This window comes from Phaseolus vulgaris, chromosome 5, assembly GCF_000499845.2.
Source record: "Phaseolus vulgaris cultivar G19833 chromosome 5, P. vulgaris v2.0, whole genome shotgun sequence".
NCBI lineage: Eukaryota > Viridiplantae > Streptophyta > Magnoliopsida > Fabales > Fabaceae > Phaseolus > Phaseolus vulgaris.
Window position 1 is genome coordinate 1,404,674 of NC_023755.2, and position 144,179 is coordinate 1,548,852.

A 144,179-nucleotide genomic window follows, 5' to 3' on the forward strand; every position below is an offset into this window, starting at 1 on the left:
GAGAAGATAACGGAATATTTTAAGTAAAGATATTTCTTTTTTTAATCACATTTTTTATTGTTTAATAATATTGTATCCACTCTAGTAAAACCACAAGTAGTTGACCTAAATTATAAGATCCATGTCTTTAAATAAGATTTATGTTGAAGTTTGTGAATAAATTTTTTATTTTAAGATGTTAATTTTCCAATAGTAATTAATCTTTAACAAAATTAATATATGTTTCTATATACATAATATCATTATAAAAAGGAATATTAATAAAATGAATAAAAAGGAAGAGAACGTAATTTTTAAGGAATATAAAAAGAGAATGATAACTGAATTAGTGACTTGCTTTGCTTTGTTATCATGAGATACAAAAATAGGTCAATAAAATGTAATTGTATATAAAAGAATGGTTTATTGATATAAAATTTAGTAAAAATAAAATAAAATTTTTGGTATAGATAAAGTATTTGCTTGTTAGTAGAAGTAGTGATTTGATGGTTTGAGTAGTCTCTAAGACAATGAAGCTTCAAGGATGGTTGTATTGTTTGTAGATCTTATCATTGTGTTAATCACATTCAAACTAGTGCTCATACTTTTGCTTCTAAATTCTAAATTCTAATTTCACTTCTTCTATAATTAAGACTTGAGATTTTAACTTTAAATAACTTCACATAACTATAACTTAAATTTCATTTTGTACTGAATAGTAACTTTAATTTCATTTTTAAATATTATTCTATTGTATTTTATTAAAACATTAAAATTATAATTTAAATATTATTTGAAAACAAAATTGATTTCATTCATATAATTTTAATTTTAAATCATATTTCCAATGACCAAACTTGGAGGAAAGTGAAGGGAGAATTGCTGCACCCAATCACAGAAAAAACCCGAAAATACTTTTAAAAAAATAGGATACATATAAAATTACATTTCGAACCCATTTTCCAGAACACAATAATCTCTTCCAGATAATTTTTTTCAAAATGTATTATTTTCAGTTCTAGATTTTTTCCAGAACACAATAATCTCTTCCAGATAATTTTTTTCAAAATGTATTATTTTCAGTTCTAGATTTTTTTATCCATAATGGAATTTTTTTTTCCAGAGTTTTATATCCGAAACACAAAAATCTCTACCAGATTTATTTTTCCAAAATGCATTATTTTCATTTCCGAATTTTTATTTCCGGAATAAAAAGTATTTTTGGAATTTTAAAAATTATGTTGGGTGCAAGTTAAAAAATGTTGGGTACAGGGAGCATTTGCCAAGTGAAGGTTGGTGGGTCCATGGACTTGGAGTATTAGTAAATTTGCAATGAGTTTGGCATTGAAATGAAAAGGCATAGACGTTGATTCAGAGACTAAAGGGATAAAAAAGAGAAGAAAGTAGAAAACGTGAAGAGACAGAATAGTATGGTGAATGTGCTATAAAACAGATAAAATCAACTCTCAAGTTAAAACACATTCTAAAACTACAATCAAATGTACTATACTATTTCATGCTTAACTTTTCCCACTTTTATACTTTTCTTTATTGCATTAGTAACCAATAATGTTAATTTTGGGAAGCAAAATTTGAACAAGAAAATTGGAAAATCGTTTTGTACACTATATACATTTACATTTCTAAATTACATTATCAATAAGCTATTAAAATAAAAGAATTTGAATTGATCATCTCAGTTGGGAACATCTCTTGAGCTGGCCTTTTTTATACATATCCTTCTGAGAGACACTTAAAATTCCAGACTGCTCCTCAACTTTGTCAATAAGAAGTTTCAGTAAAGGAATCTTTGATAGAGTTCTCCTAGACCCTACCATTATTAACTTTTTCTGTAAACAAAAAGCAAGCCAAAAACTAATTCAGACAAAAGTTAAACATTGCTTACAAAAAATACTAGATGCCTGGGACACCTGTTAGACAAAAATAATTGCTAAAACTCCTCAGGAAATTGCAAGAAAGCCTTCACTATACAGTTTATTTTTTGGATTTTGGCCACAACATATAACTAAACTTCATTCTTTTTGTAGCAAGATAGTTTAGTACTTGGATTATGATAACCAAAGAGAAATCTATGAAAAACTTCCTCATTAGTTAAGCACTAAAAAGTATGTAATAGTGTAGATTTCTCCTTAGTTACAAAACACTTTTTAAAAAGATCAACTGTGACCAAGCAAAGAAAATAATGTGTCCAAAGACTCAATTTAAAAGATGCTAGTTTTACAAATTCTGAATTAAAGACCGCTTAGACAAACTTCTCCATAAACATTTTTAAGAGAAAAATAAAAAAATTGAAACAAATTTTTTTACAAGTTTAAATTAGTTTACACAAACTAATTTCCACAATTTAACTAATGCATACACTACTTTTAGTTTATTGTGAAAAATTTTCTTTTTTCTTAATTTTCTTTCTAGAAAAACATATGAATAAGTTTATCTAACCAAAGCCTAAGAAGGTTGATTTACAAAAGTTCTTACTATATAACAAGGGGTACAATTTATATATTAAAGAAAAAAATATTTTTCAACCATTTTATATAAGCATTTATTCAATAATACACCTAAAGTGAATTTGAGGGAAAAGTAAGAAAGTAGAAAATGTTTGAGCACAAGATAACTACCTTAGCACGAGTAAGAGCCACATTCATCCTGTGCCAATCTCCAAGCAGAGACGCAGCATAGCTTCTTGGGTTTTCCGTGGATCTTACAAAAGATAATAACACACAGTCCTTATCTCTACCCTGGAAAACACAAACAAATGATCAGTTTATTATAAAAAATGGAGATCTTATGTGTAACGAGAACAAAAAAAAATTTAAATGAAATGATCAGAAGGAAAAGACAAAGTGCCTTAAATTTTAGAGAAATGTTAAACACTATTCGGTTGTATGATTTAATTTTTGTAACAATTCACAACTCCTACATAATCCTTTGATGTTTGTTTTTGCTTTGAGTCTAACCTGGTATTTGTCAATAGTATGTATTTCCAAGGATGTCATGCAAACAGCACCGCGGATGACGTTTGCCTGTGAATTGTATGGAGTGATAATGCCAATGTGTTCTTCTCCGATTCCATTTTTAACTAATTCTTTTGCAATCTGCAATATAAATAAAAAAAATGATTTATGGACATGAACCAGACAAATGACTGGAATCTTCAATCACGTAAGAAAGAAGGGCCAAGGCATTCAGTCCACAAAGTTGTTCAACTTTGGGGTTTTCATGTAAACCGATTTCCATTAACAGATCATCACTAACATAATTATCGATAATGGTTTTTGTCCCAAAACATTCAAATGTATTGATGATTCCAGTTAACCAAAATAAAAGGAGAAAAAAAATGGTCAACCAACATAATGTCCAAGTGTATTTTAACCGAACATAGAGCACTAAGAAAGCAATAAGAAAATTTAATGCCTTATTTGTGAAATTACTTCTTCTATTACTTATACAATAGTTGGTTGGTTGGTATTGAATGTATATAGCTATGAGGTTTGGAAAATAATTGATGCAAAGATGGGATAATCAACTTATAGGCTTTTGCATGCAGTTGCATATTATCTCAATCCCCAATTCCATTATGAACCTGAGGTGAAAGAAGGGTTGTATATGTCCATGAGAAGATTGGCTAAGGATGTTGTAGAAAGAAGGAAAATTAATGTGCAACTTGTTGAGTATCATTTTGGTAGAGGAACTTTTGCAATTGAAGACGCAAAGGAAACTAGAAAAAACAATACTTCCTGGAGAATGGTGGGAGATGTTTAGGGATAGAACTTCAAAGTTGAAGAGGTTTGCTATCCAAGTTCTAAGCTTGACTTGTAGCTCTTCTGGATGTGAGTGAAATTGAAGCTCATTTGAAATGGTAATTTAAGTTATTTATAATTTCTTTATTTAGTTTGTATAGTTAGTTACTAAATTTCCTATTTAATATAGGTTCATACAAAGAGAAGAAACTGTTTGCATAAGAAAAAAATGAATGATTTGGTGTATGTCATGTACAACTTGAAGTTGAAAAATAAGCAAATTAGAAAAACAGTTGTTCTTTCCTTTGATGATATTCAATCAGATGATGAATGGATAACTGAGGAGGGAGATAATATTGATGAGATTGATCAAGTTCAAGATGCAAATGTTCACTTAAATCCGGCAATAAGAGTTCCAACTATAGATGTATTTGATCTTGAAAATGTGACTTTTGATGTCAATGTGGATGAAGATGATGAAGGTGAAGATGATGGAGGAGAGGATATCATTAGAGGATTGAACATAGAAACTTGAATTTCTAATTATTTAATTTCTATGACTTGAATTGAACAATTTAACTTTTCTAGTATTTGTATGAACTTCTTTATTTGGGACTTTGAAGTTAGATAATTCTCATTCAGGACTAAATGTAGTTATTTACACTATTAATTTTTTTTTTTAATATGAGAGTAGACTCTTATGAGTCTACGAGTCGAGTCTACATAAACTCGCGGGTTTGACAATCTTGTTTGTCGTTCAACAGTTTAGTGTACCAAGACTTGGCCAGCCTCACATGAAAAATATATCAATTTGTCTGTCAAAAAAATAATATATTATCTTTGAAAATGACATACCTCAGCAATTATCTGAGCTTCAGTAGGATTATTTACAAGCTTGTGATCTCTTGCCTCTAATGCGGGCAACTTGTCTGCGATGGAAAAATAAATGTAAACAATCTCATTTACAATAAACTATAGGATAAAGGATGTAAAGGAAAATAATGTGCATACCAGTATCAATAAATATAACAGGTCTTAGAGGATTCAAAACCTGCACATGGTTATACAAAAAGAGACTTAAAAGACATAATTTTATCTTATCCAAGCATAAACATGTTATCTTATCTGTGACACTGACAACTTTTCCCTTGAAGATTATCTAGCTCACCCGCTCAAATTTTTATTAAAACTCAAACTTTACCCAAAATACATTAATAATACAGCGCAGTATCTATATAAGTGTATGACTATTCAGCATATATATTAAGAATGACAAATATAGCTCAGCATAATTTCCCAACTATTTGATACTGACAAACGAAAGTTGATGTCAGCAGAAATGAGTTTCTCAGAGACTTTTAATGAAATATTATTTTTTAATTTTAATTTTTGAAGGTGAATTACGTTGTATAGACAATGCTATAACATACCTAGAATAAAGAGGCAATGGAAGAAGCAAATTACTGTTAAAATAAATAAATAAATCAACAAGCACAGAGAAAAAAGAAAAGAGTCTTCCCCAAAACATACTATCCATTATAACAATATTCAAGGAAGATCAAGCTCATATGAATAGATAGAATTAAGCAATAAAAACAAAAGACCTCCATCTATAATATAATAAGAATCCAGATATAAAAAAAACCTCACATGTTCTAGCCAAGGCAAGTCACAGCTTAAGTCTGAAAACTCAAGTTTTGCATTAGCTACCTCAACTGAACCACACCTCAATCTATCACCATATATCAAGGCATTTGAAAGGTCCATAATCTCCTGACACATACGATACTGCAATACACCAAATAAGTGAAGCTGATAGACAACAATGGAGCAAAAAGAACAAAACCGAAGTTTGCAATCTAATATCTAGTAGCCATAACATACCTGACTCTGTAAGGCTAAAATAGCCTGCGGATGTGCTTCTGAGAGCCTACGGAACAAACTTATCCCCATGCCATTCTCTCGGGCTTCTGTACTCTACGAATTATCAGATAAAAAAATTCATAAGATTATATTATCGAGTTTTGTACAAAGAAAGAACAAATAGTTTAGGCACATACCTGGACAAGTGGTGGCAGTTGATAATGATCCCCAACAAGTACAAACATCGAAGCAAACGTTAGAGGACCCAAGGACACCTGCAATGGCAATATTTATAACATAATTATATGAAAGCATACAACATGATTACATGCACACGAACAATTGTTTCCTTATGTCATGCTCTGTTGCAATTAAAATTATGGAGTCTTAAGTACGTAGGGAGGAAAAGAGATAGAAAAGAATAAGACATGAATTGATACAAATTGAGGTGTATTATATTAACCGTTATCTATACTAATCAAATCATGGTAAGATAAGGAAATACAGTAATCGAAGAAAAAAATGTGGAAACTAATCCAGAGGATAATATAATTTAGTTTAACTTTGGAAATTATACACAAAAGGAAAAAGAAGCATACTGGTAAAGTTGTCTGTCCAGCTTCGTCCATAATGCATACATCAAACCTTGTGTTGGCAAGCAAGGGACTAGAAATGCCAAGACAAGTAACTGCAACAACTTTGACTTGTTCCAACCTTCTTTTGATATCTTCAACACCTTGTACACTCATTGCTGAAATAGAAACCACTGTCAAAAGATTTATTACAAATCTTACTATATTTAATAAGGGAGCATACAAGCAATAAATTGGAAAACCTGAGAGGCAGTGTTCTCTGACCACCTCATTCACTACTTCGGGTCTTCCAATTCGTACAAAATCAATCCCCTACATCCACTTAAATTATAATGACATGCAATATATGACATCTAAAAGTAGAAATTAAAGAATATACGGATACATATATCGTAATCATTTGGAAACAAGAGAGGCAGGCATTAGTAAATATTAGTACCCCATGCAGGACATCAGTCAAATCAAATTAGTCCAAGTTTTCATGCTGGGATTTGATACAGGAAAGGATGAATAAAAAAACAGAACTTTTGAATCAATAAAGATAATCCTTCACAGATCACCAAAGCTAGAGTTCTAGAAAGCATGGTGGTAGGTAAAACTGGAATAGAACATGGGAACAGGTGGAAGACACAGGAAGATGCAAGGTAAAAGACACAGAAGAATTCTCAGGTTAAGGAAGGGACGTGGCAGAAGTCACAGTAGATGAAATTTAAGAGAAGTCGCAAATCTCCAAATTAGAGGAATCGGCTATTTGATTTGTTTTATTTTTAAAATAAGATCTCCGTTGTTATTTTTTTATTTGTTTCCATTTACTATCCTGTTATTCCTTGATTTAAGGAAGACTTTTAATGTAATATTTTTGTTGCAGTATTTTCACTGCTGAATAATATATGAAAGTTTCTTATCAAGAGTCCTAGGTTTACCAAAAAGTAGCACTAAGGGATTTCAAATTTAAGAGGACCAATCACTGGCAGGCCTCAAGGTTCTTCAAAAACCTTCTGAAACTCCTCCAAAACAAACTGAACCTGTTTAAAATAGTTTTCATTCCCTTTGTTTCTTAGTAACTATGAAGCTCAGACACTCCTCTTAAATGACGTGTCAGTATCGGATACTCGTATCAGACATCGACACTCGTATGACACTTGTAAGACACGTATCTGTGAAGTATCCAATTCAAAATATATTTGTTGGATTTCTGACAATTCTAGTACGCTTCTAACACAATTTTAAAAAGGAAAAATACATTAATTTTCTAAAAACTCAAACTTATTGTATAAATTTTTATTATGATTATAAAAATAATAAACAAATCCTTTTGAAACAGTCATGAAAAACATTTTTCTTCTCCAAAAAATAAACAGAGACATACTTGTGCACATAAATCGTTATTGTCAATTTATATAATTCATAATTTGTGTCTAGAATTATATAGATCAGTGTCATATCCTACATTTTAGAGATTATACGTATCTTCGTGTCCGTGTCGTATCATTGTCCGTGCTACATAGCTTAGTAGTCAATCTGCAATTCACCATAATAACTTTCCCCTTCCTAGGCTAAAGAAAATAAAGTGATCCGCAAATGGGGAAGTCTATCAACTCCAAAAGTTTCTTAAAGGGGTCCAGGAAGTGTTTCAACAAGAAAAGGAAAAGAGAAATAGGTTAAAGTTGAAGAAGAATTGCTATCTAAAGAAAACTGAGCAATCGATTGAAAACTTGCGAAAGTATGATTCACAATTCAAGAGAAGCTAGAGGATGTATCTTTTTATAGGACAAGAAGAATTATGACAACATTTTGAAAGAGGAAAGGAAGAAGGAACATTAAGAGGGATAGAAACTAACTTATTCTTTGTCCATTATTAACTCTGTAGCTTTTATCATTATTGTTAGTGTTCTTATGCTAATTTGTTGGGACCTCGTGAATTTTATTTCATAGAATGTATTTCAAATTTTGTTATCTTTATACATGTTAGTTTTACAATTTATTATATTTAGCAGAATTATTCATGTATATCACGCATTTTTTAATTCATCCTCTTCAAATTGCCCACAGAACCATCCACAATCTAATATGGCAGAGTTTTGGCCTTCCATAGACCACCATCCAAGATTGAAAAATTGAACTTGAAAAATGAAAGGAGGATGCTAGGTGGAAGCTATGATGGAGATCAAAGAACGGTGTTTATGTTAATGTGTTTCACTCTTGGCCATGTTTGCAGCGCTTCACATAGAGTGCATAGTAAAGTTACACAATGAGAAAAAAAGTTGCTGACTCATGGCTGCATTAAGTTCAGGTGTTTGGTTCATTTTAAGTTCTAACCACCATTCTGACCTAAAGCCAAACTGCCAAAAACCTCTAGTCTTTTCACTTTACTTTATGTTATACTTTTCCAATCAATCTATCTATCTACATCAGAGACTTATAGACTATCGAGAATAGCTGACAGAGGACAATTAAAATAAATGGTGTGGATTATTTTCCAGCAACATGGAGCCATATTTAACTGTGATATCATACAAGATGTTATAACTTATAATATGTGGAGATGGATACCTGTGCTTTTAATTTGATGAGTAAATTATCAACAGCAGAATTTGTATAGGCTGTTAGCAAAATGGATGTCCTTCTAATCAACAAGGCTTTCACAGCATGGACTAATGTGGACGTTTTCCCTGTTCCAGGCATCCCTAATATAAGTGCATAATCTTTTGCTGTAAGTATCTGAAAATCAATAACAAATCAGAGTCACAGAAAAATCAGTTTAATGATAAACTAAACCAACTTGCACGTTAAAATTAGAAAAGAAAGTCAAGAAATTAAAGTTTCATGCAGACCTTGAGAATTGCTCTACGTTGGTCATAATTCAAACTCTTCTCTGACCAAACATAGGATATCGCAGGATCCTGACTAAGTACAGATCCACTGTCAAATCTAGGAGCCTACAGCCAGAGGAGATCAATACAGAGGAAAGGATGAAGTAGTTAGTCATACAGAAATGTAGTACCTAATTCAAAAAGGCAATGTAGCAAGTACTTTACCTCAAGATCAACAATCATCCTCCGCAAATGAGCACTTCGATCATTTTGTAGAAAAAGTTGTACAAGATTAAACCTACCAAAAAATGCATAACTTTCAATAACAGCATACATTTTGCAAATTAAATTTTTGAATGAGACGGCAGTCAGAGAAGGCACCTCATAATTGCAAAGGAAGTCACAGCTGCATCCTTGTCAATTCTCCAAACCTGCTGAATGAGATCATGTGCTGTGGAAGAACTCCCGGGAATTCGTAAACGCTTAGGAAAGGAAACCTTGGGAAATTTTACAAAGTAAATAATTTGAAATTAATTACTCAGCTGTTCAACCAAGGATTATGATGGAAAGGGTATACATATGTATAGAAAAAAAAAACTAACTTACAAAAGGGCAAAATTCAGAATCAAACAGAAAAGAAACAGTTAATATAATACTCACAGATACATGGATCGGACTAATATCAGATATCACCCCTTTAGCAATAATTTGATGGCTAGATTGATTACCCAGTATCTAAAAAATAAACAAAAGGTAGTTATAATTAAAAGATAATAGTACACGTCAGTAATAAAATAAGATGCATAACACAAACCTTTTACAAAAGGCAGTTATTAAAATATCCATATTCTGATAGGAAACAATATTCTCTCTTTAGTAGTACTACTTGCAGGACTAAGTCAAATAAAATCTCAAGCAGATTGTCTAGAATGCAATGCTAATTTTTAATCTTAATAAAAAAATAAGTGAAAATAAACAAGCAGTCACAAATAATTTTTTAAAGATATAAAGTCAAAAATAATATTTGTTTGTGATTCTCTTTACTCTATTTCTGTAGGTATGCCTTCTTGTTTACATTATATTTATTGACTCTTGGGTTCTAATTATATATTGTATATATATAAACTATAACCAACTAATTTCCGGCCCTTTCTTTTTTAATTATTTTCTAAACAGACTTAGGAGTAAGGAATCCATTGTGTGCGTTCTTCACCACAAAAGCTATTGTGGAATTATCCTTTCCATACCACATTGCAAATTTTACCTTCATTTTGTTAAACATCCAGATATTACAACTAAATTCAATTATTTCCAAAATAGTAATAGGAAAGTATGCATACCACATGATCTCCACTTCGAAGTGTGAAATCTAAATGATTTTTCAATGGGGCACTAGAAGACACATTAGAAACTTCAGAGAGGTTAGAAGAAGAATCTTGTTGTATGAAACGATAAGTGAATTGGTCATCTTTGAAAGATTTCTCAAGAGGTATTCCTAGTGAGTCATCAAGAACAATGGAAGAAAGACCACTATTGTTTGAACCATGTGATTGCCACACCTCTTTCCTTAAAATCTGAAATGGTAAAGGAGATAAGTAAAAAAAGAAGACTTTTGAAACTTGTAAATTGATTAAAATAAATTTCAAGGCAAAAACTAAAAACACAGACTTCAAACCTCAGTCTCTTTAGCTTCTAAGTCAATCAATCGATCCCATTGGCGGAGAAACTTAAAATGCGAAGAAGTCATGTGATTAGTAAGAGAATCAAAAACCTCTCCCAACCCACTGCTCTCTGTGCTTCCACCATTTGCCTAAAGCATTTTATAGTAAAGAGCCACAAGAAATAGACTTGTTATATAGAATAGATTCTTACACAAATTAAGCAATAACATTATGATAAACTTCACAAATATATATCATATTAAATAACATTGTACACAAACAAATCAATGACATCTATATGGACATAACACAAGATTAAACACTATTTTCAGTAAAAATGATTACAAAGGAAAATAATGCAGCAATTAATATTCAGGTAATGGTAGAATTGCTTAAACTAACAGTAATCTTACAGGGTTCTTAAATACAGAAGTAAAAATGCAATTGCAAAAAAAGTAAACTTTTTATTTGTGTAGAAATCAGAAGGAAAAAAATAAATCTTAGTCACCTATGGTCCTATCCATTTAGAACATAGCTAAGTAAATGATGATTTTGAACCTAAAAATCAGCAGCAGAAACAACCATAACAGGCTCTATGTCAGGAGGAGTGGTTATAACCGTTTGCAAAGCTTCTGCACATCCCAAGATAAAGAAGTACCTTGTGATAAACGCTACAAACATTAAGATGGCGACAACCTCTGCAAATGTGAGGACTCTACAATCAGAAAATGAAGGTATGTAATGGCAATCCAATGAAGTTGTTAAAAATACTTTATAAAATTATGGAAAAGCCAGTACCTGTAACATTGGAGGAAGTTGTTGTAGAGTCAATGCCTTAAGAATATAACTTGCTAGTTCATTTCGTTGCATTATTAGCCCAGTTAGGTCAGATCTTTGAACCACGATGCCCTATGTCCATAAAAAATAAAACAATTGAAGTTTATTCCCATACACTGAAATGGTGATACAGATTGCATAACTAGCCTTTTAGAGTACAACAAATGAGAATCCTAATTAGGAATAGTAAATATTATAATTTGCAGAAATGGAAAGAAATAAGAACTGTCATGTCTAATAGGGGATATTACTCCCTTAATTAAAGTTGTACAATTAATCAGAATATTTGCTCCACCAATCTAGAAACAACTGGATATGGATTTTTCTATTATTTGACTCAATATCCAACAACAATATTACCTACTCTTGGCAGAAAAAAGAATAACTGATAACTTAAAGCAACAGATTTTACCTGTGTCTGATCAGATTGAAGATAATATAGAAGACCAGAATCAACAGTCGTCTGATACCTATTAACATAATCCGGACAAAATAAATTAAATTTCAGAAAATTTCTTTTACATACTGTAAGAAATCAATAGTTTGCTAGGCACCTTTCAGACATCAAGAGAGTGTACAAAATTACTTGGGCACTGTGTTCAACTGATGACTGCAGATATGAAATTTAAGAGTTGCAAGTGAAAAATACTATAAGTAAAAGGTATTAAAAAAATATTTCTAGTGCTTTTAATGTGTTCATAGGAGTATCCATCTGATTCACTTTTTATTGACTGAACTGAATTTCAGTGAGGACCAGAACTTGCCTGGCTATTTGGTGTTTTTCCAGTTTTGAACTCTAATGGCATAATCTTTTCCTCCTGTTGATCTTTTTGTGATTGAATTTTCACTCTGACCGAAGCATCAATCATCCCTTTTAAACCATATTTTGGAGCCCACACCATCTCTTCAATATCAATTACCTACAACATTAATTACGAATAATACTCTTATATATTATTCAAAACAAACTTGAGAGAAAAGAAACTTTTTATTGACTATTATGAGCTTTGTACAAGTGATGAGCTTCTGTTTAAAGCAATTGATTGTGGGCAACAATGACCAAATTGAAAAGATAAATGCATATTTGTGGACAAAAAAGCAACTAAACATTAAAAGCTAAAGTGCTCCCCCTAACTTGTTAAGCTATTACAACTATGCATCATCTACAAAATTTATATCCTTTGGAGAATAGTTTGGAGCTTGCCTCAGATATGCTAACATTCTTTGGCCCATTATCAAATCCAAATTTGACATTCGGGTCTTTTCTTTCCTGTCAAAACACTAAGTCATCAGTCACAATACTCAATAAATGAAAAAACCAATATAGATAAAATAATTTTAAAAAGCCCCACATTGTCTGCTTCTACTTATAAATCTGATGAGCAACTTCACATGACTATTGTTTTAAGATGAAACCCTTAATAAGCCCCACTATTTATGTAATTTATGTTGTGTACCACTGTCCGGCAGGCAAATAGCAAAACTCACAAAGGATGGACTACAATTAGGTCTAAACCAAATTCAACCTCACACATCCAACTTTTTTAGTAAGATATACACTACTTATAGTAACTCAAAATTTCAATTAGTAGGAAACTTGCTGAAGATGCAACGCAATAGCACTATAGCAGCTATTTAACAACATTGTTGTGTATTGCCTGGTTTGGAAGACATGTGGAAGAGGAGGTATTGGAATTGGAAAGTCTCACATCGTCTATCTCAAATACAAGGGTGTGGTTTAGGCATCTGTTCAGCATTTTCACTAAATGTCAATTGATTCTAAGATGGAATTTAACAAATATTTTTATAGACAAAATTTAAACCAATGTAACCCGTATTACCAAAGAAAAAATATACTTGCAAGATAGGTTGTTGAAATTTAATCTGTCTGCAAATGACCTACGTGCTTTGCTATAGCCATATTTAAAACCACAACTAACTCCTTAAAATGCTCTGTTTTAGCTCATATAGTGAAGGTTATGACAAGTTCTGTGCATTTTGATATTGGCACATGTCAATTTCTTCCTCATAACCTTAATTTTGAATGATCTTAAGATTATGTGGAAAAACTAGGCCATAGGAAAGAATAAAAGAACTAGCAAAAGGTGAGAGGTTTAATATTTTCTTATATCTCGGAGTCCTTGTAAATTTATTGGGATATGGCCCAAGAGCATTGTTCAGTTTATTCATTTGGAGATTACCTTTCTTCAAAAAATAATAAAACTTTACCTTTTGTTAGATAGGTATTAGATCCTACCGAAGCTAGTGTCAAAACAACCTAAACTTCCCTTCTACCCTTTCTTTCCAACAAGGGAATATTCTTTCCCAAACATTGAACACCACAAATCTAATTAGCAGGACATCTAGAACATGGTGTAAATTATATCTCCAAATACCAATTTGAAAACAGCAAAGGAAACACTTCTATGACAAAAGATTACAATAAATAAAGTTTCAGAAAACAGGATAAATGATTTTTCATACCTCCGTATTTTTAAACCGCATGATCCAACTTAATATTCTAGGAATAGCATCTCTCATGGTTTTGCGAACGTCGTTTTCATTAACTGCAACGTATGCAAAAGAAAGGGTCCAGAGTCAACACTATATAAGATATTTTGGAGAAAAACTTCTGTTGATTAAGTTCCAAACTTTAAATGAGATGTGTGTACATATAAACTTAAATGGGATACATATAAAGAAAGATGCAATACCACACCTCCACATGCATACAAACTTTCAATGTTTTTCTGCAATACCACTTCAGCATAATCTTCCATGAAATTTACTGTAGGATGGTCTTTTGTAAGCCCAGCCTGCACCAACATACCACACCGCAACACAAGAAAACTTTTTAAAGAATAAATTTAGAAAAAAAAAAAACAGAACCTTACAGTCTGATTCATCAAAATGAGAGAATATATGTATTGTACATTGTCTTATGGGATACGGGATGAAATTTAGAGACCTGGAAAATTTGGTGCAGCATTGTTCCAGCTAATGCTGCAGTTGAGTAATCATTGTTTTTCAGCCTCTCGTCTAAGACAGTTCTCCTTGGGCAACTAAAACTGGAAGAAACCTGGAACAAAGTCTCATGTCAGAAGTTAACATCCACAAAATATAGGTCATATACATTGAACTGCATAAAAAGGCATTTACCACTCAAAACAGCCTGATAAGAGTCTAAATTTCAGAGTCATGAATGGTGAAAGACGATCAAATTTCAACTAGAAAATAAATTGAGCAAATAAGACTAACAAATTGCACTTGACATGTCTGGTTCAACCACCAGTTTTAAGGCATTAATGTGTGAAAATATATATTTAAAAAAACAGCTTGCAGGAATGCAGGTTAAATGTAAACATCTTTGTCACAACTCCCCTTTATCTTCAATTCAAAATTCATTAAATTCTTTTGAATTAAACTCTCCTCTACCATCTGGGTATTCTCAATTTCCACTCATATTGTCTTTCTACTTGGGTGCACCATTACACAAACAAAGAAAAATCTTCTTTCTTCTTTTTCAGCAGACACAACCAGACTTTTCTAGTCAATTGATCAACAAAAATTAACCTCCAAGAGATGAAACACCAAACGGTCCACACACATATGAATGGACAACACCAAGAGGACGTTTGGCCCTTTGAGATAATTATTTCAAAAGTATTTTTATGTTTAAACCTAGGCATCGTTCCCATAAATGATGACTTACAATAATTTAGAAATTATACTACTTTATTTTATGAAATCAATACCATTAACTGAATTTAACTAACCTCAATCTTATTTTATGTTATTATTGTAAAAATATTTTATGCCTAAACCTAGGCATCGCTCCCAATAATGATGACTTACAGTAGTTTAGAAATTATACTACTTTATTTATTTTTCAAAAATATTTTTGTGGATAAATAACATAATATTTTAAAACAATCATAAAAATAATAAATATTAATTTATAAAAATAGTTATTTAAACCGTAAATGATTCCTACGATATATCTAATTTTTAATTTTAGTCCCTATAAGAAATTTGGATCTATTTGATCCCCCTATAATATCAAATTTTACTATGGTCACTACCATCATACGTGATTGACAATATGTCATGTCATTATGATGTGTGATGCCACGTGTCCTTGTGTCATAATGTTTTGTCTGCCACATCATCATTTAACAGCAGAGGAATGATGAGGGGACCAAATTAATAAAATTTTATGTAGTAAAATTTTATATTATATGAACTATAAAGACTGCAAAACAAGATGTGTCAATTAAACGGACCACTAATATATTTAAGCAAATAAAATTTACATAAATCATCTATATCATATTTCCCATAGTAAATTAAGGTTAAAGTCTGAAGTCACAAATGGAAATGAGAGAGTAAGAGATAACTACCCGAGTTCCAGACAATAGAATATCTGGGTGTACAATCAAAAAATTGTTATCATGATCAATTTCACAATTCCCCCTTTCATCAAATTCACCAATTACGTGCACAGTATCTCCAGGTGCAATTACACTACAATACCTGGGATGATTTAGAAGAGGAATTAGAAATGATAGAAATATTATAATTAGAAAGAGAATAACTGACAGTAACAACTATAAGATAGGTACACTGATATAAGCCTGAGTACACTAAAGCACACCAGCTTACCACTCATTCTGTAAGTTTACAGCCCGCTCTTCCCCAGTTTGTTCATTTAGCAAACGTAGCACCTGGAAAGCAGTGGATCAACTAGTATTATTAGTCAGATTCTTAGAAGCGGTAAGGAAATGCAGCAATGATCCTTCTTACAACACCTTGTATGAGCATTGAGCACCATTTGAATCAGCAGACCTATGTTCAGATACCTAAATTAGAAAGTAAGTAACAAGCCTATGAGAATTTATTCTTTTGTGAACCCAAAAACCATTAAAACAAAACTTAGTTCTAAAATCATACCTCCAGAACCAAATAATTAGAATTGGTGAAGACATCAACAACCTCTTTAGGTAAATGTGATTTGGTCCTTTCTACTGCAGGTTTGACTTTGACAGGGAGCTCATTAGCTTGATTTTGAGGTACTTTAAAGGAATAGGTGTTGCTGTGGCAAACTGGAGCATCATCAACAGTAATGGCATCTTCAACTTGATCTAAGAGTTCAAGCAATGCCTATACAAGAAAACATTCATACTAATAACTGGCTTCCGAAGTGCTGAAGTTTAAGCATTTTACAGAATGACAAGTAAAATGTCAGAAGACTCCTTTATGAAACACAAAATGTGACAATGGTTAAGAGGGATCTTTTTCATAGTAATACGGGAAACAAAATTTATTTAACTAGTCTTCATTGACTGGTAATAAAAATATAGTACCTCATTGTACAACTTTAGTAGCACAACATTGACAAGTTCAAACTTAAAAATTAACATACATCAAAATGTGCTAAAGCAATTGATTCTGGTTTTTCCATCCTTTCATTTCAGGTACCAGATTGTCCTCTCTAACTCTAAGCGTTGTTTTAATCATGCCTAATGGTTTCAGATACCATTCTTTAGAACTATGTTTCAGTCATGTTAAAACTTATATCATGCTCACTTTTATTCCAAAACTAAATCAATTTTTTCTCCTTCTCAATCCTAAAGTTTCTTTCATATCTGCTTCACCAAAAGGTATATGAGACCAGACCTAACCTGACCTTTTTGTTCTGTCTTAATAAAGGTTGGTCGCACGGTCCCTTGTGTTCAATATCCTTGCCACGCTGCACCTGCAAGAAACAACAAGAAGAAACTCAAACAAACTAGTCATTTGATTCACGAGAACGAAAAAACAATTATCTAAGAGCATTAGTCAACCTATGAAAAGAACATCTAAGCATCCTTTTGTTCAAAACAAAATTCCGAGAGCAACAGACAATCAATGAAAAGGAACACTGAAACACCCACTTTGTAAAAAAACAAATCCAAGACCATTACTCGATCAAGGCAAAGAAACATATAAGCACCAATTTTTATACACAAGAAATCAATCACCTTGTCAGGGCGATAAGACAAAGAAGGTGGAGTTCTGAAGGGACTCTGTCCAATCACATCAGGGGCCGAGGTTATCCTCTTGAAGCTCAACGGCACCTTGAGAGTTGGCGAAGCAACCTTGTCCAGACAAGTCTGCACCACAATCTAATTCGTTCACTTACATTGATAATTAGAGCATGTTAACAAGTACCAACACACTCCAAAATGGGTTGAAATATAGAACTTCGACCCACCAAAAATTTTGACTTTCAATAAATTTCGGCCAACAATAAAAGAGTGTTGCAAGCATTTCTCTTATCAACAAACACACAATTAAAAGAAACAGAGAGAAAATTTGCCTCCTTGCCGCTGTGACTGCGAATTGGCGACAAGTTCATTTTGGAAGAGGCAGCCAAAGCTTTGATCACTTCAGGCGTGTGTTTGGAAACTGCCTGAAGCCTCTCATTCACGGGAGATATTTTCCAGGTGACCTCGTTGACGGCGTCGTCCTGGCTCTGCTTCACTAACTGTATTTATACAATTTAGTTAATTTCCGAAGAAATCGAAAAAAAAAAAGGATTCACTGGGAATGGTGCAAGAATCCGTTTGGATACAAATGAAAAGGACTTTTGAGAACACTATATTTCAACAGATAAGCTCTCAAAATTACTTTTAGCTTATATCCAAACACACCCTTAGTTGGTTAGTTAGTTGGTTGTGCTACCATTCCAGGTGAGAAGTTGAAGCGCGTCTGCGGAGACACTTCGTCGGGTTCTTGTGGTGAATCGATGGTGGTGGATGTGGTGGTATCGGCGGCGGTGACGGCGGCGGCGGTGGTGGTGTGGGGTTGAAGGTGGTGGTGGGGTTTCTGAGAAGCGCGATCGAAGAAGTGCTGGATGCCGAACTTGGAAGGTTGCTGAGGATTGAGTTTCTTCCTCTTCGGAGCCATTTTCCGATTACTCTCTGATCGATGAATGGAAGAGAAGGTAGGGTTTGAGTTTCTTCTTCAGTCCGCGAAATGATACGTTTTGGTATGTTTTGCTTTGCGTTTTTTCCCGCTTCGATTACACAGTTTTGTAATTACGTTTTTCCCCTTTGGACTTCTTCCTTTCCCTCGCAAATCTTTGGGCCTGATCTTGGGCTTTCTCTATCTTTATAACGACCTTTGCTTCTTGCACCCCATTGAATACTAGCTTCACCTCCAAGTCAACAACAAAAAGACTGAAATAACCTCCCTCATGTTTGGTAAACATTGAAGATGGTGGGAACAAAGAGAGTGAGACAGCAAAATGTTGAGTTTGGTATATTGCTTAATTTTTTAAAAAATATGAATGTTTATGTAAGGTTTTGGTTAACTTGTCTGAAAAACATCTCATTAGATATTATTTGTGATGGAATGGATGTATGTTCATGTTTGAAATGCATAAATATGTGTTTTTGGTAATTTTTTAATGTTGGAGAATGAACTTTTTAATATTTTAAAATCATTGAAAGAAATGTTTATGAAGAATAAAATAATCTTGCCAAATAGAGTCATTATATTGGCAAATTTTGTATTGGATGATGTGAAAGATAGTGGTACCACCTAAGGAACCATGTTGGATTATTGGAGGTACTATCAAGGATTCAACCTCCTATTTCTCTTTCTATGTGTGAAATTTTCTTTGTGTGATAACAAATACTATGACAACTCTTTAAAAAAAAAAAATGGAACAAAATGATTGTGGAGAAAAAGACTGAGAATAGAACACTGTCGGGAAATCATTAAACATAAACTAATCTTAGAGTTTAAAATAATTAGTTGTTATATTAACTAAATTAAATATTATTTTAAAAACTAAAAGAATTATTAATTTCTAAATTAGTTTTTATTATTGATAAATAGTTTCTAAATTGATATTTAATTAACTACCAAAGTTTTAACTACCTATTATTTAGACTTTAAATTTGGTAGCAAAAATCTTTGTTTACATTATACATGCAATATGATCACCCATATAATACTTCATTGACTATTTCTTCCTACACCTCCATACCTTCTTGTGTCACCCCATACTAAATATGAAAATACCGTTTTATCCTTTTTGTGCCACCCCCATACATTGGATCTAGAAGTGTTCTTTAGATTTATAAAATTTGGAACTCTTTTTTGGATTTGAAATAAGCCTATGGATTATATAATTCATATATATTTCGGATTTTCTGGATTATGTAATCCGAAAGCTAATCACACATCTGAAAAAAAAAACTTATGGATTACATAATCCAGAAGTTAATTTTATGTATATAAAAGATTTTCGGATTATGTAATCCAAAAGCTAATTCTGAATTTAGGAAAAAGACTTCCTGATTACTTAATCCGAAATATTAAAAAAAAAGAATAAAAAAATTATGGGAGTGACCCATGGAGGTGCACTTCTTCATTTTGTGGGAAAGACCATTAAAATCCAAAACACTTTATGACAACATATAGGGCCCAAAAAATGTGTAAGCAAAGTAAATAATTAGGAAATGTGAGGTTTGTATGTTAATTAATGACATGTAAACGTTATGAATGTTGTAGGGTGAGTTTCTTGTAGCTTTGAATCACACATACCACTTACATAACTTCTAAAGGACATTAACTAACAAACAACTTTCACTATTTTTAATTATCTCTTTACTCATCACACCTCATGGGCCCTAGATGCTGCCATCAAGTGTTCTAGCTCTTAATAGTCTTAATAAATAATAAGATTTTACACATATGGAAAAGAGAAGTACAAGGATGAATCATTAATACCACCTTAAAAAATCAAACATGAACCCTTAGGTAGTACCAATATCCCCCATATAATCCTATCAAAATTTTGCCAACATAATTTTAGTTGGCTACAACAAAACTTTTAAGCAAACAAGATCTTGAGTTAATCCCAACACATACAAAAACAATATCATAGGTAATCATACAAGTATTCACTCACATGTTAATTTTCATAATTGATGTTGTGTTGTATTAAAATTTTCTTTTATTATTATTTTTATTTTGTTTTATCAATAATATAATTAAATATTTGTGTAATTTATGTAATAATTAGTATTTGTATTTAGATCATTTTAATGTTATTTAATATTATTTCATTTGTATTATATTATGTTATATATATTGACTATATAGTGAAAAAAATAATGTCACTTTTATGAAGAAAAAAAAGAGACTAAAATGGAAAAAGTACACCTCTTTACGAGATCTTTCCAGAAGGATCTTTGCATTAATAATCTTTGCATACGATAAAGGATTTCCAAAACACTTTTCACTATCTTCCCCTTTGTCTTCCGCTTCATGCACATCTAAAGGAGAAATACAACTCCACGTGAATAGTAGAAATACAGAGAAGTTTTATCCTACTAAATTGTAGTTTTTAAATTGTTAAAAATTAAAACAAAAAATATTTTAAAAGACAATACTAAATTAAAAGTAATATACGTCAATAAATAGTAATAAAATACCATTAACGTGTGATTCCAAGTAATGCATAAATCTATAAGTAGAAGATACTATAAACACAAAAATTAAGAAAAATAATATTTAACTAAATTGAATAAGCATACTAATATCAAAGCACGATCAAAATTTATTATTATAACTTTTTTTTTTAAAAATTATACTCATTTTGTCTTTAAAATATTGATTAAATATCTTAACCTTTTTTCCATATATCTTCCGACGACGACTACTCTAGTGAAATTCTGACAATGACAATTGCGAGGAGATTCCAACATAAAAAAAAAAGAAGTTGAATCCTAACCTTAAACTCCAAATACCATGTTAAGAAGGAAGAAAATAAATTTAGGATTGATATCTCTAGTGTAAAATACACATATAAACTTTTATTTATAGACAAAAATAATAACATAATCAATAACATAATAATAAAATAATATAAATTATGGCTAAGCCCATTACATTCAACACTTTTATTTATTTTCATTTTTTTTTATTAAATACCATATTGGCGATAACTTTAATTTTATCATTTTAAGGCAATTTTATATCAAGTAATTTATTTTAACTGTTACATTCCTATTCAGATTCATTTTACCATTTCAATATTATACTTAAGACATTGAAAATGATAATTTTGTTTATGTTTACATAATTTTTATGTTGCATTATGCAATATAACCTTGACACTATTATATTGGTTTTAATATTATATTTAAGCATACTTTTTTTTAACTATAAGATATAGTTTTAAGTTCTTAACAGAGCTAACTCTATTCACAAAATATGACAACAAAAAAAGCTGCAGAGTCTTCAAAATGCATTACACCATGAAGCCTCAAATATCACTTTTAATTCGTAAAGGATCACATCACAATAAGATCAAACACAAGGGATTTCTGTAAGTCCAAAAGATTTTGACATGCAAAAACAGCACAAAGTAATAGAAGAAAACAAGAAATGACTATCATTTAAACCAAATTCCATCTCTGATAGTCTTATTGATGTGAAAAATCCTCAAAAAGCATAACTATCTCGGCCTAATTCAAGATATTGAGATGCAGAACCGAGCACAGAGAGTTCTGACTAATAGTTAAAATGTAAAAGCTTTCGAATTGCAATTCTGCTTTTGATTACCAAAGCAAGTTATATTTTTTCAACTCACACAGTTACAGCACGTGTGGAAGCTCTGTTGTCAGATAGGGGGAGAGACAACCATCTCTGTCACGAAAGTTTGTCTGAGAATGTTTATGCCATGCCATGTAAATTAGTAGGAATTTGATAGATCTACATTTAAATAGTAAACATGGAAGGAAAGACACTAAGCTTATCACCACAAGTTATTTGTAGCAAGCATGTTTTCAATAGTAAAGTATAGTAACAAATCTTCATTTTATACGCACGTGATATATATATATATATATATATATATATATATATGAAATATGCATGAAAATATCTGCTAATCGTGGAAATAGAAGATAATTCTAAACTTTTATATAAAAGTACTAGACAAGGTCAATCTGAAGTGAGGAGCAGGGGAAAGAAATAATGACTGTTTAAGGTACAACAGTACATACTATCTTGCGCTGAAAACCGGTTCTGCATCAGGTGATGGTTGTGTCCTTCGAGTGTATTTGAGTAGCAAACCTTCTGAAGAAAGACCTGGTACCTTCAGATCTCTGAAACATATCAAAAGAGGTTAACTCAAAGGTAAAAGAAGATGCGACACATTTTGAGGTAAAAATAATTATGAGATGTTCACCTGACATAGGGCTGCAGATCTTTCCATTCCCATTTTTTCCTCTCTCTGAAAAGAATGGAGAAACGCTCAGCTGGAGTGGAAGGCAAAGATGCAACGCTGAAGGCGCGAATCCATGTCTCAACTCCAACTCTCTCTGTCAATACTTCTCCTTCCATAAGATCAAAACTGGGCTGCATTCCATCTGGAACCTTCTGCCTCCATTCATCCATGAAACTCTCTAACTTCCTTTTGCCCCCTTTCAGGATTTCTTTTGCAAAATGTATGCATACTCGCTTCTCATCCAACTTCCAGACACGGCCAGGCATGCCTTCATTTAGTTTGGTGCCATATGTATGCAAACAATGCCTTGCTAGCACCCCAGGAAATCCATCTGATTCCAGTGTACAAACAACTTCATCTTCGTTTAAAGCATTAAGTGACCAATCATTCAACACCGAATTTTTCAAAAGCATTCCTAAAATCATGTCCATGTAACTCCCATCTACTAATCTCCAATATCCATTAATCTCCACTGCTGAAAGAGCCTGCAGTCCAGACCTTAACTCCTCATCACTAGCTTGGATATTGTTGACAAGATCATTCCAGTTATATAATCCTATTGTAGATTCCTGATTGTCTTCTAAATTTCCCACGTCAAAATTGTAAGTCTTTTCTGATAGAAAGGACTTAAGTTTATCAAGTCTGGGGGCCGTCTCTACAAGCTCCATATTACCAGATACAACTTTGATTACGGGTGCAACAACTTTATCTTCTTCCATATTACTATCATTCTTTTGTGGATTTTCATAAAATTCTGAATGATTTGCTGGTGGTACAAGCAGAACCGAATTGGAAGTTCCAACAAACTTCATAGCATATGTTTTGGATGGAGTACAAAGAACTGCATCTTCATCAGGCTGTCCTCTCAAGACCACCCTGAAATAGATCAAAATTTGTATTAAAGTTAAAAAAGTACAAATCGGGGGAGCTGAGGGCAGGGAAAGAGTTACAAGCAAATGATTGTCGGTCAATGGATACCTTTCATGCAGAACATCTGGGAGAAGTTTCTCATCAAGCTCTAGAAGGAGGAGGTCATCATGAGGTCCAAAAAGTGAGTGATATGCAACAGAAATAGATGATCCAGGAGATATATTTTTAAGGGCTTCTGCTCCTCTCGAACCTGGCTGCGGCGATTCCATTACTCCCTCTCACTAAGTACAAAGCATTAGTTTAGGAAGAAAAAAATGAAGATTTCTTCACATACTACACTATTATTGCATAAGTTAGGGAAAGAAAGACACAAGTTTACATCTATAGTATAGTGTGGGCAGGGCTATTCAGAAAGAAAACAATGAGCATGAATCACATGAAACAAAACGTGTCATGCAGAGATATAGTTTCCTTAGACAGAAGTCGCCATCGGTCTGCTTTTGACGAAATATTATTTCACAAAGATTATCTTATCCCTTGAGTATAGACGCTTGGTTCCTTCATTTCTAGATGCTTCTAACAACATTAAAGAAACACTGCACAATTATGATGCATAGCAGTATGACTTCGTGTTTTCAAAGTGTATATGCATAAAACACTATCATTGATATGAAAATAAAAATAATGACTAATATACGTCTTTAGTCCATAAATTTGTGTTAAGATTGTTTCTGGCCATTCAAATTTACAATGGATTTTTTCAATCCCGTGGTTTGAAAAAGGTTCTAGAGTCTCTCTGGCCAAACACCCTCTTCTACCTAAACAGTGTCAAAATCAAAATACGAAAAAGAAAACAGATATACATAAACCATATAAGTGAAATCCTAAACAGCAATTAGGGCAAAGGGACTAAATAAACCATTTCTAATTACAGGGACTAAAATAAATCAATTTTAAATATGAGAGACGAAAAACAAACTTACTCAAACATATTTAAATCTTTGGCTTTAGCAATTGAAGTTTATCAGAAGAAAATAATGAGAAAAATGGATTAAATAAGATTAAAGGGGTAGCAAAACCTACTCTCACTCTCTTCGGAACAAGCAAAAATCAGTTTCCTTTGTTCACATCATCAACAAACTCCTCTTTCCTCTTTTGTGATAAAATTTGAAACACCCAACTTCTAAATCCAAAAGAAATAGAACTATTACCCTAATCCATGCACGTTCATTAGTAACATTTCAAATTACTTAGCAACACAGTATAAAAATTATCAAGCGCTTCTTCAAAGATCTCAAATTGAAGTACAAGGATGCATGCAGATATGTATGTTGGAGGAAAAAGAGTAGAAAAAGGAGAGAACCTGATTGGGTTGAGGAATTTGTGTTCTCCTTCGCTGAGAATTCGAATGAGACGACGGAGATGAGGAAAACCCTTCGCGCCCAAACGAACTGTGATTTTTCATAAACGCGCCACTTTCCCTCTCAATATTTTGTTTTTAAGCATTCATTCTATTTTTATACCTCAATTTGATGTCAATAAAATATTAAAAAATACCTATAGTTTGAAAAAATTAAAATATGATTTTTTTAAAAAAAAAATAGAGTAAAATAAAAAATTTAAATTCAATATATCATAATAATTATGTTTAAATTTTAATAATGGAAACCCATTAAAACCCAAAATTTCAACAAGATCTTGAATCAATCTCAAGTGACTGATTATTCTTACACCTCCATGCCTTCTTATGTTACTATCGTATTAAATACAAAAATATTGTTTTATCTTTTTTTTGTCACCCACATACATAATCTGAAAAATATTTTTTGAATATGGAAGTGTTCTTTAAATTTATAAAATTTGGAATTCTTTTTTTTATTTGAAATAAGCCTATGGATTATGTAATCCGGAATATATCCAAATTACATAATCCAGAAGTGAATCTCATATTCAGAAAAAACTTATGAATTATGTAATCCGGAAGTTAATTACACATCTGAAAAAAAGGTTTCCAGATTACATAATCTAGAAGCTATTTTTATATATAAGATTACATAATTTAGAAGCTAATTTTATATATAGAAAAGACTTCCAGATGATGTAATCCATAAGGTAATTATAAAAGGTTTCTGGATTACATAATCCGGAAGCTAATTTTGGATCTAGATTTTTTTTTCCAAAATATGTAATTTAAAATATTATAAAAGGGATGATACAAGAAGGTATGGAGATAGAGGAAGAAGCAACCATCCGAAACAAATACATGTCATAAAAAAATGACAAATTCTTTCTACACCTAATCTTTTTAACATGCACCCTACATAATTTTAAATTTCAAAAAATATATTTCATTTTGAAAATAAAAATCTGAAATTAAAAATAATACATTAGGAAAAAGTAGATTCGAAAGATATTATTATATTTTAAAAATCAAAATCTCATATTTCAGTTAAAAGAATCTACAATACAAAAATTTTATTTTGAAAAAAATTTCCAGAAACATATTTAAAAAAAGGATTCGGAATGTATTTTTATATATATTCCATTTTATTTAAGGACATTTTTATTTTTCATATTAATTGTGTGTCTCATATTATTATAATTCAAAATTTAAATCATAAAGAAGAAAATATGGTAAAGATCCTATTAAAAATATTTTAAAAATATTTTCAAATATTACGTGCGGTTAGATTATATAAATAAATATTTTATTTTTTTTAACTAGATTTTGAGGTTAAAAATCATAATCAAACTTATTTTAAAATATTATTCAACTTAAATTTTGGAAATATTTTCAAAACTTTTATAAACATATCGGTAGGTATTTATGTAATTTTTTAAATAATAACTTTGTGAACTAAAAGATGTCATTTCAAAATCAGAGAACCATAAAATCACGTTAAAATTTAATGGGACAAAAAAATATTCTCACGTTCCAAAAATAAAAAAGATATTTTTAAATTTTTAAAATAAAATATAATTTTAAATTTGAATGTTAAACATATCATTTTTAAATTTAAGAAACTAAAAAATCATTTTTAAATTTAAATAACTAAAAATCACTTTTAAATTGAAAGATTAAAAATTTACTTTAAAAATCTTATAAGCTAACTTCAATTCTATGCAATATAAAGTGAAATCATGAGCAGTAATTAGGGCAAATGAAATAAACATTTTCAAACTACAACCAGAGTCAGTCAAATAAATAAAAAAGATGAAAATACTCAAATATATTTAAATCTTTATCTCAAATTTATTGAAATAACATAATTAGAATTAATGATTGAGTTATTATCCGTTTTATTTTAAATTTGTTGAGAAAATATTATACGAATGAATCACCACATTTGAATTTTATTTTTAATAAACATGTTGATAAATTAAGAAAAAAAAATATTTAAAATATCACTGAAAGATGTGACACTATTAAAAATTAAAGAAAAATACCATAAACTCCGGAAAAGAGAAGAAGAAGAAAAAAAGTTATTTGTTCTTCCTTGGCTGCGAATTCGAACGTGATCATGGAGAAGAGGAAAAACTAAAATCTAATTTTATAAATTTGTAATATATTTAGAGTAAAATAAAAATTTTAAATTCAATATAACATTTTAAATTTGAATAAAATAGAACAATGCGAATTAGCTATAACAGATTTATATTTTAAATAATAAATCAATCATTATTTAAATACATTTTCCGTTTTTCAATTTTGAGTTTATATTTTTCTTCAAACTTTTATTTTGAACATTGTATTATATTCAAAATCATTTTCCAAAATAATAAAATTTGTTAAGTTATCATGTTATACTATTTATAAATATATATAGCCTCATGATAGAGAAATTGAATCTATGTATTAAAATATTTCATATTGATTAAAATATTTTCAAAATATTTAACGTAAATGTTAAATGTGATTAGATTGTATAAATAAATATTTATTTTGCTTTACTAGATTTTGAGGTTCAAAAATCATAATCAAACTTATATAAAACGTTATTCAACTTAAATTTTTTAAATTTAAAATGATCATAAATCATATTTCTAAATCTGTTAAAAAACATATTGGTAGTTATATATGCAATATTTTAAATGATAAGTCTCTGAACTAAAAAAGGTTATTTCAAAAACAGATAACTATAAAATGACGTTGAAATTTAAAATTCTAAGATTAAGAAACTTATTTTCAAATTGAGTTTGACACCTTGTTATAAGAAACTTCACATAAGAAAAATTCTTAATTTTTTTAAAAATTCTTATAATAATATAAATTAATTTATAATATAAGTAATTAGTAGATAAAATCTTAGTAACTAATTTTAAATATTAATTTAAAAATTACTTTATAAATTTTTATTAGTAATAGAAACTACTTTAAATACTAATAATTTTTTTAGTTTATAAAATGTTTTCTAATTAGTCAATATAATAACTAACTATTTTGGTTTCTAAAATTAATTTTTATTTCAAATTTTTTTATTAAAATATTTTTAGAATGATATTTGAAAATATAATTTATTTTATATTATATAATCTAAAAGTAAAAATAGTTTATAGATTGCACAAGTAAAAAAAAACTTATGAATTATATGTCTGAAAGTTAAAAAAGTTTTTGTATTACATAATTAGGAAGTCAAGAAACTTTTGTATTTTACAATCAGAAACTAAAGAAATATATGGATTACACAATTTTGAAAGTCAAAAATATTTCTAAATTGTATAATTAACAAAAATTATAAAAAATGTATTTTTAAATTATTACGAAAATTCAATTTTTAGAGACAAAGTAAATTTTTGTGTATTTATAAGAAAAATATGGGAGTGATTTTTATTTTTATTTTTTATAAACAAACCACTGGTCTTTCTGGTAGTTTTCAATATCTTTGTACCAATTTTTTTTCATGTATGAAAATGTGTTTTTGAAGATATTACATTAAATATGGTAAAAACGTAAAATACAAATTTCCAACTTATAATAAAAGGTTAGGTTGAACTTAAATTCGGTTGGAAATCTCACATCGACCAGAGATTAGAGCCTTTCATAATATATAAGTGGGTGCAAACCTCACCTCATTGAGCCGGTTTTATGAGGTTGAGTTAGGCTTAAAACCCCCTTCTTAACATGGTATCAGAGCCATTTTCGAGCCTATCCTAGCGAGCATTTGTTGGATTTATCAGGCCACTTGCCATCAGCCGATATCGGACCACCCATAACATATATCTCCACGCACGAGTTGGTAGCCTCGGTGTGAGGGGGTGTGTTGGAAATCCCACATCGACTAGAGATTATAGCCTTTCATAATATATAAGTGGGTGCAAACTAACTGGTAGAATGTAAGAAAACTTGTTTTGATTTTTTGTATAAGGGTTGAAGTATCTCTGAATTACCTCATTTTATTTTATTTAGTTTTTACTGGTAAATTACACTTTTGATAAAAAAATATAAGGTAAATTACAATCTAAATATGAAGAATATTATTGGTGTTTTTTTGTTGAGTATGATCCACACAAAATGCAATCCACAGAATGAGTTGATGTTGGATTTAAAGTGATGACACTTGTTGATCATAAAATAGAGAGAATGAGAACCCATGATTGTGCAGAAATATGTGTTTGTTTTCATGTATATATACACACAATTAATTTCTAATTTATCTTTTAAAAACTAACTTTGAAGGCCTCAAAAATATCACAACACAATGCAAGCTGTGAAAGAAAAGTTTCAGAGTATGAATGCCACACGCAAGGCAAAACAAGAAGCAAAGGCTGAAGAAAAGGTACCTCTAAATTATTATAACACATTTCAACAATTACCTTTTCCTTATATCATCACAAATTTTAACACACATTTTGTATTCCAAAATCTAGCTAGTTTCATAGTTTCACAAACATACCATTTTAATTTTTTATCATAAAAAATATAATAAAATAAATTGAAAACATTTAAAAATGTTCCAAAACTTTATACAAAATTAGTTCTGATACACACCAAAACAGAAAAAAACTACAAAATTACATGCCATGATCCCACAAACCTACCATTTTAGTATCTAAAAAGAGGTAATTGCATGTTTAATCACCACTTTTTTTTTCTTTCTAAGAACGAGTAATTTTGATATGTCATTTGGCCAGTAAAAATGTTAACATGTCACTTCGTGATAATAAATATTTAAATCTTATATTAATTCACTACTAAAAAGTTCAAAACAAGAAATTTAGAGAAAAAAAAATAAGTAGTTGTTATATTTATTAAATTATATATTATTTTAGACATAAAAAATTGATATTTAAATTAAATTTTATTTTTATAAATAATTTTTAAATTATTATTTAATTAGGTATCAAAGTTTTAATTATTAATTATCTAGATTTTAAAGTTGGTAGCTAATTAAATACAGATTTATAAATTATTTATCAATAATAAAAATGAACTTAGATATCAATAAATTTTGTTAGTTTCTAAAATAATATTTAATTTAATCAATATAACAATTAATTATATTTAGTGTCTAAAATTAGTTTTGATTTAATATTTTTTTTATAGTGGTTATGCTAAACAAAAATAAGTAACTAATATTCTAAACTCATATTTAATTCAATTTTATAAAATCAAGTGAAGTTTAGATTCTATTTATATATATGATTAGTTTAATCTTTAGTCAATGAGAGATCTGATATCGAATATTTCGGAGCGATTTTGAAGGCGGAGAAAGAGATTGCGAAGGCGAGAATGGATGTTGCTCGAGAGATAAGGTTGGCAAAACAAGCTGAAGCAGAAATGGATCTTCATGTGGCAAATGCAGGAAAAAGGGTTGATCATGAAATATCTAAACACACTGCTAATAACCCTAACCTTGTTGAAGAAGCCAATCTCATGGAGGACACTTCAAAGGGAGCACAAACAACAAATGTTCCCACTTACAGAAACTAACTCAAATTCATGTATATATATTACATGCTTTATACATTAAGACAAATATGAACAAAAATAAGTCTCCAATTAATGTATACATGAAAAAACCTTTTTTAATCTTATCACTTACTCTCATGTATATATATTTCTAATTCCTTTTTCACTCATAGATCAATTGTTAACAAAAAAATATTATCATTGGTGGGAAATTAATTATTTTTTTAAAAAAAAATATTAATAAGAAATAACCGCACTTATAAATGGTATTTCCAAGTGCGGCTATATAGCCGTACTCTTATCTCTTCGATTTACAAGTGCGCGCTGATCAAATGCGGCTATACAGTCGCCCTTATAAATTTTAAATAGCCGCATTCGTTTTGTCTTTGTGCACTAGTGTTGTTACTAATTTTAAAGATAGAAAAATAATTATAAATATTATTTGAGACTAAAAAAATATTGATATGTAAAATAGTTTCTATTATTAATAAATATTTTTTAAATTTATATTTAATTAACTATCAAAATTTTAATTACCAATATCAGTTTAAAAAATATTTATTGATGATAAAAACTATTATATATAATAATTTTTTGAGTTTCTAAAACAGTATTCAATTTGGTTAATATTGTAATTAACTTATTTTTTTTATCTAAAGTTAGTTTTTAATGATTTTTTTAACGAGTGTAAATCACTTAAACTATATATTAATCTTATATAATATATGCTTAAATAAGTTTTAGGTCCATATATATTATTCAAAGAGTATCTAATAAATTATTCTAATAAAATTTTGATTTTAATAGATAAAAGAATATTAATTTATATTTTTTCATAATTGAAATATTTTAAATTTGTTCTTTTGGTCCTTTAACCTGTCTTTTATCACAACAACCACATGTGTTTCATGTGTATATATCATTACATGTAATAAAATAACTTAGTGCATATTATTTTAATAACATGTGTATATCATATCATTTTCATGTGTATTTCATTGTGTGCTACGTGTTCTACTAACAGTCACATAAACAACAAAACTGACATAAATAACCCAAAAGAATTAAATTAAAATATTTCGTTTATTTACCTCAAAACAAAAAAATAAAAATAATCCTATATCAAGGACTTAAAATTTATTCAAATATAAATAAAGAAAATGGGGAATATAAAAAGATTTATACGACTTTGTCGTTATATAAACTAAGATTTATAGTCTGTAGCTAGAAACGTTGCTCGAAGAATTGAAACAATAATATAAGAAATTAGTACAATTGTGTGTGGCTGATAAAAAAAACAAGTACAATTGTTTGTTAACAATAAGAATTGAATCAATAATATAAGAAACTAGTACAATTGTTTGTTAACAACTATAAAAATATGTCAAAAAAATCTAATATTTATGATAGAAACAAATGCACAAATAAAGTTTCATTTTCTCAACCATTAAGCCAAAGTTAAATTAGAATTTGTACATTATTGCACTAAAGATCAAGTGATAGATGTTTGTTAGACTTTGTTTGTTTAAAAGGCTTCATTATTGAAGAGATGAATGATGTATATTTATGGTTTGAATAAAAAAATGTGCATAGAAGTGAGGAGAGTGGATATATGTGAAAAGTGATTTATCTTTTGTCTTCAGATGCAAAGATTGGAGGGAACAGTCACGTAGGATAGCGGTTTTCCTGTTTTACCCTTGTGTTTTGGTTTTAGGGACCAGATTTAGGTCTTGGTGATTTTGAGCCATTGGACGAGAGAAAGTAATGACGATTCTTTCCATGGTTCGACAAGGTTAAATAATCCATATTTTTTTGAAAATAATTATTCAACAAAGGTACCGAAATAACTTAAATCTACACAAAAATACCTCCTATTTCATTATTTAAATATTTTTAAATATAAGGATAAATTTGTAAACTTACATTTTATATTTTTTTTAAAAATAAAAAAATCTCTCAATCTCATCACATCACTATCAAATTTCAATATAAATTTTTCTCGCCAATTCACTATGATATACCTCAATTCAAATACACCCACCTTCTTCACACTTTCATATCAGATTACAAATAAAGTTTAAAAAACTGAGAGATTTGATGAAAAAAATGAAGAGAATTAAAATTTTGGATTAAAGAAGAATGTTGTATAATAATAAAAAATTAAAATTAAATAACTCTATTAAGATGTAAACATAAGATACATTTAAATAATTCCAAAAAATAATTGTAGTAAGTGTATCCTTTAATAAGTGAATAAGAACCACTTGTTCTCCATCAATTATATTTGTGTGGGTCTTGCTTAGTTATATATGACAAAAATGAAATAATGCCAATTTTGATATATATGTGTACATCACAATAACTCAAGTGGGTTGTTGATGTTACTTGATAATGACACAAACGTCCATTATTGTCGAAATTTAGAAAGGAATGCACTATTTATTACTAAATTCCAAACAGAGATATAGAAAACTTGGTCAATAAAATCCATACAGAAAAGGAAATCACACCTAATGACACGAATACATAAAAAAAAAAACTAAAGAAAAAAGTTGATTAAAGGTCATGAAAATAACTACTAAACTTTTTTATACAGTTAAAATAGATTATCCACTTTAATCACATTTTTCCCTTTCAATTTTTTTATTCTTCTTTCCTCTCTACATTTGTTGAACTATCACACTTTACATTAGTTAATTCCTTTATTTTATCATCCCTAACACGAGTTATTTCTCTAAGACTAATTCACCAAAAACGTGTATAAGAAAAAATATTTATTTATTAATAAATTATATGCTGTTGTGATCCTCCTGAATTATATGATTAATTATTTGGATAAATCTCGCATTTTAAAGACAAAAACGAAATTAGTTAAGAAGTCGTAATCAATATCAGACTAATATATAAATTAATAAAAAAATTATATTAATTCATTTTTATTAGTGTGAGGATTAATTTATCATTTTGAATATATTTATATTGATCATCGTGTCAAGGTACATATTTAATAATATTTATCACATTCAACCAGCTTATAACAAACACTAACTTGAGTGTTATGAAAACCTTTTACAGGTACCATAACTATTTGTAATCGAACGATAACTATTTGTAATAGGATAAGATACCAAATTTGGATTTAGATAGAAAGGGAGTGATACTCATTTTCAAATTCATGGTATATGGTGGGTTGATAAGTCTCCATCCATATTTTTATGAATTAATTCCATCACCTAATTGTAGGGATATCGTGTGCGGAAGCGTGATAATAGATAAATAGCCCCAAAACAAATTCTCTCTATATGGGTTAAACACTTACACCTAAGAGCAGAAATAGAGAGTATAGGAAGAGAGAGAGAGGAAGCAAGTGTAAGTGTGTGTTGCTGTTTGTTGTGTATTACATTGCTTGAAGGGAGCCACTGTATATAGTGGTTCTAGGAGACAACAATAATAAATACAATTAATGGTAATTAACCTTTTTGATGACAATTGATTATGACAATTAACCTCCCATTGATTGCAATTGATTGTGCCAAGTAACCTCCCAATTATGACAAGAAAACGGAAAGGTGAGTCATAAACCAACACTAATAAATTAACTTCACTTTATTCAATAAATTATTTTTGCATCAAACTTGTTTTTTTTTTAACGGAATTGTCTAGACTCATCACAAACAACTCTCTCTATTAATAGAAACCAATAATCACACATATTCTATTCAACTTTATGTAAGAAACATCATGGAAAGGAGGGAGGATGATGGAACATTCATTTGGTTTCTTAAAAATAGATTAAAAGAAGTTATATTTTGATACTTCATATTATATGATATTAAATAACTACTTTTATGTTACATAAAATTGTTAAATAAAAATTAATTTTAGAAAAAAATTAGTTGTTATATTAACAAAATTAAATAATATTTTAGAGACTAAAAGAATTATTGACATCTAAATTAGTTTATTATTGGTAAATAATTTACAAATTAGTATCTAATTAGATACCAAAGTTTTAGATACTAACTTTAAAATCTAAATAATTGGTAGCTAAAAATTAGGAAACTAATTTAGATACCAATAATTGTTATAGTCTCTAAAATAATATCTAATTTAGTCACTATAGAAACTAATAATTTTTTGTCTCTAAAATTATTTTTTATTTAATATTTTTTAGTAGTGATATATCACCTAAATAAAATAACTAATATTTATCTATCTTAAAAGATTACAATTTTGGAACTAAAATCAGAATTCATATATTTTGTAAGAAGAAAAGAAAGTGATTTTAAATTTTATAGATGAAAAACAGTGATATTTTATAATAGAAACAAAAACCAAAACTCATAAATTTCATAGCAATTAAATTTAAAAACATATTGAAGTCCACTAATGATATAAATTTCTTGATGGGTATTGTTTTATAAATTAAGAAAAAGAAACGAAAATCTACTCATAAATTCAAATAAATTTATATATAAGTCGAGAATTATACTTTGAAAACATAATAATTTTTTTTATAAAATTTGAATTTTAATTTTCATACTTTTTTCTTCTAAAAAAATTACAGATAGATAATTTACTGACTGATTTTTTTTTTCCTAAAATGATTATGCAATGCAATGAATTTTAAAACATAATTAGTAATATAGTTAAAAGACCTAATAAATAAGGTGATAGCTACCCTTATAATAAAGTTATTTAAATTTGTATGGAAAAAAGAAAAAAAGTTTAATTACTTTTAGCAAGTGGCAGACCAACAAAAATAAACATCTCAGTGAAGGTCCACCTAATGCAGCGGCAATAGTGCAGCAAGACCAAAAAAAGAGTCTTAATAATATATTATAAACTTAATTATATATTTTAAAACTTTAAATTTGAATTATATCTTAAAATTTAAATTAATCTTTGTAATCTCCATAATTTAAAAAATGTTTGTTTAGTGTGTTTGTTTCAAATACTGCCAAATATATATTTCACTAACTCTATTTTCATTATGCCTTCTAAAATTTTGTTTAAATTCTTAAATATTATTAAAATCAAAAGTTTTTCCTATTTTAAAGAACTATTTTTTTTTTCTAAATCTGTAGGACAAAAATAGGATCTGTTTTTAAACGAGATTGCAACTAAGAGAACAATTATCTTTCTCCTAGATCGTTGATCTTCTACTACTTCCTTCCTTCTCAAGATAGCTTTACAGCTTTTCCTTCGTACACTCTGATGCTTAAGTGAGATATCGGTGTTCAGTGCTCGATGAAATTAATGCGAGGTGATTATGTTCCTTATTATTGAAATTTATAACTATTTATATAATTATCATAGACTCTCTATTATTGGACCGGATTAAGATTTTAAATCATGACTAATAATATATTATCTAATACTTAATCATTATTTTATTTATTAATCTTATATTAACTTTAATAATTTCGGTGATGAAAAGATATATAGAGTACAAGTTGGTTTTGGATTCTCGTGGCATAATAAGAACATGTAATGTGTGAATTGTCAAACTCTACAATACTATAAGTTACTTGGTGAAGACTTCAACTTTTGCTTCAAATTTCCAAGTCTCACACACATTTTCGTGGAGAATTCCTCGAACTTTCACATTTTTCTGATCCATTCATTTTTTATCCCACTTTTTCAGAAAAACAAACAATTCTTCCCATTATATAAGAGCAGCCACATAACAGCTTCCAATTCCAAACACACCCTTAGAAAAAAAAAACATGGTGCATGAAAAGAAACTAGTTGATGAAGTCTCCGGTTGGCTCAAAATCTATGATGACGGTTCAGTAGACCGGACCTGGACCGGACCGCCACAATTTAAATTTTTGTCCGATCCGGTTCTTCCCCACCAACAATTTATCGATGGTGTTGCTGTTCGCGATACCACCATTTCTCTAGGTGATCACAACCTCCGTGTTCGATTATACTTGCCGGAAGTTAAGTCGGAGAGTAAGAAAAAATTACCCATTATTCTTCATTTTCACGGTGGTGGGTTTTGCATCAGTGAACCGGACTGGTTCATGTACTACCACTTTTACGGTCGAGTTGCTCTAGCGGCTCAGGCCATTGTGGTTTCCCCTTTCCTCCGCCGTGCTCCGGAGCACCGTCTCCCGGCCGCCATTGACGACGCCTTTGACACCCTCCTCTGGCTCCAAGCCGTGGCCCAGTCCGGTTCGCAAGAACCGTGGCTCGAGCAACACGGGGACTTCAACCGGGTTTTTCTCATAGGAGACAGTTCTGGCGGGAACGTGGTGCATGAGGTGGCTTCGAGGGCCGGTTCGGTCGAGCTGAGGCCGGTTCGGGTTGCAGGAGCGATCCCGGTTCACCCCGGGTATGTCCGGTCCGAGCGGAGCCGGTCCGAGCTGGAAATGCCGCAATCACCCTTTTTAACGTTGGACATGCTCGACAAGTTCTTGGAATTGGCACTGCCGGTCGGGGCGACGAAGGACCACCCCATAACGTGCCCGATGGGCGAGGCGGCGCCGCCGCTTGAAGGGCTGAAACTGCCGGCGGTGCTGCTGTGCGTGGCGGAGATGGACTTGATACGAGACACGGAGATGGAGTACTATGAGGCATTGAAGAAACGCAACAAGGACGTGGAAGTTTATTTCAGCAATGGCATGACTCATAGTTTTTATCTGAACAAGGTTGGTGTGGATATGGACCCTAATGTTCGTGCACAAACCGATGCTCTCCTCACCAAGTTCAAGGACTTCATTCAGAAGCACTGAATGAATCCAAGAAACTTAATAGTTTTAAACTCTAAATCCTAAATCCTAAAGTTTGAGATCTTTCAGAACTATTGTGTTAAGATTAAAATAACCGTCGTTTTTCATATTTTTTTACGTCAGTTCGAATTGAATATCTTTCAAAAATCTTCTAAGACTGTTGTGTTAAGATTAAAATAATCGTTATTTTTCATCTTTTCTGTAAAATAAGAAAACATTCTGACCCTAATCAAAGTTCTATAAGCTATAAATGAAAAAAAATTGTTAGCTAAAAACAATTGGTTTAGACAATACCCATTAGAAGATTAATTGGTTTAGACAATACCCATTAGAAGATTTATTTAGATGGTTTCTTAGATAATTTCCATTAAATAGTCTCTTAGATAATATTTATTGTTAATTAGTCTGCTAGAAGAACTTATTAAATAATTTAAACTTCTAATTTATTTAAATCATCATTTAATTGTTGGAGATTTTACATCGATTATATATAAATTTTTTATAATATATAATAAGTGCAAATTTCATCTTATAAACTAGTATCAAAATTTATAACATAGTATCAAAACCATTTAAAATTTATTCTATGGATAATTTATTACACTTATAAAATCAAGTCATTTTCATCCAAATTGCACTTTGTTATATGGTGGGTTGAAGTCTCCATCCATATTTATACGAATGAGTTGGAGCACCTAATAAATTGACTTTGCATCAAACTTGTGAATGATTTCTTTCTTTGTCGTCAACGGAATTGTATGGACTCATCATCACAAACAATTCTGTCCATTCATAGAAACCAATAATCACACATATTCTATTCAACTTTTATGATACTAATTAACTACTTTTATGTTACATAAAGAAGTTAAATAACTATTGTGACTAACTTATCTATAATATAAAGTTGATACATATCACCTAATTAATAAAATAACTAATATTTATCTATCTTAAGATTACAATTTTGGAACTAAAATCAAAATTAATATATTTTATAAGAAGAAGAAAAAGTGATTTTAAATTTTATATGAAAAACAATGATCGATTATTATAGAAACAAAAACCAAAACAAAATAAACATCTCAGTGAAGTCTAGACAATGCAGCGGCAATAGTGCAGCAAGACAAAAAAAAAAGTCTTAATAATATATTTTAATACTTTAAATTTGAATTATTTGTTAAAATTTAAATTAATCTTTGTAATCTCCATAATTTGAAAAATGTTTGTTTTAGTGTCTTTGTTTCAAATACTGCCAAATATATATTTCACTAACTCTATTTTGACTATGCCTTCTAAAGATGGAAGTTTTGTACTTCATTTTGTTTTTTTTTAATATTTAGGTTCAATTATATTTTTAGTTTTTGAAATTTAGAAAAAATAATTTTTAGTATTTAATCTCTCAAATTTAGTAAAATATAGTTTAAGTACTTAAATGTTAAATTTGAGAGAATAAACATACTTATAGTAAAAAAAAGGGTTATGATATTTTGACACCCTGGCTCTATCCTAAACCCACAATAAATATTAATATTTATAATAAAAAAATAAAAAAAAATCTCTTTAATAAAAATACAAGTTAAATACAAAATATTGTAAAATTATAAATGATTAAAATATTAATATTTATTGAGGTGTAGGATGGAGTATGAGTGTCAAATAAGTATTTTTGAAAATAAAATTATGAGTTTGCTTTTTATTTTTTGATCATGCGAAGAGTCTTTATTCGAAGTCTTGGAACCTTAATCAAAGAATTTTGAGAATTTTAAAAGTTTTTGTTTGGATTAATGCTCTCCCTTTGAAATATTAAATTTAAGTAAAATAAAATAACTTTATTGAAAGTAGTTTGTATTAATTATTATAAGTTTATTATTAAAATACAAATAAATACATTATATATATATATATATATATTATCATTTACACTTTAGTCTATATATACTACATATAATTATGATCTAATGATGATTTACGTATACATGAAGTAAAATTAAGGAATAAAATATATTATATAAGCAGAAAGTCCACAAATGTAGTAAATTCATGGTATGAAAGTATGGAAGCATACATTGGTATATTACTAGTTCACTCATCTTTGACTTAATCAATATTCATCAATTTTTCCATGCCTTAATCCATAGTTAAATTTTTCACCAAGCTTTGACCATTCATCTCTGATATTTGACTGAATTTTCATGGCCAATTCATGTTCATCTCTCAAGTGTGGCACTTGTTCCCTCAACTCATCTCTTTGAGCTTTCAAAATCTTTGCTTCCCCAAACACTTCTCTCTTTCTTTGAGTAGCCATGTTCTTAGCTGCTTGTGAAGCAGAGATGTTAGCTTTAACACCATTTATTTGCTCTTCTAGCTCCCTCTTTCTTTCTTCCAAATAGGCCAACTCATTGCACAACTCATTTTCCATGCACACCACTTCCTTGAAGTGTATCTTGTTAGCTTCAAGACACTTTTCTAGTTCATCAGCTTTCAACAACTTTGCTGTGGTGGACTCCATTTTCTTGCTCTCACATGTGTAATCCCTACTCCAATCAGTGAACTGTCTTGAAACTTGTATTATCAATGATCTTATTTCCACTGATATTCCATCTTCTGCTGGTAAATTTGTGAGGTACTCTAAGGTATCTTTCATTGTACTGTATTCATCAGGGCCCAACAGAGCAGAAAACTGTTTGGTGACACAGTCTTGAAGTGTCTTCAATGCTTTCTTTGTCTCTTCACTTGGCCTTTTGTTGGCCAATTCAGAAACCACTATGAAGTCATTGTTAAGTGACACCACAGAGATCTCATCATCCAGAACAGCATAAAATGCCTCCATGTCTCCATCATCTATAGTCAACAAGCTGGTTTGATTTTCCAAGAACTCAACTGTTGTTGGCAGCACCATGGTGGATCTGTTACTGTTTTGAGGTGTCTGTGTAAAGCTTGTGACTTGGGATTGTGGTTGAGCTTTCACTAGATGATCAGAAACTAGCATGTTTGATCCAGAAGCTACAAGAACAAGAGAAATTTAAAGGAGTTGTTGAGATAAAGCAATGAAGTGAAGTTTTTATTCATGTTTTTGAAGGAATCATGGCATATCATTCCACATTGCATATTGAATTGAAGCAATCTGTCTACTACAAACCAACAAGTTTGTTTTGTACTATAAATTTGATTTTAGATTACCCATAGCATGCTTTGTCAATTGGTTAGAATATTAAAATGGAGCTGGATCAACAAACTACCTAAGTAAATGGACACATGATTTGAAGATAATAACATGAACACTATTGCATGGAAATAATGCATATCCATGTAGATCTCAGGCTTACCCTTGACACCACCAATATCTTCATGAGGCAATGATAACATTGAATCTTTGGTAACACCATTCAATGTCTTTTCATGCAATAAATTCTTATCTTGGTTCTGATCAGTTCCAGTGTGGCATGCAGCTATATCAGGTGTCTCACAACCCTCCAAGTTATTGAAAATGTAGCAGTTATCATCTACTCTTCTGCAATATTGGGAATCTTGTGTTGACCTGATGCTTTTTTCACTCTCTGAATCTAAATCTGCATCAGGATCTGTAAGTAGTATGTCCTCCATGTTAGCTTCTTGCTTACACACATGAACTCCACACCAACTCACACTCACATTTGATGCTCCACTTATCTTCTCACATGAAATCTCAACCTGATTCCAGCCATCCATCAGATATAAATCAAGACTAGGCCAGTGGATGGATGAATGAGTTCTCAAGTCATAGAGCCACACATGATCTGTCACCATATCTGAAAAGCCTCTTGGAATTTCCAATTCATAAACTTCCTCACCATTTATATAAAATCGAATTTCACAGTTAAAAGTCTTCTTCATCTCACTCTCAACCTCAAGAGCAAAGCATATGATAATAACTGGAAACTTTTCTCGCACCCAAAATGTCATATATTCTCCTTTGGTGACATGGTCAAACCATGCTGGAACCCTTGTTCCAGGCACCATAACCTGTAACTCCCATCCCTCAAAAGTTTCCTACACAAGAAAGTTCAAGTAAAAATGGTCGGTGACTAAAGAGCAGGGAGATTTAAGAAAGAAGATGCAAACCTTGTTCAATAATAAATTGGATGACTCTGCAGTCAATGATGTGCAATTTCTTGCATTAATGTATTGCATGTTAGGAGGAAATGCTGGAATTTCTTGGAGTTTCTTACAGTTGTCCAAGTGAAGTAATTCCAAGCAAGGACATTCTTGGATGCAGCTTGGAAGAGATACAAAATTATTTTCTGAGAGTACTACTGATGCTAATTTTGGGAAACTATTGAAAATTATGGGAAGATCTTCATCTACAAGGCCACAGTTTTCTAGATTCAGTGACTGAATGTTACCAAAGGTAAGGGTAGGTTCTCCCATATTTGTCAACTTTGTCAAAAAGTTTCTAAGTTGTGGACAGCCATCCATATCAAGGTTTGTAAGACTTTGAAGCATATCAAAGTTGTGAGGAAGTTCCTTGAGGTTTAAGCAAGATGTCATGCTAAATTCTTGAAGACCAGAAAGGTTTCCAATGGAAGGAGGCAACTCTTTTATACCAGTGCCTTCTATAGAAAGGGACATGAGGTTATCCATTTTCCCCAAAATAGCAGGAAAATTTTGAAGGCTTGAGCACCAATTAAGGATAAGACTTCTCAATGATGTCAACCTGATGGCACTTGGAAAAACCTTAAGCTTAGTGCATCCATAAGCCCTGAACTCAACAAGTTTCTCAAGGAATCCAACAGATTCATGAAGTTCTTCTAAATTTGTACAATAGTCAAGATTTAGTTCTGTCAAATTAGGGACTCTTGAAATTTCAGGTAGTTTTGTCAACAATTCACAGGAACTCAAGTCCATAGAAGTCAAGGAATCCAAATACTGCAAAGAAAATGCTAGTTTAGCATAATTGCAAGTTATGTGAAGAAAGAAACAAAGAAAATTCTACCATGACAAAATGAAACCTTACCTTGAATGGCTCTTGCATTGTAAAACGACTTCCTGACAAGTTGAGCACAACAAGTTTCTTTGGTTGAAAAGTAGATGGCAAAGATGAAGGATATTTCATCCAATCCAGCAACCTTAAGTTGTTTGGAAGATGTTGGGGGCTTCCAAAAAAGTGTCCATTTCTAACTATAAGAATCTGAAGATTTTTCATCTTCTTGAAGGAATCATCTTTCAAGTGTACCATATAGTCATCAGGGAGGTCCACCATCATGCCTTGAATTCTATAAGTCCCCTTTAACCAAAACATGCATAAAACTACATTAAGCTTGAGATTTTTTTATTCAAGTATGTGACAGTTATTATGTTTTAAAGTTTAACCAATCACTTTATCAAACTTACACCATCTTCTAATCACAAACCATCATATCAGGGTAAGTTTGTTAACTGTTATAATAGCTATAAAAAAAATTGCACTAAAAATGACTCTAGATTGATTCATAATGTAAAAACCTTTTTACTGGTAATGCATGCCTATTACACTTCATAAACTTGTGAAACAATGTAAAATAACTAACACACATATGGCTCTTACAGTATTTTCAGTGAGTACTTCAAAAACATCTTCATGATGCCACAATCTACTCCTTTTTCCAGGCTCTATTGGTGAAACTTCTCTAACGATTTCCCTACCCATGTCTTGTATCAGATCATGCATTCTCAATCTGTTATATTCATCAATACTAACAAGAGATCTATCAATAAGTACACTGATGCCAAATGTTGGATAAAAACCACAAGCTTGCAGTGTCTTCTCTACATACTCCACTGTCTCCCCCTTGAAGAAGCAAGCTACATCAAGGAAAATTTCCTTCTCATTCTCTTCTAGATTATCATAGGTTACTCTTAGTACATTCTGAACCTCTCTGCTGGGAATCTTTTCATATTTTCCCAGAGCAGATTTCCACTCTGCCACTGTTTTACCAAACAAAGTAGACCCCATTACTTTCAAAGCCAATGGAAGCCCCTCAGCATAGAGAACCACACGGTTACAAATCTCCAAATAGCCTGCATCAGGTGCCTTCCTTTTGAAGGCACTCCAAGTGAACAGTTCAAAAGCTTCACCATGGTTTAGTTTCTTTACTTCATAGGTTTTGTCAACCTGATGAGCAGCCAGCAAGTGCTTATCCCTTGTTGTTATAATGATCACACTTCCAAAACCAAACCAATCGCGTCCTCCTGCCAGTGCTTGAAGCTGCTCCAACTTGTCAACATCATCAATAACCAAAAGTACTTTTTTGCAACAAAGCCTTTTCTTGATAATAGGGATTCCTTTGTAAATGCTTCCCAGCTTGATGTTCTTGTCCCCAACTGTATCAAAAAGAAGTGATTCTTGAAGTTGCACTAAGCCTTGTCTTTGATTTGAACTTTCTCTTATGTCAGCAAGGAAACTTGTAGCTTCAAACTGGTCAGCAATCAAGTTGTATATCGCCCCTGCAATTGTTGTCTTACCTATGCCTCCAAGTCCATGGATTCCAATGACACGAATATCTTCACCTGGTTCAATATGCAAAAGGGGCATCACTTCTGATATGCGAGTCTCTATTCCAACTGGGTATTCAGCAATGTGCAAAATGGTGTGGTTTAGCTTTTCAGAGGCCTCCTTAATGATCTCTTGGATAAGCTGAAATTCATACCTGACAAAACAAGTAACAAGTTCCCCAACACAATGTGTGAGGGAATTGAAAGCTATGAAGGTAAGAAAATGCTATTGAGTACTCTTTTCTTATTACACAGTTTAAAGAAACAAACATAGAAAGATTTTATTGTATGAAAATGAAGTATTTAGTATATCAAACGCATTATTCAATTCTTGATTTTTTAAGCAATTAGAAGAAACACATGAATGAGAAAAAAAAGGAAAAACTGGTGAATAAAACAAATGCTTAGTACTATTAGTTACATACCCATTTTCTAAGGTCCAACCTGAAAAATTGGCTGCTTCAAACAATGCTCTCTTCCACTTTTGCATCTTTTCCACATTACCCTTGAATCTGACTTCATGCTTGGCCATTGCTGTTCCAAAACTTCCTCTCTGATGGCGCACCTCAGAAGGGTCCACATGAAAGAAAACTGGCCACACAAGTTGGCCTCTTGTTTTGTAACACTCAAGGATCTTTGCAAGCTCATCAAGACACCATGTGGAGGATGCATAGTTTTGAGAGAACACAATGATAGCAATCCTAGACTCTTCAATGGCTGCAAGAAGAGCAAGGGATAACTCTTCCCCTCTCCTAAGCTTATCATCATCAATGAAAACATTGATACCACTTTGGCGCAAACCATGATATAGAAAGCCTGTAAAGCTTCTCCTTGTATCTTCACCTCTGAAACTCAAGAACACATCATAAGTCCATCCACGTTCAAAAGCAGAAGATGAAGAAGCTCCTTCACTCAACATAATTGCCATTAGAACCAAACTTTCTGGCCACAGAAATATGCACCATATTCTTGTGCTCAAGTTAAGGAGGACCCCACAAATTAAAACTAGTTCAATTAAGAGTTGAAAACAACGATTTTAGTGCTCAAAAGATACTATTGCTTTTTAACAATTAGCTTATAGAAGACGCAAGTATGTTGAAGAAATTATTTTATGGTTCTAAACTATCATAAATAATTTCTCAAGTGGTGGAAGTCAAAGTCAAACTTATAATCTCACTTTAAAACTGAACCACTTGAATTGAGAGGGTTGACTAAGATGTCATACCACCCATCATTGTCTCTACCAAACAACCACATTTTGTTCTTCACTTGGGTCAAAATAATTTCAGCCACATGTGATGATGGTGATTATTGTTCTTACTAGATGGTAAATTTTTCCTTGTAGAAATGCTGGACTTTGAGAATAAGATCTATATGAAAACCCTGGTACCAAATGAAAGTTCACGTACACAACTTTTGGAGGATCAAGTAACAACTTTAGAATAATAATGAGTTGTTATTAAGATATAATACTAACATTACTCCTTATTTTCTCAACCATGGATCCGACCCAACTCAGCCTGACTAGTCTAACCTAGTTAGGTCTGAGGTGGTCCGACTCCATTATGTTTAAGATGGATCTGACTTGATTCGGCTCAACATGGATCAGACTCGACTTTACTTAACTAGGACTCGACTCGACTTAATGGGGATACAACTTTTACTTGGGCCACGTGAGTCCAACTCTACTTGACCTAGCGAGAGAAAAACTCTACTTGGATCGATGTGGGTCCAACTCTACACCCAATGTAGACTCAATATGGCTTGATCCAATGTTGAGTTAACTCGACAAAACTTAATTTGAGAAGACTCTAATTGATCTGATATGAACCTGACTTGATTCAATCTAAGGTTGATCCAACTCGACTTGATTCGAGGTGAGACCAACTCGACTCAACTCGAGGTAAGCTCAACTTCATTGAGTCTGAGATGGACCAACTTGATTAAATCCACAAGTTACGTAACACTCTAGTTTGTGATGTGCCTACAATGTCTTCGAATTCTGATCTCATATTTCACATCAGTCTTTTTTTTCTTCCAGCTCATTGACACTCAACCATATAAGTGATGATAAGTGCATGGATTTGAGATGTGAATCTCCTACCTCAGTGGCTAGTTAGATAAATAAACTTTATGTAAAGTTAAAATGTAAAGTTTTGATAAATAAACTTTATACTGAGTTGCACTAAATACTTTTTAATATTTATTTTCAGTATGTGACTATTCTCGTGACAAAGTTTAAAAATATTTTGGTTAGTGAGCAATAAAATTCATTTTTTACAACATAATTAGTAAAACATGTCTATAAAAATTATTATTATTATTATGAAGAAGAAGAAGAATAAATTCTAATGTTTATTATATTTTCTTTATGATACGGGAAACTGATGATAAACATTTTGTAATTTTAAGTTTTTGAAAAATATATTTAATTCGCTTTCAATTTAAATATGCTTTCTATCAATATCTTAAAAAATTAATAAAATAATAGACATTTAAAAGTAGATTATATAAAATTTTATAAATGTGTTTGTTACATTAAAATGGCCCCTAACAAGGATTCTGTCCCTGGACCTATTATGATACTAATAACAAATAAAATGGAGTTATTAGGAATATATAAAAACTTTTAAAAAGTACAATGGTGAGGAAGAAGTTAACATGTTGATGTGGCAAAAAATGTATTTTAATCATTAAAAAAGTTATAATGGTAATGAATAACATAACTCCTCCAAGAGACAAAATTGCATATTTTCATCATAATATTAACATTTCAAAATAAAAAAAATAAAATAAAAATAAAAATAAAAATTATATATATATATATATATATATATATATATATATATATATATATATAACACGTATATCTTTAAAGGTAATACAAACATATATTATTTTTTTTGTTTTATTGAATGTTAGGAAATAGAGAATTTTTTTTTGTATCTTTTATTGAAATGTTTCTTCCTGCACCCCATAAATGTTTTACCTGTAGTCATCAATTTCGAAATTTAAAATTTAATTTTCATAATATAAAAGTGAATTCCATAAATTTAAAACCAATCTTAGAACATTAAAAAGCAATGTGTTTCTGAAGATGCAATCATTCGGTGTGATTAAAAACTTTAAAACCTAATCTCCATTTACCTGTCAACCGTTCTGGTCATGAACACATTGGCAAAATAATACATTTTTCAAGACAAAAATACTGAAAATTATACAGGGTATCCAAACATATCCTACAGAAATTATAAGCTTGCAAAGCATAACATCCTGACTTTAAAAAATAATTTGAAATGTTGCTTGTTTATCTTCCTATCTGCCGAGGCAGCACATGCCAATAAGCCAGAAGTCACAAATTGTGAAAGTTACAAAGCAACTGGTGTCTGCAAGGAAAATTGTCATTAATGATCAATGCCACTTTGCACATCAAATCCCAAACACAGTGAATAAATGACACTTTCCCAATTCAGAGGGTTGCCTAAGAAAAAAATTATGTAGGATTCATACAGTTCTTTTTTAATGAAATAGAGTCAGTCACCATAATAGATGATAGCCCTAAGTAACAGATTATAAAGGAAGATTTCAGAAGTGCTTGTTTGATTTAGCGAAGTGAATATGAAGGACCAGCAAAAGAGTAACGGGATGAAACTGGCACAGCAGAAGCTTCCAAACTGTCCTGATAGTGCTGCATCCGATTGTATTCAGACAAAGCATCAGCAGCAGAATATGTTGAGTAAAGCCTATCTTGAACAGCCTCTCTCCTTTGCAAGCTCTCACTTTGAATCAAGGTTCTTCCCCCTGCCAAATAAGAGCCTGAAGAGATTTCCTCTCTAGGTGGAAAATAAGGATCCCTTGGTGAAGCACCATAGTGATACGGGTCATAAGGATCATCTGCATGTTCAGAAATTCCACCATGCAAATAGGTCTGATGCTCACTCTCATTCAAATGACGATGATTTACATGAAGACTTTCTCTGTGGGAAGGGGCAATTGTACTGTACAGAGGGTCCACATGATGACGGTGATCTCTTTCATAATCCCTCTCATAAGGATCCCGTGTAGGATTAACTTGGGAGGGTGGTATCACATTCCTTCTGTCTCCTTGGAGACCATAAGCTCGGTAACTCTTCTCAGTAAGAAATAAATCACGAGGAATTTCCTCTTGCCGTTCAATTAGGGGATCACCTTCCCTGCGCAAATGAGACCATAATCCCCTATCACGAAATGTTGCTTTTGGAGGTGAGCGAACAGGCTGCAAGCCTGAACGAACATCGACTGGTCGGAAAAGTTCAGTGAGCTTCCTAACCTGAAATGTGACATTTGAATATATCAACGGTGAAGAATAAAAGGAACTGAAACTAGCCCACCAGAGGCATATTTGGTTCTCACTTGTCGAGCAGTAAGTTCTGTTTTAAACTTGTGTTTATCATTGTAATTTTCCTGGATCGCCTTCTTGAAAATGCTTTCTGGTAATGGGAAACAATCAGAAACAACATTGAACCGCACCTGAAGGTTGCACCATCAGCACATGACTCATAATAAACAAAGACAGTATTGGGACAAATTAGATAGGAAAAGTAGATGAGAGCAAGTAACCTGAGCAGGAAAGCTACCACCAAAAGCTCGGGGTTCGAGTTTCATACCACCAGAAGATGAAGCTTTGTAAATCCCATACAACAGCCTCAGATCAAAATCATAAAGAAAAAGCTTAGTTCCAGGCTTGATACTTAGAACAATGTCTTTCTTAATAGCTGAAACACCCATGACGCGATAGTGGAAACAGTCGGGCTTTGTCTTCCCACTACACATAAAGATGAAACCAGCAGGTTTTTGTCTCTGTTTTTCACTGGAATTGGTGTTGTCTGCACCACTATGATTATTTTTGTTTATTCTACTCCCACCACCTTGGTCAGACCCTGTATTCTTCTGCTTCTGTTCACTCTTATCCACCTTAATGATCTTATTATTTTCAGCCCGATGGCTCTTCTCAATAGGACTTCTCTCATTAATGACGTTCCTATGTTGACCTGCCTTCTCGTTATTCCTTCCATTCTCTTCACTCTTGTCTTTTGGCAGTTCATCACTATTGTCCATTACTTTTTTGTTCTTTCTAAGCCTTCTCTTTTCCCCAATCTGTTGAGAACCTTTATTTATCTTGGCTTTTAACTTAGCATCCTTGATTTTCTTATCAATTTTAGATTTAGCCTTCAATGATCGTGGAGTATTCTTGTTTTTCTGCCCTGGTTTACTAGATCCTTCAGCAGGATTAGTTTCCTTACCCTTTTCTGATGATTGAGGATTAGAAGCCCCCTCTTTATTCTTATTTTTCCTGTTTTGTCCCATATTACACCGGTACTGGTACTGAAGTAGACAAATTTCAAAATGTTAAATGTTACTGAAACCTGAAACCAGTAAACAAAAAGCAACAGCAGATCAATTAAGAGGCTAAGATTGAAGAAGAAAAAAGGGAGGTGTCAAAAGAATCTCTAGATATTTTTAAATCAGAAAAAGTATTTCTTGGTTGATTTTTTAATTTTGAAATTATTATATTATTATATTTTTAGATTTTAGATTTTTACTTATTTTTTATTCTATCAAAACATTATTGAGTAAAAACTGATGATGCAATCATATAGTTATTTAAATAATTATTTTTAGAAAAGACAGTAACAAAAAGTAAAAAAAAAAGCTTGGTGCATATATAAAAAAACAGGTTTTAAACAGAAAAAGTGTTGGGTCACACCAGACTTTTAAAAATGCGGTGCAAATATAAGGAGGATTGTACAGATGGTACCCATGCATTAAAATGGGTGACATGGTGTTTTCCGAATTTATAATTCCAAATCAAACAAAATCAGTGGATCTCACTTTTCTTTTGAAATTGGTACCAAATGGTGCAGTGATAGAGCAGCACAAGACATGCACATTCAAAACAGATAGCATTAAGAGCACATGCCATTGGGAGTGAGGAGAGGTTGAAAGGTGAATAATTTATACTTCATATTTGGTTAAAAACAATCACTAAGTGCAAAAGTTAACAAACAAGAAGGAAATACATAACTGGCAAGAGAATGAGGGCATATAAATTAATAAATAAATTGATGTAAAAAAAAAAGGAAAAGGAGTTGGAATTTGTTTGAATGGAAAAAAGAGACTAGATAGAGGCTGAGAATTTTGAAGTCATCACAGTGTGAAAAAGAGTTTCAGACTTGTTTTTACTAATGAACAGAGCATAGATAACAGAGTCGGAAATCAAGTTGAGATGTGAAAAGGTTAACTAGAAGTAGTCAAAATTGAGATCTTACATAAGATTAGAAAGTAAAAAGGAAGATAAATTGTGTACAGAATGTAAAAGAGTATATAAAAGATAAAATCACATTTGAACACTCGTGCAAACACACAAACATATATAAAGACTAGCTGTTAAGAGGGTAGAACCAAAACTGACAAGTACTCCACCGAAAACCCATACTACTCAATGAGAAAATGGCTTGCTTAAAATTAAGGAAAATGAAAAACTACCCACTAAAAGAATTGAAACCATGCTTTAGTAATTGCCAACAGAATTACTTAACACTGAACCATGACATTTCATAAATATGTGATAATAATAATAATAAATATTCATAATTTTAGTCATAATGTCACCTTTGCAGTCCATGTGGATCAACAAGTTTACCAGTGACCCATTTTGACCAATTAATCTAATACCCTCAACTGAGTTGATAATCAACCCATCAATATAATACTGTCCATTCAGCCACCCCAGCAACCACCTCACAGAACCCAACCACCTTCCCTTCTCCCAGAAGGGAGACATGCCAGCTGCTTCTTCTACAACCCTAGGCAAGGACAGAAGTTGCAGAACAGGGAGCCCGGAAAGCTGCAGCTGCATGCTACCAAGGATTTACATATACATGCAACCAGAACAGGCCAGAAGAGATGTGTAAGAGAAGTGGGAAATGAAAGAGATAGGTAACACGTTTTCAGAAAAAACAGAATAGCATTCCTATCCTGGCTTCTATTTGAGACACTACAGCCACATCACCAAGCCACACTGCCATGGAGGCCCTCGGCAACGGGCTGCTAACTCACCGCGGCACTAGGGCCCTATTCTTAACCATGGTTTTGAATTAAACTAAACGTGCCATAATCAGACGACATTGAGACAGTAGTCATTCCAAAACCCAACCACAAGAATCATACTTGTGTGGGGACTGGGGTGTTATAGTTAAGGGTTTATCTGCGTGAACAATACTTTGGTTGAAGTAGCGAAGAAATTACTAAATTTAAAAAATCACAATAAGATTAAAAATTTACCAAGAAACATGTAGCCAGAAGATTCTCTTCCCAATACCAATTCACTAGACTGTCTAATGTACCTCGTACCACTCCAATTACAAAAAAAAAAAAGACACGCAACAAAACGAGTAAAGGCTTCATAGAAAGTGAATACAAAAGCATAATCAAATACAACCCTGATTTAATTCAAACAATCCAAAAACGAAACCCTAATTCCACTCAAATATTTAAACAAACAAAAACCCAAAATTAGCACGAGAGAAAGCAGCTAGCACAGCTTATCCACATAAATACTAAGCAATACATGCCAAAATATCTCCCGCATCTCAAAAACCTATGTTCTAGATATACAAGTTTCAAATTAAGGTTCATTCCTTCACCAATAAATTCAAAGAGCAATTAGAGAGAAAACCTGAGAGATCAATCGAAAGAAAGGGTTACCCAAGCAGAGAAGGAAGTGCCTGCAATTCTGCGATTGAAACTTTCTCAACTACCCAAAATCCTGTGTTTCTTTCTTCCAATCCCTATTCTATCCTCCTAAAACATTTAACTCAATTTTCTTATTCAGGTATTATTAATATGCTTATTTGTTACCCAGAACACCATATTTATTTTAGTTATTTATATAAAATTTTATGTTGACAAATTAAATATACTGATTCCAATAAACAATTATCATGTTATCATATAAAAAAATATAAAGATTAAACCAAAATTAATATACTAAACAAAACGTTATACACAGTATATATCTATTAATAAAAAACTTTAAAAGAAAACTAGATGAAAAAATTTATTATACTAAAAATATAAATAAATTATTAATTATTTTGTTTATCTATACTTGATTTCTCACAAATAACTATCAAAATTAAAAATATCAATAGATAATTTTTTTATAAGTAAATAAAATGCTATTATATTCCGTTCACCACTTATTTAAGTAAAAATGTTTTAGTGTTAAGTCAAAGGGATTTGAAGATAAGTTAATTCGTTTTTATATTAGAAAATACAATTTAAAATATTAGAACGGATAATACTTATTAACTATTTAAATATATCGAGTTTATTTTTTTATATATATATAATGTTAGTAAAAAACATTGTTATTGTTTATATTATTTAGATTTAATTATTCGTTGAGTTAGATTTTAGAGAAAAATATAATAAACTAATTTTTATGATCAATAATTTGTTGGATAAAAATTACAAAGAATATTTTATAATTTTTAGTTGGTGTAAACATTTTTATTAATTTACAATTTTTTTTTCAAAATTATCTCTTAAATAGCATGTTTAGCCTAAACATTTAAATTTTTCCTATAAAAAGAAATGTACTTCTGTTTGAAATTAAGATTTAACGAGTAATTAAGTTTGATTATTATTTAAAAAAATATATAGTGTATTTTACCCAAATGAGTTTATTAGTATTTATTTTATATAGACATTGATTTAGTAATTAAAAATATTTATTATCCTTTAGTAATTGGTGAATCTTAAAATATATAACAATTTTTTGAAACATATAATAAATATTCAAATTTTTTGTCATTTTTTTTAATATTCTCTTTGTTTTTCTTGAATCACCTTTTTCTCATGGTAACAATGAGGTCTCAATATGCTTTCATAATCAAGTACACAGTCAATAGTGTTATGCAAACTTCAAGAAAACAAATTACACGGTAAAAGTTATTTGAATTTAATTGAATTTTGAAATATAATTAATAATATTTTGTGCAATAAATAAAGTTAACAAAAACACACACAAAAAAATTATATTATAAATTCATAAATGTTATTTAATGCATGTGACATTAGTGATTATTACTTGTAATTTTGGATCTTTGAAAAAAATATTTAATTGAATATATTTTATATAAATGCATTTTCTATACTTTTTTTAGTTAATTTTAAAAACTACAAATATTTTATATAAATATCAATATTTATATATCTACTGAACAGCATATATTGAATATGTCAATATATGTTCAAAGATGAAGTAAATTCTTGTATTAGTGTGAGGACCCAATTTAGTTCACAGCTGAACAAGTGCAAAGAGAGAAATAAAATATGACAAATGTTGTGCAGCATACAAACCCTTTAGCCTCCAAGGCAGTGACAGTGGAACCAGGAGTTATCCAATTGCATGCATGGATTTGAAAGATATTTCTTAGTTATAATTTTCCCAAATTACTAGCCCAAAAATATAGCAACATGAAAACATATTTGTCTATCTTCCTATCCATTGAAGGAGTATATGGTAACTGATAAATCTTAACTAGCCACAAGACCAAACCAGTAATCACCAATTGATATCAAACTGATAGCCACAAAATCTTGAGTGATTCAACTCAGTCCAGATAAACCTTGACATCAATCCCATTATCAATAAGTGATTGAACTACAGCTCTGATTTTCCCTTCAAACTTGTCCCTTTCCCTTGGAGTATAGGAAGCAGTGTAAACATCAGCTTCTCTTGCTCTTTCAGATAAAATCTTACCTACGGATATGCATGCTGGTATGTCTGAACGAGACCTGAGAACAGCTTTTATGTCCTTGGAGTTGGTACCAGCAACTGCAACCTGTTTGCTTGTCATTCTGTGAGTGAGTGAAGCTGATACAAAGCGTTTTGAGATAAACACATCAAGGGTAAACGGTTCCATGTAGGCAATCGTTCTTTGTTTGAAAGATATGTGCTTGTGTGGATTCTTTGACTTCTTCCCTTTTTGGTATGTGTAAGGTCTGCTATTGTCATCATCAAGGAAATCCTCAACCCCAAAAAAGCTTCTAGGTGCCATGTGCGTCTGTACAAAAGAAATGAACTAAAAATGAGTATTAATACTTCACAAATGATTCACCTCAAATTGGCATTTCAGGCCTGTTAAACTTTATGTTTCAATTGGATAGAATTCACACTAGCTACTTGGTATGGTAACTTTGCACATAAAGTGCTACATGTCCTGTTGAAAGACATAGTTACATAATGAACTGCAAGACAATGCTTGGTAGTTGATATTAAAGTTGTCAAACCAGAGAGTTTACAAAAATTCACATAGCTTTAGTAAACTCAATCAAGTAGATTCGACTCGTACAAGTTTACCCAACCTAATATAAAAAATAATATTAAAATAATTCAATATTTTCACTTTGTAAAAAAGAAAAGTAGCAAATCACAGTAATACGGTATCATAATACATTAGTACTATATAAGATTAAACAATATAGATGACTAAATCATATATAAATTCATAAAAGCATCAGTTCCTAATGTGAAAACAATTCAGAGAGGAATTGATTTCTTCAAATAATTTGAGCCTAGTAGTAAATTAGTCGTTGTGGAGGTAAAAGTTAGACAGAAATTACATTTGATCTCAAAATTGTTAACACGAGTTTACCCAAATTTACTCAAAAAAGAATTTAATAGCAAGTTAATCTATCTAGGATTGTAAACTCTATAGAGTTTACAACTATGGTTGATTTGATACAGTACATGTATATGTGGGATCAATGAATTCACACAAGTGCTTAATAATCTCTAACTAACCGCTGCGTAACATAAATCCTTTTCCAACTATCAACCAATGCCCCTCACAATCTTTAACTGATGCACTACAATTTAAAACCAGAACCCTTTAATATCACACAATAATATCATCTGTTATACTATGTAACAAACCTAAATTACTGAATTTACTCCTCCTGTAGTATACCTTCCAAACTTTATTTCTTCTATTAAACTTAGGCTCATTCCTAACTATATTTAAAAGCTAAAAACAATTATCTGATTATCCCAGGCAAACTTAACCCTTACAACTTTATAAGCTTCAGGATTTCCTTCTTCCTTTGAAAGGAATTATTTCATTTACTTGAAACAACATGAAAATGAAGTGTTTCATTATCATTTGTTTTCGACATATATTTAACTGGTTTCCCCCAAATGTGGTATTCAATAATGTCTTCTTATTTATAAACCAATGAAGGTTGCCCCCAAAGTTGGACACTTGTATCAAGATTAAACCAAATTCTACTATTTATTAAACAGACAAAAAGGAAATTCTACAGAAAAATAATTTAAATCGTGCTTTGAAAGGAGACATAAGAGACTTTACCTGTCCATTGTGGAAAAAGCACGAAGGCACATGAATACAAGGAAAAACTCTGTTTCCTTCAAAAGCATAAGCACTGGTTCTGCAAATTCTGCCAATTGCTTGTTTCAACATGTTTCCCTGAACCCTATAATAACTCCTCTTAACTGCCTATGGAGTGCAGGATTGTGTTGGTGTCTTCTTAGGTCGTTTTGAGTTTCCACGGTTTCTCAATGCTCCCCCATACCGCTTCAAAGACTGGACTACAAAGTAGTGGGTTGGGCCATATTAGAGTTATTTGTGTCTTTATCTAACATAGGTTCCCAGGAATGTCATTTTTCTAAAAATAAACCAAACATTCTCAACTTAAAATTCCTGGGAAGATAAAAACTATTCACAAATAAAAAAGTACCAAACTTATGCTACCAAAGTAGTAATAATATATATATATATATAATATAATTATTTAAAAAAGTTACGATATATGTTAAAAATTAAAAAAAAAAACTTTTAAGAGTCACTTGGGCTTGCATAGACCCTCATATGGGTTTTGCCCCTTTCAACTCCAGCCTTCTAGTCATTTCAGTCACTAAATTCCAAAGTGCACAGGAACACCTGATAGGCACTTGGAGACCCTCCCTTTAAAGACTAGCTGTTAAGAGGGTAGAACCACAACTGACAAGTACTCTACTGAAAACTCATGCTACTCAATGGGAAAATGGCTTGCTTAAAATTAAGGAAAATGCAAAACTACCCACCAAAAGAATTGAAACCATGCTTTTGAAATCGCCAACGGAATTACTTAACACTGAACCATGACATTTCATAAATATGTGATAATAATGATAATAAATATTCATAATTTTGGTCATAATGTCACCTTTGCAGTCCATGTGGATCAACAAGTTTACCAGTGACCCATTTTGACCAATTAATCTAATACCCTCAACTGAGTTGATAATCAACCCGTCAATATAATACTGCCCATTCAGCCACCCCAGCACCCACCTCACAGAACCCAACCACCTTCTCTTCTCCCAGAGACATGCCAGCTGCTTCTTCTACAACCCCAGGCAAGGACAGAAGTTGCAGAAGTGGGAAATGAAAGAGATAGGTAACACATTTTCAGAAAAAAACAGAATAGCATTCCTATCCTGGCTTCTATTTGAGACACTACAGCCTCAACACTAAGCCACACTGCCAAACAATACTGTTCCATTGGTTGAAGTAGAAAATAAATTAATTCAAACAATCCAAAAACGAAACCCTAATTCCACTCAAATATTCAAACAAACAAAAATCCAAAATTCTCTGCAGGTAACTTATCCACATAAATACTAAAAGGCAGACAAGAAGCAATACATGCCAAAATGTCTCCCGCATCTCAAAAACCTATTTTCTACATATGCAAATTTTCAGGTTTTGAAAATTGGAACCTCCAAAATCTACTGAAATTCATTAAATTAAGGTTCTATGTGTTCCTCAACCAACAAATTCAAAGAGCAATTAATCATCTAAACCACGCCACAGGCAACTACGGACGGAGTTACAAACGATAACAAGTAGTTGTAGAAGGAGAGAACCTGAAAAGAGGGATGAAAACGCAAGCAGAGAGTGGTGCGGTACTTCTGTTTGAAAATTAAAAAAAAAAAAAAAAGTACCTCATGCTTATTTTATGAATACTTTCAACTTAATTAAACTAAAAGATTTAACGAGTAATTAAAAAATTTTATTATTTAAAAAAGTGTAAATAAGTGTATTTTACCTTTATTAGTATTTATTTTCTATAGACATTGATTTAGTAATTAAAAATATTTATTATCCTTTAGTAATTGATCAATCTTAAAACTATTACTATATACATAATTAATAACTTAAATTTTAAAATATATAATAAATATTCAATTTTTTGTCATTTTTTTAATATTCTCTTTATTTTTCTTGGATCACCTTTGTCTCTATTTTTCTTGGATCACCTTTGTCTCATAGTCAAGTATATAGTCAATAGTGTTATGCAAACTTCAAGAAAACAAATTATATATCAAGATTAGAAATCACAGTTTTATTCAAACACTTGGAAAATGTTCAAAATTCTCATAGATGTAGAGATTGTAAATGAGAGAATACAACATAAGAACAGAATCTAGGGTTTTAAGATAGGGGAAGATACACAATGAGTAAAGTTGTGTAGAGCTTCGATGAGCAAACACAAAATTAAAGGACAAAGGCTGAGAATGGAGCACGAATCGAAACTTATGATGATAAACTTGAAGAGGTTGGCCTCCTTTGAAGAAGAGAAGCATCATTGTTATAGAGTGTATTGTGTTGCCGTGAGTGAGAGATGAGTAGAAAAAACGTTGTCAAGAGTGAGAGATGAGTAAAAAAAGTGTTACCCAAGTCCCACATCGAATAATATGAGATGTTCAATGGAACGTGTTATGTTACAATTTTTCGTCATCACATACCATTTTTGGGGGAGGGCATTATTTTATGCTTTTCTAATGATAAAAATGACTATATTAGAAGAAAGAAAAAAAGACAATTTAGAAGACCAAGAAATCCTCTTTAGAAGGATGAAAGAATGAACTATAAAAAGCTCATCTTAGAAAAGTAAATTTGTCAAACTGTTTTCATTTACCAAAAACACCTTTTAAAACCTCATAAGCTGAATGCCACAAAGAGGCAAATAAGAGTGTTTTATACCATACAAAGGATTTATTATTAAAAATGTTGGGGTTTCTCTCACAAGCTGATACACCAAAGCTTAAAATGTTGTGACTCATAATACAAGAAAAACTATAACCATCCACCACCTACTTTCTCTTCCATCTCATTTCCACCCAATTTTCTTCCTATCCCTCTCTTTCTTTACCATTACATCACTTTCCTCACATCTATCACATCCACTTTCTTTACCACTTCCTACCAGAACTTTAAGGGGCTCATAAAACAACCTTCTTCCTCTATCTAGAAGTTTGTACTCGTACAGTACCAAATACAAAAGAAATAGATATCTACTTGAATGCTAGGTGGATAGTTCGAACCTTTGTAATAAGTTACTAAAGGTGTTGATTTCATCTCAGAAGTGTTATTCTGCAAGTTAACAATCTTTAAAGAATATTTACTTAAAAGCTCTCAGTGTAATGAAAAGAAAAAACAACAAATAATATTTATTTACATGTATAATCAGTGGATAATGACAAGTCGTGTATTAATAGATTCGGATTGAAACAATCGTCCATTTATGAAAATTCAGGGGAGTCATTTTGACAAGCACCATCCATACCTGGAGAAAAGTAAACAGTGAAGAGTGTTCCTGCAAATTACCCTTAATGAAGAGGCTAAGATTCTATTCCCAGCAGAGACAGTAACCTAAGGCTCTTTTCAATCGAGTGACAGAGATCAAATCCTTGAAAGAAATAAAATAATAAACAAGATTTTCCCTTTCATTTGTCCCCAAGGAATTCATTTATCTCATTCTGAATTAACAACCTCACAATGCATGAACTGCATGAACAACTTGAGAGCAAGAGGTACACCATAGAGAATTACAAAATTTTAAAAAACAGTGCCCACATATTAGTTATTTAACTAAGTGGCTGAACTGGAAGATCCTTGGTTGTTTCAACTAAAAATGGAATTGGCTTTGTTGGTGCTGGCAACCGACCAATGCTATCAACTTTATCCTTTTGCTTTGGAGGAGGTCTAGCAGCTTTAGGCAACAATCTTCCTTTCTTTTCAAACCACTCAGGCTTCAGCAGTGCCCTCAAGCCCAACTTATTGTAATACACCCTTCTCACAGACCCACCAGCTCCTTCAACTGCTTCCTTAGCCCTAACAGTAACCCTTGATACCTGTAGAATCACTGTGTTAAATTATACTATGGTATTTAAATCTTAACATTTCCAATTCTAACATAAATCTCAAACAACAAGAGTTTGTTTATACGAACGTACAAGAAGAAAAAAACAAGGTAAGAGAAAATTAGCCCATAAACTTTGAACATACAGTATATTACCAACTTTATCTGTAACAAATGCTAAGTTAGACACCCTACAATCCATTGTACCATTTCAATTACCGAGGTAAAATCTTGCTGCGCCCAGTTAATTTATGCTGCTAATGGAGAAAGAATTTCAAGCCACCGTCTAACTAATCATAAGGTATTTAGCATAAGAAAGAATGATGATTAATTATGTATATGACCGTGGTGAAATTTAAGAAATTAGGTAGAGATAAGTTTAAAAACTGATAAAAAGATATATTTCGAAAGTTAAAACTTAAGAATCAAAAAGCTTGATTATGATCCTCAAAACACGTATAGCCTTCATATAAAGTCTACCTCTAGATGAATTGGCCACTTGATCTGCTCGGAACCACGCCCCATCAATCTCACTCCATCTTTCGCTTGCTTCCCAAGTACCCCAGCATCCTATGGTAATAATAATGACCACAAGAATGAGAGGAATCACATGAAGCAAAAACAATTCCAGAAGAACTGAAAAGGTGAGGTAGCAGTTATAAAACCTTGAGTGTTTTCATTGTAATCAGTTCGGAAGAATCTATCTTCCCAGCATTAATAAACTTTGCAATTCTACCCAAACCTATTGGCTGCAGAAAAATATGCATATATTTTTTAACAATGTAGACATATAAATGACTGATAGATTAAGGGTTGCAGAGATTAAAATAAGAACAACCAAATCAAAATCAACATAAAATTGAATAAAAATGAGCTACTCAATGGTCATAAATCCAAAGTGAACTCCGACAATCAAGGTATAGAATACCTTACTACAAGTTACAACAAGGTCAGCATTCACGTATAAACAGTTAAGATATAGGGAAAATCCCTTGAATACAGTAAACTATAAACTTTGAAAAACATTTGCAGATCACAATACTTTCAGTGAAAATCATGTTTGGGAAATGTCGCCTGGAAAATAGAGGTTCATATCAATTGAGTTGAAACCAACTTAGCCACTGGACATATATTCACAACAGGAGGTTTCAGAATCTTGAAAAGAAAATTAGCATCAGAGATATTATTTCTTGTAATTAAAAATAAAAACACGATATCAGCATTAAGCATATCAATATAGCTTCGCAGTGTCAGGGAATGTTTCCCACTTATAATTTAATTTTTAAAGAGGGAGAAAATACAAAGAGAGGGAAACCAATAATGATGACAAGAGATTGTGTTTGGAGTGGGAACAGGACAGAGACGAAAGGAGAGCAACCTTTACAGATGTATCATAGAAGGGAAAAAGGGGGTAATTTGTAATTAGTTGTAACCAGGTAGTTAGTTATGTGGTTTGGGAGTAAGGACCTAATAAATAGGTCCTCAATTGTAGTTAGGGCTTTTTAGCTTTTGTTTTCTAACATTGGTGAATCTGGTTTTTTCAAAGTGAAAAGGAAAGTGCTCCTTTTGGAGGTAATATGGTTTACCCTCCCTGTTGTTTTGATTGTTGCGATGAATACTATTCCTTTCAGTCACACTATTTTGTGACACAGAAAGCAATATTGTGTTAGGCCTTCTGTTTTTGGTTTCCAACAGATTGATCTTACACACACAAACTCAGGGAGGTTTAGTTAATCTTTCAAAAACATAACTGCCTCAGAACTCTTAGATCATCCTTGTGATTGTGATATTTGAAAATTGCATCCAAATGTTATGGATTGTGCTCTGAAAGACTACTGCTATATATCCCGTGTCCATTGGTAGCTCCAACTACTTGAGATGCAGTCTACTTAAAGACCACTATAGCACTATTGCATAGCAGAATTTCTCAAATCCATGATTGCAATTCTGTCCCTGTAGACTGCTACTGTTGTTGAGGTTGTGGTATGAGTCTGTATCCTATTGACATCTTTTTTAACAAACAAGTCATCAGCCAATTGAACTTTTCACTCAATAATATCATGCTAATTTTGTGTTTTATTTTTATTTGTGCATATCTTAATTTCTAACATATATATTTGATAAAAATCATATATTCTAACTGTTACGTAACTTCTGCTATAAGCTCGCAAAGCTATTATCCACTTCAGAATTGAATCCGTAAAAAAAGATTGAGCACACCAAAAGAAAGTATGTAATTTTGGTTTTCCTTATGTTATGCATCAGACAAAAATAAACTAGAAATATAAAGATGAAAACATACCTGAAAAATGAGGCTAAATGGGTTCTTGAACCCACGTTTGGGTAGTCTTCTGCGAAGAGGAGTCTGGCCTCCTTCAAAACCCAATTTTATACCTTTTCTGGCTCTCTGACCCTTGTGACCCTTCCCAGCAGTCTTACCCTTTCCAGACCCAATCCCACGCCCCTTCCTCGTGGGCTGTTTCCTGGGAACATTATCTCTCAAATCATTCAAGCTCAGAAGACTGTACGCCCGAAAACCTTGAAATTCTGGAAATTCATTACGACTAATTGTTCGATGAGCATTGGGAGAATGAGGGAGCTGAAAGGGTTGAAATTGGATAGAAGGGTATCTGAGAATGGGTTTGCTATGATTTGAGCTTCTGATGATTGACGTTGAGAGAACAGATAACCTTCGTCTAATCATTTTTTTCTACTCTAAACTTTCACGGACAAAAAAAAAAGTGTTAATTTCCAATGGCAACAGCTTCTTAGGAGAACCAAAACAGGACAAAATACAATGTTACAAATCACACTGGGAGAGAAGACACATAATCATTACAGATCCAAATAAGGCCAAATCACATGAAATGAAACACAAGCTACCAGTGAAACGAAAGTTCATGCTACATACCAAATTCAAATGCCAAAACATGAGACCGGCCTTACATTACAACCAAAACTCAAATCAATAGCCTTTAAACATACAACAAAAACTGAAAACTAAGAGAATTCATCCACAAAATCACACAAACCAGAAAGCAGGATGGAAAAAGGGACCGCTCACAAACTTAGGCAATAAACCAAATACCACATAAGCACTCATCATAGCTAAACATTTTACCCCTAAAAAAAAATCACCAACAAAAACAACCCAACCAAACCGGAATTCGCACTGGCAACAAAGTTTCTTCCCACCAGAGCAATGACATATTGCAGGTGACAGTCAAACATTTTATCAAACAGTTGGTGCCCCAAAACACAAAATCACGATCTTGTGAAACAACGCGCAAAAGAAAAATACCCATTTGCCCCTTCAACCAATCTATCACTCCGAGGCTCTAACCAATCTATCAAAACCAAAACACGAGACTGTCTTTGAAGCTAATAATCACAAAACGAAAGTGAAAGCAAAAGTACTAAAAATCACCCTTTTACCTCCCCTTATGTGAAACGTTGAAAAAAATGGTAGAATGAGCTTCAATGGCGTTTTACTCTACCAGCAAATTCGCACGCAGCAATGTGCCTCAAATTGAAAGCACCAAGAGCTCTACTCAAGGCCTCTGTGTTTCTTCTTCATATGAGTAATCTATTCCTCCTAAAATATTTAACTCATTTTTTTCTTTCTATTAGGATGTGTTATTATGTTTATTTATTCACCAAAATACAAATAGGTTTAATTTGGTAAAATCATAAAATTATTTTTAATTCTTTTCTTTTGCTATAGTTAATTTCTCACAAACAATTATCAAAAGTAAGCATATAACAGAGAATAATTTTATATATAAGTAATTAAAAATAAGGAGTAATTAGTTAATCCTTGACTTTACTCAAATTATATTAACGAATTTAAAAAAAATCTTCTATTACAGTTTAAAATTAACTTAGTCCACTTAATAAAAAAAATGTTATTATGATTTATATTTTTTATATTTAAAAAGTTAATATATCTAATACACTATTCCGAAGTGTCTCTGAGTTAATTGTTTTTACCAATAAAATAAACTTAATTAAATAAATTCATTTTTAACTTAACTCACAATCATAATTCATATGAAATTATTTTAATTCACGTTAACACCTTAATAAGAAAATTGATTAATAAAAATTGTAAGAAATGTATATTTTTTTTAAATAAATGGGATACAACAAAAGCTTCATCAATATTCAAGTTAGATTATTATGTGACCACTAAACTGGGTTTTTAATTTCTAATATGTTAATGCTGCAAATTAGTTCATGAGTAATTAAAACAAAGTTTTAAAAAATGTACGTGATTTTCTCATTAAATTATCATATGACGTCATAAACTATTGAACAATCAATGTAACAGCGTGTTTTTTTAAAGAAAAAAAAACACCAACAGAAGCTTTGCCCCACCACCACCAGTCTTTCATTTTCTTTTTTTTCTCTCTCTCTCCAATTCTCTTCTCTCTCTCTCTCTTAATTTCTCTCCCAATCTTCATCTATTTTAGAATCTGATCATACCACGTTGTAGCAGAGGAGTTAAGGAACATTTCTACCCGATCAGATTTTCAAACAGAGTAAGTTCATTTTTACTCTAAATATCCTTTGTTCTCTGTTTTTTTCTTAGGATTTAGTCATCAATCTTGGTGGGGTCAGTTGAGAAGTTTAATCCTCTCAACTTATTATATTATATACTGAAATTTTGTTCTGTTTGGATAATTTGCATTAGGCCCGTAAATCTTGAAGCTTATCCAAACGGTGGGGAATAAAATTCTAAAAGTTGCTTGGAAAGCAAGCAATTGAGGTAAGGGAAGCTAAATTTAATTTTTAATAGCACCCTAGCATAGAAGATCTGAATGCGGAAGGGACGTGGTCCCAATATTCAATTTCTCTTGTAGGGATGTTGTGTGTTTATTTATATTGGGTTGTTTGTTTATATATTATTTAAATTTGTGGAAATATTGGGTTTTGATGATTTAGTATTAAAGTGTATTTTTTTATGTCAAATAAACTTTTGAATATTGTGGATAACTTTTTGAATGATATTGTATGACGAAATGGTATGAAATTGAATTCATACATTTGGGATAATGTATGGACGGATGTTTGTTGTGTATTAAGTATTGATGTCGGGATAATGTATGGACTGATGTTTGCTGTGTATTAAGTATTGATGCCTATGTGGTAACAGAGATCTCCGGGTGGTCAAAAGCTGATGGGGGAGTTCATGCACACCGTGACATATGAGATGCACGGCTTGGGTTGTATTGAACTTACCCTGATCCTTTCTGTTGGATTCGCTGGTAATCTTTGGATCAGGTGTTAGTCTCTGGTAGGACTTACTTAATACGGGTCTTCCGGAAGACGTTGTTTGTTGAATATCTTGAATGTGTAGATCCATGTGAGATCTATGTGATTGTTTTATTGTTGAGATTTGAAGAAGATTGAATAATTTGAGAAATTAATCATGTAACTTGGTTTTCTCTTTTGATTTAATTGTGTATATTATAAAATTTTATTTTCACTAGCTTACCCTTGCTTTTCTTGTTGTGTTTGAACTGCAATGACTGTACTATGTACACGAGCAGATGACCATACAGGTGCAGGAGAGCCTTAGAGGGTTCAGAATCTTATTTTGAGTTGTGGATATGTAAATTGTATTTCTATAAATCCTAATCATGTATTAGGAATGTTTTTGAAAAACTCCAAGTTTGTATAGAAACTGGTAGAACTTTTATTGTAATAGTTATATGTATTTTCCGGGGTGTTACAATCAACGTGATTATAATTATCACTTCATGTTATTACTTAAGGATTACTTAAGTATAGAAATTAAAATAAATAAATAAAAAGTTTGCGTCGATTAAAATTTTGATTAGAAACTAAAAATATTGAAAGGTTTAAGGATAACAAACAAATCCTAAATATGGGCAATAACACATTCTATTCTTTGTTTCTTATCTTAATTATTTTTTAACAATAAATATTAAATTCATAATTAATTAGAGTGGAACCAGATTTAGTAGAACATCACACAAAAGTATTTTAATTTGAAACTGCACTCAATCTACTACTAAAATGATAAAAAGTCTTTTGCAAAATAAAAAAAAATAGTGTGGTTAAAAAAAATATTTCCAAAACTTTTTTTTCAGATTAAATTTTCGGATTTGGATGTATGAAATATATTTTTGATTTTTGGAAAAAAATTTGGAATGTATTTTTAGATTTTGTGTTCTGATTTTTATTTTCAAAATATATTTTTTTGCATTTTGGATTTTTTCTTCTGGAACAAGATTTTAATTTTTAATTTTAATTTTTTTAAATTATAAATAGAGAATAATTTTGATAATTTTGAAAAATGATAGGATGGAGATTAAAATTGATATGGTGAAAGGAAGGAAGAAAGATTAAAAAGCAAAGAAGTTGTAGAAAACAGTTATGAAGGTTTCGTACCATTTTAATGTCTTTTAATGTCACACACTAAAAGTTTATTTCTATAATGTAAAATTTTTTAACGTCTATCACAATTTGAAAAATAATTTTGAGAGTTATATGTTTCAGAAAAAAAAAAATCATTTTTATTGTATTTTTTATATTTTTATTTTCATGAAAAAAGGTTATGTGAAAAAATTAATTAATGGTCGTAGTTACATTATTGGTTAACCCATAATGTTATCACACACTACCAATGATATCAGATTATGAAAATTCAAAGACCACATTTCTTTGTAAAATTAAGTATTTAATTTTCTCTATACTGTTTCTCTAATTTTTTTTATTCTATTTTAAATGACTTTCACCAACACATCTTTTTAAATAATTAGCTTATACTATCTTTTTAGATTTTTTTCTTTGCAAATTAAGTTCCTACAATTTTAATTACATAATTATATAATTTTGATATATTATTATTAACTTCAAATTTATCATCATTTAATTAAAATACAGACCCAATCGGATAATAAAGTGTTATATCAGTATTTTCATTAAAACTTAAATATCAAATTAATGAATAAAATATCAAATTATAAAAATATTAAAAGTTAAATTCGTGAAAGTAAAACATCAAAATTACACAATTGAAAAATAAAAAAATTAATTCATGAAAGAGAATAAAGAAACTAAATTTGCAAAATCTCTCTCTCTCTCTCTCTCTCTATATATATATATATATATATATATATATTTATATACACATTCATATGTTCTATTTTATCTATGTGGCTACTAATATTAGTTTTCTCCTACACTCGTAGTTATATTTTTAAATATATATAAAAATATATTATTTTGGTACATGCAATTTGTATGTTTTATTTTACCAGTGTAGCTACAATTACTGTTTTTCTTCCACGATTTTATTTATACATTTCAAATAAATAAATCCTATAATACCACAACACATAATAAAACATTAATTATTTTTGTGTAATTATCATTATTTTTTAACAAAATTATAGAGTTAATAATACTAATAATATTATTTGAGAAGCCTGAGCTCAACAATATAATGCTTTAGAAGTAACAAGTAACAAGATAAAATTGAAAATAAAATAAATTTATACATAAGTAAAAATTTAAAAATAAAATTGAAGGATGAAAATGATGAAAAAAATAAGAATAAATCGTTTTATTTATTAGGTGTTGATATAATCAAACAAATGAAACGAAAACTAACCTAAAAACCATGAAAATATTGAATTCTAAATTACTTTATTCTACGATTTACACGTAAAAAAAAAAAAATCTTAACCTTCAGTTGTGTTTATAGTGAAACCCCAAAAACTTTTATTTCTGAATCAAATAAAAAACCATTTCTCTTTATTTAATTTATAATTTTTTCGAGGAAATAACAAAATTATCCCTTGACTATGTTATCAAATTGCACCGTTAATATTTTTGTTTTTTAAATGATAAACAATAATGATACATTAATAAATTTAATATTTTATACCTCCACATTATAACTCACAATATTATTATTTTAATATTTTTATATTATTTAATTATAATTTTACTTTTTATTATATATATTTATTTTTAAACCTACAGCAATAATAAAACCATAGTAACTTCAAGATTCTCGAACTATCATTTTCTAATATTTTCCAATAATAATAAAGTAGATATAATATATGTACTAAGGGAACAACTTAGTGAAAGAAAAAAAATACTTATATGTCAGATTCTATCACATCATACAAATTAGAAATCCAGAAAATTCTATTGCTTATAGTTTCTCGCTGACGAAAGAATTAATGAAAACTTAACCGTCACCAAATTTTCTCACTGTAAAAAACACAAAGCAATTAGTTATACAATCAAGACAAGAACGAACGATTGAATCACCTGCCGTGGAAAGCCAGCGGAACGAGCTCCGACAATGGCGTCGGTGACGGTGACGGCAACGGCGAAGGCACCGGAGAGTTCCGGCAGAGCGGACACGTGGCACTCATCTTCAGCCACACGTCCACGCAGTCCGCGTGGAAGCAGTGGTGGCAGCTCGGAACGCAGCGGACGGTGTCCTTGGGAAGGTACTCGCAGAGGCAGATGGCGCAGGGGCCACTGTCGGGCCTGGGGAGGCGGACGCTCTCTCCGACCACGATCTTCGGGTAGGCCTCGATGGCGGGCTTTTCCAGGCCCAGGACGACGGGCCCGGGCCCACCGGAGTCGTGAATGCTGTTATTTTGTTCCGTTTGGTCGTAGTAAGTATTGTGGCGAGAGCGAGGCGAGTTTGATTTGAAGCGGACGCAGGCGTAGGAGGCGAGCATGATGGAGGAGATGAGGACGAGGATGCTGACGGCGATGGCAATGCCGTAGCCGAGACCAACGGCGGCAGTAGTGGTGACGGTGGCGGAGACGCCGCGAACATGAGAGAGAATGCGGAAAAGTTTGGTTATGAAGAGTATTGGGAAGAGAGTGTTAATTGAAAGAGTGAGAGAGTTGAATTGCGTGATCAGAAGCGCAATTCCGCGGGAAAAATTAAATGACTTCGGACACTGAGACATTGACATTTCATTATAATAAAACCCTAATCTAGAAATTTATTAAATATATTATTTGATAATTTTTTTAATTAGATACAAAAATTTATGCCATCTTTTAATTAAATATTTTTTTTATCAAATAACAACAACCTTGGTAGAAACTCATATATATATATATATCATGATTTTTGTAAGTTTCATTTTTCTATGTTAAAGTATTAACTTGAACTCTAATTTTATAAAGTAATTTTAGTTTAATGCTATGAAATATTGATGTTGATATATTAAATTTGATTAGCATATGATGCTCTTGTTATTATTAATTTAACATGTAGTTTATAGGTAAATATTAATTTATTTTAATTTTTTCGTATTTTTTCATTTAAGAAATAAGTTTTTAAAAATATTTACTCCTAGAAATATCATAAAATAGATTAAAGTTAGAATCAAAATGAGTTTGAATATTATAAATTGTTGTTTCCAAAAAAAAAATAAAAATACAATGCACCAAATAAAATGTAATATACACTTAATATGAAACATGTTAGGTTATGCTTCTGGCTCGATGTTTAGTCATTTATGGATCGTTTTCCGACTTATGTATCTAACATTATGAGAGAGTATAATTCAAGGATCTCAATCAATTAACTTTAAGTACTATCAACTCCTATTTCATATTGTACTCATTTTATTTATGTTCTTACTGACTTGAGCGTCGGAGGAGGAACCCCTATCGTTTTTCGAAGGTTTAATCACTTGAAGGGAGACAGTAGACCTATCAGTAGGATTCGAACCCAGATGAAGTTCTGACCATCTGTCAGAGAAAAAAGAACAAGTGGCTCTTGCAGGATTCCCAAGAAATTCTTCGATTTCTTCCGGAAGTAGATGATTATTCATCTGCTTCTCACGTTCCATGAATAGTCGGCACATTGAGGAATATCCAAAAAGGTTTTTAAGGAATCACTATGATTCTATCTCTGTTCGTTCCGTTTGAAAGAGCCACTGCTTTATCTCTCCATCGAATCAAATTAGCCAAACGTGTATGTTCATGAGCCCATGCCAAAGTTTCAATCAATTCCTGCCAGACCACCATTAGAAGCTCATCCAGATGCCGACCGACCTCAAGTTGACTAGAACAAAACATAATTATACTGTTTGAGAAAATATTGATAGGATTAATCATCATTTTATTTTTAAAAGATATCCCAAGACATCTCAAAAAATGAAAAACAAATATATGTATTTAAATTAATTTTGATCGTAATTTTTTTAATGAGATAAGATCTATTTCATACCGAAATACTTTATATATTATTAATTCTAAAAAATCACTAGCATATTAAATCTAGTTATTGAATTAAACCATTTTAATTTATAATATTATTTAGCATTCATTAATGATTTATTTGATGATAAAAATCAAAGTTAGGTGATCCTTTCAAATAGTATCTAATATCAACAAATAACACTTTTAAAAAGATGGTTAAAATATGTAAAATATATGTTATTTATCTATGTTAAATAGACATTAGTAATTCAAAATAATGTTTTCAAAATTCTAAAAGTACGAAAGATAAAGAAAAATATTTTTACATAGACTCAAATAAAAATAATATATTTTATTAAGACTAAAAACAATTATTTGAAAATTTGCCCAAAAAAGAAGTATATATCAAAATAAAAATGCATTCATTTTATAATTTTATAAAGAATAAAAAGGTATTTAAGTCTTTTTAAACTAATATTTTAAAAAATTAAAAACATGTTTAACCTTCTAATTTAAAATAAGATTATTTTAGAGAGTAAAGTAAATCATTGTAATTCTTTACTATTATAGTCAAATATTAAGTTTAGTTTACAAAGTATATTTTTACATTCTGAAATCATTATGTTTCAAGAACCTCCAAAAACTATTTCAAATTTTTGCTTTACTCAAATTAAGTAGAGAGTATTAAACATTATGTTTTGTGACTAGTTAAAAACACTAAATCACCCCTTTTGTTTTTTAATTTTTAATAATCTACTTCTTTTATTTTACTATTTTTATAAATTAAATTTTAATACTTTTAAACTAAATTAAATTTGAATACTTTTTTTTAAGGTATAGTCAATAGTTTAAATTAAGAAAATGACATTTTCCCTATATGAAATTGCCATGATTTTTAATTTTTATGATTTAAAAAATAAAAATATCCTTCATCTAATATCACTAATAGATGAATGGTCCATTTATAACTAGTTTTTGGAAGAAGAATTAGAATCCTTAATTATACTTAATTATAGAAATTAGCAATCTAATTTTAACCCTAATAAAAAAAACAATTGAAATTGAAATTAATGTGTAGCATGCAGAAGCTGCCACTACCACCTTTTGTTTCATTGGCGGTGGAAAAGAAATTAGAAACCCTTCACCTTCTCATATACATATGTATATATAAAGTCCCATTTCCCTCGAAATTCTCAACCGTTACTCTCTCTTTCTCTCTATCTTCCTTTATCTTCATCGAACAACCTCTTCGCCGGCGGTCCGGCCGCCGCCTCGCGGTTCTCCTCCGAATATTCCGTTCAATGCTTCGTCAGCTTTTGTCCGTTCAGGTTCGTGTTTTGCATAATCTTCAATTTACTTTAGTTATTTCCTTATATTCAATGCTGTGTCCGCCTCCAATTTAGCCGTTCAGGTTCGTGTTTTGTGATCTTCATTTCTTTTGGTTCGTTCTTTATATTCGATGCTGTGCCTAAATTATTCGTTCAGGTTTGTGTTTTATTGACCGTCAACTATTCTAATTGAAATTATCTTCAATGCTGCGTGTTTCGCTAAATTTTCTCTGTTTTTCTGGCGTTTTGAAATCTGCCTGGTGTTTGCCTTTTGTGATTACACCTTTCGATTTTTTCGGATGTGTTTTCAAATTTTCGTAAGCAGAGAGCTTAGCTTGTGGAATTAGGGGAATGTGAAGTGTTTTGTTTGTATGTGTGTTTCTGTGTCTATCGAGTTCTTCTTTGAGATTTGAGAAGGATGATGTAATGTTAGAAAATTGTTTGGACGCTAAGAATTAGGATAGAAATTAATCGACACACTTCTCGAAATCGTCTAATTCGATAGATTTTTGGCTTACCAGCTTGATGAATGCTTTTGTAGATATTTTTTGTTGTTGATTGTGTGCCTTTTATCTACTCAATTTTCAGATTTAAAAATTCCGAAGTTTATATTGATTTTTCCCTAATCTGTTGTTTTTTTTTGTAAGAATGGCACCTTGTCATTGGAGTGGTTATTATACAATTTAGGCCTTTTTTTACATCTTTGCTACACGGAAAATTGAATGAGATACTTGCTCAATTTTTACCAATTTCATTGCAAAAAAAAAGTCTCGGGATTAATTTTCTGATTTACATCAGTCTCGAATCATAAATGATTCTGTTTTGACTGACTGAAACACTTATCTGATTATTTATATATGCTTATTTCTCTAGTCCTCCATTCCTTTTTTTCTCTTATCTCTATCAAAGTATCTATTCACCGTGGAAGGAGCTTGGAAGGAGGAAGAATTTCTTGGATATCATTTTGATGATTTAAACGTTTGTTTTTTCAACTACTTTTCCAGGTCTTGAATTCATAAATAAAGGAAACTTAGTATTTTAAGTAAGTCTTTGCTGTACTCGACGTTTTGGAAGCTTTCACAATGAGTGCAGCTGAAGATCTTGTGAACAAAACAGAATGTGGGAAAGAAAGCCAGGAAAACCACACCACAGGTCCTACTGAAAATCCTGTAAAACATAATGATGCTTTTTTTGAAAATCCTGTAAATGACCATGCAACTGGTGGGGTAGAAAGACCTGTAAGTTTCCTAACAGACATGGAACGAAATCCTACAAGTGAACAAGTGGGTATTGCAGGAAATATGGTAAACAACCTAGCAGGTGTTGCAGAAACTCCCGCAAAGGAACACGTAGCAGGTGGTGCAGAAAATTTTGTACCCAATGAAGCAGGTCTATCAGAAAGTGGTGTGAATTACCAAGCTGGTGGTGTAGAAAGTCCTATAAGCAACATTGTAGAAAGTCATACAAGCAACATTGTAGAAAGTCCTATAAACAACATTGTAGATGCTGCAGACATTTCTTTAAGCAACCAAGCAGATGCTACAAGAAACAGCAAAGAAAATGCTGTTGAAACCCCTGTAGCCTGCAAAGCAGATCGCCTTCCGGAAGAAGCACAGGAGATACTGAAATCATTGGCTAGTCACTGGGACGATGTACTTGATGAAAATGCATTGCAGGTGTTCCCTCTCAAAGGAGCAATGACAAATGAGGTATTCCAGATAAAGTGGCCAACTTTGACTGGAGAAACGTCACGAAAGGTTATTGTCAGAATTTATGGTGAGGGTGTGGACGTGTTCTTTGATAGGAGTCATGAGATTCAAACATTTGAATTTATGTCAAAGAGCGGGCAAGGTCCTCGTCTACTAGGACGATTTACTAATGGTCGTGTTGAAGAGTTTATCCATGCACGGGTAATTTGATCTCTTTTATAATTTTAGTGCTAATAATGGTACTCATGTAACTACCTTCGAGCAATCTGTTATTATTTGGTTCATGAATGTAAACTGTAGATTGAACGCATTGCACAACTTCTCTAATCTACATCCGCCTGTGTCATAATTTATCCTGCTACATAAACATGATTTGTAAAAGTTAAACATTGTTTCTTTCTTTTTTTATTGACCTCTGTACACCAGTTAAAAACTAGACATGCTCACATATTTGATGGTGAATTTATCAGACATTAACAGCATCTGATCTACGTGATCCATCCATTTCTGCTCTTATAGCAGCCAAATTGAAGGATTTTCATGATTTAGATATGCCTGGAGAAAAGCAAGTCTACCTTTGGGATACATTGCGGTATGTGCTATTTGAACACCTGATCCAGCATCTCCATTAAAAGTGTACAGAAAGAAAGTTTATATATGTCGAAAAGGCAATAAGAGACCAGCTCTTTTATAAATTTTATTTAAATAATATTTAACACTTCCATATTTTGGTTACTACTAGGTGATTTCTCAAATATTTTTGTTACAATGTTTCAGAAATTGGCTTAGTGAAGCCAAACGTTTATCATCCCCTAAAGAAGTTGAAGCATTTTATTTGGACACAATAGACAAAGAAATCGCCATTTTGGAAAAGGAACTATCAGGCGCACACCAAATGATAGGATTTTGTCACAATGATTTACAATATGGTAACATAATGCTTGATGAAGAGACCAATTCTGTGACCATCATAGTGAGTTTCTGTTTGTGCTAGTTTATGGGGGAAATGATATAATATTTAATGTTTCAAGGGTGCTGCTCTGGATAAATAAGTAGTTTTTCTATAGCAACAGAATTTCTGGCAATATCACTTTTTTTCCTTATATGTTCATAAAGTGATTTTCTCAGTAGTAGCAACTTTTTTGCACTATAGTATGTCTTGTGGACCCAGTTTATCGATATGTACCAAAAGTTATGGAAGAATTATTTGCACAAGGTTACGGGCAATGGTTCAAAAGATTAAGTATGCTTTGTGTCTTGGTTTAAAAATTATTCCTACAAATGTGAATTCAGAATGTAATATTTTCATATTTGATATTTGTTATGAGTTTTAAAATATTATTTCCAGTCTCAGAATATTGTTCATGCCTAAGAATGTAGTAATGCCTTATTCATTTTTTCCCATAGTGAGGGTTGGTAACTGGGAACTTTATATGCTCGTAGGAAAATGGGAAGTCATGTTCTAACTCAATTGTAACTTCTATTTCTACTTTTACTTTTTATATTATCATTTTGAATTGCAGAAATAAATGTATTTTTGAATTTACTCATGAATTATATTCCCGGTTGTAGTATTCCTAGGAGTACCTTGAAATGAAACAAATGCCACCCTAGCCTTGATCAGAAGTGGAAGAAAAGGATCATTACGAAAGAATACCATAGTGATGATGGTATCTTAAATGTGGGTGCAAGACTTTGGGTGATCATAGTTATAGCTTGATAAATGTTACTGTTTCTTTATTACTCATGCTGTCTTCTATATCTCTTGGGAGAAAAGGGAATCTATTTAACAGATGACATGTATGATATGAGATTGTGAATGATGTTATATATCTTGTATTTATTCTTTGTTTTTGTTTATTTATTTAAATATGGCTAAAGGTATGAGAAACTGGTTTATTCTTAGTTATATTTTTAAGGGACCAATGAACCATAGTCAGCAAATATGATTTAACGCCACCTTTTTGTAATAGGACTATGAATACGCAAGCTATAATCCAGTAGCATTTGATATAGCCAACCACTTCTGTGAGATGGCTGCTAACTATCATGCAGAAGAGCCTCATATCCTTGACTACAATAAATATCCTGGTATTGGGTCATGTGGATTTTTATTTAAACTTGTTTTCATTCATGTTATCATTTTCTGTGAAAAGTTAACTTCTATTTCAATGGTTCTCTTGACAGATTTGGACGAGCGTCAAAGATTTGTGTTGGCATACTTGAGTACCTCTGGTAATGGATTACTTCAAATCGCTCTATGATGTTAGAAGATTGTATTGCATCTACCACAAAACATTAAAAATTGGTGTTTGCTTTCAGTTTACTGATATTGATGATCTCCCGCATAATTGGATTAACCAAGTTGTATGGTCCAAATTAAACAAAGAGTAGAGATCAATCATCAATATGTCTTGTATTTGATCACCTGTATAACCATGCATCTTCTTAAGGACTGTAATTATTTGTGCATGAAATTGTGGGTCTCCATTGCAGGTCAACAGTGCAGTGACAATGAAGTGGAGCAGCTACTTCAAGAAATTGAAAAGTATACACTTGCAAATCATCTATTCTGGGGCGTTTGGGGAATAATCTCGGTACATTCAATTTTTCACTTTATTTTGCTTTAAATTATGCTCCTTGGCACTGTCGGATGGGTGTAGCGGAGTCCTTAGTTGAGGGAGAAGTTATTCCAAAATACACTTTCCATAAATGTGCCCTATTCCAATAACTATAAACGTTATGGGAGGGCTGCTAAAAAAAGTGGTGGAATTTTCTGATGGTTTCTTAGAGCAACGCATGAAGGCACGAATAATAGATGTGTGCATTATTTTTGTTGCTAGTGTTTAAACCATTATTACAGCTGATGAAACTAATGGCAATTGAATTTGCTATTGATGAGTCATAAGTTCTGTCGAAAGATTTTATGTTAGGTGTCTTCTACACACTTCTTTTAGGCTCTCTAAAATGCATTTTATTTTGTGAGACAATGACTCGTGTATATAGAAAAGAATAACCCAAAACGTCATAGTGACATGGCAATAAATAATTGCACTGCATGCAGTATACTGTGTTTGAGTCTTTATTATCTTCAAAATTCTCCCATCCGAGGTGCATACTTAGTTTCCACAAGCAAATGTGAATTTCTCTACCTTTAACTTTGAGAAATCCTATGTATATTAAATAGTGCCCACCCCGTAGTAGAGAGGAGGATAGGCATTTTGTTTTAATTATTCACTGCGTTGTCTTCTAATTGATTAACTTGTTTCAGGCACAAGTAAACACAATTGAATTTGACTACAAGGAGTATGCTAAACAGAGGTTTCAAGAGTACTGGGCAAGGAAACCTTATCTTTTAATAAACTCTGAAGCACCTTCTCCGTATAATGTGCCCGAAGGTACAGGTATTTGATTTCAGTTGTTTTGTGTTGCTGCCTTGTGAATAGAATCAATAGATTGCAGCATTCATATAACATTCCAATGACGGTAGTCAAATTTTGTTGTGCGATTCGTAAATGTGTTCCAAATATGGTAGTTGTGTTGTTTGATTCGTAAATGTAAGCAAATAACAGTACAGTGATGATAGTTGATCTTGTTATGTGATTCTTAAATGTAAGAGAGACTGTACATTGACTTAGAAAGTGTTAGCTGATGATGAATACTATTGTTAGCATTACAAGCCATGGAAAATATGAACACATATAATTAGGTTATTGTATCTAATTTTTTTTATGCATATTTTAATATCTTTTTATTTCATTTGAATTTAAGTAAAAAAGTAATTTTTTATTTTATTTTTCTTTCCTGAAACGTAAGTGCCAAAAGTCGTTCTAATAGATTCTATGGGAATTTTAAGAAAAAGAATGAATAATAGTTGTGGTAGGTTTCAACTTTTGTGTTGGAAAGAGTAGGTTGATAATTGTTAGTATTTTTCCTTACTGGTTGTATGATTTACTGCAGTCTATGCATTTTATATAACTTTAATTTGTGGGTTTGTTTGTACTACCATAATTAAGGAATATGAGGATCAATATGATTTAATTTAGTTCTTTAAAAATGGTTTCTCCATATTACGTATCTTAATTTTGTAATCAATTACTTTTTTCTCTACTTATTATTTGGTCTGAATTGCGTTTTTTCTATCGCTACTTTTTCATACTTTTACTTTATTATTTTTTATTACTGATTTTGTTTTTGTTCTGGAAGGATTCGTTAACAGTGAAATTAAGTTTTTATTTTAGATAGTTTTTGAAAAAAATATTAATGATGAAACTAGACAAGAAAAATAATATATTAGTTTCTCAAGACAAAAATATACTTTACTCTATAACTTATCTAATTTTATTGGATAATACATTATTCTCATCCAACAATAATAATGTTTTATTTAATTTTATTGGAGTAATGTATTATTCTCTTCCAAGGGCATTAAATAAAACATAGTTAGATTTTTTTTGTTTTGTTTTTGTTCTTGACATTGTGTTTTAAATTTCTTTAATATATCTAATTTTATTTAATTTATCTTAAAAAATAAGTAAAGGTTCTACATAAATGAAATGTTGGATTGGCTAAGACAAAAACAAATTAAGAAATGGAAATCCTATGTATAAATGTTTTGTGGTAAATAATGTAAATAAACATTTGGCAGGAGAACTAGCATCAAGTGGTCCCAGCCACAGATCAAAGAACTCTGGTATCTTCAGGAAGATGAAAAAAGTATTGGGCCTCGGTTTGTTCAGGTCCAAGGGCTAGGGACAAATTTTTATTTTTCCCACCTCTTTTTTATTTTCCACTCCTTTTCTTTTTTATTTTATCTTCATTTTATCTATGTACATTATCTTTCTATTTTATTTTACTTTCCAACACTTGTATTGTGCTGTGGATCACAATCATGTTAATTTTATATTAAAAACATATCAAATTAAAATAATATTAACCTTAAATCTTTTAATTTATTATGCGTTCCGTTATTAAATATTACAACCATAACAAATGAACCAAACGTACAAATAACGCTTTTGTATTGATTGTACTGGCAACCGTATATCTTCTACAGTTAGAATGATCATTAAAAGGTATATGTGTACTTTAATTCGAATTGAATTTCATGATTTTATTAAAATCATTTTATAAGTTTAAGAAACTTTAGTTAACTTTGATAAATTTAAATTTTTTATAGGACGTGGCACATCGAAATTTGAAGAATAAAATGTTTTCTTAGAAACCATTTTAGTGTCTTTTAAGTAAGGGGCTTGAAATGCTTTCATAATTTAAATTATGAAAATTAAGTAAAAGAAATAAGAATTTAAGAATTTCAGTCAAAAAGTAAATAAATAATGATAGAACCTTGTTAACTGAAAAAACATAAATAAGTATTTTATCCACGTTATTAATATAATTCATATTTATAATATATTAAACAATTTGATGTATTTATTTAGAACATATATTTTAATTAATTGTATTAACACTATATGTAAACAGGATTGATAAGTAGCATTTGTTCTAAAATACTATTTTTAGTTCAGATAATTAATTTGAAGTTTATATAATTTATTAAATAGTATATTTTTATTTAATTAAAATAAGATAAGCTAGTTATATTTTTATTCAATAATTTTTTTAATGTTGTATCTTTATTAAAAAAATTATAATTTATCAACATATTTATAATATTTTAAAATTATATAAGAATTATTGTTTTTTTCTTTCTTGTGTTTCCACATTATGAAACTAATTTAAAATTATTTCTTTCAAATATATTAATTTAAATTATTTATTCTAAATATTTTTTTTCTTTTATATATTCAACTAAAGTTGTTCAAAATAAATTACTGACATTAAATACAAATAATAATACATTCAATTTAATTAAATAATTTAAAATAAATAATTAAGTCATTAAAAATAAATAATTAAGTTATTCAAATAGAGCTATCAATTGTATGCAGGATTGTCCATAACTCGTCCATTAATTCTACTTTTATGAAACTATGAATTTTGGATAACGGAGCAACCAGTCATATTGCATCCGATTCACAAAATTATCTTAGTAAGATATTCACTAAATTGTTGTGTCGTCTTTTTTCACATGGTTGCGTTTTGTAAGACTTGGCTACGGGAGATGATTGCCCGGGTAAACAACACGCAAACTTATACTACATGTCCCCTCTTTCAAACCAAGTCCACGTATCTCAAATTTCGACCGACCCTGATTTATGCACAAACGCCTCGGACATCCTTCTTCGGCGCGTCTACAACTTGCATCTTCATCACTACCTATTAGTAAAAATCTCATTAAAAATCTCATTTTCATTCATAATAATTGTAGTATTTGTCCCAAAGCTAAACATACAAGGGCTACCCTTTTAAGTACAATAAAATCTCATTCTTCATTTAATCTATTGCATTGTGACATTTGGGGTCCTTATAAAATCCCAACTCATTTTGGAAATCTTTTTTTTCGACTATACTTGGGTATTTCTTATGACTCACAAGTCTCAAAACCAACACTTCTTAAAATCATTCATTACTTTTGTACAAAATCAATTTTAAGCATATATTAAAACCATCCGCGTTGACAACGGATTGAAATTTATTTCAATGCGTCTTTTTATCTTTAAAAGGTATTGAATGTTAACGCACTTGCGTCTACACTCCTCAAGAAAGAGTAGTAGAATGCAAACATAGACACATTTTAAACATAGCACAAACCCTTATATTTCAGTCTCATTTACCAAAACTTGTGAAATTTTGACCTACTTTCTGAAATTTTATTTTGGGTTCGCATTGCGCTGAAAAAATTCAGACAAGTACTTTCATATGTTGTTTGCACCCAGGTAAGGAGGCACGTCCATAAACAACTCACAAAAAGAAGATACGGGGGAGAAAAGCCAGGACGTTTTGTTTTCGGAAAACCAGTTTTGTTCACTCTCGGTCTGGGACTTACTACGCCTTACTCCTTGGGTATTTTGGTTTGAAATTTTTACCAGACGTTCGTCACTGTGTCTACTGAGTTTTGGCTAAGCCCCAGATTGGAACCACAAGATTGGCAATAAATTTTTTATTCATGACTGCCAGGGCCGAAAGGAAGGTTCGTTTGTGTGTGAAAGTGTTTTATTTCTTTCGCGGGTAAATACTCATCCGTTTGACATGAAATTTGTCGCGTTTTGTCCCAAAATTCAGTGGAGATTCTTACGTGGAATTTCAGGAAAAAACTATTTCGGGAGAATTTTTCAGAAATTTTGTGCAAACCAAGGCTATCCTCTACCAAAACTTGTGAAATTTCGCCCTGCTTTGTCAAAATTTTATTCTGGATCCGTATTGCGCTGAAAAAATTCAGACAAGTACTTTCATATGTTGTTTGCACCCATGTAAAGAGGCACGTCCATAAAAAAATTACAAAAAGAAGGTACGGGGGAGAAAAGCCAGGACGTTTTGTTTTCGCAAAACCAGTTTTGTTCACTGTCGGTTTGGGACTTACTACACCTTACTCCTTGGGTATTTTGGTCTGAAATTTTTACAAGACGTTCGTCACTGTGTCTACTGAGTTTTGGCTGAGATTTGAGCCCCAGATTGGTCCCACAAGATTGGCAATAAATTTTTTATTCATCACTGCCAGGGCCGAAAGGAAGATTCGTATGTGTGTGAAACTGTTTGATTTCTTTCGTGGGTGAATACTCATCCGTTTGACATGAAATTTGTCGCGTTTTGTCCCAAATTCAGTGGAGATTCTTATGTGGAATTTCAGGAAAAAACTATTTCGGGAGAATTTTTCAGAAATTTTGTGCAAACCAAGGCTATCCTCTACCAAAACTTGTGAAATTTCGCCCTGCTTTCCAAAATTTTATTCTAGGTCCGTATTGCGCTGAAAAAATTCAGACAAGTACTTTCATATGTTGTTTGTACCTAGGTAAGGAGGCATGTCCATAAACAAATTACAAAAAGAAGATACGGGGGTGAAAAGTCAGGACGTTTTGTTTTCGGAAAACCAGTTTTGTTCACTCTCAATCTGGGACTTACTACGCCTTACTCCTTAGGTATTTTGGTCTGAAATTTTTACCAGACGTTCGTCACTGTGTCTACTGAGTTTTGGCTCAGATTTGAGCCCCAGATTGGTCCCACAAGATTGGCAATAAATTTTTTATTCAACACTGCCAGGGCCGAAAGGACGGTTCGTATGTGTGTGAAACTGCTTTATTTCTTTCGTGTGTGAATACTCATCCGTTTGACCTGAAATTTGTCGCGTATTGTCCCAAATTCAGTGGAGATTCTTTCGTGGAATTTCAGGAAAAAACTATTACGGGAGAATTTTTCAGAAATTTTGTGCAAACCAAGGCTATCCTCTACGAAAACTTGTGAAATTTCGCCATACTTTCTGAAATTTTATTCTGAGTTCGTATTGCGCTGAAAAATTCAGACAAGTACTTTCATATTTTGTTTGCACCCAGGTAAGGAGGCACGTGCATAAACAAATCACAAGAAGAAGATACGGGGGAGAAAAGCCAGGACGTTTTGTTTTCGGAAAACGAGTTTTGTTCACTCTCGGTCTGGGACTTACTACGCCTTACTCATTGGGTATTTTGGTCTGAAAGTTTTACCAGACGTTCGTGACTTTGTCTACTGAGTTTTGGCTGAGATTTGAGCCCCAGATTAGTCCCACAAGATTGGCAATAAATTTTTTATTCATCACTGCCACGGCCGAAAGGAAGGTTCGTTTGTGTGTGAAAGTGTTTTATTTATTTCGTGGGTGAATACTCATCCGTTTGACCTGAAATTTGTCGTGTTTTGTCCCAAAATTCAGTGGAGTTTATGTGGAATATCAGGAAAACACAATTTCGGGAGAAATTTTCAGAAATTTTGTGCAAACTAAGGCTATCCTCTACCAAAACTTGTGAAATTTAGGCCTACTTTGTCAAAATTTTATTCTGGGACCGTATTGCGCTGAAAAAAATTCAGACAAGTACTTTCATATGTTGTTTGCACCCAGATAAAGGGGCACGTCCATAAACAAATTACAAAAAGAAGATACGGGGGAGAAAAGCCAGGACGTTTTGTTTTCGCAATACCAATTTTGTTCACTCTCGGTCTGGGACTTACTACACCTTACTCCTTGGGTATTTGTATTTTGGTATGAAATTTTTACCAGACGTCCGTCACTGTGCCTACTGAGTTTTGGCTGAAATTTGAGAACCAGATTTGTCCCACAAGATTGGTAAGAAATTTTTTATTCGTGACTGCCAGGGCCGAAAGGCAGGTTCGTTTGTGTGTGAAAGTGTTTTATTTCTTTCGTAGGTGAATACTCATCCGTTTGACCTGAAATTTGTCGCGTTTTGTCCCAAATTAAGTGGAGATTCTTACGTGGAATTGCAGGAAAAAACTATTTCGGGAGAATTTTTCAGAAATTTTTTGCAAACCAAGGCTATCCTTTACTAAAACTCTTGAAATTTCGCCCTACTTTATCAAAATTTGATTCTGGGTCCGTATTGCGCTGAAAAAATTTAGACAAGTACTTTCATATGTTGTTTGCACCCAGGTAAGGAGGCACGTGCATAAACAAATCACAAGAAGAAGATACGGGGGAGAAAAGCCAGGACGTTTTGTTTTCGGAAAACCAGTTTTGTTCACTCTCGGTCTGGGACTTACTACACCTTACTCCTTGGTTATTTTGCTCTGAATATTTTACCAGACGTTTGTCACTGTGTCTACTGAGTTTTGACTGAGATTTGAGTCCCAGATTGGTCACACAAGATTGACAATAAATTTTTTATTCATCACTGCCAGGGCTGAAAGGAAGGTTCGTATGTGTGTGAAACTGTTTTATTTCTTTCGTTGGTGAATACTCATCCCTTTGACCTGAAATTTGTCGCGTTTTGTCCCAAATTCAGTGGAGATTCTTACGTGGAATTTCAGGAAAAAACTATTTTGGGATAATTTTTCAGAAATTTTGTGCAAACCATGGCTATCATCTACCAAAACTTGTGAAATTCTGAAATTTTAGTTTGGGTCCGTATTGCGCTGAAAAAATTCAGACAAGTACTTTCATATGTTGTTTGCACCCCGGTAAGGAGGCACGTCCATAAACAAATTACAAAAAGAAGATACGGGGGAGAAAAGCCAGGACGTTTTGTTTACGGAAAACAAGTTTTGTACACTCTCGGTCTGGGACTTACTACGCCTTACTCCTTGGGTCTTTTGGTCTGAAATTTTTCCAGACGTTCGTCACTGTGTCTACTGAGTTTTGGCTGAGATTTGAGCCCTAGATTTGTCCCACAAGATTGGCAAGAAAATTTTTATTGATCACTGCTAGGCCTGAAAAGAAGATTCGTATGTGTGTGAAACGGTTTTATTTCTTTCGTGGGTGAATACTCATCCGTTTGACCTGAAATTTGTCGCGTTTTGTCCCAAATTAAGTGGAGATTCTTACGTGGAACTTTAGGAAAAAACTATTTCAGGAGAATTTTTCAGAAATTTTGTGCAAACCAAGGCTATCCTCTACCAAAACTTGGGAAATTTCGCCCTGCTTTCTGAAATTTTATTATGGGTCTGTATTGCACTAAAAAAATTCAGACAAGTACTTTCTTATGTTGTTTGCACGCAGGTAAGGAGTCACGTCCATAAACAAATTACAAAAAGAAGATACGGGGGAGAAAAGCCAGAACTTTTTTTTTTCGCGAAACCAGTTTTGTTCATTCTCGGTCTAGGACTTACTACGCCTTCTCCTTGGGTCTTTTGGTATGAAATTTTTACCAGACGTTCGTCACTGTGTCTACTGAGGTTTTGCTGAGATTTGAGCCCCAGATTGGTCCCACAACATTGACAATAATTTTTTTTTCATCAATGCTAGGGCTGAAAGGAAGGTTCGTATGTGTGTGAAACTGTTTGATTTCTTTCGTGGGTGAATACTCATCCGTTTGACCTGGCATTTGTCGCGTTTCGTCCCAAATTCAGTGGAGATTCTTACGTGGAATTTCAGGAAAAAACTATTCCGGGAGAATTTTTCAGAAATTTTGTGCAAACCAAGGCTATCCTCTACCGAAACTTGTGAAATTCTGAAATTTTATTCTGGGTCCGAATTGTGCTGAAAAAATTCAGATAAGTACTTTCATATGTTGTTTGCACCGAAATAAGGACGCAAGTCCATAAACAAATTACAAAAAGAAGATACGGGGGAGAGAACCCAAGACGTTTTGTTTTCGCAAAACCAGTTTTGTTCACTCTCGGTCTAGGACTTACTACGCCATACTCCTTGTGTCTTTTGGTCTGAAAATTTTACAAGACGTTCGTGACTTTGTCTACTGAGTTTTGGCTGAGATTTGAGCCCCAGATTGGTCCCACAAGATTGGCAATAAAATTTTTATTCATCACTGCCAGGGCTGAAAGGAAGGTTCGTTTGTGTGTGAAACTCTTTGATTTCTTTCGTAGGTGAATACTCATCCGTTTGACCTGAAATTTGTCGCATTTTGTCCCACATTCATTGGAGATTCTTACGTGGAATTTCAGGAAAAAACTATTTCGGGAGAATTTTTCAGAAATTTTGTGTAAACCAAGGCTGTCCTCTACCAAAACGTGTGAAATTTCGCCCTACTTTCTGAAACTTTTCTCTGGGTCCGTATTGAGCTGAAAAAATTCAAACAAGTACTTTCATATGTTGTTTTCACCCAACTAAGTATGCACGTCCATAATCAAATCACAAAAAGAAGATACGGGGGAGAAAAGCCAAGACGTTTTGTTTTCGGAAAACCAGTTTTGTTCACTCTCGGTCTGGGACTTACTACGCCTTACTCCTTGGGTATTTTGGTCTGAAATTTTTACCATACGTTCGTCAGTGTGTCTACTGATTTTTGGCTCAGATTTGAGCCCCAGATTGGTCCCACAAGATTGGCAATAAATTTTTTATTCATCACTGCCAGAGCCGAGAGGAAGGTTCGGTTGTGTGCGAAACTGTTTGATTTCTTTTGTGGGTGAATACTCATCCGTTTGACCTGAAACTTGTCGCGTTTTGTCCCAAATTCAGGGGAGATTCTTATGTGGAATTTCAGAAAAAAACTATTTTTGGGATAATTTTTCAGAAATTTTGTGCAAACGAAGGCTATACTCCACCAAAACTTGTGAAATTTCGCCATGATTTCTGAACTTTTATTCTGGGTCCGTATTGCGCTGAAAAAATTCATACAAGTACTTTCATATGTTGTTTGCACCCAGGTAAGGAGACACACCCTTAAACAAATCACAAAACGAAGATACGGGGGAGAAAAACCAGGACGTTTTGTTTTCGGAAAACTAGTTTTGTTCACTCTCGGCCTGGGACTTACTACGCCTTACTCCGTGGGTATTTTGGTATGAAATTTTTACCAGACGTTCCTCACTGTTTCTACTGAGTTTTGGCTGAGATTTGAGCCCCAGATTGGTCCCACAAGATTGACAATAAATTTTTTATTCATCACTGCCAGGGCGGAAATGAAGAGTCGTTTGTGTGTGAAACTGTTTGATTTCTTTCGTGGGTGAATACTCATCCGTTTGACCTGAAATTTGTCGCGTTTTGTCCCAAATTCAGTGGAGATTCCTACGTGGAATTTCAAGAAAAACTATTTCGAGAGAATTTTTCAGAAATTTTGTGCAAACAAAGGCTATCCTCTACCAAAACTTGTGAAATTTCGCCATGATTTATGAAATTTTATTCTGTGTCCGTATTGCGCTGAAAAAATTCAGACAAGTACTTTCATATGTTGTTTGTACCTAGGTAAGGAGGCATGTCCATAAACAAATCACAAAAAGAAGATACGGGGGAGAAAAGACAGGACGTTTTGTTTTCGGAAAACGAGTTTTGTTCACTCTCGGTCTGGGACTTACTACGCCTTACTCCTTGGGTATTTTGGTCTGAAATTTTTACCAGACGTTCATCACTGTGTCTACTGAGTTTTGGCCGAGATTTGAGCCCCATATTGGTCCCACAAGATTGACAATAAATTTTTTATTCATCACTGCCAGTGCCGAAAGGAAGGTTCGTTTGTGTGTGAAACTGTTTGATTTCTTTCGTGGGTGAATACTCATCCGTTTGACCCAAAATTTGTCGCGTTTAGTCCCAAATTCAGTGGAGATTCTTATGTGGAATTTCAGGAAAAAACTATTTTGGGAGAATTTTTCAGAAATTTTGTGCAAACCAAGGCTATATATACTCTACCAAAACTTGTGAAATTTCGCCCTGCTTTTTGAAATTTTATTTTTGGTCCGTATTGCGCTGAAAAAATTCATACAAGTACTTACATATGTTGTTTGCACCCAGGTAAGGAGGCACGCCCTTAAACAAATCACAAAAAGAAGATATGGGGGAGAAAAGCCAGGACGTTTTGTTTTCGCAAAACCAGTTTTGTTCACTCTCGGTCTGGGACTTACTACGCCTTACTCCGTGGGTATTTTGTTCTGAAATTTTTACCAGACGTTCATCACTGTGTCTACTGAGTTTTGACTGAGATTTGAGCCCCATATTGGTCCCACAAGATTGACAATAAATTTTTTATTCATCACTGCCAAGGCCGAAAGGAAGGTTCGTTTGTGTGTGAAACTGTTTGATTTCTTTCGTTGGTGAATACTCATCCATTTGACCTGAAATTTGTCGCGTTTTGTCCCAAATTGTTTTGATTCTTACATGGAATTTCAGGAAAAAACTAATTCGGGAGAATTTTTCAGATATTTTGTGCAAACCAAGGCTATCATCTACCTAAACTTGTGAAATTTCGCCCTGGTTTCTGAAATTTTATTCTGGGTCCGTATTGCGCTGAAAAAATTCAAACAAGTACTTTCATATGTTTTTTGCACCCAGCTAAGGTGGCATGTCCATAAACAAATCACAAAAAGAAGATACGGGGTTGAAAAGTCAGGACGTTTTGTTTTCGGAAAACCAGTTTTGTTCACTCTCGGTCTGGGACTTACTACGCTTTACTCCTTGGGTATTTTGGTCTGAAATTTTTACCAAACGATCGTCACTGTGTCTACTGAGTTTTGGCTGAGATTTGAGCCCCAGATTGGTCCCATAAGATTGACAATAAATTTTTTATTCATCACTGCCAGGGCCGAAAGGAAGGTTCGTTTGTGTGTGAAAATTGTTTGATTTCTTTCATGGGTAAATACTCATCCGTTTGACCTGATATTTGTCACGTTTTGTCCCAAATTCAGTGGAGATTCTTAAGTGGAATTTCAGGAAAAAACTATTTCGAGAGAATTTTTCAGAAATTTTGTGCAAACAAAGGCTATCCCCTAGCAAAACTTGTGAAATTTCGCTTTACTTTCTAAAATTTTATTCTGGGTCCGTATTGCGCTGAGAAAATTCAAACAAGTACTTTCATATGTTGTTTGCACCCAGATTGGGTTTAGGGTTTAGGCACGTCCATATCGTCAAAATATTGTCAACCTTTTATACAATTTATATTTTTGTAAAATAAAGTTGTGTATGATTCACTTAAATTATATTTCCTTCCAATCATTTTTAAAGGTATATGTATCCTTATAACTTATTAATATTTTTCTTTAACTTCAATTAATTATCAAGGGAAATCACTTTGTTTACTAATCCCATAAATTTCATATTTTGAATTAAAAATTATTTCCAATTATTACTAATATCAATTTAAATATATATGTTATTGATTTGAAAAGTCCTTTAAATTTTCATATATTATAATTACCATTCTATAAAAAAATAATTATTTAATGCTTAGATAATTTTAAAGTAATTTGTGATTTTTTTTAAAGATTAATTAAATAGTGTTAATTTCGTAATTTTCATCTAAGTGTCCCTTTAATCTCCAATCAAAGGAAAGAGAGGTCAAGGTCAGAAATTAGAAAAAGACTCTAAAATAAGATAACTCGGAAACAATAGACAGCAACCCTTCGGATTGAGCTAGCACCTTCCAATATATAAAGGATGGTTAAAATTCATGAAATAAATAAATAAATAAAAAACAGAAAACAAACACACTACTTATATTTTATATACATATATACACACACATGTAGATGATGCAATATTTTAAGAATGAAATATAGGTTATTTTGTTATCACTTACATCAAACACTTGATTTGATTATATATTATTTTATAATATTATAATATAATCATGTACATATTCTCTTATCCTTTCATTATTATATTATGTTGTGGATTTTTTAACAATTAATTATATTACGTTAAAACTTTTAAATAAATAATTTGTGTTAATTGACACAACTTCTTCAATGAAGTCATATCACATTATCGCGACTTATTTATTATAATAATTTTTTAAAAAAACATGTCACCTTAACACACGACTCATCCATTATAATAATTTTTTATCCATTATAATCATTATACTCATTTCAATAATTTTTTAAAATTTTACTTTAATAATAATTAATATATGTAAAATTGTCCTAGTAAGATATCGTTCCCTAATAATGGAACCCTTAGTTATGAATAATTATCTGTGCAATGAAGAAGAAATCAAATTACTTGTAAAAGGGAGAAGATTAAAATTTGTATGCATGATTCAATACATTTGAGTAGTAAACGTGTTTTCAACAGTCCCTACTTGGTGCAATTGTTAAAAAAACATACTGATAAATTAAGCCTTTCTTGCTGAGAATTGTATTATCATTTGTCTGACCCGTTTGTTTGAGATAGAAGATTTTGCTCATCATTGATAAAAATGGTCTAATTTCTAGTCATACATTTCTATGTTTTCAGAAAAGAAATATGGGGGATGCGCATGATTACTAATGTGTAAATAAACATAGTCAAATGATGGTGAAATGCAGAATCTTGTGTTAAGTAAAATATTGTATGCTGTTCTTTTTTTCAAAAATAATTTGGTAAAGCAGCATGAATATAACCAGAAGATTCAATCCACAGTCCAGGTGCACAACAAAACTTTCTTCTCACTTTAGTTTTAATTCAATTTTTAATTCACTTCACTTCAACACAGGTTGTTCAAGACGTGTTAGACACAAGTTGCGAAAACTATGAACACAACGTTTTGAAAATTTTTTTGCTCTTTTCAGCGATAAAAAAATTAGTTCAAATAGCAAAAGGGTAATGGATTGGCAAAAATCCAACCACTTACTGAATGTGAGAACTTTTTGTGCTCAAAGCTTCAACAACTGTGTCAAGCTCACCAATAGTTAGTAGTAATATATCCTGCAACATTCAGCAACCAGTTTGTAATAATATCAGCAAAATTGCTTTCTTAATGGAAACTGACACAGTTTGTAATTAGCACACACAGGTCTCCAACTTATTTCTTAATGGAAACTGACACAGTTTGTAATTAGCACACACAGGTCTCCAACTTATACTGTCTAAAGGACATTTCTGTGCAGAAAGAGATGCCTTTACACCTCCTAAACATGAAACATTAAACATGGTAAATTTAACATGATTGACTGCTTTTCTTTCGCATCCTAATCAAAACACAAATTTTCCTCCTGGCATTTGATCTAGCCTTCAAAAACGGAATAGAAAACAAACTACACAAAGTTTAAAAAAATCCAAAAAAATCTTCTAAGAAAGAAGAAAACACCCTCTACAGCGAAATCAAACAGGCCATGCACACTCCAACCATATCAAATGACTAGGACAATGATAACATGATATACAGCTTGAAAGAACCATACATGTTTACTCATTATTTAGCAACATATAAAAGAGCAAGTACAAACCAACCAAAGCACTTTCACCTCGTGGTTCAGCTTGCAAAATTCAATCAGAACTTAGGAAGTTCTGTCTATACCAGGTAAAAAAAAATACCAAACCAAAGAAAACCGTTACCATTCCATATTATACCACAACTCTTGTGAGCAACTGGCTCACAATAATCTGAATATGCGATTGCAATTTAGAACCTTGGATCATTGATTAATCCATTCTCATTCTTCTTCTGCAAAATTTAGAACCCAACAAATCATCATGCTAATCAGTGATGTATAAAACCTTGAATCATTGATCAATTCACCACCCTTCTTCTTCTGCAAAATTTAGAATCTGACACACATCATGCTCCTCGGTGCTGAAATAAGGCCTCTTCCCAACCAATTCAGCAACTCTCTTCGCAGCACCAGAGTCTCTGGGACTTTCATTAACACACTTAACAGTCTTGATCTTCGGAAGCACCATCACCTCGGCGGCCACCGCCGCCACCACCGCTTCTTCTTCTTCCCCATTCTTGGGAATCTCCCACCTCTTCTTAACCCTAACCTCACTCCCTCCCTCTGGCAACGACCTCTTCCTCACATCACCACCGCCATTATACCTACTCGCCACCATCCTACCCGGCTTCACCGCCTTCTTGTTACTCTCACACAAAGACTTCATCTTCTCCCTATCAAACATATTCCTCGCCTGAACCTGAACCGCCGAAAATTCCTCTTTCTTCCTCACCCTCCCAACGGTCTTCGCCCTCGATTCCTCGTCGATCTCCGGAAGCTTCCAGAAGCACGATTTCCGGCGACTCTGCGCGGTGGCTGGCGTAGCCGCGATCTCCGCCGGTCCCATACTCATCCCTCTCCGCCACGCGCTTTGGTTATTGTTAACACTCTTTACCTTAGTCTTCGGCGTTTCTTCCGGTTTTCTCAAAACGGCGGCGTTCGGGCGCGGCTCCATGAACTTCGCGGGAACGGCTCTGCCAACCACGCGCTTTCCGCGCTTGGCCTTCTCGATGCGCAGCGCGTCGAGGCGCGTGGTGAGGCGCGTGATCTCGCGCTCGAGAACTTCGATCTCGTCGTCGATGTTTCTGTTGTCGTCGGAAGAGAGAGCGAAGACCTTGGTCTTAGTGTTTTTCTTGGGTTTCGGCGAGGAATTCAGTGCGGTTGGGCTCAGGTTTTCTTTGGTGCTCTCGGAGGAAGACCAAGAAGTCTTCATCGGGAAGAAGGTGTCGCCGCCGTGGTTGTCGAAGGCGGCGTTGTTCCACACTTGAATGTCGTTCATGGTTATCGTTGTTGTCGTTTTGGTCGCTGTTGTTGCGTTTTTAGATTGATCGTTTAGGGTTTTGAATCTGAATTGGAATATGAAAGAGCGTGTGTGAGTGAGGGAATTATTTGTATTTTGAGAAAAAGTGACCGTTGGGGAACGAAAAATGAAGAGAAATCAAATTAGACGTTGCTGAAGGCTCCATCTGGACCGTTGGATTGAAAACGGCTCCTCATACATACACGCTCCGATACTATTTAAACTCGATTTATTCATGTATTATGTTTTAATATTTTTTAAATGTCTCAATAATGTAATAAAAATATATTTTTTAATTTGTGCTTTAAAATTATTTATTATGAAAATAAGAAAGATAGATCTAAAATTTTACTTTATTATCTGCCAAATTTCTTTTACCATATTAGTTTCTTAATTATAAAATTATATTTAATTATGTCTCAAAAGTATGTATTTAATTTCAATAAATTTATGAAAAAATACTTTACACTACAAAATTAAAGCTATCGGAATTAATTGCTATAATCAATGACCAAATTCCGTTTTTTTTTTTTATATCACAATCTTTTTTTCTTTTTCTTTCTCATTTTAATTTTCATCTTATTCAAACAATCAAGAAAAATATGGAAGTTTTATAGTGTGAATACACTAAAATTTTTTAAGTCTTTATGGTTTGAATGAACATTCATCCTTCGAACAATAAGAATTTAAAGATATATTAATACTTTAATAATATTTTTTTCATTCAAAATTCAATTCATAACTTCAACACAGAATATCATTATAACACTTGAGTGAAATTATTCTTTTAGGTTTGGTTCATTGTGCTATACAGTTAATTAGAAAAATAAATTAACTTTATATTCTCTTTGACTATATTAAAAATAAATTTAGAAATATAATTTTATAAGAAAATTTAATATTATAAAAACTATATTTAATTTTTTTTCATAAACTTTAGTTGCAAACTTAAATTTGTTACAACCTTGCTTGCAACCCTTTGTAACACCCTCATACTATAACAATCAAACAGAGTTAAAATTAAAAGAAAAAAAAATGTACTATATACTAAAAGTCATCAAATTGATGCCTTTATAACTTGAAAATATATTTTTTTTAAACCAATAATATGTAATCATTAATTAAAGAGTAAATTATACCATTATGATTTACACTTTTTAAAATTTTATTAATATAACTTTTTATGAAAAAAAATAGAAAGAAGTGAAATTTTAAAATACTCTGAACATATTTAAAAGATTTTGTGTAATTAAAATTTTGTTTAGAGATAACAAAAGAGTACTCAATCCAATTATCTTGATATTGAAAAAAAAAATCCACGATCGGTAATATGGAATAATTTTAGAAAAAAGATATTTTTACTCAAATTTATATTTTTTTTATTGTTGACCGTATTGAAACTTTCTATATAATAAAATATTTTATTTAAAAGAAAATTTTGGCGATGGATAATTTAGAATAATTAAAAAATAGCACACAAAAATTGATGAAATAAACAATTAAATTAATATAATGGTTCAAAATCAAACTTTTGATGATGAGTTCATCCAAAAGTATACATAAGATAAGTCACAAGCTTTTTAGTGTACTACCACAAAATTTGTATTTCTTACTATTAGAAACAAAATTTATAAAATGTACTTAATTTAAATAAATTACAACAAAATTAAAATTCAAATTAAATTATAAAATGTAAATTATTGATCATAGATTGAAGGTGGCAATGGAGGCAAATCTACTTCTTGTTGCTCATTATAAGATTGAGCATGAATATTATCCTTCAAAGTAGACAAATAAGGTTGACTAGTCCAATCCACAAAATTACCAAGGAGTGAATTTGAAAAATCTTCTATCCCATTGGATCTTTTAGGCCACTCAAAGTCATGAAAATTATTAAACCACTTCAAAGAATCATCAAATGGAGTAGTTGAATTTGGAGAGACACCAACTTGAGATTTGTTAGGCATGCAATTGAGTTGACATGGTTGTAAGGAGGTAACTCTCTCGAGAGTCATGTTTGGCATGTAATAAAAGTAAGCATCATTTTGTTCCATGATACTCAACATGTTAATTTCATGGTTAGAAATTCCACCAACCTGATATGATGAATCTAGAGGTAGGTCAACTTGATTAATAGAATCTCCACCGCATCGTATTTTTCACCAACCGAGTTTAATGTTTCAAGTGACATCAATTGTTGTTGATTCTGACTCATGAAATTGAGTTGACTTGAATGAGAAACACTTGGTTGAGACATCTTTTTTATGACATTGATGTTGATTTCATCTTGATTCATGTTTTTCAACATGGTAATTCTCTTATCACAAGCTTCGATCTTAGCATTCACTTCAGTAATGAACTTCCACAGTTGCTCATTTTCCATATTACTCAAACTTGGATCCCAAGTTGGATACATGACATCTCTTTCTTGTTTGTGCAATTTGGAAATCTCAACTTCAATCATGTTCTTTCGGTTGTCGAAAAAATCTTCAATATGAAAGGTCTTGGGAGGTTTCTCAATCCTTTGACACTTGTAATTTTGTATGATAGATTGTATATTTTTGGAATCTTGAGGCCAAATATCTGGTTTAACTTTATCACTTTCACATTTACAGATATTGATAAACAATTGATAAACTTGAATAGAAAAATATAATAAGTTGAGTAAGCGATTCATATGATATACTTACATGTTCTAAAATTGACAAAAATTGACAAAAAATTTCAATCTATGTTGTTTGAAAAAAAAATAATAGTCTTAACTCTTCGATCTCCAAACACTCAGAATTCAAGAAAATTGTACATATTATATAACAATCTTTCTTTATATTTTAGTAAAAAAAATAATATTATGATTTTTTTTTTTTCAAAATCTTGAATACTAATGTGCGTATCAATTAAAGATAATATAGCATTAGATTTCTAATATATTTATCTTTCAAAGTCTAAGTGTATATATTTTACTAAATCAATCTCCTAAATATCCGGTCAAAATAAACAGCGAAATAATAATTTACGTAATGATCTGGTTCGAGTTTAAGCAGAATAAGCGATACATATGTACCGTTTGAAAAACCAGCAAATCTGGGGTATCAATTGTCCGCGGATGATGTGAACAACCAAACAATTCAAGGCAACGAACCACTTACAACAAATACACCCGCTACAATGGAAAGAAGAGTCTTTTGGGTGGGCGAATCAAGCAAAAACAGCAAGCGGGAAGAACGCAAGAATTTAAGGTCAGTCCTATCCCAAATTAGTAATTCTGTTTCTGATATGGGAATAAATAACTGTAATCGTCTGTTCTGGTTAAAACATGGAAGTCTAGAAACGATTAGAGTATGGGAATTGGGTAAACAGTTAGGGGCAATATGCGGGGTAGAGAGTAATGTGATGGTAAGCCTAGAAGAATTAGAAAAAAGGGATAGGTTTCTGAAAATCCAAAGGGAAGCGGGGGAGAATATGAGTTACCAATGAGAATTCTTACATTAAATGTGAGAGGGTTTGGGAATCCAGTAAAGTGGAGGTATATTAAGGAATTGATCAGAAAGGAAGATGTTAGAATGTTGTGTTTGCAAGAAGTAAGAATGACAAATTTTAGTTTAAATAATTGCTGTCAGTTATGGGGAGATAATGACATTGATTATTGTTATAGTGAACCAACTAATGGGTCAGGGGGTATTCTCACTATTTGGCATAAAAAGTTTTTCCAGTGTTGTAGTTACTTCATAAATAGATGGTTTATTGTGTTCTCGGGGCTTTTTAAGGAGAAAAATATTCCTATTATCATTGTAAATGTGTATTCTTCTTGTAATTTGCACGTGAAAAGGCAAATGTGGGCTGACTTATTAGAGATAAGGCAAAGGGAACCCTGTAAATCTTGGTGCATTTTGGGGGATTTCAACTCCATAAGACATGAAAGGGAACGTAGGGGGATAAATAGTTCCAATGGTAACAAGAGAGAATTGCAAGGTTTTAATAATTTCATAGATAACATGGAACTGGTGGATATACCCTGTATTGGTAGAAAATATACTTGGTACAGACCTAATGGTAAAGCAAAAAGCAGGCTTGATAGATTCTTAATTACTTTTGAATGGTTACAACATTGGCCAGGATGCAAGCAATATGTTATAGATAGCCAAATATCTGATCATTGTGCATTACTGCTAAAATCAAGAGTGGTTGATTGGGGCCCAAAACCCTTTAGGTTTCTTGACATATGGCAAGAAAACAAGGAGTTTGAACATTTCATTAAAAGCAAGTGGGAAAGTTACTTGGTTCAGGGCAACGAAATTTTAGTGTTAAAGGAGAAATTGAAGATGTTGAAAAGTGACCTGAAAGGATGGAATAAAGAGGTCTTTGGTCATAATGATAAGATTAAACTTGACATTTTGAGGAATATAAGAGAGTTGGATATGAGAGATGATGTAGATGGATTGGATGAAATTAAAATCAGGGAAAGAAGAGAACTTTTGAGTCAGTTACAGGAAATAAATGAGAGAAATGAATCTTTACTACAACAAAAGTCAAGAACACTATGGATTAAACAGGGGGATTCGAACTCAAAATTCTTTCATGCTTCTATCAAATGGAGGAGAATGAAAAATGAGATAAAAGGAGCACATTGTAATCTCTCTGGTAACTGGGTGGAAGAACCAATTAAGGTAAAGGAGATGGTTAAAGAGTTTTACAAAAACAAGATGTCAGCCATCGAAGATATTGGGGTTAGGCTGGATAATGTGGAATTCATGAAGATATCTGAATCTGATAATAGACTATTGACTGATCCGTTTGATGAAAAAGAAATAAAGGATGCCATTTGGAATTGTGATGGTCATAAAAGTCCTGGTCCTGATGGAGTAACTTTCAGTTTCATTAAAAACAACTGGAGTGTTTTAGAAAAGGACGTGTTGGGAGCTGTTAAATTCTTTCACAGAGAGGGAAAGATTCCGGAGGGATGTAATGCTTCATTCTTAACGTTGATTCCAAAGTCTGAGAATCCTCAATCCCTTGAAGAGTATAGACCTATATCACTCGTCGGTTGCTTTTACAAGATTCTAACAAAAGTGCTCTCGAACAGGATTAAAAAAGTAATTGAAAAAGTGATAGATGGATCACAATCAGCGTTTTTGTCCGATAGAGGATTGTTAGATAGTGTCCTTGTTGTGAATGAGGTAGTCGACGATTTGAAAAGAAGGAAGAAAAGGGGGATGATTGTGAAACTTGATTTTGAGAAGGCATACGATTCGGTGAGTTGGGAGTTCTTATTTTACATGTTGGGAAGACTAGGGTTTTGTGGAAAATGGGTCCAATGGATTAGAGCATGCCTTGAATCAGCTACTGTCTCGGTTTTGGTAAATGGTAGCCCGACAAAAGAATTCAAACCAACTAGAGGCCTTAGACAGGGGGATCCGATGGCACCATTTTTGTTTTTGATTGTCGCACAAGGTTTATCTGGGCTAGTAAAACAAGCGACAAGAAAAAAATTGTTAACTGGCATCAAAATAGGGGATAAAAAGGTGGAGGTGGATCTACTCCAATTTGCTGACGATACCCTTTTTTTGTGCGAACCAAATGTGCAGAACATTAGATGCATCAAGGCTATTTTAAGATGTTTTGAATTGAGTTCGGGTCTTAGAGTAAACTTCTTTAAGAGCAAGATAGGTGCAATTGGAGTAGATAGATACGAGGTTAAAATGTATTCAGAAATACTTCATTGTAGCCTAATGGACATCCCCTTCACTTATCTAGGCTTAACTATAGGTGGTAACCCATCTAGGTGTTCTTTTTGGGAGCCTGTGGTAGCGAAGATAAGGAAGAAATTTTTGGTATGGAAGGGGAGGAACTTGTCTTTTGCGGGAAGAGTGTGCCTTATAAAATCTGTTATCAACGCTATACCACTTTTTTACCTATCTTTTTTTAAAGCACCAATCGGAGTGTGCAAGGAGATTACAAAACTACAGAGAAAGTTCCTGTGGGGTTGGGGAACGGAAGGGAGGAAAATTGCTTGGACTAGCTGGGATAATATTTGTAAAGCGAAAGAGGAGGGAGGTCTAGGTATTAGGCGTATAGAGTTATTTAATAAGGCACTTTTGGCAAAATGGCTATGGAGACTGGGTACCACAGAATATGGACTTTGGAAGGAGGTTCTTGAATCTAAGTATGGTTCGAGTTGGTTATCAAACTCTTATGTACCGAAAAGAAATAGATCTACATCTAGATGGTGGTTAGATTTATTCAAAGTTAGCATTTCAGACCACGGGGACAATTGGTTCAATCAGAATATGGTTTGGAAAGTAGGATCAGGGGGGAAGGTCAAATTCTGGGAAGATGAATGGATAGCCAATGGACAACTGAAAACAAGATATGAAAGAATATATAACAACTCTGAGCTTAAAGACAAACCCATTGATTGTTTCGTGAGGAGGAACGCAGATGGGTGGGAATGGAAATTCAGATGGAGAAGAGAGTGGTTTGAATGGGAAAAAACTATGGTAGAGGATTTTATGTCTATATTGTCACATGTGTCATTACAATCTGATATAGAAGATTCAAGATTATGGAATGATCCTCCATCATATACTTTTTCGGTAAAATCTGCATATAATAAGTTGGGTAACTATGGGTCTGGGGGGGTATCAGTGTTTGGTTATCTTTGGAACTTAAAGGTCATGCCCTCAGCCATGTTCTATGTGTGGAGGGCTTTCTCGAATAGGTTAGCAACAAAACAGAATTTGCTCAAAAGAGGAGTGTCTTTAGGAGATTCTTTATGCGTTTTATGTGGAAGGGAAGAGGAGACAATTGCACACACCCTCCTTACATGTAGGGAATCATGTAAAGTATGGAACATGTGTTCCACCTGGATGGGAATTTGTTCTGTGTATCACAATGAACTCATTAATCATTTTGAACAATTCTCTTGTAGGTGCTTTAACAAGGAAGGCAATAGGTTATGGAAAAGCCTTTGGGTTTCAATAGTATGGTGTATATGGAAGCATAGAAACAGAGTTATATTTAACCAAGCAAAGATAGACGCCGAGGAGATTTTTACTATGGCACAAGTACAATCATGGGTATGGTTGAAACATAAAGAAAAGAGAGTTTTGTTCTCTTTTTCGGATTGGATACTTTCACCTGTAACCTGTATTAACATGGTAACTAGTTAAGAGAATAAAAGGGTTTGTTTAATTTTCATAACTTGCTGCATATATATTGAAGGTAACAATACAAGTTGAAAGTAATTTTTGTATTAGTAGGTGGATGTTGTAATAAATATTGTATATTTCTCTTTAGGTCAAGGTTATGGGTTTTTATGTTCTTCTTGGTTCAGTTTGAGAGGTGGGGAAGGTTGTTTTGTTTTTTAATGGTGCAGGTACAACCGACGGGGAGCAGCCTTTTAATCCTTTAAAGAGAGAATAAAATAGAAAAGATCATGGAAGGTAGAGGGAAGAGTAAGTGGAGGGCCGAAGATGTTATCTTTTAAGGTTTTTAGGTACAAAATCTACGCAACAAAGGATGGGCAGCTGAATTAACAGAGGTGCTGGTGCTATGGGACTGCAACTAGGTGGAACTTTGTGTACCTCAAATTGCTGTATTCAAACCAAAATCAATTCCCGTTGCTGAAATTTTGAAGAGTGGATGTCCCATTAGCAATTTTAAGATTGACGTGCTGGTGCTGTTACAAAACAATAGGTAAGGTTGGGGGATTGTTGGTCTTTTGGCTGGGATGTATTGTGTTTTTTGTCACCATTTAGTTTGATGGCACCATCTTGTTTCTTTGCTGGTTATTCTGTTGGGTTTTCTCTTGGTGTGATGTAGTTTTTTGGGCACTTTGCTGAAAGTGTGCTTTTGTTATTAGTAGTTTTAGGACAGGTTTTTACATTCCTTTTGCAGGTGTGAGCCTTGTATGAGCTCTAATTTCTTGTACACGGGTTGGGACACCCCTAAAGTGTCCCTCTTTTAATTTCATTAATTCTTTGCCGAAAAAAAAAAATAAAATTTGCGTAATGTCCATATTCACATTAAATTTAAATATTAATTGCAATATTTGAATTTAAACTTTTTTTTCTTCTAGTCTTTATTAGAGTCGTTTATACATAATTCTTTATATTACACGAGGTTAATTAAATATATAATATCATGGATATAATTTTTTATATATAAAATAATAGATATTAACGTATATATTATACACATATATGCATTACTTTACATATATAATATAATTATATAATATTTTGAAATTTTCTTTTTAAGTTTTATGTAATTCTGATTCAATAGTTCTTAAAGAAAATTCAAGAATAGTATGTTATGAAATTGATTGGTTCTTTTTTGCATGAATTAGATATGTTATGAAATTTCTTTTCATTAGTTTACTCTTATTTTTATTGTTGTGTTTGAATTGCGATGACTTTGTCAGAGGGTCTGAAAGACTTTACGATGTAGTTTTGAACCTTGTATTGTTAATATTTGTATGTTAATTACAAAATTACATCATTTGATGTTAACACAAGATAACATGTAGACAACTAAGCAAGATGACATACAAACACTATTAGAAAATCATTAAATAGAAATAAATTTTAGAGACAAAAAATAATTAGTTGTTATATTGACTAAATTATATACTAATTTAGAGACTACAAAAATGAGTATCTAAACTAGTTTATATATAATAGTTTCTGAATTGATATTTAATTAGCTATAAAGGGTTTAGCTACTAATTATTTAGATTCTAAAGTTAGTAGCTAAAACATTGGAAACTAATTATATATCAATTTAGAAACTATTTATCATTAATATAAACTAATTTAGATATCAATAATGTCTTTAATTTTTAAAATAATACTAAATGACATAATTAGTAATCAAAGCTAGCAACTTCATGGACCACTTTTCATTTATTGCATATGAAAATACACTAAAAAAAATTAAATTACAATTAATTTTAAAAACGAAAATAATTAGTTCTTATTGGAATAAATTAGAGATATTTTAGAGAGTAAATTTTTTTATTGATATCTAAAATAATTTATATTATTAATAAAACTTTATAAAGTAATTTTTAAATTGGTATCTAACCATTAAATATCAAGGTTTTAGTTTCTAATATTTTAGATTTTAAATTAGTAGTTGAAATCAATTGAAACCAATCTAAAATATTAGTAGTTAAAACCTTAATAGCTAATTTAGATACTAATTTAGAAATAATTTTATAAATTTTTACTAATAATATAAATTATTTTAGATATAAATATTTTTTTAATATCTAAAATATTATCTAATTTAATAATATAGTGACTAATTATTTTTTTCTCTAATTTTGATTGCTATTTAATAAATTTCTTGTAGTGATATTACACTTCCTTTATATTTACAATTAAGGAGTTTAACTTTTATTCATAATATTTACAATAATATCATCTAAAGGGTATCACCATTTTTATTATAAATATGCATTTGAAAATCATGTTTTTCAACAACATGGATTCTACAAAGAAGTCTAGTGTGGCACTACTTGCATTTTCACTGGCTTTCTTCTTCATTGTTTCAGGTTAGAAACCATGTTTTATTTTCAACTAATAACTTGTTTTTGGTCATTGGTTTTTATTTTTATTCAAACTTTATACTATTCCAATTGAAAGAAAATGATTCGAATAAATCATTTTGTATTTGAAATTTATTCAATTTGAAGTTTCACTACCTTAATTCATTAGAAATAGTTACATTGGATTAGAAATAGTTACATTGGACATCCGTCACTAATAAAAACAACAATGAAGTTTAAGAAAAACTAATAATTTTTTAAAAACTAACCATCATTTTACTTTCAGAATGATTTATTCCCATAATAATCATACTACAACTATCTAGATGTTCTAAAATTTTGTCCAAAAACGAAAACTAATTTCGTTATGATATATAGACGAAAAATATATTTAACCTCTAATTTTAATATGAACCAAGTTAACTATTTTTCAAAAACTTATTTTATATATATTAATTAAATTTTAATTTGTGTATGCAGATATGTGTATGAAATGTGAAGCAAGGGGACCCATTGTGCATATTCACTGTGTTAGGAACGAAGACTGTGCACATCGTCCTTGTGCAAGTTGTGGTTGCAAATGTATCAAAACTTATTGTGAATGTCAAAAACCTAATTTTTCTGAGACTATTTATACTCATGCACCCACAAATTGAGTGATAACAATGAACAATTGTAATATCTTCTTAATTGTGTTTGCAAATAAAACTCCATATTTTGATTTTGCCTACTAAATGTTTTGTAAAATTTATACTTTAAGCACTTTCCTTAATTTTATTTATTACCCAACAAAATTTTGATAAAAGGTAATGCTCAATCCTAAAATCTAAAATCTCAATTCTCTAAATTTTAATCTAAATTCAAAGAGTTGTATACAATATCTGATGTTATAATTTTAATAAAAAAAATAAGTTTATAATTAAATGATGTGAAAAATTATTAAAATAATAGTACTGAGTAGATGTAAAAAAAAATTAATTATGAATATATGATGATATGAATAAGAAAATATAATTAAGTTGATTGATTTTTTAGCTTTCAAAAGTGATGAAACTGAACCTTAAAATGGGAAAAGCTTATCAAAAAGTGGTGGAAGGTGACAAAGGAAAAAAAAAGAAAGTAATTGACATGCACACTTGCTAAGAAGGAAGGTGTGCATGGATTTTTCAACTAGTTTTAAGAGAATTACTTTTTCTCTTAATTATTCATTTATTTTGAATATAATAATTCTAATAAATAAGTAATTACAATTTTTTTTAAAAATGATAAAAATAGAGAGTAATTAGATATAATTTGATCCTGCTTTTTATTTATTTGCATATATATATATATATATGTGAGAGAGAGAGAGAGTTAGTGTTTTTTATGATAATTTTTTTTATTGGTATCTCTAACTAACCTAAAAGTAAGAAAAACAAAATACATCTTAATTATTACAATTCCTTCAATAAATAAGAGGAGTACGGGAGAAGAAAGAAAACATAGATAATTTAGAGAAAGAGAAAATTTTATTATTCTAATAATTTTTCTTTTTTATTAGCATTTCAAATATTAAGGTAAGAGAACAACACATTTGTCATATTATTTACTCATTTTATAACTATTTTTTGTTGAGTGATGTGTCTCCAATTTTATTATATTTATTTTTATTGATTGTATAATTATCTTTGTTTAGGTATATTTATTTATTTATTTTATAATTATCTTTCTTTAATGTCTCTAATCTCAGCTTATTTATTTATTTATTAATTTTATAATTATATTTGGTTATTTTATTTATTTGATTACTTTATAATCATATTTATTTAGTAGGGTGTTCCTAATTTCATTAAATTTTATTTAATAATTATCATTAATTGACTGAGCAATTAAATTTTATTTAATAATTATCATTAATTGACTGAGAAATTAAATTTTATTTAATAATTATCATTAATTGATTGAGTGTTTCTAAATATTTAATCTTTTATGTTTATTTAATATATATATTAATGTTAATATTTATTATTTTTCTTTGGATGTAAATAAATATATATTTTTCTCATAGTTTTTCTTAATTTTATATTTTCATATACAAAATAATAATAATAATATCATTATTATTAAGGGTAAATATTAAGTACAAATAAGTATTGATATATTTTATTTTTAGAACAATAAAAAAAACTTACCGTCTAAATATAAAAGCTTTACTTTTGTGAATTTTTTTAATACCGTTATTGATTATGATAATTGACCATATGTTTTTCTCTTTAGTAATGATTACGTATATTTACTAAAGGGGGAAATCAATATGCAATTAACATTAAATGAATAATCAAGGATTTTAAGTTTTAAAAAAATTATCCATAATAAGTAAGTCTTACCAAAGATTAATACTTCATCTAATGTTAAAAAACTTAGATTATCAATGAATTTAAGATAAAGGATCATGGTAAATTTAATATAATCCAAGTCGTGCATCTCATATGTCACGGTGTGTATGAATTTCTCTATTAATTTCTCACCATCCGATATCTTAGTACATATGACTTAGATTGGGATAAAAGCTAGATGATCTCGGTTAAACATATTTTCTTCATACTCAATGTATCATCAAACAATAACTCATACATTATCTCAAATGTATGTCATCAATTTCATACCATACAAGTTATCCAAACAGAACATAAATTCAGTCAGTATCTAGTAGAATAACTTGAGATGACTACTTTTCTCAATTGACCTCATTAAGATTGACGATTAAATACTAATAAAGAGAATAAATTATTTTTATAGCAAATCATGGTGGAATCAGATTTAATACTAACTTGAACTTTGTTTGATAATCTGTTCGGATAAGAATGTTCCTTAACTTCTCAGCTAAATCATGGTGCAATCAGATTTAAAATAGATGAAAATTGAAAGAGGAAATTAGGAGAGAAAGGAGAGAAGAGAAGTTGGGAGAGAGACTAAATTAAGTGTGTAAATTTTGATAGTTAAAACCTTGATAGCTAATTACATAACAATTTAAAAAAATATTTATCAATAATATAAACTAATTTAGAAATCAATAATTTTTTTAGTCTTTAAAATAGTCTCTAATTTAATTACTGTAGCAACTAATTATTATTTTTTCTCTAAAACTGAATTTTATTTAATGATTCTTTTTGTAATGGATCATATTTTTTTTATCATATTGTCAAATTAAACTATTCATTTTAATTTTTACGTTTTATTTAAATTAAAATTAAAAGACCTAATTTGATAGTCAACTCTATATAAGAAAGTTGGTAAAGGAAACTGACATTTGTCCAAGACAAAAAGATTAATGTTTTTATTTATAATTAATAAATTAATTAATGCAATTTGACTTTTAGAACAAAATGCTTAAGATAGTGTCACCCTTTTCTTATATAAGTGTTCATTTGAATATCATCTTTTGCAACAAAATGGATACAAGAAAACCTACTGTTACTTTATTGACATTTTTATTGGCTTTCTTCATCATTGCATCAGGTTAGAAACCATGTCTCATTTTTCAGCAATAATTTCTTGATACAATCTTAAAGCACCAAAATATAACATTTACCATTTTCTCTTACCCTTACATAATATAGTTTCTATATATATTTTTCTTCATCCCTCTCATTACATATAAGGGTTAATCACTTGAGTGTGTTAGATGTAACAAGGGCAAGGTAAGTTTTAGTTAGTTTGGGAGGCTTTAGACAGAAATCGGTAGTTGGATACTGTGTATGAGGGTTGAACTATCCCTGAAGTGGTTCTTATTTATTTATTTTTATTATTAATAAAAAAAATAAAAAATAAAAATATGTGGTGATTTTTGTATAGAAATGTTATTTTGAAAAAAGTGCTAATTAGTTATTACTTTTTGATGCAGATATGTGTATGAAATCCGAAGCAAGGGGACCTATTGTGCATTTGCACTGTAGTAGTGATGCAGATTGTCAATATCGTCCTTGTGCTGATAAATGTGGTTGCATATGTATTGATTCATTATGTCAATGTTCAAAACCTTCTTTTTTGGATAATGTTCACACCCATCCACCCACAAATTGAGTAATAGGTCTTCTTCACATCCAATCACCAAGACTCAGAATGAGGACAATGAAGTTTTGCAATTTTATAGTATTTAAAGGAAAAGTTGTACTTGTATCTTATAAATGAAATAAATGTTATGTTTAGTATTTCTTTATGGTAAAGAATGAATTAAATAAAATAAAGCATTTGATATATGTTATGTTTGAATCTATACAATAAGTTTGAGGTTATCTATCTGTCATATATAGTCTCCAATACCAAATCCAGTCATCAGACCTTCCTCTCATGTATCAATATTAGTTTTTGGAGTTTACAACATACACCTATTGAATGACCAGTTCAACAGTTATATATAATGAGATAATATAATGATTGAGACATGTGAATATTGACTACATGAACTTATTAAGGAAAAATATTCCCTAACTTCACTAATAATTCAAATAATGTATATTAAAATATCAGGTGTGACAAATTGAGAAAAATTCTTATACTATTATTGCGTATATGATAATTATTTTAAGATAAATGTATTGAGTTAGAAGTAATAATAATAATTTATTTATAAGGATGATTGAATCTATAAGGGATAGTTTTAAAATTTCAAGTATAATCTTTATTAAATATAAGACAATATGTTAAAGTTTGTTGAAAGGTTGTTTGTATCGTGAATTTGGAAGAAATTAAATAAAGTAAATTAAATTATTTGTATGAGTCAATTAGAAAAATTGGGATTAGGGTTCATCCGTCTCACTCATTTGTGTTTTTCAAATATAAAAATCATTCATATCGATTCTTCGCATACAAAATTATTAAGAAAGTTTCCAAAATATCGATTCCTCGCATATTTATAAAAGATATTTATCATTACGAACAAATGTTATAAAACAATTAACATTTCAAATATATTCCTAACATTCAAATATGTTAAGCATTACCATTTAGGGTTTAGGGTTTCAAATATATTCCTAACATTCAAATATGTTAAGCATTACCATTTAGGTTAGATGCTTAAAAGTACTTTCTAGTCAATTTAAGGATCAAAATCATGAATAATTCAAGCTTTGAGAATAAAATGATAATATCAATCATCGATAAAGAATTGAATATTATAGATAAATATCACCTCAATACATAAGAGTTTGAACAAATTACTCCCAATCAAAAGGGAAGAATTAACCATTCATGTTGGTCATTACAAGCATGGAAAACAAGAAAAGAAGACATAGATAGTACCTATGACTGGGAGTACAATTATTGACGTGTAGGTGTCGATAATTCTCTAGTTGCTTCCTTTAAGCCTCCATCCTCAAATGCTGACACTTGGTTGGGGGTGACCTGCAAAAGGTACTTCAACGCTCAAGTAAATATTGTGTATTCTGGTATATGGTAAAAACGTACATTATCCTTTGGAGAGGGTTTTATTTTTAGCATTGGTTATGGGCCTTTTCCATGATGGGTCAGATATCAGTTATTAACTGACATGCGTCGTGGTCCCTAATTAATATGGATGTGCATCTTTCAGTTAATCATTTTATGATTGATTCGTCGGATATATTTCCCGCTTATTTCCGAATACTAATTATGACTCATTAAGTATCGTTGTAACTTTCGTGGCGTGTCTTTATATGTTATTTGACTCGGTCAGTTGGTCACCGAGGCCGAGACTGGCTCATTCGATACCGGTACAGTTTTCTATCTCTCTCTATTCTCCCAATGGTATCTAGGGTTATACTTCACGCTTTTTAATTAACCTAGTTGAGTTTGGACTAAGTGACATCTCGCTTAAGCGAGTTTGACGAGAAAACCTAACTTCACTGGAATGAACTTGTTTGGGCGAGTTCCTATGGAGTGATCTTGCTTAGGTAAGTTTGAGTGAGTTTCCAATATTTCAACTTTGTCTTTTTATCTTGTGTATTCTTCTTTAACCCTTTTATCTCCATCTTCCTCTAAAAACTTGAAATTAATATAAATTTGAGAATAAATTATTCACATTCCTCTTATAATAAAAAAATATAAATTCCAAAATTAAAAATTAAATTATAACTATTTTATTAATTAAAATTCATAACTATCTATTTTTTTATAAATATTATTAAATTACTACACTTATTAATATATATTTTGTACCAGGATTTACTTAACAAAAATTGGTATACTCATTAAATGGATATGACATTAGTCTCTAATATAATTTACTAAATGTGAATGTTATAAAAAAATATTATATTGAATTACTTTGAGGGTGTATGTGTGTGGATGGTGGGTGGGATGTAGATGTGCATGTGTAAGTAGATGTATATCATATGTAAGTGTAGGAAAGTAGAGTAAGTGGGGGTGTAACAAATAAATATATATATATATATATATATATATATATATATATATATTGGGAGGTTACAGGTTAAAAAAAACTAGTATTTGGAGTTAACACAGAATAAAAAGTTAATTAATATTAATTTATATTAAATGTATAAATTAATGATAAAACAGATAAAATGAGATGCTTACGAATATTTAATGTAATATTATATACATTGCCACTTCAATTTTTTAATCAATAGTTACATTTTCTTTAATACTTTCTCTATATCTTTTTAATTGTTAGACTTTTGAAAAAAGATTCGTGTAACTTTTTTTTTCAAAATTCAAAATAACAATAATTTCTTTTTACGTAACCTTTTTCACTAATCTTCCCTATTCTCTTCCTAAATAATAGTCTTTTCAAAGTTATTTTTTACTAAAATAATCATTTAATTATTTTATTTTCAATAAAATATTAAATAAATTATTTATTATATCTCTTTCAGACTTCTTCAAAATAATAAAAATAAAAATAAGGGTATAATTGGAAAAATATATATTATCTTAATATTTTAAAAAATGTAAATGAAAAATAATAATTTTAATTTCAAACACTAAAAAAAATCATTTGATAGCAACTAATTTAGAGAAAAATAATGATTAGATAGTATAGTGACTAAGTTATATACTATTTGACAAACTAAAAAATTATTGATATCTAATATAATTTCTATTACTAATAAATTTGTAAAATAGTTTCTAAATTAGTATCAATCATTAGCTACTAATTACTTTATATTTTAAATTAATTTTAAATTTTAAATTAAAGATTAGTTTAAAATATAAATATTTAGTAGCTAAGATCTTAGTAGTTAATGTTAAATATTAATTTAGAAACTATTTTATAAAATTTTATTAAAATAAAAACTATTTTAAATATCAATAATTTTTTAATTTACAAAATAGTATCTAATTTTGTCTTTCTTTTTCTATAAGATTAGTTACTATTAAATAATTTTCTTACGGTGAAAACATATTTATTATATAAGAAATAAAAAATATTAGTTACATATATGTATTTATTGTAATTTAAAAAAAAAGTAAAAGAAAAGGTCTTATAAATATTTTATTAAAATCAAGAAGATGTATTGTTAATAAAACATTAAACAACTCTTAAAAAAACAAAAGGAAGTAATAGTTATTTAATAAAACTGTCTGAAAATTCATATATATTTAATAACTTTTAAACTAAACTACATTTGATCAATACATTTAATTATTAATTTTATCATTGATTTATATTTATAATTAATTAATGATTTTAAAAGTCAAAGTGTTCAACATTCTATAAGCTTTCATTTTCTATATAAACATAGGTTAAAGATGAAGTTCTATACCAAGATGGAGACTTCAAGGAAATCTTCTCTCACTTTGGCATTCTTATTGGCTTTTTTCATCATTTCTTCAGGTTACAAAATCATACTCTATTTCCATTTTATGTTTCACCACTCAATCCCATTATCCAATTTTTTATAATTATTTTAATTTTTCCCTCAAATTAAATTGTTTTAGCTTACTTCGTATTTGTTACTTATAGCATTGTTCTTACATATTTGCTTGCAGATATGATCATGAATTCTGAAGCAGCAGAAAATCCACTTGGGCTTGGGCGTTGTAACAAAGATCCAGATTGTAAACAATATTGTCCAAAATGTGTTTCATGCAATTGTGTGCGTCACACTTGTCTTTGTGAAAAACCACCTTTAGCAGATAATACTCCATCATTTTGAGTATGGTGAGATTGTGATGTAATCATTATTAATTAGAATAATGAAGGATTATCAATGATATAAATCCAATTTTCATTTATCTTTCTTCAGTTATACTTATTGTTATTACAATCTGAGATAAAATGTTTTCTATCAATCTTTTTCTGTTATGTGTCTCTCTGTTATCTGTCCGATGTGGATGTGTCTGAGAGGTGGGTACCTACAAAGACACTCCAACGCTCTCAAGTCAGTTGGGGTGTTGAGATACTTGTAAGTTTAGAATTAGAAGAATCATTAGCTTCTTCCATGAGAATCTTGTCTTGTTTATAGTTTTCTATGGCTCTTCTCTCTTAATAACGTTGGTCCACGTCCAATAACTCCCTAATAACGTTTAGTTACTTATTAATCAGCCACTTGGTCCTGAAACCGAATAGGGCACTTACTATTAATTTTGGCTATAGCTATACCCAAATAATGAAAAATATTCATTTAACCACTCAAACTAATATTTTAATTATATTTAATTTATTTTTTAATTAAAAATATTATTATATTATTATAATAGGTTGTCAATAGATGTTATTTTTTTTTTCAAAGTAAACTTTTCTTTGGTTATATTGAATAGGGTGAAAGAGAGAGAGTTTATAATCACAAATAGAAAAAGGAATTTCCTTATCATAATAAACCTCAGATATACAAAGAAAATTCGTAATAAATTGTATTATCTTAATAAACTCCATTTTATAAATACTATAATTTGATAAAATAGTCAATTGAAGACAATCCCAAACGGTCAGAAAATTAGACATTTGTAAATAGTTCAATAAAATATAATAAGAAATATTTAGTTTTTTTTTATCAGCAAATAAGAAATATTTAGTATTATAACATTTTTAACAATTTTTCTTATAATAGAAATGAGTTTATATTTAATTCAATCTTAAAACATATATTTATAAATAATGATATTCACTTATATAATATAATTTAGTTATTTCTAATTGATGTAAATTATTTAAAATGAATTTTTATTTTCAAATAATAGAATTGTGGATAATTGGATCCGTTCAAAATTTGAAATCTCAAGCAAATTTCATGCATTTTTTCTGTGGTAACTAGGATGACTTTTGCGTCAAGAAACAAAATCATAAGTCTGTTCATAATTTATTTTGAAAAAGACACAACTTTTCTTTTTTTTCTTTTTATCTCTTCTAGAGTCTCGTTGGCCACCAAAACACGGTCCAATAACCCCCTGCTTTCAATAAAAGTTGATTGTCTAGTGTCAGTAATTTTGTTTATCACCTTTTTCAACCTTAAATAAAGCAACTTTGAAACAATTTTATATAAACATCTAACTAATGAAACATGTATACACATAGCCTAGGGTGAGTGTAAATGTGTCCGTGTGTAGTTGTGGATGTGAGTAAATGGGGTGTAACAAATAATAATGAGGTCAAAATAGTTCTTCTAATATAAAATATTGTGTTTTTCCTTGGTTATTTATTTTAAAATACTAAGCATATTTTCTTTGCAAATAACCAACATGGTAAGTTACTTATTATCTATACCTATATATAAAGGGGATTCCCCTCTTTAACTGTTCTCAATTATTTTTCTATTTTGTCCTTATATCAATATTTGGTTTTATTTCAATATTATAGGCATTGCTGTCATTTCCAATTTTTTCTAAAACATTTGATATATGCAGTTTTGAATTGAAAGAACAATTTTAAAATACTAAGCATATTTTCTTTGCAAATAACTGACATGGTAAGTTACTTATTATCTATACCTATATATAAAGGCATTCTTCTTTTTAATTGCTCTCAATTGTTTTTTTATTTTGTCCTTACATCAATATTTAGTTTTATTTCAATATTATGGGCATTGTCATTTCCAATTTTTTCTAAAACATTTGATATATGCAGTTTTGAGTTGATAGAACAATTTTAAATTTTGAAGATTGATTTTTTCTCTATGTCACATGTAACATTTTTTTTAACTACCCCTCTCCACTTTTTCATTAACCTCGACAACTTATTCTCTTTAACATCTTTTTGAGATAAATTGTTTTTTTTTTAAAAAGCCAAAAAAATAATAAATTTGGATACAGGTGGAATTTCAGTTACTATGTTTTCACTGGTATATATACAAATTCTGGGAGGTTAGAAATTAAAAAAAATAGTATTTGGAATTAACAGAAAAAAAAGTTAATTAATATTAATTTATATTAAATGAATAAATTAATGATAAAACAGCTAAAATGATATGCTTATGAATATTTAATGTAATATATTTAATAAAGATAATAACCAATGTTTATTTAAACATTATATACATGCCACTTCAATTTTGTAATCGATAGTTACATTTTCTTTAATACTTTCTCAATATCTTTCTAATTGTTAGACTTTTGAAAGAAAGAAAAAACGTGTAGCGTTTTTTTTTTCAAAATTCAAAATAAGAGTAATTACTTTTTACGTTACCTTTTTCACTAATCTTCACTATCTCTTCCTAAATAATAGTCTTTTAAAAAAAATTAAACTAAAAAAACATTTAATTCTTTTATTTCAATAAAATATTAAATAAATTACTTATTATACCTCTTTCAGTTTTCTTTCTTCAAAATAATAAAAATTAAAATAAGGGTATAATTGAAAAAAAAACTTTATATTATCTAAATATTTAAAAAATGGTAAATGAATAATAATAATTCTAACTTCAAACACCGGAAAAAAAAACCATTTAATAGTAACTAATTTACAGTATAGTGACTAAGTTATATACTATTTTAGAAACTAAATTTATTGGTATCTAATTTTTTTTTATTACTAATCAAAATTTATAAAATACTTACTAAACTGTATCAATTATTAGTTACTAAAGATTTCCGCTATGCAACTTGACATCTCCGCTAAGCTGACACCTCAAGTAACAACAATCATCTGCCATCACATGAATATGGGGGATTAGACCAAAACTCATATGTTAACACAAACGATACATAGGTAGATTATACCTATTCATAAAGAATTCTAAGAACAGACTAGCTGGGAGTCTATTATACCAATGAAATGATTCTCTATGAATAAATCTTAAATTAGCCAACTTATCAGCACACTCATTCCCTTCACGAAAAATATGAGTTACCCTAAACCTGATTGTCCTACAAAAATTAAGACAAGTATTCCATCGATTCTAAAGCATCCACGGAACATTAGTCCTAGCAGTAAACGCAGCACAAACCAAGGCAGAATCACATTCAAGCCAGACATTAGTAAGTCCCATTTTTTGAGCTTCCTCCATAGCATGTATAACTCCATAAAACTCAGCAAGCAAAGCAGTTTGAACTTCAAGAAACGCTGAAAAAGCACCAATAAATTCTCTCATACTTCCACGAAAAATACCTCCACAAGTAGCAAGACCTGGATACCCCCAGTTACTAAATACTCTATATTTTAAATTAGTTTAAAAACTAATTTATTAGAATTTAAAATGCTTAGTAGTTAAAATCTTTAATAACTAATATTTAATATCAATTTATAAACTATTTTATAAATTTTTATTAATAATAAAAAGTACTTAAGATATCAATATTTTTTTTAAAAAAAAAATAGTATCTAATTTAGTTTTTTTTTTATCTATAAGATTGGTTAGTATTAAATAAATTTCTTACATTGAAAACATATTTATTATATAAGAAAGATAAAATATTAGTTACATATATGTATTCATTGTAATATAAAAAATAAATAAGAGAAAATGTCTTATAAATATTTTATTAAAATCAAGAAGATGTAGACTCAATTCCTCATATAGTACTATTTACACTTTTATTTCCCCATCTAGCACTCTTTTATTTTTATTTCCCTATCTAACATCATTTTGTTCTTATTTTCCTATCTAGCACCATTTCAAAAGTAAAAAATAAAATAATAAATTAAAAAAATTGATAATTTTGGTACACTTAATGCTTAAAAAATGAGAAGAATAAAAAATGAAAAATAATGTGCATTGTCACATCACTCCTCTACAATTATTTCTTCTTAGGTCACAAGAAAATAATAATGTGCATCGTCACATCATTCCTCCGTAATTTTTTTTCTTTAGGTTGTACAACACAATAACATGCATTCTCACATCACTCTCCATATGTTCTTTCTTCAAGCCAAACAACACAATAATATGAATGGTCACATTACTCCTCTATAATTATTTCTCTTAAGGTCACATAGGACAATAATGTGCATCGTCACATCAATTCTTCATAATTGTTCTTGCTCAGGTCACAAAACATAATAATGTGCATCATCACATCACTCCTCTATAATTATTTTTTTCCTTAGGTTGTACTACACAATAACATGCATAGTCACATCACTCTCTAAAGATTATTTCCTTAGGTCAGACAACACAATAATGTGAATGGTTACATCACTCCTCTATTATTGTTTTTCCTAAGATCACACAATACAATAATGTGAATGATTATCATTTGATAATAATACCTACATCAACCATCTTAGCAAATCAGCATCTACATTTTTCTAAATTAGTAATGTTTTCATTGTTGTCATATTTATGTTATCATGTATTGTCTATTTTTCACCTTTAACTAATATATATTTTTTTTATTAAACCTAATAATAAATTTATTCACTTAATTTTTTTTATTACATGCATATCATCAATGAATAAATTAATTTTTATTTATAATATTTTAAACTAAACATTTTTAATTTTTATTTTGTAAAAAACTCATTTATTTATTCAATAATTATATTTCTAACTATTTTAAATGTTATAATTTTTTTTACAACCAATACATTTATTGTTTTAATGCATCCAAAATTAAAATTATCATTTTTTTTAAGTTTATTAATTTCTTTTTAATTTAACATAATTTACAAAGGAGTCTTTTACGTTTTTAGGATTATTTTTTAAAAGAAAATAGTAAAAGTAATAACTTCCAAAGAAATTACAGAAAACAATTTCTTTTTTAACTCGTAGAAGTCAAAATGCATCCAAAATTAAAGTTATTAATTTTTTTTTTATTTTTTTTTTTTACTTTTAAAACCGTGCTAGATAGGAAAGTAAAAACAAAAGGGTGTAAGATAGGAAAATAAAAACAAAAGAGTGCTAGATGGGGAAATAAAAGTGAAAATAATGTTATATAAGGAATTAAGTCAAAGATGTATTGTTTTTCTTGATTTCTAATAAAACATTAAACAACTATTTTAAAAAATAGTTATTTAATAGAATTATCTGAAAATTCATATGTATTTAATGAGAATACATTAACTTTTAAACTAAACTACATTTAATATTATTAATTACGATTATATAATCCAATGTCACTTAAGAGTTAAGGTCAAAAATATCTCAACGGACTTAAGTTCGAAATTCATTCATTTTCTATATAAACATAGGTCGAATGTTATGTTGTATACCAAGATGGAGACTTCAAGAAAATCTTCTCTCATGTTGGCATTCTTATTGGCTTTTTTCATCATTTCTTCAGGTTACAAAATTATACTCTACTTATATTCTATCTTTCACCACTCAATCCCATGATCCAAATTTTTATAATTATTGTAATTTTTCTCTCAATTAAATTTATTTTTGCTTACTTTTTCTTTGATACTTATAACATTGTTCTTACATATTTGCATGCAGATATGATCATGAATTCTGAAGCAGCAAGACATGCAATTGGGCGTTGTAACAGTGATACAGAATGCGAAAAACATTGTCCAAAAAAATGTGGTTCATGCAGTTGTGTGCGTCGCATTTGTTTCTGCGAAAAACTATCTTTAACAAATAATACTCCATCATTTTGAATATGGTGAGATTGTGATGTAATTATTATTAAATAAAATAATAAAGGATTATCAATGATATAAATCAAATTTTCATTTATCTTTCTTCAATTATACTTACTATTCATTTTGGTTATAGTTACTCCCCAAATAGTGATACTTAATTTTTTTTTTCAAAGTAAACTTTTTCTTGATTATATTGATTGAATAGGTGAAAAAGAGAGTTTATAATCACACTAAAAAAGGAAAAGTTCATAATAAATTTTATTATCTTAATAAACTTTATTTATAGACTATGATTTCATTAAATAGTAAATTGAACACACTCCCAAACGATCAAGAATAAATAATTTAAAGAGAAAGTTAGACATTTGTAAAAAGTCTAATAACAAAATAATGAGTATTATAACATTTTTAACAAATTTAATTATAATAGATTACAATTAGGTTTAACTCAATCTTAAAAAATATATTTATAAATTAATAAAATATTCACTTTAATTAAATAATATGATTTAATTGTTTCTAAGTGATGTGAATCTTTAAAACGAATTTTTATTTTCAAATAATAGAATTGTGGACAATTGGATCCGTCCAAAAGTTGAAATCTCAAGCAAAAATTTAATGCATTTTTTCAGTGGTAACTATGATGAAAACTTATGTGTTTTTTGGAAGTATCCCATTTCATATAAAGAAATTGGGGTCTAGGGTAATTTTCTTGTTGAGAAATTCTTAAGTTATTATTTTTATAAATTGCAAGTTTTTTTAATTTTTTTTAAATGTGGTAGGTAAATCCATACAAAAAAATTACATAAATTTAATAAACCCACAAAATATCTATATGAATGTTGTTTTACCTTAACATTACTACCAAAAGTTTCACTATAATAACATAATTAATTAATTTATATATATAAATATTTATTTATAACACAAAATAATACTAATAAATGATTTATTGGAAATTTTAATCTTTAATAATGTAAAAATAAACTTCATTAATTTTTTTTTCTTGCAGTGATCATATTGTCAAATTAACCTATTCAGTTTAATTTTTACGTTTTATTTAAATTTAAATTAAAAAACGTAATTTGATGGTCAACTTTATATCAGAGAGTTGTAAGGAAAACTGAGATTTGTTTAAGATAAAATAAATTAATGTTTATATTTATAATTAATAAATTAATTAATGCAATTTGACTTTTAGGATATGTAGAAGAAAATGCTTAAGATAATGTAGATTTGAATATCATGTTTTGCCACAAGATGGATACAATATAGCCTACTTACAAGTTAAAAAAATTAGTATTTGGAATTAACAGAAAAAAAAAGTTAATTAATATTAAATATATAAATTAATGATAAAACAGCTAAAATGAGATACTTACGAATAATTAATGTAATATATTTAATAAAGATAATAACCAATGTTTATTTAAACATTATATACATGCAACTTCAATTTTGTAATCAATAGTTACATTTTCTTTAATACTTTCTCAATATATTTTTAATTGTTAGACTTTTGAAAAAAAAAAGTGTAGAGTTTTTTTTTTCAAAATTCAAAATAAGAGTAATTACTTTTTACGTTACCTTTTTCACTAATCTTCACTATCTCTTCCTAAATAATAGTCTTTTCAAAGTTTTTTTAACTAAAAAACATTTAATTCTTTTATTTTCAATACAATATTAAATAAATTATTTATTATACCTCTTTCAGTTTTCTTTCTTCAAAATAATAAAAATGAAAATAAGGGTATAATTGGAAAATACAATATATTATCTAAATATTTAAAAATGGTAAATGAATAATAATAATTTTAACTTCAAACACTAAAATAAATTATTTAATAGTAAATCATGTTCCATTTTCCAGCAATAGTTTCTGAATCTATTATCGATATTTTTTTTTATGCAATTTCATAAATTAATTATTAAAATAAATAAAATTTTAAAAAATTATTAAAATAATATAATTTTACTTGGTTCACTGTTAAAGTGGCAAGACAATATTTTTTGAACGGTACCCAACACAATTTAAAAATTCCGAAAATACTTTTTATTTTGGAAATAAAAATTAAAAATAATACATTCTAGAAAAGTAAATTTGGAAGAGATTATTGTGTTTTGGAAATAAAAATCCAGAAAAAAAAATCAAAATCTTATTCCAGATAAAAAAAAATCCAAAATTGAAAATATTATATTCTGAAAAAATTGATCTAGAAGAAATTATTGTGTTCCAGAACAAAAGGTTCGAAATATATTTTTTATGTGTATCCCATTTTTTTAAGGTTATTTTTGTCTTTTTAATTAGAATTGGTATATGGTTTAGCAGGAAGCAATTGCCAAGTTGCAAATGTTCCAAGAAATTATATCTGGTGTTTTTATTTTGGGCTTAATGGATACAAGTGTTCTTTTTATACATTTGTTGTTAAGTATTTTGGGCTTCTGTTTTTCTTTTGGCAATTTCTTGCTGCACTATATCACTTTTAACCGGCACCCTATAACTTTTTAAAATTTTCAAAATTACCCTTATTTTGTATTTAAAAATCTAGAATAATAAATAAAATTCAAAACTAAAAAAATACATTTCGGATAAAAATATCCAAAACACAAAAATGAAAATACATTTCGGATAAGAATTTGTGTAATTCAAAAATGTGTTCTGGAAATTTAAATCCAGAATATTTCCGTAAAAGGAGTTTTGTAAGTAATTTTTATCCACACCCTTTTTTATTTAAGGTTATTTTTGTTATTTTTCAGGGTACTTTTGTCATTTTCAATAACAAATTGGGTGTATGTTAGAATTATATGGTGTAGGGAGAATTTGTGTTTCTTTTTATCATGTGTATTCACGTGAAGGTTATATGCAGTGGGTTCAGTCTTTAGATGGGCTATTATGATTAACTTTTTTACAAAGACTTAGAGTATTTCTTTCTCATTAATTCATTTTTTTCTACGGTTGATTAACACACAAACAAACAGTATATATAAGGATAACTTATTGAAATAAAACTCTAAAATCATGCATAAAAAAAGTATTTAGATGGGCTATTATGATTAACACACAAACAAAGGTATAATTTGCATAAAAAAATCATGCATAATTCAAATATTGAAAAGACATGAAGAAAAGAAAGGAATATGAAAGAAGTTTTTTTATCTAGCTTAAGCAAGAATGAACTTTTAGCTTAAGTGAAAATGGGTTTGCTTGAGCGAAAATAAACTTGAGAGTAGGTTAAATTATGTAAAATTTTCGTCTGAGCTAGATCAAGCTCGAGAGCAAGGTCAATTTTTAAACATATTCCTCTTAAGAAAAAATAGGTTCGCTTAAGCGAGAACAAAATTAAAGAACAAGTCACATGTATGAATATTTTTGCTTGAGTGAAAATATCAGTAAATCATACTTAACAACAAACTAAAATTTCATTTTCAAAATCTTTTCACAATTATTTCAAATGATGAATACGATTATTATTTTATTAAATATATTTCTTTAATCAATTTCATACACCAATTCAGTGTAACTAACTATACTTAAACATGCACAATACAACTTTCAAATTAATTTATTATCTAAATCAACTATCCTAAGATTCTATTCGAACATATATAACTTCTTTTATCTGAAAATCAGATAGGATAGAAATGTAGCTTGATTTCTCAACCAGATGTCATCATATTGTGTGGAATAAATGAATTATGAAAAAGAATTTGAAGAAAAAATTGAGAGTGTGAGAGAGAAAAAAATGAAAGAAATAGGAGAATGCATCACCATGTTACAACTATATTAAATACAATGTAAAAATAAAAAAAATAAAAAAAATTTATTGTGCCATACTTAATTAACATCAAAACTAGATTACAAATTATCTCAGTTTTGAAAATTTGCATAAACCCTATTCATTAAGAACATAATTAAATCCAAAAGTGTGCAAGTAATTCAAATAAATTCTAACCATACATAAGGATCTAGAAAAATATAAAGATTTGAGGGAATAGAAACACTCACTCGAAACAAATTTATTGTTTGTACAATGATGTGATTTGATTTTGAAAAGAATAAGGCACTATTTCAGGTGGCATTTAAAGTCAAAGTGTTGAACATCCTATGACCATTCATTTTCTATATAAACATAGGTTGAAGATGATGTTGTATACCAAGATGGAGACTTCAAGGAAATCTTCTCTCACGTTGGCATTCTTATTGGCTTTTTTCATCATTTCTTCAGGTTACAAAATCATACTCTATTTTCATTCTATCTTTCACCACTCAATCCCATGATCCAAATTTTTATAATTATTGTAATTTTTCTCTCAAATCAATTTATTTTCGCTCACTTGTTATTTGTTACTTATAACATTGTTCTTACATATTTACATGCCAATATGATTGTGAATTCTGAGAGTCCAGAGTATTTCCACTTGGGCGTTGTACCAAAGACTCAGATTGTAAACAATATTGTCCAAAATGTGTTTCATGTAATTGTGTGAGCAACACCTGTTTCTGTGAAAATCCACCTTTAGCTTATAATACTCCAACATTTTGAGTATGGTGAGATTGTGATGTAATGAATATTCATTAAAATAATGAAGAATTATGAATTATATAAATACAATTTTCATTGATCTTTCTTCATTAATACTTACTATTGATTTTGGTTATATTGAATAGGATGAAAAAAATAGTTTATAATCACATTATAGAAAAAGAAATTTCCTTATCTTTAATAAACCTCACTTATATAAAAAAAAATTATAAGAATTTTTTTTATCTTAATAAACCCCACTTATATACTATAATTGGTAAAATAGTTAATCCAACACACTCTTACATTGAAGAATAAATAATTTAAGCAGAAAATTAAACATTTGTAAATAGTTTAATAAGAGTCCAATAGAAAATAACAATGTCATAACATTTTTAACAAATTTTTTTATAATAAGTTTTAACACCTGACAAAATATTTTTTTTAAGTAATAAAGTTTTATAGGTTATATATTTAGTCAATATATTTTTTTAAAAATAATTTATGATTTTCTATTTTCAAATAATAGGATCTTAGATAGTTGGATCTGTTGAAAAATTGAAATCTCATGCAAATTACATGCAACTTTGTTTTGTGCATCAATCCTACTATTGAAAATTTGGTGTGTTTTTGGAAAGTATTTCATTTGATACAAAGAAATTGGGGATAATTTTATCGTTGAAAAATTGACAAGTTATTGTGAAATAAACTTGCAAGTTTTTTTTTTTTAAAACGTGGTAGGTAAATCCATACAAAAATTTACATGAATTTTCTAAATCCACAAAAGATCTATATGAATGCTTTTTTTTACCTTTAACACTACCAAAACTTTCACTATAATTACATAATTCATTTTTATATGTGAGTATCTATCTATATATATAAACTGAATAGGTTAATTTGACAATATGATCACTGCAAGAAAAAAAATTAATGAAGATTTTTTTTACATTATTAAAGATTAAAATTTCCAATAAATCATTTATTAGTATTATTTTATGTTATAAATATATATATATATATATAAATTAATTAATTATGTAATTATAGTGAAACTTTTGGTAGTAGTGTTAAGGAAAAAGAACATTCATATAGATATTTTGTGGATTTATTAAATTTATGTAATTTTTTTGTATGGATTTACCTACCACATTTAAAAAAAAAAAAAAAAACTTGCAATTTATAAAAATAATAACTTGCGAATTTCTCAACAAGAAAATTACCCTAAACCCTCAATTTCTTTATATGAAATGGGATACTTCCAAAAACACATAATTAGTTTTCTACCACTAACATTGATACATGCAAAATCATCATAGTTACCACTGAGAAAATGCATTAAATTTGTTTGAGATTTCAACTTTTGGACGGATCCAATTCTCTACAATTCTATTATTTGAAAATAAAAATTCGTTTTAAAGTTTTTACATAACTTAAAAACAAATATATTTTTTAAGATTGAGTTAAACTTCATTTGTTAAAAATATATTACGGTCTATTAAATTTGTTAAAAATGTTATAATACTCATTATTTTGTTATTAGACTTTTTACAAATGTCTAACTTTCTCCTTAAATTATTTATTCTTGACCATTTTAGAGTGTGTTCAACTGACTATTTAATGAAATCATAATATATAAATAAAGTTTATTAAGATGATAAAATTTATTGTGAACTTTTCCTTTTTCACTGTGATTATAAACTTTTTTTTCACCTATTCAATCAATATAATCAAGGAAAAGTTTACTTTGAATTTTTTTTTAAGTATCACTGTTTGGGGAGTAACTATAACCAAAATGAATAGTAAGTATAATTGAAGAAAAGATAAATGAAAATTTGTTTTATACCATTGATAATCCTTTATTATTTTAATTAATAATAATTACATCACAATCTCACCATACTCAAAATGATGGAGTATTATCTGTTAAAGATAGTTTTTTGCAGAAACAAATACGGCGCACACAATTGCATGAAACACATTTTGGACAAAATTTTTCACATTCTGGATATCTGTTACAACGCCCAACTGCATGTCTTGTTGCTTCAGAATTCATGATCATATCTGCATGCAAATATGTAAGAACAATGTTATAAGTATCAAAGAAAAAGTAAGCAAAAATAAATTTAATTGAGAGAAAAATTACAATAATTATAAAAATTTGGATCATGGGATTGAGTGGTGAAAGATAGAATAGAAATAGAGTATGATTTTATAACCTGAAGAAATCATGAAAAAAGCCAATAAAAATGTCAACATGAGAGAAGATTTTCTTGAAGTCTCCATCTTGGTATACAATATCACATTTGACCTATGTTTATATAGAAAATGAATGAATTTCGAACTTAAGTCCGTTGAGATATTTTTGACATTAACTCTTAAGTAATATTGGATTATATAATCCTAGTGGACTGACATTTATTTAAGATAAAAGAAATTAATGTTTATATTTATAATTAATAAACTAATTAATGCAATTTGACTTTTAGGATATGTAGAAAAAAAAATTTAAGATACGTGTTGATTTGAATATCATGTGTTTGCAACAAGATGGATACAATATAGTCTACTGTTACTTTATTCCCTTTAAAAATTTCGAAAATGGAAATAAAAATTCAGAATTGAAAATAATAAATTTTGAAAAAGTAAATTTAGAAGAGATTATTGTGTTTTGGAAATAAAAATCTGAGAAAAAAATCAAAATCCTATTTCAGATAAAAAAATCTGAAATTGAAAATATTATATTCCAAAAGAGATTATTGTGTTCTAGAAAAAAAAGTCTGGAATATATTTTTATATATATCCCATTTTTTAAGGTTATTTTTGTCGTTTTTATTAGAATTGGGTGCAGTGATATGGTTTAGTAGGAAGCAACTGCCAAGTTGCAAATGTTCCAAGAAATTATATCAGATGGTGTTTTCATTTTGGGCTTAACGGATACAAGTTTTTTTTTATACATTTGTTGTTAAGTGTTTTGGGCTTCTGTTTTTCTTTTTAGGCAGTGTCTTCCTATATCTCTACATTTTTCTTCCTGCGCCCCCATAATGTTATGCAAAGATCAAACTGTCTCTATTATTTCTTAAAAACCCTAAAATTCACTTGAACTGTATTTATCTTTTTGCATTATGGATTATGGAATGCAGAAAAATTTCGGATTGACACTTCTGGTAAAATTTCGGATCTACCAATCCGTAATTCAAAATATGCATTTCACATTCAAACAAAGCATTTCGGATCCACCAATCCGTAACATAATTAGACTTCTAGATTCAGCAATCCGTAAATCAATAATTTATGCAAAAATTGCTTTCGAAACACCCCTCATCCGGAAAAAAAATGATTCAGTTTTGGATTGATGAATTCGTAGCATACTCACAGATCCCTATTTCCAGTAACCATGGTGTCCTTTTTCAAATAAAAGATCAAGGCTAGTTTTGGGATTTAGAAAATTGTGGAGGTGCAGGAAGAAAAATGTAGGGGTGCAAGAAGAAAAAGCCTTCTTTTTATCATGTGTATTCACGTGAAGGTTATATGTAGTGGGTTCAGTCTTCAGATGGGCTATTATGATTAACTTTTTTACAAAGACTTAGAGTATTCCTTTCTCATTAATTCATTTTTTTTCTACGGTTGATTAACACACAAACAAACAGTATATATAAGGATAAGTTATTGAAATAAAACTCTAACATATGAAAGTATAAGTAAAAGAGAATCAATTAGATTAAAATTTATATATAATTTTATGTCATTTTTAAATCAATCATGATCATATGATATTGTACATCAATCACCACGACTCAACTTCATAACAATACCATCATCAACAATCATATGATCCGCAAATGGATCGATACACCAACGATATCCAACAAACGTCTTTCGGAAGATTCATATATTAAGTATATTAAGTAGACTTTACTAGAAACTAACATCTAATCCAATAACCATGACTTAGATTAACACACGAATTTAAGAGAAAGGATCATAGTAAGTTCAAACATCCAATACTGCGTGACAAGCGGTCATAGTTGTGTATGAACTTCCTCATCAATTTCTCACCTACAAATATACTAGTTTACATAACTTAGATCATCGATGAAGCTATGGAATATATGGTAAAGTATAAGTGTCAATACTTAATACAAACCCAAACAATAACTCATACATTATTCTAAATGTATGATCTAAATTCCATACAATTCCATCATCATTATACAATACATATCATTCACATAATGCATATCAATCACTCATATATTATTTAAGATTTCTCAAATTAAATACACTATAATCTCAATTGCATACACATTTCACTCACACCAATTCATTATGCAATACAATTCTTTTATATATATATATATATATATATATATATTTCACACCACTCAATCTTACTACATTTAAATTTTCACAAATTAATTGAATTTACAAAGGTATAATTTGCATTAAAAAATCATGCATAATTCAAATCATTGAAAAGATATGAAGAAAAGAAAAGAAAGGAATATGAAAGAAGTTTTTTTATGCTAGCTTAAGCAAGAATGAACTTTTAGCTTAAGTGATAATTTTTAGCTTAAGTGAAAATGGGTTTGCTTGAGCGAAAATAAACTTGAGAGTAGGTTAAATTACGTAAAATTTTCGTCTGAGCGAAAATTGTCTCGCTTAAGCGAGATCAAGCTCGAGAGCAAGGTCAATTTTTAACCATATTCCTCTTAAGCAAAAATAGGTTCGCTTAAGCGAGAACAAAATTAAAGAACAAGTCACATGTATGAATATTTTTTGCTTGAGTGAAAATATCAGTAAATCATACTTAACAACAAACTAAAATTTCATTTTCAAAAATCTTTTCACAATTATTTCAAATGATGAATACAATTATTATTTTATTAAATATATTTCTTTAATCAATTTCATACACAAATTCAGTGTAACTAACTATACTTAAACATGCACAATACAACTTTCAAATTAATTTATTATCTAAATCAACTATCCTAAGATTCTATTTGAACATATATAACTTCTTTTATCTAAAAATCAGATAGGATGGAAATGTAGCTTGATTTCTCAACTAGATGTCATCATATTGTGTGGAATAATGAATTATGAAAAAGAATTTGTAGAAAAAATCGAGAGTGTGAGAGAGAAAAAAATGAAAGAAATAGGAGAATGTATCACCATGTTACAACTATATTAAATACAATGTTAAAAATAATGTTAAAATAATAAAAATAATATTTTTATTGTGCCATACTTAATTAGCATCAAAACTAGATTACAAATTATCTCAGTTATGAAAATTTGCATAAATCCTATTCATTAAGAACACAATTAAATCCAAAAGTGTGTAAGTATAATTCAAATAAATTCTAACCATACATAAGGATCTAGAAAAATATAAAGATTTGAGGGAATAGAAAAACTCACTCGAAACAAATTTATTGTTCGTACAATGATGTGATTTGATTTTGAAAAGAATAAGGCACTATTTCAGAAAATTAGAAAGGGGAGTCGAGGTTTTCAAAACTTATCAAGAAAAAACAATATATATGTATAGAAATATAAAACACCAAATTTAAGTTTATTTTTAAAAAAAAGAATAAAATGAAATCATATTTGATATGGCAAAAATACAAAGAATTAAAATCACATAAAATTATTTTTAGTAAGCTTATCAAAGATCTTTAATAATATTCTAAATACAGGCTAGTTTTGGAGCTGTAAAACAACTTATTTGACCATTGATTTATTAATCAATCATAACTAAAATCAAGAATGACTTATTTACTTTGTAAATACTTTTTATTATATTTTAAATATGAGCATAAGTTACGTATTATGTATATAAAGTTTTTGGAAGGTTATAATTTAAAAAATTAGTATTTGGAATTAAGAGAAAATAAAAAATTAATTAATATTTCTATAAATTAATCACAAAACAGATAAAATGAGATGTTTACGAGTATTTGATGTAACATATTTAAAAGACAATAAACAATGTTTATTTAAACATTATATACATACCACTTCAATTTTGTAATCAATAGTTACATTTTAATGTTTTTTCTATATCTTTTTTAATTGTTAGATTTTTTTTAAAAAAAATTGTTTGTCTAATGTTTTTTTTAATGCACCAATAGTTAAGTGGCATTTAAAAGTCAAAGTGTTGAACATTCTATCACCATTCATTTTCTATATAAACATAGGTTGAAGATAAGATGATGTTGTATATCAAGATGGAGACTTCAAGAAAATCTTCTCTCACGTTGGCATTCTTATTGGCTTTTTTCATCATTTCTTCAGGTTACAAAATCATACTTTATTTCCATTCTATCTTTCACCACTCAATCCCATGATCCAAATTTTTATAATTATTGTAATTTTTCTCTCAAATCAATTTATTTTCGCTCACTTCTTATTTGTTACTTATAACATTGTTCTTACATATTTACATGCAGATATAATCGTGAATTCTGAAGCAGAGTCCAGAGTATTTCCACTTGGGCGTTGTACCAAAGACTCAGATTGTAAACAATATTGTCCAAAATGTGTTTCATGTAATTGTGTGAGCAACACCTGTTTCTGCGAAAATCCACCTTTAGCATATAATACTCCAACATTTTGAGTATGGTGAGATTGTGATGTAATAAATATTCATTAAAATAATGAAGAATTATGAATTATATAAATACAATTTTCATTGATCTTTCTTCACTCATACTTACTATTGATTTTGGTTATATTGAATAGGGTGAAAAAAATAGTTTATAATCACGTTATAGAAAAAGAAATTTCCTTATTTTTAATAAACCTCACTTATATTAAAAAAAATTATAAGATTTTTTTTTATCTTAATAAACCCTACTTATATACTATAATTGGTCAAATAGTTAATTCAATACACTCTTGAAGAATAAATAATTTAAGCAGAAAATTAAACATTTGTAAATAGTTTAATAAGAGTGCAATAGGAAATAACAATGTCATAACATTTTTAACAAATTTTGTTATAATAAGTTTTAATACCTGACAAAATATTTTTTTTAAGTAATAAAGTTTTATAGGTTATATATTTAGTCGATATTTTTTAAAAAAAAAAAAAATTATGATTTTTTATTTTCAAATAATATGATCTTAGATAGTTGGATCTGTTGAAAAATTGAAATCTCATGCAAATTACATGCAACTTTGTTTTGTGCATCAATCTTACTATTGAAAATTTGATGTGTTTTTGGAAAGTATTTCATTTCATATAAAGAAATTGAGGGTAATTTTATCGTTGAAAAATTGGCAAGTTCTTGTGAAATAAACTTGCAAGTTTTTTTTTTAAAACATGGTAGGTAAATCCATACAAAAATTTACATGAATTTTCCAAATCCACAAAAGATCTATATGAATGTTTTTTTACCTTAACACTACCAAAACTTTCACTATAATTACATAATTCATTTTTATATGTGTGAGTATCTATCTATAATTAATATATATATATATATTTTGAAATTCCTCATTTCGTGTATACATTTCATATTTTTATTTCATTTTAATTATATTTTAAAATTATAAAAGTTGTATCATCTATAACAATATATACAAGATATCCCTCTTAGTGTATATATTTTATATTCTTAGTTTACTTTTAATTATATTTTAAAATTGAAAAAGATTTTTTTTAATAACAATATATAAAAGGATACGCATTGAGTATCCTTATTTTAATCTTAATTATATTTAAAATTAAATAATTAAAAAAAAATAAAAATTATTCTAAATAATATATAAAATATTTATACCATTATATAAAGATAACTTTCTTTTCTATCATCTCCTAACGGGTCAATTTTATGCTTTAACAAATGAAAAATAATATATTTAATAAAATAAATAGTTGAATAAATTTTCTGTATTTTAAAATAACTAAATAACTTTTTTTAAATAACTGTTACATCATTTTTGTAATACTATTTTTATAAAATTATATACAGTTATATAGTAAAGATACACATTTGATAACTTTCTTTGGTAGTTCCGTTTTATTCTTTAATAAATAAAAAATAATGTATTTAATAAAATAAATAGTTTAATAAATTTTTTATTTTATTTAAACTATCAAATAACTTCTTTTTATTTTAAAATAACTAAATAATTTTTCTTTTTTAAAAATATCAGTTACATAATTTTTATAATACTATTTTTATTAAATTATATACTTATTTAAAAAGGATACATTATTTGATAATTTTATTTGGTTTCATCTTTTAATAGGTTAATTTTATCTTTTAATAAATATAAACTATTCGACAAATAGTTGAATAACTTTTCTTTATTATAAAATAAATAAATAACTTTCGCCTTTTAAAAATAACGCTACATAATTTTTTTAATACTATTTATTTATTTATTTATTTATTCATTTATATATATATATATATATATTAGTTTGTATTATTTTTTATTTTTAAATTAATTATATGAACGGATTCGTCCTTTTGGCATACAGATTTTATATTTTTACTTTATTCTTAATAATATTTTAAAATTAAAAAAAAATATAATAATAATATATAAATTGAATGGGTTTCAACTAGAATTATTGAGCGTACTTATTGGTGGGGAGTTTAAACTCTTAAAAAATGTTACACATGTTTTATTCAAATTAGGAATTACTGAATAAAATTGTAAGAAACTGTAAAACAGAAAGAAGAAAAAAAATAATCAGAGACCCTATCTCTCTTCCTCTCTCTCTCATAATTCATATATTTCAAAATATGATCATATCATACATTAGTTTAGGAATTATGATACATTTCTACTCGTTTAAGAATTATGATACATTTCTACTCGATCCGATCTTCAAACCGAGTAAGTTTATTTTTACTCTAAATATTCTTTATTCTCCGTTTTTTCTCTATGATTTAGTCATCAATCTTAGTGGCATCAATCGAGAAAAATGTTTTTCTCAACTTGATTAAACTCGTACTTAAATTTGATAATGTTTGGATAATTTGCAATAGGTTCCTAAACTTTGGAGTGATTCCCCTGTTTGAGGAGAATTTCCATCCGAATAAGAAATTTCAGGTAAGGGAAACTAAATTTAATTTTAATAGTACATAGGCTAGAAGATCTGAATGTGGAGGGAACGTGGTCCCAGATTTCAATTTCTCCTAAGATGTTATTTGATAAAATTTTGATTTTATATTGTGTGAACATGTATAAATATTAGATTTTGATAGTTTGAAAGTTAAATGTTGTTTTTAATGTTATTGAATGTTATGAATTTTTAAATGTTATGTGATTCAATGATATGTATAACACATGAATGATGAAAATTGTATGAAATTGATGTCATCATACATTAAGTATGAAAGACCTATGTTTAAAAGAGATCCTCTAGTTTCACTTATGATCTAAGTCATATAGACTAAGATATTAGTGAGAAGTTGATGAAAGAGTTCTACACATCCTTGATGTATGGATTAGATGTTAGTATCTAGTATGAGCATATTTAATGAGTCTTTTGAAAGACGGTATATTAATGTGTAGTCTGTGTGGTTGAAATGAGATCAAAGCGCTATGGATTGAAATGAAATTCAATGACCCTGATTGAAAATAGATTCATGTGTGATCTATATGAATGATGAAATTGATATTGAGATTTTATTATGAACATTTAAATAAATGTTTATAAATGATTAGTTTAATTGGTTCTTTTAGCATGAATTAAATATGTTATGAAATTTCTTTTCATTAGCTTACCCTTGAACTGTGATTATTATACTACGTATATGAGCACAGATGTATCATGCATGTGTAGAAGGGTTTGGAGGGGTTTTAGGACGTAGTTTTGAACCTTATATTGTAAATATTTATATTTCTATAAGCTCTAATAATGTATTAGAAATGTTTTGAAAAAATGTAATCTTATATAGTAATAGTTAGATATATTTTTGGGATGCTAAATCGTAGTTAAATTAAAATTTGAAATTTTTTATTATGTAAATCTATAATAACGTTTTGTTTGAAATTTCAATCTTTTATAAAATATTATAAATGTTTTAATGATATTTAATTATTTAACCATTTTTATAAATTAATAATAAAATATTTTAACTTTTAAAAAATCATATACGTTTCATTAAAAATTTAACGGTTGAAATTAATTATTGACACTCAAATTTATTAATTTTATTATTAAAATTGTAATAAATGTTTTCTTCAAATTTTAAAGATTTTGAAATATTTATAAATAAATTTTCGGTTAAATAAATAATTTTAAATTTTATTATTTTAAATTTATCAGAAAACATTTTTAAGAATTTAAATTTGATTCCTTTTACTGGTATTTATGGAATGAATTTCTTTGTTGTTCTGGAGCGCCCTGTCGTGTGGGACGACGTCGTTTCCTGTTTTAAATCAGACCCTACATTTTTTTAATATTATTAAATTTTGACATCCTTATTTATCGTAACATGTATTTCTGCCATTTATCTACTTACCATCAGGCTGAAATTGAATTGTTGTGAAATATTTTCATTTCATATGCTATTTTATTTGAGAAATCATTAATTTGTTCTTTTAATTACTTTATCGGTTACACATTATTCTATAAATCAAAGTATTTACCCTCAAACTCAGTGTTCTAAACAAATTAAAACAATATTTACAATCATCTAATCACAAACAATATTCACTAAATTTATTGTCTCTTGTAACATGATTTATGATTAGATGATAGTGTATTTGTTTTTACATTAATACACTAATTAATAGTGCATATCAAATGTGTGAATTTCATTTTAATTTTTGTAAATTTTTTTATTTTGGTTCTCTAATTTTGAAAATTAGTTTTTTTAATTGTGATACTTGTTTTGAAGAAAAAAAAAATAAGTAATTGCTTAAAATAATGTTGTCGTAACAAAAAGAAATTGTTAAGATTCGTAAAGTAAATTTTTGTTGTTCATCTTAAATATTTAAGACAAACAACAATTGGTTATTTTTGTAAGTTAAAACTAAAATATTAATTCTTAATTTTATGAAATGTAAATAAAGCATGTTATAAGGATTAAAATGAAGACTTTACTATTTTGAAGGAATTGAAAATGTGTCTGAGCCTAAATTATAATTGGCAAATGGTTTACTGAATAATAAGAAGGAAACAGATAATTAAGAAAAATAGAAGACAGAAAATGGGGCTAAGAATAAAAACCTTGTTTTGGAGTACTTTGAAGGGATAGTTTAATTAGAAAACTTTACTTGTAGATTTTTAATATTTTAAAAAAAAATTAATGAAAACAAAATATATTCTCCTAGATCATTTATGCATGTTAACCGAAGAGGATTTAATTATGATGTATTGTTTGGTGAAGAAGATCAAGGTAAACTATATCATAAAAGAGTACATGATAAAGTCCAAACGTCTTATATTATAGGTTTTCATATGCAATTCTAGTTTTCAATATATTAGAGCATTTTGAAGTTGATTTAGAGGGCATATGCAATTTTAGTTTCCAATATATTAGAGCATTTTGAAGTTGATTTAGAGGATGAGCTGACATAAACTATTAAATTTGGAAGTGAGATTGAATAAGCTACTCTAATAAAAATGAGTTTTCAAAAATTTAATAATATATGGATTAGTAAAAATGGTGATGTTACTTATATTCCTGGATCAAGTAATGTTGGTGAAGAATGTTCAAGGAACTTATATGAATGCATTGGTAGCCTATGTACCACCAATGGATAGTGGTGAATCAATGTCTAGATTTGGGAGTTTCATAATTCACAGGTTGGATACTATTTTTGCATAACAAATGGAGTATTTCGAGATGGCTACATTAAGGTTTCAACATCTTGAGGATCAAATTGAAGCAATATAGGAGCAATTGGCTAAGCTCTACTATCGTGATTTTTAATCTGTTGTGTTATGTTTTTTAATTTGTTTAATTTCCCTATCAGTTGACAACGACAATTTATGCTCCTTTGGCGGTTCCAGCTACAACATTGAATGGTGCATAATTCGAAAAATGCTTATTTGTATGTTGAGGATCTCACACCAATATGTGATAGAGAGTTAGTTGTTTGATTTGTTCAATCAAGTGACTTAAGTGATTTTGATTAGGGTTTGTAGTGATCCGACAAGCGATTATCTCTTGGCTATATATGCATATGTCAATTTTATTAATGCTCAAGATGTGACTATTACAATGAAACATTTGAACTTCACTCCCCTTAATGGAAAATCCACTTGTATTACATTTTCAACAAGAACCAATGGTCTCAACAAGAAACAATGTTGTTGATCGCATACCAGACGAATAAGCAGCTATGATTCGAGCCCTTCAAGCACAAATGGAAGAACTACGTCAAAAAAGTATCGCAAATCAACTACGCAATGAACGACTTGAAGGTCATGAATGAGAAGAACAGTCTCATGCACCACCCTTTGTCCCAATCAATCCGACTCCACAACCTCCACCTACTCTCCAAACTAATCAGACTCACCAAAGCACTAAATCCATACTGCTCCGGACGATGAAGAAGACCTTAGGGGACATCCATTATCGGACGAGATAATTGAAACACCGCTCCCTTCTAAGTGGAAATGTCTAACTATTAAATTGTATGATGGCTCTACCAACCTAGACGAACATCTGAATGTCTTCAAAACATAAAGGACCTTGTACACGATCGACAAGTTTATCTGGTGTAAAGTCTTCCTTACTACTCTTCAAGAGGGATCGCTCGGATGGTTCACTGCTCTTCCTCCTAATTCTGTGGGAAATTTCAAGGTCCTGGCCACAAAGTTCACCACACAGTATGCAACAAGTCAACGTCATCACACCTCCTCGTTGTCCATTCTCAAAGTGTAACAGAAGAAAGGAGAAACCCTCCGGGCGTTCATGGATAGATTCAGTAAGGTATGTATGGGTATTAGAAATCTAATGCCCGAAATTGTGATGCATCATCTGGTTGGCGCTATCTGCCTCGACCGTTTCACTAAAAACTTAGTCAAAAGACCTGCTCAAAATATGGAAGAATTGCGTAATCGCACCACTAAATTTATGCAGATAGAAGAGCATATTGATTATCACAAGAATCATCCAACAGAAGGCATAAACAAGGTAAAATAAAAAGAAAAAGAAAAAAGCAACTGACCCGTAACAAGTTAGAATGACCGCTTCAAAGACAACTGAGAACCTCGGTTTAATAGCTACACCCCCCTAACTGTCCCCACGGGGAGAATCCTAGATAAAGCCCTACAGGTTGAACTGATCCCGGCCTTAAAACAATCAACAAACACAATAACAACGGACGCTTTCCGAAAAACCCATATTAAGTAAGTCCATACAAATCCTAAATGTATGAATTCAATTACATACCATTTTCATCATACAGTATCATTCAAAACACGATCAACAACATTCAAAAGTCTATTTAAAATAAAAAAAACACTTAAATACTAAACCATCAAAATCTAATATTTCTACATATTTAAATAATATATAAGCAAACAACACACTATATAAACATACAATATCCCTGCAAGAGAAATTGAATATTGAGACCACATCCCCTCCAAATATCTTCTAGTCTAGGTGCTATTAAAAAATTAAAGTTAGTTTTCTTTACCTTAATTGTTTGTTTTCCAAGCAACCTCTAGAATTTTATCCTCTCTTTAAGGGTTTAATGCAAGTTATCCAAATAGAACAAAAATTCAGTATATAGTAGAATAAGTTTAAAGGATTACTCTTCTCAACTAATCCCACCAAGATTGATGGAGAATAAAAGATCTTTAGAGCAAAAATAAAAATGAACTTATTTTGTTAAAAATCTGATATGATAGAAATGTACCTTAATTCTTCAGTTAAAACGTGATCTGATCAGATTTTAAAATAGATTATGTATGAAATGAGAAATGAAGAGAGAAAAATAAAAGAAAAGAAAAAGTTACTCTGATCGGGAGGGTTCTTTGCGTTTTTGTTTCTTTTATTTTTTAAGTTTTTACACAAATAGTGACAGAAAATGATTATAAAATAAGTTTGTAAAATGAATTACTAAATAACTAAAATTTTAATTCATATATTAAATATATTTTTTAAAATCATTCATATTAAACATAAAAAAAAAAATCTTTGTAACCAATGATTAATAAGTTTAAATAACCTTAAATTAACAATTCAAATATCAATATAAAAAAAATCATTAAATAACCTATTAATTTCTCTTCAAAAACATAAGTTCCAATTTATATTAATCTTAAACCTTCATAACACAATACATAACTTAAAGGATAATGTGGGTTAACCAACTATATAAGTTACATTATTATATACTTTTATAAGAAATGAATGATTAATTTATATTATTTTTGTTTCATATATAAAGACAAAAGATAATAACTATATATAATGAATGCACCAAACTCTTTATATAAATGCCACCGATCTTGAAATGGGGATAATGTCCATCATTTTTTTTTACAATACAAGTTTTTTAGGAAAATGCTCTACAATAAAATGGACTCTACAATGAAGAATTTTGTGAAATGGGTATTTTTATTGGCTTTCTTCATCCTTATATCAGGTTAGAAATCATAATTTATTTCAGTATATATGTTTTTCTTTTATCGGCAATAAAAAATAAATAAATGGGAACCATTTCAGGGTGGTTCAACCCTTATACATAAAGAGCAAAACACCTTACCATACTCCTACCACGAAACGCCTACCGGTATATATGTTCTACTTTCCATTGTTTTCTCTCAAATAAATTTATTTCAGTTTATTTGTTGCATGCAAGTTATTCTTATGCTCATATATATTCTTGAATTTGCTCATGTAGACATGAGTATGCGATGCGAAGCAAGGAACTTAAGATTATTACAAAGGTAAGTCAAAATATGATTTTCATGATCAAATTGAGCAATTTCTATTAGTAAATTAGAACACAAAATTATAACTTTTACACCCACAGTTTAATTAGTTAATGTTTTATTTGATTATTGGTATTTTTTATAAGATAGATTTTTCATGGGTTTTAATGCAAAAAAAATAAAAAATAAAATGAGTATTTTCTTTAAAAAAAAGTACAAATAATATTTTGATGGGTTTTGACAGGTATGTTGATGATGTAGAATTGGGAAAATTAGAAGGAAAGAGTTATCCAAGATCTTCTTCTATTATCTACTCTTTCATTGGTAGGAAGAACACATTCCACCACATTCATGCTGTTTCTATGAGAAAAGTTCCTGAAGGACCAAATCCTCTTCATAATTGATCATATAAATGGATTCTGCTTGAATAAGTTATAAGACATGAATCTCACCACATCACAATATTTTTTTTTTTATCTCTATATCCATTTCTCAGTAGTGCAATCTACAGAAAATAAAATATATATCAAGAAATGCTCTATGACTCTAAATAATAATAAATTTATTAGTTTTTTTTAAATAATTATCTTCTATTAATTCTATAATTTATACTAAAAATATATATAATCAATAGTCAAAATTCATAAATCACTATAAAAAAAATTGTATATACAGTCACACGATTATTTTTATATAAAGTGTTATAAACATCACAATATACGTGTGTATGATGGTTCTCTAAACTATCATAAAGCTAATCGTCGCAAAGTTTAACATGGTAGTCTTATCCGACCCACTCAACAACCACCATTTAAAATTTAGTGAAATTTTTTTTAATGTAATTAATGTCAGTTAAAATTATTGTAATTTATTTTATTAAAAAAATCATTAATAGAAAAAACTGATAAAAATTTGTCAATAATATGATAATTACTCTTTTCTTCTTTTATAAAATGAGTGTAAAATATTTGCTGAAACATATTTTAACCTAAAAAAGAGTATATAATTTACACAGTTAACCTAGAATAAGGCTTATACGTTTACCAATAGTCAAATTAATATATAAAAAAATAACTTGGCATTTAGTAAGTAAAATCAAGAAAAAAATATAAATAATAAATTATATAAAATAAAGAACAAGGAAAAAAAAGTATAAAGAGAATCGAGAAGCCTTTGATCACATTCCACCACATCTCAAACTTTGCTTATGAAACCCCTATTATAGAATCAACTGAGAAAGGGTAATTTCGATATTTTAAAGAATGTAGGGGTGCAAGAAGAAAAAATTAGGAGTGCAAGAAGAAACTTCCAATTATTTATTTTGTCAGCCCAATACCATTTTACTTCATCTATGCTTATATTATTTAAGTTATTTTCCGTCACACACTTCTCTCCTTTTTATTTTTTATTTTGTGTCTTTATTATTTAATTTACTTATTCATTATATTTATATTTTCAAAGTATTTTCAGTACATACTAATATTTTTATTGATATTTATATTTATGTTAGTTGATTTATTTTTAATTATGTACTAGTTTTTTTATTAATTTAAATTTATGTATTTAATTTATTTTTAGTAGTGGTTTTTTTATTAATTTATAGTTATGTCAAATAATTTTTTTTTAAATGATGTACTAGCCATCTTTATTATTTTGTATTTATGTCATTTAATTTATTTATAATTATGCTTTAATTTTTTTATTAATTTACATTTATTTACATCATTTAATTTATTTCTTATGTATTCATTATTTTTATTAATTTATATTTATATCATTAATGATTTATTTATTATTTATATTCTTATTACTTAATTATTTATTAACAGATGTATTTTTTTCTTTTCAATCCATTTATATTTTAAGTTAATTAATTTGTTTCTAATACACTTGTCTACTTATTTTATGTTCTTTTGTTTAAAATTATTCCTTGTGATATATTAATCCACAACTAATTATCTATTTGAAGTTAGTGCTTTCATTCTCAAATTTTTATTTTAAAAATCATAGAGACCAAAATAATTAGTTGCAATAGTAACTAAATTAGATACCATTTTAGAAATTAAAAAAAAAATTGGTTTCTATATTAGTTTCTATTATTGTTAAATAGTTTCTGTACCGGTCGGCACTGGACGACCCCAGGGTACTCATGGTAAAATTATCACAAAAACCCCTGCGTCTCATACGACTCTTCGTCCTTCCATGACCTCGAGCCTGGGGGGCAAGTGTACCGGTCGGCACCGGACGACCGCAGTATACTCATGGTAAAATCATCACAAAACCCTGCGTCTTATACGACTCTTCGTCCTTCCATGACCTCTAGCCGGACGACCGAATGGTTTATGTCGATTAAATCTAATTTAATCCAGAACGTGGTTACACGTGTAGAAAAGAGCAGTTATGACAACCATTGACGAAGTAAAAACACGTTCTCTAGACCACTCCCCTGGTTTTCAGGAAACCACCAGGCACGACCCAAAGACCACTAAGCATGTCTCTAACCATCAACTGATTGGCCCACATGGCCAAGGCCCAGGTCAACCTACTAAAGGGACTTCTGAAAAGGGGGAAAAGGTACGTTTTCCATACTATCAGAGAATTCACACTTGAGCACCATCGCTGACTTGAGCGTCGGAGTGCAATCGCAGGTACCCCCGCCGGCCGACCGAAGCACGCGAAGAAAAAGAAGACTTGAAGAATAGGACAACCAAGAGTGAAGAAGACACCTTGTATCGACGTGGATCAACATTACTCAGTCCCCAATATCCATACAGGTACAGTTTCTAAATTGGTATCTAATTAGCAACCAAGGTTTTAGAGACCAAATTTTAGAAACTAAATAATTGGTAGTTAAAAGTTTGGTTGTTAATTAGATACAAATTTAGAAACTATTTAACAATAATAGAAACTAATGTAGAAACCAATTTTTTTTGTTTAGTTTCTAAAATTGTCTCTAATTTATTTACTATTGCAACTAATTATTTTAGTCTCTAAAAATTGGTTTCTATTTATGTTTTTTCTTGTAGTTATAATATTTTACTTAGTTACTTTGTTTTCTAAAAACAAAGAAACACTTCTTTACATAAGCAACATTTACACTAATTTTAAAGAAGAAAAAATTAATAAAATTAATTCATATCTTTCTCACTTAAAGAGTCTTTCATAGCATGAACAATCATATTTAAAAAATACAAAATTAATTTAATATATTTGTTGAATGCTTATACATTATTTAAGCATTATTTTAATATTTAAGTAATATTATTTGTTGTATAATCCAGTAATTTTTAAAAACATTAAACATATAGCTTTCACAACATGAACAACCACATTGTTACTTTATTAATAATTTTGTATGGTCTAATTTCTTGTCACTTCTCAATATGAGAAATAATTGTCTCATAACATAACACCAATTACACTCAAAATTTGTTATCATTTTCTTAATCTTTTAGAACAGTATACCAATTTTTCAACAATTATAATCTTATTCTAACACATACATTCATTCAACAACATTACATTTGTTTTCATATATTTTTTTAAAAATGAAAAATAAAAATACAAAAACAAATGTATGCATACGTTACCAGACTAATGAGAAGTTATTGCTTTTTGTTCACTATTTATGAATGCATTTATTATAATTGTATTATTGAATTTACATCTATTAAATATAATATAAGAATGTTATAAATGCATTCACGTGACCATTGACAAGGGTGGAATCAATTTCTATTAATAGAAAATTATGTGTTTCAGTTCTGATAAATGTTTTCCGAATACCTATTTCTTATTTTGTGGCTCGTATCTTTTTTCCTCAATTTTTACGATAATAAAAATTTAATATATATATAAAAATAATTTTACATAAATCAAAAATAAAAAATAATATGTAAAAGAAAAATGGTGAATTGATTAAATAATACTTTTTCTTTTTTTATTTGAGTTTCTCTTCTTCAAGTGTTTTCTCTTTTTCCACTGGTAGTTACTTGAAATGGAGTGAAGAGAGTAATTGAAAATTAATGTTATTTTATTTGAGATTTGAGATTTTGTGTGGAAAAATGAGAGTATGCTCTCTTTTTCTTTCTTTTGTTGCCTTAAAATAAGAAATTAAGGAAAAAAGTATGGAGAGTTGCGTATAAAAATTGTTCAATAACATTGAATTTAAAAATAATTTTATTTTTTAAATAATTCATATGAAATGAAAAAATACTTCATTATACTAATAAAATGATATATATTAAATAAGGGTAGAATAAAAAAAAATTATGTACACAGAAAACAGTTATAATGAAAAAATCCCTTTATATATAGATATAGATTAAATTACATACATCAAATTAAAAAGAAATGAAAATATCACATTTATTTGAACTAATTGATTTAGAAACTAATATAAATATTAAATTTAATTCGTTATAATATAATAAAAAACGGACATGCGTTTTTTTTAATATTTGCGTATATCTTTCCACTATTTATTAAATGAACGGTTCAAAATTCAAAATTTAGTAATATTATTTACCGAATAATGAATATAATATGAATTAGTATTTAGAATGATAGAAATATCATAATAAGAAAAATATAGACTGAAAACAAGATTTATTAAAATTAAGGAGATATTAGATAGAGTAAAAGGGATGCAACCCTTTTGTTATTATCTGTAGAAAGTTACTGATAAATTATATATTTGGTGGTGCTTGAACAACAACATTATCAGCGACGGTTGGACTTGGACACTGACACCATGTGTTGACGCATTTGCAACCACACCCTTTACAAGAAAATTGGCACTGTGAATCGTTCGTACAGTGCCAATGTTCAATAGGTCCTCTTGCTTCTGACTTCATCAAAACATCTGCAATCCATAAATTGGGTTACAAACTTTAACTATTCACACAAAATTCATTTTCGTTTTTATTTTAAATTTTAGACTTGTAATAAAAAAAATTATCAAAACGTATCCTTGTCTGCTTTTTATCTAACATGATTAACAAATCTTTAACATCAATAAAATATTAAAATATTTTATGTTGTCTAATCGTTTTTTTATCGACAAAAAACAATATATACATAAGAACTACTTTAAGAATAATTCTATTCATATACAAAGACTAAAACAATTATACAACACAACACCTTCCAACACAAAATACTCACATAATTCTGCCAACAAACCACAAACACAAAGAATCTAAAATAAGAAAAGGAAAATCAGATAACAAAGACTAATCATTGATTCGTTGCGATGTATATTATAATTTTATAATATAGATTCATCTCAATAATTTTTCTACTACAAATTTTTTGGAGATATAAAATTTGGGGGAAAAAAAAAATTTGCTTATAAAAATGAAGCAATATATTAAGAAAAGTATTTATAAATGTATTGTTTTAAGATGTAAATAAAAATTTTGAAGCTAAATTGGTGTTAGTTATGAATGACAAATGCAATAAGTGAAGGTTGAAGATGAGAAGCATGATTTGTGTGATCTGACCTGATGAAATGACCAAGAAAGCCAATAAAACTGCGAATTTGATAACAGGATTCTTCAAAGCCTCCATCTTTTCTTGTGGAAAATGTTGCTCACATATCTGTTTATATATGAAAAAATATGGTGAATTTTTTATTAAAAAATATCTGAAAAATAAATTCTAAAAGCTCATTTCTATAAATAATATAAAAAAATATGTTCAAGATTACATTTGACAAAAATAAAAATATTTTTTTATAATATATGTCGATTCAAACATTTTATTTTATAAATTTTATAAGATTGAGTTAAATTTAAATTTTATTTTTTAATTAAATATTTAAAATTTTATATTTTTATTAGAACATTTACTACACCTTCTTATTCTGATAATACTAAAAAATAAAATAAGAATATTTAACTTGATCTCTTGAATTTTCATATTCCTGTCTTGTAGATACAAGAAATATATTGGAAACGAAAATCTCAGATTTTTTCTATATATAAATAAAACATTTAAACAAAAAAATTATTAAATAAAAATTAATTTAAAATAAAAAATAATTAATCACTGTAATAAAAAATTAAATATTATTTTAGATAATAATTCAATAATTTTAAATTTATAAATTATAAATATAAATAATTTTTTTAGTTTATAAATTAATATTTAATTTAGTCATATTTTTTAGTTTCTATTTAATAATTTTTTTAATAATATATATTTAAACATTAGAATATAAATATTTGCTTCATTGTACCACTATTTAATTTAATTTTGCGGATTCTATAATTAATCTTACTTATTAATATTTGAAATATTTTTTTCTCCTTCATACAATATAAAAAAATTCAAACAAAAGTTGTTTTATTTGTTAAACAAATCTCTTTATCATTAAATACGTTCAAAATGAGAAGTGCGTTTTTTTTTTCTCATTGATGTATATATATATGAATAAAATAATTGATACATTAAAAACTTTTGTGTATTCAACGATATTTATTTACGGTTATTAAATAAATATTTGCAACTGTAATAATGTTTTTATTACAATTAATCTGAATTAATAAAATATATAATAAAATAACTAAAATAATTAATATTAAACATTTAAATTGATTAAAAATGAAAATTATGTATAAAAAAGACGTTGATAAGTTGAAACTTCCAAGTTCTCAACATTATTTTGTTTCAGAATAAAAAATATATATTATGATGCATACTATATATAAATTATTTTTATGCTGAAAAATCATGAAATTAGTTGTTATAATGACTGAATTAGAAATTAATTTAGAAATTAAAAAATTTTAACTTTTGATTTCAAAATTAATTTATATTAAATCGTTTTTAAATTAGTATCTAATTAGTTACTAATGTTTTTTACTATCAAATTTAGAATCTAAATAATTGATTAATTAAAACTTTGATAACTAATTAGATACCAATTTACAAACTACTTAAATAATAAAAACTAATTTAGAATTCAATTTTTTTAAAATTTCTAAAATATCTCTAATTTAGTCACTCTAACAATTAATTATTTTTTTTCTAAGATTGGTTTCTATTTCATGATTTTCTTATATTGAAAGTTGTAATAAAATAATTTAGTTTTTATATTTTATAGTACTAATAAAATAATTTAGTTTTTAAAATACTTGATTAAAATATGAAAAAATATTTATAAATTTCGCAATAACTCCTTGGTGCTGTTTTTGAGAATTTATGTGAAGAACCATGTTCAAGTTTTTGAGAAACTCATGTATTCACATTAAATAATGTTTGTAACTCTTGAAACTTTTATTGGAAATGTGAAGACCCACATTTTACAATTTTCAATGTTTGCTTTCATTATATGCTATTAAAGTAACCACTGAAAATCATTTTAAATTTAAAAATAAAAAAATAATTATTCAATATATTAACTAAATTAAATATTATTTTAAAAATTAAAAAAATTATTGATATAAAAATAATTTTTATTATTAATAAAAAATTTTAAAATAATTTTTAAATTAATATCTATCTATTAACTATCAAAATTTTAATTACGATAGTTAATATAGATACCAAATTATAAATTATTTTATAAATTTTTATTAATAATGTATATGACATAAATATTTTAAGAAGTAAAAATAAATGAAAAAATAATAAATAATTTTATTGATATAATATAATAAAAAAAATTATATATATTTAAAAATTAATTTAAAATAAAAATTAATTTTTAAAAATATAATTAATATATTTAATATTCTTTACTTTAGTTTACTTATTTATTATTAAAAAACATCGATTATATAATAGTCATAGTTCATTATACAAATCTTTTCATTATTGTATTTAAAATTTAAGTCGTCAAACTCTTTTTGTTTTACATAATTTTTCAGTTTTTCAATCCTTGATTTCTATATTTTCTTTGTATTTCTTTTCTCTAAATTTTTTCGCACTTAGAAGCAAGCAGTGTCTAAATTTTAAATAAAATCTTGAGTTATAAGAATAAAATAATATTTCATATTGGTAATTAAATAAATAAAAAAATGAATGTAGGTTCTATAAGATTATTACATAAGAGTAAAAATTGAAAAAAATCTTAAAATTGATATGGTGCAATAAAATGAATAAAAAATATATTAAGATTTCATAAAAATAACCCATGAATATCTCAAATGCAGAAATCATAGGCAGGTTTCTAAATTTAAAATTTAAGTCTTTTATCTCTACTAGAGTATGTTAACATAATAATAAATATAAGACCTATAATCTTATTTGAAATTCTAAGTTATAAAAATAAAATAAAATAACATTTCTATATATATTTCTTTCAAAAATTAAATAAAATATTAATTAGAGTGTGAAATATGAAATGTTATAATTTCAATAATAAAGATACGTTAAGAAAATCATGTTTATATTTAATGAATAATTAATAAAAATACATGATATCACACTTATGTTTAATGCAAATAAAAATACAGCATGAGTTAACACAATTATTAATTAAGAAAAATATATTTAATTTTTAACTTTTTTCGAAACTGGTTCCACCATTTATATATATATATATATAACATTTTTTTTTCATTGTCAAATATAAAGAAAGAAATTATATAAATATAAATATTGAACAAAAATATTAAATAATAATTGGCCTGCAGAAAGCAGGTCAGGTTGGTCTGCGTCCCGCGCAAGAAGTGCAGGCTCATTTCACTGACCCGGCATAAGAGGTAACCCACAGGCCAGTCCACAAAAAAAATATTCTTTTTCAAAAATTAAACTTTCATTAATTATAAAAAAAACATATTTATGCTGCTAAAAATTAAAATTGTATCCCTGTTTCAATTAATTCAATTAAGATAAAAAAAAATGAATTCAAGTATGAGGGTTGTTAAAAGGCTTGATTAAAAATAATTAAAGTTTTGTTTTTCATCTATTTTTCTTACATATGTATGTATATGTATAAGAATATCTTATCAAAGTTTTGCTACAAAATATTTTAATGAAGATGACTAATTTTTTTAACTATCTTATTGAAATCTTTTCTTTATATTATTTTTTATTAACAAATTTTAAATATAAGACTTTAACTTAAAACTAAATTCCCTTCACTCTTAATATTAAGTCCATTAGATGATTAAAATAAATCATTCATTTTTTAGTACATTAATTTTTTTTAAATAAAATAAAGACCATATTACAATAATGGGTGAGTGATGTATATATATATATATATTTTTTTGCATAATAAAATTTTACTTTTATATTTATGAAGGCCAACGCGCCCCGCCCTGTTATTGGCCCGTGCGGGCTGCGATTATGCGGGACGGGTCTAAGGGGGTCAGTGGATCGGCCTGCATGGCCTGCCCTGCATTGCCATCCCTAGAAAATTTAATATAAGTGTTTTAGGTTATCTAATAAATTAAGAATATTTTAGTAATTTAAAATAAAAACGGGACGAGTATTGAGACATAGATGTGGTGGATATGTAGATACATATTCTCGTTCTTATACCTAATTTAAAAAATTGAATACATCAATACATAAATTCCTCATTAAAATTGAAAAAGATTCAAATAGTACTTGTAAAAGCATATTCATTTGTCATCCTATATTTTTTTTGTTGACAAAGAATGAATAAATAAAATGAAACATTTATAAGATGGTTCATCCTGTGTAAAAAATAAACACTAGAGACATGTCTCTCAAATAAAAAATAAAAAATATCTCCAAACTAATAGACATTCCTATAACAGATAAAAAATATATAATAACTATATCTATTGAAAATAGAAATTTGTTGGAACTTTTAAGGAGCTCCCACTATTAATAACATCCTACATTGAAAGTTGAGTACATAAGTTTCTAATATGTAGATTCAAGTAATTCTATAGAGTTTTTAGAAACTTGTGTATTTTTTTTAGTAAATATTTTTTTTTTATTGTTCTTGAAACTTTTATGGGAAATGTTAGCAAGAGTATGAATAACATGAAAGTAACAGCTTCTTTAAACAAATTTTCATTGTAAGTTATTTAAAAAAAAAGTTAAAGTTGTTCTAAGGAACGGTTGCTTATGAATAAAACATAATTCTGTGGTCAAAGATAAGAACTATAGTCAAGAAATAAAAATTAAAAATAGAATAATGAGTTATTTGAAGTTACTTAAACTTTATTCTATTGAATTATAGTTGAGTTGTTTGAAGAAGATACTAGAGTGTAAGACTCACTGTGATCTTATTTAAAATTCTAAGTTATAAAAATAAAAAAATATTTTATATATGTATTTCTCTCAATAATTAAATAAAATACTAATTAAGGTGTGAAACATGAAATGATATAATGTCAATAATAAAGATTTATTAAGAGTATAAGAAAGTCATATTAAATATTTAATGTATAATTAATAAACAAACATTATATTCATACTTATGTTTAATTCACAATGAATATAAAAATACATTTAAGCATCACAATTATTAATTAAGGAATTTAATATTATTTAGTTGACTTTTGGTTAAACTTCTTCCACCATTTGGGTATATATATATATGAATACTTGTGGTTGAATAACACAATGTATGAAGAAGAATAAGATGGGTTCTTCAAGATATTCCATTGTCAATGTGACATTCTTGTTAGCCCTTTTCATCATCACTTTAGGTTAGAAATATGCTCATTTCTCTCTCTATTTATATTTATATATATATATATATATATATATATATTCTCAATTCAGATAAGTTATTTTCTCTTAAATTACAAAATCTTTGACATAGTTGTTAATATTTCATGTATGTATGCAGTCAATTAACTATTGCCTTTCATTGGTGATTTTTTTTTTTTATGGTGTAAGGTGGAGAAGTGTGTTTGTTTATTTTATTTTGTACGATGAACTATTTTTAAAATCTTTAATGAAAATTTGAGTTGTCATATGATTGTGATGCAGATTTGTGCATGGTGAAGACAGAAGCAAATGGACCAATTCATCGATTACCATG

General features: G+C 29.5%; 12 protein-coding genes and 4 long non-coding RNA genes across 33 annotated transcripts in view; 7 read left to right on the top strand and 9 right to left on the bottom strand.

Moving 5' to 3' along the window:
* Positions 1–1,491: 1,491 nt before the first annotated feature.
* LOC137834708 (DNA replication ATP-dependent helicase/nuclease JHS1) lies at positions 1,492–18,561 on the bottom strand. 2 transcript variants are annotated; one of them, XM_068642855.1, is made up of 34 exons: positions 18,231–18,559; positions 17,866–18,033; positions 17,528–17,659; positions 17,194–17,262; positions 16,458–16,667; positions 16,316–16,366; positions 16,170–16,231; positions 15,908–16,040; positions 14,476–14,586; positions 14,227–14,323; positions 13,992–14,074; positions 12,712–12,777; positions 12,272–12,427; positions 12,062–12,117; positions 11,920–11,977; positions 11,469–11,579; positions 11,329–11,385; positions 10,685–10,819; positions 10,350–10,583; positions 9,670–9,744; positions 9,391–9,506; positions 9,235–9,307; positions 9,031–9,135; positions 8,750–8,917; positions 6,439–6,508; positions 6,203–6,354; positions 5,801–5,878; positions 5,625–5,717; positions 5,391–5,528; positions 4,752–4,791; positions 4,596–4,669; positions 2,958–3,095; positions 2,619–2,738; positions 1,492–1,829 (listed from the first exon to the last, which is right to left on the bottom strand). In XM_068642855.1, the coding sequence occupies exons 1-34, from the start codon at positions 18,453–18,455 to the stop codon at positions 1,671–1,673; spliced, it is 3,813 nt and encodes a 1,270-aa protein (XP_068498956.1). In that variant the 5' UTR covers positions 18,456–18,559; the 3' UTR covers positions 1,492–1,670. The 2 variants fall into 2 exon arrangements, 1 of the variants encoding a protein (XP_068498956.1); XR_011084943.1 differs by lacking the exon at positions 1,492–1,829 and having other exon boundaries at positions 5,625–5,710; positions 18,231–18,561.
* A 3,337-nt stretch (positions 18,562–21,898) lies between these two features.
* LOC137834707 (uncharacterized) lies at positions 21,899–25,167 on the bottom strand. 4 transcript variants are annotated; one of them, XM_068642853.1, is made up of 5 exons: positions 25,028–25,167; positions 23,773–23,945; positions 22,756–23,670; positions 22,571–22,672; positions 21,899–22,228 (listed from the first exon to the last, which is right to left on the bottom strand). In XM_068642853.1, coding segments are annotated over exons 2-5 (1,179 nt in total). In that variant the 5' UTR covers positions 23,934–23,945; positions 25,028–25,167; the 3' UTR covers positions 21,899–22,227. The 4 variants fall into 4 exon arrangements, with proteins under 4 accessions (XP_068498954.1, XP_068498955.1, XP_068498953.1 ...); XM_068642854.1 differs by lacking the exon at positions 21,899–22,228 and adding an exon at positions 22,259–22,277; XM_068642852.1 differs by lacking the exon at positions 21,899–22,228 and adding an exon at positions 24,748–24,876 and having other exon boundaries at positions 22,460–22,672; positions 25,028–25,134.
* Positions 25,168–29,339: 4,172 nt separating this feature from the next.
* LOC137833880 (late embryogenesis abundant protein 6-like) lies at positions 29,340–30,693 on the top strand. Its single transcript, XM_068641954.1, has 2 exons — positions 29,340–29,441; positions 30,368–30,693. The coding sequence occupies exons 1-2, from the start codon at positions 29,364–29,366 to the stop codon at positions 30,593–30,595; spliced, it is 306 nt and encodes a 101-aa protein (XP_068498055.1). The 5' UTR covers positions 29,340–29,363; the 3' UTR covers positions 30,596–30,693.
* Positions 30,694–36,035: 5,342 nt separating this feature from the next.
* Positions 36,036–37,466, top strand: LOC137834709 (carboxylesterase 15-like). Its single transcript, XM_068642856.1, has one exon. The coding sequence runs from the start codon at positions 36,304–36,306 to the stop codon at positions 37,312–37,314; it is 1,011 nt and encodes a 336-aa protein (XP_068498957.1). The 5' UTR covers positions 36,036–36,303; the 3' UTR covers positions 37,315–37,466.
* Positions 37,467–39,296: 1,830 nt separating this feature from the next.
* On the bottom strand, positions 39,297–44,830 carry LOC137834710 (TMV resistance protein N-like). Of its 2 annotated transcripts, none has more exons than XM_068642857.1 (6): positions 44,250–44,830; positions 42,878–43,979; positions 42,308–42,577; positions 41,416–42,219; positions 40,641–41,343; positions 39,297–40,317 (listed from the first exon to the last, which is right to left on the bottom strand). In XM_068642857.1, exons 1-6 carry the CDS (start codon positions 44,750–44,752, stop codon positions 39,416–39,418), a joined length of 4,284 nt encoding a protein of 1,427 aa, XP_068498958.1. In that variant the 5' UTR covers positions 44,753–44,830; the 3' UTR covers positions 39,297–39,415. The 2 variants fall into 2 exon arrangements, with proteins under 2 accessions (XP_068498958.1, XP_068498959.1); XM_068642858.1 differs by having other exon boundaries at positions 44,269–44,397.
* Positions 44,831–47,204: 2,374 nt separating this feature from the next.
* Positions 47,205–51,725, bottom strand: LOC137834712 (uncharacterized). 4 transcript variants are annotated; one of them, XM_068642860.1, is made up of 4 exons: positions 51,571–51,725; positions 48,424–49,229; positions 48,217–48,333; positions 47,205–48,133 (listed from the first exon to the last, which is right to left on the bottom strand). In XM_068642860.1, exons 2-4 carry the CDS (start codon positions 49,168–49,170, stop codon positions 47,429–47,431), a joined length of 1,569 nt encoding a protein of 522 aa, XP_068498961.1. In that variant the 5' UTR covers positions 49,171–49,229; positions 51,571–51,725; the 3' UTR covers positions 47,205–47,428. The 4 variants fall into 4 exon arrangements, with proteins under 4 accessions (XP_068498961.1, XP_068498960.1, XP_068498962.1 ...); XM_068642859.1 differs by having other exon boundaries at positions 51,542–51,714; XM_068642861.1 differs by lacking the exon at positions 51,571–51,725 and adding an exon at positions 50,476–50,669.
* LOC137834714 (uncharacterized) lies at positions 51,375–56,736 on the top strand. Its single transcript, XR_011084944.1, has 2 exons — positions 51,375–51,482; positions 56,637–56,736. It is a non-coding gene; the product is annotated as an uncharacterized lncRNA (long non-coding RNA).
* LOC137834713 (uncharacterized) lies at positions 53,128–56,886 on the bottom strand. Of its 5 annotated transcripts, none has more exons than XM_068642865.1 (3): positions 56,801–56,886; positions 55,242–55,475; positions 53,128–53,936 (listed from the first exon to the last, which is right to left on the bottom strand). In XM_068642865.1, exons 2-3 carry the CDS (start codon positions 55,350–55,352, stop codon positions 53,484–53,486), a joined length of 564 nt encoding a protein of 187 aa, XP_068498966.1. In that variant the 5' UTR covers positions 55,353–55,475; positions 56,801–56,886; the 3' UTR covers positions 53,128–53,483. The 5 variants fall into 5 exon arrangements, with proteins under 5 accessions (XP_068498966.1, XP_068498967.1, XP_068498965.1 ...); XM_068642866.1 differs by having other exon boundaries at positions 55,242–55,480; positions 56,801–56,875; XM_068642864.1 differs by having other exon boundaries at positions 55,242–55,557; positions 56,801–56,858.
* Positions 56,887–58,407: 1,521 nt separating this feature from the next.
* LOC137834715 (uncharacterized) lies at positions 58,408–62,698 on the bottom strand. 5 transcript variants are annotated; one of them, XM_068642871.1, is made up of 5 exons: positions 62,515–62,698; positions 61,382–61,794; positions 59,745–59,828; positions 59,560–59,649; positions 58,408–59,071 (listed from the first exon to the last, which is right to left on the bottom strand). In XM_068642871.1, exons 2-5 carry the CDS (start codon positions 61,781–61,783, stop codon positions 58,805–58,807), a joined length of 843 nt encoding a protein of 280 aa, XP_068498972.1. In that variant the 5' UTR covers positions 61,784–61,794; positions 62,515–62,698; the 3' UTR covers positions 58,408–58,804. The 5 variants fall into 5 exon arrangements, with proteins under 5 accessions (XP_068498972.1, XP_068498974.1, XP_068498973.1 ...); XM_068642873.1 differs by having other exon boundaries at positions 62,507–62,695; XM_068642872.1 differs by having other exon boundaries at positions 61,382–61,799; positions 62,507–62,691.
* A 4,644-nt stretch (positions 62,699–67,342) lies between these two features.
* On the bottom strand, positions 67,343–67,938 carry LOC137836195 (putative RING-H2 finger protein ATL69). The gene is given in 2 exon segments (XM_068645047.1): positions 67,343–67,888; positions 67,891–67,938. Coding segments are annotated over 2 exon segments (525 nt in total). The 5' UTR covers positions 67,916–67,938; the 3' UTR covers positions 67,343–67,388.
* A 2,540-nt stretch (positions 67,939–70,478) lies between these two features.
* On the top strand, positions 70,479–77,197 carry LOC137834717 (probable choline kinase 2). 2 transcript variants are annotated; one of them, XM_068642875.1, is made up of 9 exons: positions 70,479–70,625; positions 71,630–72,535; positions 72,805–72,926; positions 73,112–73,307; positions 74,308–74,425; positions 74,522–74,569; positions 74,831–74,931; positions 75,606–75,732; positions 76,983–77,197. In XM_068642875.1, exons 2-9 carry the CDS (start codon positions 71,708–71,710, stop codon positions 77,084–77,086), a joined length of 1,644 nt encoding a protein of 547 aa, XP_068498976.1. In that variant the 5' UTR covers positions 70,479–70,625; positions 71,630–71,707; the 3' UTR covers positions 77,087–77,197. The 2 variants fall into 2 exon arrangements, with proteins under 2 accessions (XP_068498976.1, XP_068498978.1); XM_068642877.1 differs by lacking the exons at positions 72,805–72,926; positions 73,112–73,307 and having other exon boundaries at positions 70,486–70,625.
* An 11,766-nt stretch (positions 77,198–88,963) lies between these two features.
* LOC137834718 (uncharacterized) lies at positions 88,964–90,415 on the bottom strand. The gene has a single exon (XM_068642878.1). It carries the CDS (start codon positions 90,291–90,293, stop codon positions 89,319–89,321), a length of 975 nt encoding a protein of 324 aa, XP_068498979.1. The 5' UTR covers positions 90,294–90,415; the 3' UTR covers positions 88,964–89,318.
* A 12,872-nt stretch (positions 90,416–103,287) lies between these two features.
* On the top strand, positions 103,288–104,100 carry LOC137836196 (uncharacterized). Its single transcript, XR_011085203.1, has 2 exons — positions 103,288–103,362; positions 103,748–104,100. It is a non-coding gene; the product is annotated as an uncharacterized lncRNA (long non-coding RNA).
* Positions 104,101–107,608: 3,508 nt separating this feature from the next.
* On the top strand, positions 107,609–108,081 carry LOC137836197 (uncharacterized). The gene is made up of 2 exons (XR_011085204.1): positions 107,609–107,680; positions 107,836–108,081. It is a non-coding gene; the product is annotated as an uncharacterized lncRNA (long non-coding RNA).
* Positions 108,082–137,792: 29,711 nt separating this feature from the next.
* LOC137836198 (uncharacterized) lies at positions 137,793–138,782 on the bottom strand. The gene is made up of 2 exons (XR_011085205.1): positions 138,706–138,782; positions 137,793–138,065 (listed from the first exon to the last, which is right to left on the bottom strand). It is a non-coding gene; the product is annotated as an uncharacterized lncRNA (long non-coding RNA).
* Positions 138,783–143,755: 4,973 nt separating this feature from the next.
* LOC137836199 (pollen-specific leucine-rich repeat extensin-like protein 3) overlaps positions 143,756–144,179 on the top strand; it is an 881-nt gene continuing 457 nt past the window's right edge. The window contains exons 1-2 of the mRNA XM_068645048.1: positions 143,756–143,841; positions 144,128–144,179. The exon at positions 144,128–144,179 is cut by the window's right edge and continues 457 nt beyond it. Coding sequence (XP_068501149.1) covers positions 143,760–143,841; positions 144,128–144,179 — 134 coding nt within the window. The 5' untranslated portion in view covers positions 143,756–143,759. The remainder of the gene's footprint in view (positions 143,842–144,127) is intronic.

Bases quoted from the DNA above. Each gene is read 5' to 3' on its own strand.
- LOC137834709 (XM_068642856.1), top strand. From the start codon at position 36,304: ATGGTGCATGAAAAGAAACTAGTTGATGAAGTCTCCGGTTGGCTCAAA.
- LOC137834718 (XM_068642878.1), bottom strand. From the start codon at position 90,293: ATGAACGACATTCAAGTGTGGAACAACGCCGCCTTCGACAACCACGGC.
- LOC137834713 (XM_068642865.1), bottom strand. From the start codon at position 55,352: ATGTTGAAACAAGCAATTGGCAGAATTTGCAGAACCAGTGCTTATGCT. The intron at 53,937-55,241 runs GTAAAGTCTCTT...TCTTTTGTACAG, and splicing joins GCTTTTTCCACAATGGACAG to ACGCACATGGCACCTAGAAG.
- LOC137833880 (XM_068641954.1), top strand. From the start codon at position 29,364: ATGCAAGCTGTGAAAGAAAAGTTTCAGAGTATGAATGCCACACGCAAG. The intron at 29,442-30,367 runs GTACCTCTAAAT...GCGATTTTGAAG, and splicing joins AAGCAAAGGCTGAAGAAAAG to GCGGAGAAAGAGATTGCGAA.
- LOC137834717 (XM_068642875.1), top strand. From the start codon at position 71,708: ATGAGTGCAGCTGAAGATCTTGTGAACAAAACAGAATGTGGGAAAGAA. The intron at 73,308-74,307 runs GTGAGTTTCTGT...TTTTTGTAATAG, and splicing joins CCAATTCTGTGACCATCATA to GACTATGAATACGCAAGCTA. The intron at 74,932-75,605 runs GTACATTCAATT...AACTTGTTTCAG, and splicing joins GCGTTTGGGGAATAATCTCG to GCACAAGTAAACACAATTGA.
- LOC137834715 (XM_068642871.1), bottom strand. From the start codon at position 61,783: ATGATTAGACGAAGGTTATCTGTTCTCTCAACGTCAATCATCAGAAGC. The intron at 59,829-61,381 runs GTATGTTTTCAT...ATTTTTCTGCAG, and splicing joins CATTTAGCCTCATTTTTCAG to CCAATAGGTTTGGGTAGAAT. The intron at 59,072-59,559 runs GTAGACTTTATA...GTGATTCTACAG, and splicing joins AGTGGCCAATTCATCTAGAG to GTATCAAGGGTTACTGTTAG.
- LOC137834710 (XM_068642857.1), bottom strand. From the start codon at position 44,752: ATGGCAATTATGTTGAGTGAAGGAGCTTCTTCATCTTCTGCTTTTGAA. The intron at 42,220-42,307 runs GTAAGGTTTCAT...TTTTCTTTGCAG, and splicing joins CAATGCAAGAGCCATTCAAG to TATTTGGATTCCTTGACTTC. The intron at 41,344-41,415 runs GTTTGCATCTTC...TTTCTTGTGTAG, and splicing joins CCAATTTATTATTGAACAAG to GAAACTTTTGAGGGATGGGA.
- LOC137834707 (XM_068642853.1), bottom strand. From the start codon at position 23,933: ATGGAATCGCCGCAGCCAGGTTCGAGAGGAGCAGAAGCCCTTAAAAAT. The intron at 23,671-23,772 runs GTATCCATTGAC...GATCTATTTCAG, and splicing joins CCAGATGTTCTGCATGAAAG to GGTGGTCTTGAGAGGACAGC. The intron at 22,673-22,755 runs GTGAACATCTCA...GATATGTTTCAG, and splicing joins GATCTGCAGCCCTATGTCAG to AGATCTGAAGGTACCAGGTC.
- LOC137834708 (XM_068642855.1), bottom strand. From the start codon at position 18,455: ATGGCTCCGAAGAGGAAGAAACTCAATCCTCAGCAACCTTCCAAGTTC. The intron at 14,587-15,907 runs GTAGTTATCTCT...ACTTTGTTCCAG, and splicing joins TTCTATTGTCTGGAACTCGG to GTTTCTTCCAGTTTTAGTTG. The intron at 1,830-2,618 runs GTAGTTATCTTG...TTTTGTTTACAG, and splicing joins TGGCTCTTACTCGTGCTAAG to AAAAAGTTAATAATGGTAGG.
- LOC137834712 (XM_068642860.1), bottom strand. From the start codon at position 49,170: ATGGGACAAAACAGGAAAAATAAGAATAAAGAGGGGGCTTCTAATCCT. The intron at 48,334-48,423 runs GTTACTTGCTCT...TGCAACCTTCAG, and splicing joins GTGGTAGCTTTCCTGCTCAG to GTGCGGTTCAATGTTGTTTC. The intron at 48,134-48,216 runs GTGAGAACCAAA...GTCACATTTCAG, and splicing joins CAGAACTTACTGCTCGACAA to GTTAGGAAGCTCACTGAACT.